Source organism: Varroa jacobsoni, unplaced genomic scaffold (genome assembly GCF_002532875.2).
Source record: "Varroa jacobsoni isolate VJ856 unplaced genomic scaffold, vjacob_1.0 scaffold_1364, whole genome shotgun sequence".
Classification (NCBI taxonomy): domain Eukaryota; kingdom Metazoa; phylum Arthropoda; class Arachnida; order Mesostigmata; family Varroidae; genus Varroa; species Varroa jacobsoni.
In genome coordinates, this window is record NW_019214266.1 from 142,033 (window position 1) to 286,211 (window position 144,179).

Sequence of the window (144,179 nt, forward strand, 5' to 3'; positions counted from 1 at the left end):
TGGTTAAAGAAGACCAGGAGCTGCTGTTTCAAGTCCTGCCGATAACGTACATTGTGCAGCACGAGTGTTAATAAAGAAGCTCATTCACCTTCTGTCGTTTAACTTGTTCACGCTGTCGCGTAAAGGCAATCAATAGCGATATTGTCCTATGGTCTTCTTTTAAAAAAAGTACTTTGCGCTTTTTTATCGCCTTCTCCGTCTCTGCTCAGGGGCGTTTTTAAGCGACAAAAAGGTAACGCTATTTGAAGTTTCTGTTTTGCCGTGTCTAGAACTCAGAGCTTTCCCGCACTTTGCCTCGGGCGACTTATTCCTCCCCGTTTATAATTTCACAGACATCCGCCGCTCCTACTTTTACCGCTAGAGCTGTTGTCATGATCTGTATGGCCATTGCTAACTTTTCTTGACTCCACTTATAAATGAAACTTATCAACGTAGTTATACAAGTGGTACCAGTTGTCTGCCACTATTTTAGAATGTCACCGTTTTTTGCTCGTAGATCCTAGAGAGGTTTCATTCCTTTTCAGTCCTTCCTTTGCACACTTGGGAGTGTCTTGACGAAGATCATTAGAAGCATGACTTTTTTTTATTTTCAGCTCCTGGAGGGCATTCGATATGACCTGCCTGCTTTCTCCAAGCTAGTTGACCATGAACAGTGAAACGATCCTTAAATGAGATGCTTTTCTGAGTCTGTTTCGTCTACTAACGTACATTATTCTTCCAATAAACAATTGAGTTCACTTGCCAGAATCCAGTAGCCAACATCCAACAGTCATCACATGCCTTCAGCATACCCATAACATTAATTTTCCCATGGCTCACTTGCTCTTCACAAACAAAAACCTGCACACCCTTGCTGAATTTGCCCACTCTCTGCTGTCAACCCTAGTGACCGGCCCTAGCCGACCAACTGACCTGTGCTCTTTCTGAAGTAATGAAAACCCAGGTTGCTTTTACTAGTTTCTTCAAAACCCCCCAAGTGCGTCCCCTTTGAAACGAAGCCCGCTGTTTTCCACAGTTGTCAGCTTCGACCAGTATTCTACTGCTGTAGGGATTTGATAGTGTCGGCGCTGTTGTGGCGTCTTGTGTGTCTCCCTTGTCTTTTTCTTACGTGTGCCCATCAACGGCTTTCCTGTAGCTCTTTGTGTCCACCTAGTCATTCCCGTTTCCCTGCCTTACTTATGCAGTACATTTTCCATTATCAACACCAGCCTCATAGTCGGCATTACCTCTGTAATTGGATTCGCTGCCAGCTAAGCAGCTCCAATGTATTTCTTGTGACGCCACAGATACACTTATCCTTGTTGCTGTCATGCGTCAACATCCTTTCTATTACAGCCTTTTCTTTAACACCTCGTTTTCTTCGTCGGTGGGCGCGCGAACGGGCAAATCGAAGCCGACCCAGAACGGAACTGGCAAAAGATCGAACATCTACGCTGTAACGGCTAGTTGAGCCAATGACTATCTGTTTTTTCTCTCACTTTTTCAACGTCACCAACGCTCTAATCTGTGTAAATAGTGAGTTGCTACTTTTACCTCCTTTTTAACCCCCTGTTTACTAGAACCCATCTCCACTTCGAGCAGTTCTTGCCTTTACATTGCGTTCTTCCTTCTCTTTTTCCTTCTGCCTCTGCTAGCAATTGTTCCTGATCCTGCTCAAGGAATCTTGTGTGGCTGGCGCCCATTGGACCAGCGACTCTGCTTGGTCGCCATGCCGCTACAGTCGTTCTACGGTCTTCACCGCTCTTTGGCTACCGCTACTAGCAGAGGCCGGCACCAACGCCATTTCTAGCCGTTGTAGGGGCAGCAGCAGAGCCAAGCTCCTAGGGCCAGGAACGGGCCGACGGGCCGAAGCCGTGGCTGAGGGCGAAGATCGGCCTGAAACAGCCTGAACCATCTGATGCAGCTAAAGCGGCCAGTCTGCCCTTTCCTTTTTTTGCGACCCTTTCCCATCTGCGGCAGTCCCTCGCATTCGATCGCTGCTTTTGGAAGGGATAAAGTGAAGTGGATCGGGAAGCTCGGGAGCAGTGTTGAAAAGGAGGTCGACAATCCTCCGAATCGCTGGCGAATGCCGCAAAAACACAAGACAGGCAAGTCTGACTAAGGACGTCTTGTCGTGGTCTGGCACGGATAAAGCGTCATGCGTTACTTAATGCAGCAACAAAACCAATAAATTAAACTACGTAGTTGCTATAAGTGCGTTGACGACTAGCTCGTATTGCGTAAAGAAGTAATAGTAGATGAAAGCAACAACAACGGTTTTTATTTGAAGAACGAGGAGGAAAATAACAACGAGTACGCAATAGGGGTCATCGACGTAAGACGATTAGAGTGGGAGGCCCGTTCAAGTGGCGCGCGTTGAACCTATGGCATCGTGCAACAAAGGAATGACAATAAGAACAATAACATTGAGAAATTTAGGCGTTTCGAACCAGCTGAAAGCAGTAGTAAGGAAGCGGGATCAGGGTGCGTCGCGCGTAACAGTCGCAGCAGAAACTGCAACGGGCGTCATCTGGAAGAATAACGGAATTTACGAAAAACACGCCGTGTGAATTTGACTGCGCAACGTGCCTAGGAGTGACCAGTAACGACGCTCGGACGACTACCTTATTAGCCATAGGGTAGACGTTCGAGGGGCTGCGTCTGTATGTCTGTGTAGATGACAGGATGATTGTGTGAAAAACCTGCTGTTGTTGTAGTTATGGTGACTATCTATCTTCCTGCCTCGCGCTACCCCTAAAAGGTGGATTAAGGGAAAAGTTATCGAAAATTGACTCTGGATAACGGATCGGCTCCTCACAAGTCTACAAGCAGCGTGGACAGGAGCCAGAGGCAGAAAAGACTATTGGTTTAGCACCATACAAACAGATTCGCTGCAAGTATTAACGAACGTATAAGAAGTACACCTGAAGTCGGAAACACCAGCACTACACCTTGGATCCCCAATCCTTAAATGTGCCCGATAATAACCCTTGCTTATCTGTAACAGAAAATGAGAAATAGGGTAAGCCTAACGTCTTTCGGTTTTCTCTTGATCATCCCTTTGTGCGGGAAATAGAGAAGGCTCTCTCATAAAAGAATTGCATCCGAAAACGAACGAACTGCTTCCACCAACGTTCAGTCAAGTTACTTAATCTATTTGGCACGTGAATTAGACTGAGTTTACCGGTTGACGACGACCTGTGAAGGTATCCTGACCAATAACAGGGTAATTCTGCTTCTGGTGATATTGTGAAAATGCAGTAAATAGCTCATTCTTTGGGTCCATTGCATTTATAGTGTAAGCCCGTGGGTAAAGTTTATCTATCGTGATTCTTGTGTTGTGATTCTGTATTTGTTGCGTTGGAGGTTTGGAACGCGTATAAGCGATCGCCACATGGACAAAATGCGATGCACAGTGATTCTCGCTATAGGGCTTCTTCACTACGCCGTCACGGCAAGTTGTCTACGAACGCTAGACAAAGTCCGGCTATCGACGTTGTCCTGTAAAGCCAATTGCCTCGAAAGTGTGAGTAACTAGCTTTCAACCGTATATATATAGATTTAAGTAATAATCATTCTATGGATCAGCTTCATTCTTACGCGGCCTAGATCCGCCAGTTACTATAATTAGGCGAAAGGGTATCGAGATGTGTTTACTTTGGTCGTATGAAATTAGTATGTGGCTCTATTCTTTCATAAATCATGTGCGATATTTTCACAAGGTTTTTAAATGAGGAACTAGTAAGATTTCGGCAGTTGTAGCTAGCAACGCATCGGCTATTTTTGCAGAAACAATATTGCATCTGCAGTAATGAGGTCCCAGCGATGTACCTCTGCTTATCTGGTTAATATTTAGTTCTCGTTGTGTTTATTTTAATGAATTACAGTATGTAGGAGGTACGTATAGCCCGACGAACGTGTCCAGTGATCAATTTGAGGCAAAACAATAGATAGCCTTTCAAACCAATTTAACTATGTTTATATCCGACTAATTTATACAAGAATATAATTAATTGTAAGATTTCGTTTCAAGATTTCGTACCATATTGAAACGATCAGCTAGCAGATGTTTTCTGTAGGGCGTTCAGCCATTACTATTGTTACAAAAATGTATGCAACAGATATTTCAAAGGTACTTTTGGCACCGGTAACTATTGACGATTCGTGAAAAACTTACATGCCTATGTACAGTACCAAGTTTCGTACGACGACAGGCCTCAACAAATGACCAATCAAAATGTAATGGTGGATTTAGAAAACGACTAATCTTATTTTGCATAATCCATATCATTTATTCGGAGATGTTCGGTGTACTCGAAGTTTCTCACTCGATACCGGGCGTTTTTATGATTCTTGCACAATTTATAAACTGGGTCTCTTACGTTTCTGAAAATTGGCAGAGGGAAACCTCTATGAGGTAATAGGGCATAGAACCGTTTTTTAAAATCGCTTTAGGGCCTAACATGTAATGGTGCGACTAGGCCTTTGGATATATCACACAGACGAGAGAAAGCGGGAAAGAATAAAAATTTGCCAAATGGCTGTCTAATCTGCCAACGTAGGATTGTTTTGCTTTTTGTAAAGTCAAACAATCAGACCGCGACCTTGCCTGAGGCTAAGACGCCTCAATTGGCTGAATAGACTTCCTGTGAATTCACTGGTGCTAGGTTACAGGCGGCGCCTTAGCAAACACCCAACACCTCACAGATGCTTTTAGCGTAACGAGTAGTTATGTACTTAGTAGCGGATAACCTACTGAAGGTTAAATTAGCGCGGTCCAACTGTGTGTCTTGTGGCCGTCGTGAGCGTACACGTCGGCTAGACGTCGGGTTGTCCGATTTGCTGTCATATAATCGATATGTATGGAAGCTGAAGATAATAGAGATTTCTGAGAATCATTCATATTAAATGGTGGCTTGGAACTGGTTCAAGCATATCACCATAGGCACAGATGTCGGTACTTTCTATCTAGCAGCATTGTTATTATTATGTATGACATTATATATATATATATATATATATATACGTATATGTACAAGCAACATAATGTTGTGCGTATTGTGGATCACTAAGCTGTTAAAACTGACCATGTATCAGCAAGCAGTTAGGATGGGCTCTTTTTTACCTTCACCGCGTCCAAACCAGTAGCTGTTTATTGTTCATGATCATAACACGTAGTCATCTCTACCGACCGTGTTGCGTTTACGCAGCATTCGCATGTCCCCCGTGCAGCTGCGCCCTTTGCAGTCCTATGCTGAAATGGTCTCGCGTGCTTGACGCAATGCTTCCTTGGCGACCTTTGTAGCGGCTGCGCGTCATAGCGGTCCCCCAACATCCCTACCATCGTCACGTTTCCGTCTATCATCGCATCACATGCCCACTTTCCCTTTGTAGAGGCCTTAAGGTCTCGACTTATCAATTTCGTACAGTGTATACCGGCCTGCTTCCCACAGGGCACACGTCTGATCTCTGTGGTCGGTCAAGCCTTCTTCTTCCGACGCTAGTTCTTCGCAGTCAATGCCTCCCTTCCGTGATTTGATTCAGCCCCCTCAACAACCTGGACTACGATCTGGTGGACGACCTAGTTCCCAACTGACTTGTTTGTTGCGGCAATCTGGCCTGCTCTTTTATGTTCCCGTCCCGGTCCTCGGGCAACTGGACAGCCTCTAAATCTCGTAGTTCAACCGCTCTTTGGCTTACAGTTCTAATTACATGTTTGGTCGGGCTTGGATTTCATAGCTACCATCAACTCGTGAAGGACTACGTCATCGGTCGAAAACTAACAATATATCAGTACGCGGCTATAGCTTTTATATTCTAACTGCGTACTAATTAGCAGTTATAGATTGCTTACTATAACAAAAAAAATATATATATACATATATATATATACGAACACTTCTATTTAGATATAGACTACCCGTCGCTTATCCCACTGTTAACGTAAATCAACAAATCAAACGTTTTAATAAGTCGGCAGATATTCTATTATGATTTTTTTACACGAAGATTGATAATTACTACGTACAGAAAGGTCACAGTAGTGTAGGAGGGCCACTTCTTCAAAGTATGCTGAAAAAAACGTGTGCAACATCCGAGTAAGATATATTCAAATCTATATTTACGTGATGCCCTCAATGAATAATGATGTCGAACATGCTTGGACAGGGCACCTCGGTTTATCACTGAGATTGAATCTATTTTGTCATAGCAAACAAAGTTTTAAGAAAAACAGCTTTTATAGTACCTTCTTTTTCTGTCAATTTTAACGGGTGCTTGACCCTGTTCAAACTCAAATGCCATTCGTGTAAAATCACCAGCTTAGCGCGATGTTTCGTTTATTAAAGTCCTGTGCATCAATTTTACGTATTTTACGCAATCACAACTTCGTACACAATGAGGTCTTTAAACAAAACCGTTTCGTATTGAGTCGCCGGGTGTCAGTCTGCTGCAATCGGAAGCTGGCTCAATCATACGTCCGTACAGATGGTCAGAAACCCAAAGGCGAAAGAGGCCATGTACACTGAGGCGTTCCAATGAGGCGAATGAGCTTAATGTAGCTGAATGAAATTAAAATAATGTAAACTTTCTAGATGTTAGAAGAAGGCAAATTCTTCAATTCATTCCAACTTCGACTAGCTCACGCAGGCGTTAGCTACCGCTCCTGAAGGTCAGCTAGGCACGGCCTAGGCGACAACGCCACGAGGGACACAGCACAGAACCCTAGACCCAGTCAAACTACACGGAAAACTATTTGAAAACTGCGACAATTAGCGTGTTAATTAGTTGGCTAGGTAATGAAGTTACTAAATTATAATAAAGGCTATCATAAGTATCGGACAACTAAGCGCGTGTGTGAAAAATCAGGCGAACAGATTGGTCGGCAGCTGACATACGAAAGCGCATAGAAGACCGATAGAAGACCGTGCCTCGTCCAAAACGATACATAGATCTGCGTCAAAAGATTGGTCCTATGATGAGTTAGTGAGTCAGTCAGTCAGTCAGTCAGTCAGTCAACATGTTTTCGAAATAGAGGCTTAAGAAAGCGATTTTTATTTATGAATGCTTCTTCTGTTTAGGAATCTAACATATATGTAGCAAGGTAGGGGTATCTCGCGGTCTGTCCAGTCTTCAGCGTAGTGTTCAGTACTTGTCATTAACATGTAAAATGGCACAAACGACACATTCTAGTAGCGCGATATGGTAGACATAATAGTCAATGGCCAAACATCAGTTTAAACAACGCGTAAGTGTACAGGGTTCACGCATATGCATACAGCCATTATCAAATATATCGTCTTTCATGTTGCATCCTCCTAAACAGACGCAGAAGCTTCAATTAAAGTGTATAACCCCGAAACGTTTCGTACCTACCCTGTGCGCACGACGATGATGTCAGTGAATGCCGAACTCTCTTAGAGAAAATGATATAAAATCATAATCTTCCTACAGCTGCTTGAACGTGACGGCGTCAGGCTCAAACGGGTCCGTAAAGTAAATCGAGAAAAGAAGAATACTGGTTATCACACATCCTCAGTAACGGGACCAGTACGTGTATGGGTGTTGGCTACATATGTCCAGATCGTGTGCAAAGAGGCTTTTTTTTTCATGATTTGAGGTGTTGTCACAAGCTCCGTTTCTCGCCGAAGATAAATGCAGTATAATGTCTACGCCGTCTATCTTGTTTTTGGGCGATGGTCCTGTACTCTAAAATGTGCCCATATAGGTGAGAGAGGATATTTTGAGGTTACGTTGCTGATGGGGGCAGACTTCATGGCTGCGAAACCAAGTATTCCTGCAACATTCAATTCACGCGTAATTAGTGAGCAAGTTGAGCTTTTGAGCATGTCGTGCCTTCTGAAGCCAAGCATCCAAGCGCAGCTTTTTAGACCAACTTGTGACCTAACGCGCTCCTCTAGGCCAAAATAATTATCCGGAACACTACTCCAGATCCCAACGGAATACGGTGTTCATTGGTTAGTGTTTACGATTACGGTTGGTCGCAGAACATCAGCCACGTTTATGTAACTTCGGTGAGATCCTAATGGATGACAGCATATCCGAAATCAGCTTGCCGATTATTCGAATTACCGCCTATTCTGAATCGCATGACGTGGAACCCTTCCGACGTAAACTGCGTGACTACTCTGATTACGTGGTCAGTCAGAATCTCCCGTTTGACCGACAAATCATTACTGTCCCGGACATGACGTGGAATCGCTATTAACACGAAACTTAATTCATTCGTGTATTTAATTTAGCTTTGTCTTCTTTCATTGCGACTAGTTGCCACGAAAGAAAGAAAATGAGGAAGAGGAGCAACAGAGTGAGGGAGAAAATAGATATATATATATATATATACAGAAGGCAAGAATGTATGGTCTAGTTAATAGAACGCACAGTCCTACGACGACGGAATAATTTCGCTTTTTATGCGCGCCAAATAAAACAGTATTTTTTTTTTATCTACTGCGCTCTGTAGATGCGTAGTTTTACATTTTTTTCGTGGCATGGCACCGTCTCACTACTTCATTTTTTTCGTATACAAATCTTTTTCGATGATTCGAGGTACATTTGCAATAAAGCGTTTACATGGAAGAATCCTACTGATCTACTTGAGCGTACCGCGACTCTCAACATGGTGGTGACGGCGACAGAAACCGATGTAGCCGTCGAAGACGTCAGGCTTAGAGTGTTTTTGTGGCCAATGCGGGCGAACTCCGAAACCCAGCGAGGTGTTCCAGAGGTATTAGTGGTACGCAAGCTCGGATATAAGGTGCCACCAAAACTGCTGAATCGTTTGCAACCCAGACATACTGAGATACTAGAACTAACGACAGCGACTCTTTGTGGGAAGTTTATAGAGAAATGGGCCTTAACTATACCTAGGAGTCGCGTTGAGGATAAGTCAAAAGGCTTATTACTATCAGTTTAGTTAAATCATTATATAAGAACTTGTTTATTAGCTTTCCATGTTATGCCTGTAGTCAACAGATATCTACTGTTGCTTAATACTGACAGCAATATGTATTTATGGGGAAACACCTGTTAAACAAATTAATTATGTAGATTCAATTATTTACTAAAAATAGCTTTAGAATATTCTCAGCGCCAGGATTTGACCTTGGCGTTGTAACGCCTTCCTGTAGCAAAGCTACTTTTTTTTTAATTTACATTGATAGATTTATCTCAACTTTGAGCAAATAAGATGTCTCTAAAAACATAAACTAAAAAAAAAAAAAAAATGCACACGTTTCTCACCACTTAAAAACGCATTTTGTCTGGCTAAAGCTTAGAACACGACGCTCAGCTATTGTTAGACATTTTACAAACCTTATGGGGTTTGCTTCTGTTCGTTGCACTGACGAATGGCGATCCGTAAGCATAATCAATTCGCATTATATGGGTGATATTGGATGCGCATCCAGTGTAAGTAAGAACATGTGGTAATCATTTGGTAGATGCAGCAACCCGTCCTGTCGTGGCATCGACAGAGTTATTTAGCTTTCTACACGTATCAGGTTTATGGCTAGCGAACCTGAGACGGTTCCGCAAAACTGCGAATTGTTGGATACCTACATGAACTTCTCGTACTCACGTCCTTCAAGCGATCCTGCACATAGACACCCACCTCCTGAAAAGTTCGTTCATTTCTACTAACCGATCGACCAAAGACTCTCATCTGCATTGAGCCTGCTTCGATATTTTGCTGGAACGGTGACAGCTTAGCCGAAATCCTGCGCCAGACACCACTTGTCCATCTTTGACCCACGACAACTTTCAAGTACCGTGTTTAACTTACCTAATAGGAGGGAGATATCAGTTGGCAAGATTTTCTTTCGAATTTTCGCCCTACTTCAACGAGGAAGTTGGGTGTGCCAAAATCTGCATCTGAGACTTCCCAGATACGCTCCTTATTCACCCGTGGACGTTAGCCATCACTCTAGATTTTACCTCATGCCGCAGGGAAATATTGAATCATTACAAGACGTACGAGTTCGTCCTCGTTCACACACACTAATGTCATTCTATAATAGCATGATCGTCTCGACTTAATAGCTTCATGAATTATTTCAATCCCAAGACAAGCGTTTTTAATTGTTTCGATGTTAAATGAGTACGCAAAAAAAGGAGACGAGACACACAGTGTCGTTTAACTGATTCTGGTACGACACAAGCTACAGGGCGGCTTTGTGCCTCGTGAACGAAATCGTTCAAAAAGGCTTTCTATAACTGTTCTATTCACTTCGAGACCCTATTCCCTTACGAACCTTACCAGAAACGCCCTTAGAAACTTCTCTCGTCTGCAGCTTTCTGCGCTGATCTGCCAAACAACATTATAATGAGGTAACTATGAACGTAAGTCGATGAGGATATTAAAACGCTGTGTTCACGTCACTATTGTAACTTCCACTAGTGGCGACGCTTCCAGTCGAGTTCGTGATATCGTTGTTGCATGCATCACGAATATACAATGATTCGTACGAAACAATCTGGTCTTTCGACAGCGTTAGATCAACTGATAAATGGACGAAAATTTTGGCTGGAAACCCTTATGAACGAGTCTAGTTGAGCTTACTCTGAATGGAGTTTCGCGCCTCGAAGTTCGAAAGGTTCGGGGAACAATTAAGCCTAATGTATTCTTCGGGCACGTGTTTTGATTTATATTTACTATTAAATATATATGGATTTTTGATGATGTATTACAACTGATGTCCCCTTTACTGTACGTTTCCAATCTTGGTCCTCATCCACCTCCAGCACTAGTACTTCAGCCATTCTAAGTTCACAATCCCGCGTTGCGTATTGCATTCTGTTCGCTGAACGAGCCCGAGTCAACCGAAGCGTGTGATTCGCCTATTTCATCAGTCTTTTAGGTGACGTTCTGTATATAGTATCCACAGAAGTACAAGACGTATAGAACCGGTTTTATGAGCAGCTGGCGCAAGACCGTGCGTTAAGGCAAGTAGCGGCGATAGACGTTAACTGAGCTAACCGACGAGCTTGAAAGGGATTGGTGGAAGGCACAAATGTCAGCTTTCTGCTAACCCATATATAGAAGAGCAGCTCCAGGGCTTCCAGCCTGTAATGTTGCAGAAATCTGGCTCGTCTTAAGATTGAGCTAAAATAAAAAAAAATTACTCTTCTTCTGGCCCATATACTGCAGGTTTATAAAGATCCGCTGTAGATATATATATATATATATAGTATAAAGGTCCGATGTTCGTTGTGTAGGATTTTTGGAGATATGACTACAATGAATTAGATGGTATTCAATAGTGGCAAAAGACGCCGTGCTGTAGCACGAACGCACATTCTTCTGTGGGTTTATTTCGAGTAACGTAGACAATGAAGTTAATGTTATATAGGAGATCTGTCCTTTTTGTCGTATTCGGATGCTTTTGATACAATGTTACATTGTGTATGTGCATACATACAATATAATATTGTAACAAGGTAAGCACATGTGTACCCGTTATTCTTTAAAAATGCAAGTTACCACACTCAGTCTCGGTGACGAGAGCCAAATTTATAAAAATTGTTCGCTGCTATGGGTGCAACAATTTCTTGTATACCTCTATTTTAAAGTAATATCCAAGACTAGCTTATCTCCTTCATGTTCGTATTTGAAGCTGGGTTCACTATATTTAAACTCGTCAAGTAGCCTCAGATTAAGGTTAATCTGTCGATGTCTTTTGCCATAAGGGAGCTGTTTGGCTTAGCAGTACCGCCACAGAGTTACGTCTGCCATATTGAGCTTTCTTCCATTTTGGTACGTTTGCGGTAATTTACATTTGCTGCTCGATTTGCTCTCTAGGGGTAGTTTGCAGGGTTGCAGTTATAAGCTACAAATATAAACATCTATGTTCCTTGTTTGTATTTGGTTGTAAATATTCATTCGCTGAGATTCAATTGAATAACACCATGAAATCAGAAGGATAACAGGACCAACTGCCGCTGGCAATGCAGAGTTGTCGGATTTGTATCATGGGTAAAGGCGCCAGAAAATAGGACCCGCTGCGCCGACAAAACTAGAATTTGTTTATAAACATGAATATGGTATATAGAATTATGCATATATTAGTCGAATTAAATAAAGAAACAATTTTTAGAGATGCATAAGGGTGTCACCAAGTGTTTAGCATGTATTGATCATTACTACGTATCCGACCGCACCTACCTTTTTCAAATGTTCCACATACTAAAAAAAATCATATGAAAAATAAATATGGCCTAAAAAAACAGGTTAATATACCCTGCATAATCGTAGTATACAGAAATTTATTATCTCTATCATTATACATATTATCATACCCAATCGCTATATGTTTCCCTATAGATTTTTTACCGAGGACCATCTACGAGGTAAGATAGTCCACCAATGCAGTCACTCCCTCCATAATCATCCATAATATAATATGATGTGAAGTACATCATACCCCAACGTGCTGCCCAATATATATATGGAACAGAACATGGTTGCGTGAGCTGCCTCTACATCTGGCTGGCTGAATGACTTCTACCGCACAGCGCTGTCGATCTATCTATTTGGCCATTTATTTCTGCCCAGAGTTTCAGCCCCTATCGGCCTATTTGTTGATCTGTCGATTGGACTGTTCCTTTCAGCTAGTATCTCCGTTTCGTAACGTTTTGAACATAGATAGATAGATAGATACAAATTATTATTTGTATCTATCTATGTATCAACTGCTGTTGCTATTGCTATACGTATTGCTGCTAACGTATAAGTTATATAGCTGGTTGACTATACCTAGACCTTCGACACAGGCTGCTACGTCATTTCCCCTAGTGGTCTATCGGTAGCAGGATCGAGCTCATTCGTTTTCGCCTGCGCTTTCTCATGCTGTTTCCCTCCCTTGCTCAGATTATTAGGAAGCTTTTCTCTCAGGAGCTGCGTTCTATCCATTCGGCATGCGGCGTGCAGCAGGTCGTCTGTTTCTTCCTTTCGCATGACGTTCTAAAGAAACTGTTCACATTGTAGACTCTGCTGCACCTTTGAGGTTAAGGGTTCCCGTGTGTCTGGTAAGCACACATTTAGATCTGTTGAATCTCACTTTGTCCGTCTGTTCGCTCCTAGGACAACTTATTTCCATTCGCGTTTCTCGTTCCTTTTTGTAAAAAAGAAAGAAGTGAACGCGAAAGAAAGCGCTTTACGTAATATTTAATGTACACATGTAATACTATTTTATTGCTCTATGGATGATGATGAAACGCGTATCAGTCTTTCGCAGAGTTGAAGATTAGGGCGTGGAGAAGATGCACAAATACGGGCATGGCTGTGCGATCTCACAAAATCGGTAACGATTTCGATAAAATAATGTAAACAAAATGAAAAAACCTAGTATGTTACCTTTAAGCCGCCAAACTGTATCATGGCTTAGCTACAAATGATAATATGAGGAAAAACATGACGGAAGTTGTTATTACGTTTTGTGTTTTTTTTTTTTTCGCAGAAAGCATTATTAGATACACTAGATGTATTCGTGCCCATTTATTTATTCATGTACAGTTCATTCCGATCTTGTTTTCGACCCGTTGGCGGATCAACGTGGAAACAGCGCGTGAGTTGATGATATTTCCCTACAAATCGTTTTGGCCTTTGTTTAAAGATAAATATGATTGGCAGGCGCAAAATTATCCTTTTAAGGACAAAGCCAGAAGGAAACGATGTGGTTTAAATGACTAGAATACAACGCTTCCTTTAGTGCGTGCCATGTTAACAATAAACAGGCAACCATCGCTGGTTTAAATTTCAGCTCTACTATCTAATGATTTTCGTGTCATATGTTTACCATGCCGTTTCATTAATCTATCTATCGAAGACTCTGGGCCTAACCTAAACATTTTAGTAAGGGCAAGTCCTTGGTACTATACGGGAAAGGTGATTCATAAAATTTATTTACAAAATAAAACAACCGGAGACGGTTAGAAATTACACAGACCTATGTAAACTTGTCATGGATGGAAAGAATCGCTATAAAAAAAGAACCAATAATAAAACATATACAATGGGAGTAAATGGGAACAATTACTACAAATAAATGGGACGAAAGACGCAAGCATCGCCGATGAAACAAACACATGCTTCCTATCCATTTTATTATTGTATATAGCAATTGAGCATCAATTCCTCCGCAACTAATAGCTTTATATATATATATATATATATATATATATAATATCGCGCTTATAATATCGAGAGAGCACCTGAAGAACCCTTTGGTAGACTATAAAGGATAACGATCTTTACGCCGTTGCACCGATTGTTGGTATGTCCCATATACAAGAATTCTGTGTTTTCTCTCCTCATATCGATTATAAAATATGCCCGGGGTGTATGCTTCATAGTCCCATCTTCCACTATACGAATAGAGTCTCACGTTCACACCCGCACATAGATTTCAGCCCACATACGCAAAATGTGGGTATCGCACGTGTCGTAATGTATGCAGATTCCCCAGTGGTCTTGGTTACCTTTGATCCTTAACCAAAGCTGTTTCGAAGACGTCTCAAGTTATACACGGTAGACATGAAAATAGCCGGGCCGTGCTGATTAGACTGGTACCAAAACTAAAGATGATGAGATCTTAAACATTTATCTACATCGAATAGCACTAAAGCCTAGACAAGCCGCTGCGTAGGCGACGAAAAAATACGATCGTGTTGAATTATTTCTATTAAACTCGATACGTGCAGAGCGAACACAAGGCAGGAGGCACAGCAAGCTCTGTAGAAAGTACATAGCGCGTTTGGCTTCAGAAGATGTTATTAGATGCTGGAAACGGGCACCCACCATACGGTTGACAGACCGATGTTCACCCTAGACATTCTGGGCTACAGACACTTCCAGCGAGGAGGCTCGGAGCCCTGTTAGTAGTTGAGTGCAAAATGACGCCATACTGTCAAAATGCCGATCGGTCTTTACAGACGCTTGGGGCTAGAGGTACCTAAGAACTGTGTTTAATTGGAATAATTGATTAGTCTGAATTAGAAGAAAATGAATTGAAGCTGAGCGATCCGAACAGGCATTGCCGTATTCTATGATGCACGGTGATCCCTTACATGTATACAACTTCCGTACGTACATTTATCTATACAAACATAGGCAAAATGTAAGGAATTCACACTGAGTTCGTACGTATATACCCAAATCTGTAATATATTATAATTTATTTGGCAATAAAGACATTTCAGTTAGATCATGTTGTACCGAAATAGATATGACAAAGCATCGTACGGCTTACAGTTTACATTGCGTGCTGCTCTGTCGATATATATATTACCGATCCCCTGATTCGAGCGTCTTATCCTTAATTATATCACATTCAAAGGTAATACGTTTTACTTGGTTGCGAGCTACATAAGTGTTCTGTTGGACAAATGATGAGAAACGATACCGTACATCTTTGTTACTGGACACGTCAACGTCCATCAAGTAGCCTTGAGATGAGTGTAAAGCCAACCCTAGGCCCTTTATTCTTATAAACCGTATTAAGCCCTTCTTTTCGGTGTGTCGAAATTCGGCTACGTATTGAAAAATATCATTGGACATATCATAGGACGAAGGCAGACTGACTGGGTTTCGCTTGCATGTTAAGTTTGCTTAGTATAGATGTTAATTAACAGCCCGGGTATAGTGATTGAAAATGCTCTTGCAAAAAGCCTCTATTTTAAGCGTCTATCTGTTCGTGTCCCCAGCCTACGTACGTGTGATGCGAAATATATTAGACCAGAGTAAATTAGGGCTTACGGATGCAACGAGCACAGAGTGAGTGACAGCATTTAGAAGGAACATCACTGAACACGAGGCTTTCTGCCTGTATATTTCTCCCTGTAATTCTGATAGCAAGGTGATTCGCAGACCTCCCATTGACATGGTAAAGAGGCGTGTCGCGGCGTACAGTGCAGCTGTCCAAGTGATTAAACTTAAGCCACCCTTAGTTACCGTTACAAAACAACGTTTGGTGATTAGGCTAAAAACGCCAAAAGAAGTTGTTTGATGACGCGGCGAAGTGCTTGTACCTAGATAATGTAATTGTACCGTTCAATTACATTTTAGGCATAGTGTGTGAAAGTATAACGCGATAAACACATAGATTTCGTAAAGAATTACTGGCAGGAGAACGCCTCGATAGATCTAAATAGTTCATCCTGACTTTTTAGTCAGGACGCTGTCTAGATCCTTCTTCTAAACTTCGTCGGTTCACAGTAATAGCACATTTGATTGCTTTTAATGTACATCTACATTGGCTGGTACGATACTGTACTAGTCACGGCGCATTACAGGGTTGTTGTGCTAGTCAATGCACAGATTAGCTGTGAAAGGCGTATGATTCGTTTCCGCGCGACGTTTAGCGTGTCCGTAACGTCCATCAGCTACTATTATATATACCATTGGACACACCTGGACGTCTTTTCGGTTCTTCAAGTACACTGCAATCAGAAAAGATTATGAAAACGAATCCGTGGATATGCAGTCATTGCTCGGGAAGTACACCTTCTCTACGGAATGTGCAGGTTTAAGGATCAGCTGCATTCGGCGCACAACCATCGGTACGTCAGCAGGAATTGTATGACTATCTCGCCTCCACTCTGAGCTGCCCGGTAATCGGAAAGAGAAGGATCGATCAAATTGGACCCTGGGTTCTGGTGGGAAAGCTTAGTTTCTAGGGTGTATTCAGGAAAGATCCAGATAATGGCCCATGGAAGTTCACGCAGAAGTATCCGTACAGAAAGAAAGAGGGAAAGAACCCTCTGGACGGTTTTTTGCCGATGGAGCTTTCTCCAGCCGTTTGCGTTTACAGCGATGGCGAGGCAAGATATTGTGGTAGTGCAGCAAAGCACGTTTTCTCGGATGAGACAAATCTAGGTGGGACGAAAGTATGCTTGAGCTATATTTACCGCTATATTAACGCTGGGCAAAATGGGGAAAATATTGAGTTTCGTTTAAAAATTTGAAATTGGGGCGTTACTTCGCCGGCGATAAGAACTTTTAGTGAAACAACGAAGGAATTGAGACTAATGACATCTTCGGCTTTGTCATTATGCACGTCACGCGAGCAGGTGCTTATCTAATTTGGTGTTACTTACGTTATTGCTTAGGAATTGGTGTTATTTACAGATATCATATATGCCTAAAGTACACGTTGAGATTTGGAGTTTTTTTTTTTTAATTAGCTTTGATGACCCTATATGAATGCTCGCCACAAACAGCTCAGTGACCGGTACTTCGCACGGCAGCTTTGAAGACGCGATCGCAATGTGAACTGCCTTCTCTAATGAGGGTCATGTCTATTGCTGGCATTGCGTATATCTTTCGTGCAGCTGATAGGTATCTAGAAATGCAATGGAAACAATGCTGAAGTTCAATAACAATTACTTCACGCCGTGAATCACGCGTGTTAGTTACTTATGCACAAACGTGGCGATAACGTATGGCAAGTTCAAGAAGATGAAAATTGGAAAGAGAACTGAGATAAAGGACGAATATACTGCTGCGAACGATGCATTTTGAGGAAGATTATTTTTTGTTTTCCCGCGGAACGATGCTCATTCCTTGCACCGGAGTTCGCCTCAAGAAACGCACACGGCACAGCCATCTTGGCCCTCCATTACGTCAATGTCGCATTTAGTTAATCGACGCTTGCTTATCTTAGTTTTTGACTTTCAACCCAGTTTCGACCATATTCAGCCTTTTCTTCCGCAACCTTCACAGTCCAGCCTTCGATGGGGTTCACCGATGCACTCTGAGACAAGGGATAAAGCATGCATAATCGTATATATCACTAACCATTTCTGTTAAGAACGCGGTAGTTTTTGTTCCTTTGTACGACTACATAATTTGAAGTGTTTTACCTTTGCCTTTGCTCCCACTTACTCTCTCTTCGTGGATTGCTTTTCTCGAGGCAGCCTTACCAGATGCAGGTCCCTAGAAAAACTTCTTCTTCTTGACGCCATCTGATGCCTCTAGGTACAAAGCTTTTGGATAATTTCTTTTTTTCCTGAGTACGGTACTACGATACGCGCAATATGACAGCAGGGGCATAAGGCGGGCAGTTCCACAATGTGGTCGGGCAATACGATCGACCGAGATCCGAACAGAGTTTCGCATTATTATCTTCATAAACACCATAAATAGTGACTATGTACATAGTGGCATCGTAAGCATCTGCTGACGCGTCTACACATATATTGCGGTAGCAGCAGTACAAACATGAATAAAGCAAGGCTAAAGACAACAAAAATGATCCCTTTTTGTGTGGCCTCATGCTAGCGCATCATATATATCTAATGCTATATGCATGTATGTACTATACAGACTTCGAATGTGAAGGCATTTCTCTTATGCCAGCTTTTCTCCTCGTTGGTTCTCTCTTTTCTAAGATGTTTATAACTAAAAAAACATGAATGGTTCCTTCTGTCGTTGTTGTTTTTCCTATTGGCTTGTCAAGTTAACCGACCGCGGCTGTCGAAACGCAATCCAGGAGCATATAATATTGTAATAAGAATTCTAATAGGGACCAGTAAGGTGGGTTGTTTGATATTGGGTTGCCTTGTTTTTCAGTGATGCGCCATGTTATTAGTGACAGACGAAAGGACGGAGGCCATACTGTTTATTGTCTCTTACACCGGAAATAGCGTGTAATGTATACGCTAAACGGCTCAGTCAGAAGATAAGTTGAACTGCGGTGTATGTCATTGAGACGTGAGAGTAAGCGACCCCCGAAGAGGAAAGTGCTTGCCAAGAGAAAAAAGTTCCCAAAGCCGCTTCCTTGGTTCCTATGTTTTCCGCGGTACGCCACCGCCGTAGCAGCGCTAGATGCAATACTCGCATTGTTTAATACAGGAGAAAAGTAGGAGAGGATCTGGCCGTAAGTCGCTTCTTTTCTGTGGCGTTCTGTCTTCATGGATCTTTTTACGTTCCCTTCTGCCGTTTTTACTCGTTGACGATACGCGCACGTTGACATTAGTGAAAAGCTACTATCGAATCTCCTACGGATGACAGAAGCTCGATGATGGGGGGCTGACATTGGTCTAAGTCATTTAGGCTTTTTTCACTGTCCGTGAGGTCAATAGAATACTGGACCCACAGCCTCTCACCATCGTACTGTTCACATCGTACGTTTACTCTGGGTCGGGCCACTCGTTTTTTTTACCAGCTTTGTTCTGCCCGTCCATGATGATAGACCTGTCGCAGCAGCTGTTACAACAGGCTTTTCTCTGTCACACTACCGACAATAAAGATAGCTCCTATCGATTGGGAAAGTCTTCTCAGGAGACGGACCCAGAACAGAATAGGGCAGAGCCTGGAAGCAGCGAGAAAGCGCCAGATTCGCCTGGATTATCTTACATTGCGGCCATTGTGTGAGTGCCCAAAATACGTGAATACGGCTTTCTGAGCCGTAATAGGATTTACGGCGGCCAACTCAAATGTTTGTGCTCGTAGCAAGTATTAAAAGTAGTTTTGTAGAAGAAAATTGAACGTGCTGCAATATTTTTGTGGGCTCTTATTAGAGCTAGAAATCAAAAACTAAAATAAAATAGGCGACTGATTCCAGCTCTGGGTTTTGGCAGAACCTATTTAGAGTGGTAAGATGAAAATCTACCGCGTTACCACGCATGAGAAGGATACTCGCTAAGTGCAGTGCCGTATTAACTGAAGAAAAACCCTAAACCTACATCTTTATACTGATAATCTATCATTGTTTGTCGCCCGACACTTACAAGAGACAAATTAGTACAACACGATAACAGTGATATGTATATCTACTTTAAAAGGTGTAATCCACGTGACGTATCTGCCTACGGTTACGAGGTGATCGACGAACTGGCTTCGCGGTCTGTTGTGTAGAGAAACGATAGTCTGATATCAGCGTTTTATATACGATCTGCATAAATCTTACACCAGCGTAAAATATAGATTATAGAACTAAGAACTATTTTTTGAGAAAATAGAACCGGAAAGTATGTAAAAAAAAAACAACGTATTCAGCTGTACTATGGTACTCAGTTTTTGTTTCTAATGTTCATCCAATTTACGGTGAGCGTCTCTTTGATGATTTCAATTATAATAAAAATTTGAGCGACGTTTTGCTGGTAGACCTCGGCAATGTTCGCTGGTTCGAGTTACTGCTTGAGAGAAAAAAGGAGAGGAAAAAATAGGGCCTAAACGTGCCCTTCTCTGTGCAAAAAAACCGAAAACAAACAATAGATAGATCTTTCTCGCCTTATGAAAGAGAGAATAACTAAGATTATGGGCCGAGTCGACGTTCTCATATGTTAAAGTATTGAAATGACTGTTACTGTTACACATTTTTAAGGCCATTCAATGTAGCATCAAGGTACAATATCGGATGCTGCTTGTTTGAGGCAGGCCATCGGTGGTTATGAAAGTTATTGCTTTGACTAAGCCAGAAGGGAGAAGAGGCACAATGGGAGTTCGTATACCAAGATTTCTCTAGGACACAAATATTGGACTTCATCGTGTTCGTCCCTTCCGAATTTCCTTAAGCAGACCGTTCTGTCTAACAGTTTGAATCTCAGCCGAAGCCAAGTTCCCTTTCATTGACAACAAGGCTGTTTCTGTTGCTTCTGTCCGGAGATAACAGAAAGCTGATAGAGGTGAGACTTGAACGACAACAATGATGGAATTGAGTAAAACATTACGCTTTGCTTTTCCTACTCCGAAGCAGTCAAAGCGCTTGTTTGTTGCCTGCAGATCCGAGCAGCCGGCAATAGCAGCAGAAACGTGGTTCCGCATCTACCAGCGCGTCAAAACTAACACTGCTGAAAGAAGCTACTAGGCCTAGACAAATGACTCGGAGAAACGGGGGAAGGTGAAGGCCCCAGGAACTGCCAGTTGTGATAGCCGCAATATATTACGCAAAGCTGCTAACTATTTTGATATGAAGCTGGGATTATATAAGCACCAATACCCAACGACTGGTGAATATTCTTATCGCCTACCAGGCCGTTGGCTTTTTTAATTACCACTACTGCCTTTTTTTTCTGCAGTCTTATCCCTTGAGCCTGAACAAGCCTTCGGAATCATCTATTTTTAGGTATAACATTACATTTTTGCTCCATTTGAAATTTAACCGGAATCGATGTTGTCTTATGTGGGGTTCCTTCAACACATCTATGAAACGGTAAGGCAAACAAACAAGCAGTTGTTACCCTAAATAACAATAATAATAGTAGTACCTCATTTTTCCATCAGCTTTTGTTATTCTTACTTGGTAATATTTTTTGGCAATGCTGGAAAGTGAACCAGCGTAGCAATGCAGTTATTAGCCATCCAGATCATTCTGCACCCCGTTGGACCCATTGGGATTTCGGTAAGATGAACCGTTTGGGAGCTGCAATAATCAACTCGATTGTCGTCGTTTATTGCTGGATCTTTGTTGTGCTGGCAACTGCTGCTGACGCAGATGCCGCTCCTCCTGTGGAACGTTTTCTCTCGCAATTTCCTACCGCTCTCCTGGTTGTTTCCTTGGACACACTTTATGGATCCAACAGTCTATTGGCTTCAAGATCGCAATGGCGTAATGGCTCAACCGAGTCGCGAAGGTGTCCGCCAACTTCGATACATACGCGCATCCAGGTACAAAAGAGAGAGCTTGCTGCCGCCACGTCCCGCAGTTAATGCCACTAAAACAGAACGAAAAATCTGTCCAATTGAACGAATCAACGAGTCAATAGGTAATGATGAAAGCAGACGAAATTTTGTAGTCGGTACTGCTTCGGTGATTCGGTCTGTTCCGATTAACCGCACTCTGCTTAACAGGCTGGCTTCTGGTTATTGACTATCGGCAGCACGAGACACAAAAGCAAGCTGAGTTGCTAACAAACTGACTAAATGCAACGAACCGTACCTACAAACTAAGCTATCTTCGACTTCAGTTATGTAGGATGCTATCCAGCGAAAACCGGGATGTTTTCGGGGACAGGAGTCCATTCAAAGGAGGCTGCTGATGGATGAGGGTGGCACAACGCGTCATCGTAGAATGACTGACCAACCATGAATTGATATTTCAACGTGGCTTTGGCCTACCTATACCTTAACCCGTATACTCTCGGCACGAGCTGCTGCGCCGACAACTCGTGGTTTTGTGCACTGAAGCCGCTAGACGCAGAATACAAAACGAGTAGACATATCAATATTCTCTTTCCAGCCGCGGTATTTGAAAATTTTCAAGGCGGGCTCACTCTAAAACTCATCTAAATTCAGTGGGCCTCGTCGTTCAGATGTGCGGAGCCATCCCGGGCGACGAAGACGGCCGGCTTATTCATTGTGACGAACAAGCACATAGATAAAAAAGAAAGCGCGCATGTGTGAACTCGAAACTTCTACTAAAAATATTTCCGCTCTGCCCTGTTTCGTAATTTTTATGGCTTTTCTCAACTTGGCCTGGTTAACGTAGCGGTTGGTTTGAGGTGTTGAGGACCAAGAAGAGTTTAATTCGACATTGGCTTCAAACAAATCAACCATTCTCCCAGCTGAGAGCGGGAACGCGTCGTTATGTTTTTTCTTGTCGACAACAGGACAACTTCTAAAAGATTGCTATACCAAAACGGAGTCAGCAGTTGTATGGCAGGGTTCTCGTGCCATGTATCCGTGTTCTGGTACAAAGATATTCTGCAAATCGGTTGTTTGTCGTTCATCTTGGCCTAAGAGCGACAAGGGTCAGAGTAGACCAAAGTTTCCCAACTCGCCAGGCCCAGCTAAGGAGCTAAGCCAGGATACGCAGCTTTGGCTCCTAGCTGTAGCTCCATTTATACGCTAGCAAGTCTAGCCCTCAGAAGCTCCAATTAGACTGGCGCCAATATGTCGCTGCGGCTTAGGCGGTTCTTACTCGAGAGTAAATCTTTGGGTGTTTGGCGGGGTGACGACTCAGAAGCGTGTCAGTCTGTTGCTGCGTCGCCTCAGCAGATTTTAGCCAGGGGACTTCAGGGAGTGAGTATGAGACGATATCGAAAATAAAATGGACGTTAGCATGCGGGCGGTGGCAACTGGGTCGGCAGAGGCAGGTGGGGAGCAGGAAAGTAGACTGACGGCATCAGCACCAGGCTCTCGGAGACAATCGTGAAAAGAAAGAAACGAGGCCCTCCGAGGGTGAAATATCTTTTGACGACGCATCGATCATTTCCCTTACCTACATTTAGCAACAAGGAAGATCCCATAAACAGACATATATCGTCCACACACATTTACGTAGCGACTTTTGCCTGGCTCTCCGATCAGGTCAACGACGACGGTAAATACTATTGGACGACTCCGCTTATTAATCACACAGCTCCCGATACACGACTTAGTTCTAACAGCAACTGCTAATAAGTGGAGCACAGTTTCAACCAATTATTAGCGTTATACAATGTCATGGCATTCCTGTTCGCCGATTGGTCACCGAGACAGATGACAAGCTCAGACGAGCCCGACCGAATGTGGTCCAAAAAGAGACCAGCCATGGTATTGATAATGCTAAAGGCGCTGGCACTGCTTGCTTATAGCAGCTGCAGTAGCGACAGGACGGTCTCTTGCCTGTCGCTTCAGCTGTTGTTACTGCAATATCCAGAACGGGATCCGGAAAAGTCTTCTAAGAAGTAGAATGTGAAAAAGAATAAGCAAGCACTATAGGAAATCACCAAATTTTTTATTTGGCTTGCTTCAATGGATCAGCTTCTGGCAACAGGCTACTACTGCTCACTCACATTAGCGGTCCTCTTCTTGTCGTACGTGTTCGACCCTAGACAGAAGTCCCCAACGATGTCAGTGTGGCTTCCTGCTGAGCTAAGTTGTATCCAGTCCTTTGGTCTTTCATTACATTTTCCTTCGGCTTCTTTATCGCCTGTCGGGGTGCATTCCTTCCCCGTTTCCTCCGCACTCCCAAACTCATCTAACTTATTTATATATGCGGAGAACAGTAGCATATATTATAAGGGTGTGAGGCGACAGCCAAGGCGTCTCCCTGGTTGACTCACTTGTACAGAAAGAACAAAAGCGAGAAGACTGGAAGAAGAGAGGCAAGAGGAAGTTGAAAATAGATCTCTGTTAGTGTCTGAGGACCGGACTGATATAGAAATGCAAGGGGACGCTGCTAACGGCATCAGCTATCGAGTTGAAACCGATGGCGGTTCATGCAGTAGAAGACGCAGTCAGTTATGGAATCCAGTGGGAGTAGCAATACTTTTCCGAGGCATTCGAGGTTCAGGGGTTGTTGCATCGCAAATGATAGCCTCCACCATCCATACGAGGGGTGGGGTTTTGGGTCTTGATCGGTGAACGACCGTACGTAGAAGAACATGAAGCGCACTGGATCTTGGCGACATCTATCGATCTCGCTTCTTGCACGCACTCTTATACCGGCCGATCACCATTCATCTTGTAAGGATAACGCTGTGGCCCGCAAATAGCCAGTGAAGTCGCTTATTGGAGCTGAGGGTGCGGTCAGAAAGGACCAGTGACTAGGGTAACGACCAAATAGCAGCTAGGCAAAAAACAGGGACTCGCCTCGATGGCAACGGTTGATCGGTGGATGCTGCTGGACGGATAGCCAACTCCGATAAGAAGACTGAAGCGTGCCATTGCGCGTCACCCGTCCACCAGCGCGCCCTCGCTAAGATTCGCAGGGCAAAGAAACCATCTATGTCCGGTCGCGTAGACGACTGAGGCTATTGTCCATAGCAGCAATGGGAACGCAATAAAGAGCGGGAAGTTTTGGCGTGAAGCCAAGAAGCATTGCTAGTTCCTATCTCTTGTCTAACTTGGCCTGCTTGCACTGTAGCTTCATCGGTCGACACTGCTCCGTAGCTCTGTTAAGGGCTATAAATCGACTGGTGCATCGAGCACACCGCTGGTTGCCCGTCTGGCGACTAAGTGATGCGTCCTTCGATTAATATCTACGCCGTTACTGACAGAGGGGAAAAGGCAGCTGAGTAATATGTAGGACAGCCGGACGCATGGTAGCTGAGCTGGCTGTAGCGGACAGTTCACAGCAACGTACTAAAACCTCTGACATGGGGCATAGGATATGAAGGGTAACAACCCCGCATAGAAAATTGTACAGCTGTCTGCCTGAGGGCGACTTTCCTGAGCACTATTGTAAGTTTCCACGGTTCCATGACGAGTTCCAGTAGACCCGGGTCTAATCTACCTCCGGTCGTAGAAACGATAAAGCATGCATAATAAGGACAAAATGCACTTCCATTACCACTGTCGACGGCCAAGAACATGATAGAGAAAGCGGACAGAAGAATGAGAAAAGGGCGAATTCTGCCCATCACCGGCCTTATACTTTCCTTTATTTCTCTTAGGCTATTTCTAACATGAGCCATATGTAAAATATAATTGTGTTCTAAGTAAATTGTTATCACTTGATAGTGAAAGCAATCGTGGTAGAAACACTGAACGGAGCTTCTCTTTTTTCACTCTGCAGTAACAGTAGTAGCGGTAGTAGTAGTGAATTCATTCCTCTGCTAGTTGACTTCCACAGCCGGCTGTTTCAGGGTACTGTTTCCTCCGACTTGGATGGTGAAGCCAAAACCTTCCACACTGTCTTTACACGGTAAGCCAACGACAGCCACAGCATCGACGTTATCCGACACGCTGGTCCTTTCTCTAGGCCTGCCAGAGAAAAACTATCTGCTAAAAGTCACCCAGTTGCTGAAACAACCGGTGCCCCGACCAATCTCCAACGGAAACGTTCACTTTGCACTATCCTCGTTGGCGATCTAGCTGGTATAGGATTTCTGCCGGCTGACTGCCTCACTTCAAAACGTCGCCACGTTCGCTTAGCTGTTAGTTACTCAGCTAACTTGTGACGGATTCTCGCTATACGCCGACAACCACAACCATGACGAGAGCGACTGAATGATTAGAGCAGGGAATTACTGGAGTAAGGCCAATCTCGCTTTCGACGTCGACAGCAACAGTGAAGCAAAGTACACTTGCTATGCTTTGCGGACCAGTCAGTAAGGTCGGTCAGCGAAATCCAGGCTCTCCGTTGAGTAATATATGCTTTAGTAGTCAAGGCGGGCCTTCGGGAGAGAGGAGGAAAAGAAAAGTTGGAACGCGACAGCAGCAGGGTCTAGTGCCTCCGTCGGCCTTCCTACGGCTCAAAGCAGTCACTGGCTGCAGAATATGTGTTGTTACTTTTACAGGACAAAAATAAAAGACGTGTGAGAAGGTGGAAGAGGTAGATCAAGGAGAGGAATGCTCGAATAATACGACCTCGGAGTGATGGCAGCGTGGCAACGTACATTTAAGGTGGACTCACGTCTGTATCGTTCTGTTTTCCGATTCGGCCGGACGGAATAGTGCCTGAGCTCCAAAACACTGAAGTGTTATAGTGTTTTCTAGTTTCTTCGCGTCTATGAATGAGAGGCTCCGTTCTCTGTCTCTCTCATTTTTTCCAGAACACATCTAGTAGCCATAAAATAACGTCAGCGTTTCAGGTGTGAGGTAAGTAATGCATTTGAAGGCAGGTGATCGGCAGGAGCGAAACTAAAGGATGCAGCAGCAGTGGAGCTGAGAGCCAGGAGTGGAGCAAAGTCCTTAACGAAAAGCAAAAAAGCTGCTACTACGCTAAGGTCGCAAGAGCAGACAAGGTCCGGTTTAGAGAAACAATATTCTTATTTACGTCTGAAAGGACCGCTATTGACGTTACAGCAGTGACGAAAAAAAAAGGAACCTTTATAACGGCAGGCCTGTATCTCGCTGGAGAACATTTACTAGTCAGTTTTGTTGTTTGCTATTGTGAATAGAGAACCCTAAGTGAGTGCTTTTCTTTCTACTGTCTTGACTTTTCGCCTCGTCACACTCGTACGCTACAATGCTGGCGAGCTTGCTTGGCGCCAGCCGATTTCCCTCGTAATATTCCTTTATGTATTTGCCGTTGCTTTACTATCAGGTCCAGTTATCTCACCATTATAGACGAAAAGAAGGTCGTAGGGAGACTACTCGCTTTGCATGAATTCACAGCGTCGCGATCACTACGGTGTACAGTACCAATGTAGTACCATAGCCGAATTAGAAGAGGGCTCCGAGGCCCACGACCTGCCAGGATCTCGGACCTGCTGGGACCTGAAATCAGGCAGCTGTACTGTCATGAATTGTTACGCGCTCATTCGAAATAGCTGATCGCACTCTTTTTTCAAGCACCCTACTATCGAACCATCTTCCCTGAATTCGCTTCCCCCGTACTCTGTTACTCTCAGCTACCCAATGTTATAAAAAGCGCTCATTTTAAGCAACGACCATGAGATGACGTAGCAGCAGGAGCCTTCGAGCTCGTCGTTGTCATTGCGTCCCTCTGCTTCTACATTCCCACCAGTGCTGATTGTGTCGCTGCACTGAGCTGCCATGGCGATCCGAGAACTGAAGACGCGTACACGTAATGGCTGCATGAGCCCATTACAGCCATAGCAGCGTCGTAGGGGAAACCGGTACAAGCGGACGGAACATCTGATCGGAAGTTGGAACTGGGGAGCTCCTGGTACTTTTAAGGTACGAGAGTTGATAGAACACTTTTGCTTGTCCGTGACCCGCTCGTTTATTCGATATAGTAAGAAGAGCGGGGCCATCGTAGCGTTTGATTTCTTTGCTGCTACTCCAGCTGCCGCTACCTTCGCCGGTATTGCTGATACGGCTGTTGATTTGTCCTATCAGACCCGTTGTTTCCGTTCTATACAGGGCACATTCCGCTTTGCCTTCAACGCCTCCCTTTCCAATCGCTACAGCTCTATGACCTACCTCTTGTTCGAGAGACGTCGACCGGATTCGATTCGATGCCCCACATTGCGATGACGCTGCACTCCGCCCGTTGTTGCCCTCGGGGGTAGTACGTCGACACAGAAAACTACCCTCTCTACGAGTTGTTATTACTTATTGAGGTGACGAGGCCAGGGGGGGGGGGGGCAAAAGGATCGACTGGTTACTACAAAGAGGTAGGTCCAGTGGAACGGGTCCGACAAAGAGGAGTATGACGCTGACTAACCCGCGTCCAACAAGCAGGTGATATCTGCGTTAAATAGGCTAGCAGGTCGCGAGTTGGCATCCTGATAACACAGCGGCTGGAACTATAATGCTGGATGTTTTCACATACGAGTAGATGAAAAAAAAAAAGCCGTAGAGTTCTATAGCTGCCTACAACATTAGCCTAGCAACAATCTAGCTGGCTCATGGACGTTTTCTGGCTTAGGTTTTTCAACCCGGACGACTCGTTTATTTGGGCCGAACAGCCGAGCAATCGCTTGCTATGAAATCTTGGGGTCGGTTGAATTGACCTCTGTGGGCCGGGTTATTAGATTGTTTCACTCGAGCCCAATCACGCTATTTTCTTTAGTACGCAACAGGTATAATGCGCCAACGGAGGTTTAGCACCATTCAAAAGATGGCCAGCACGTACATGAAACATAACGCTTACGCAGATCGTACGGATTGTATGTACTAGATAAACCGAAGAAGCATATACGTAAAGTATTGTAGGTGATCGTGAAGATTATTTATCTTCACATATATATATATATATATGTACATATACTAGTATGCACACAAGCTGTGCAGTATCTGTTGCATGACTGATGTTAAGCCCGCAGTTATCAAGAAAATGTATACAAGATCCTTTTCACTACCATTACTAATGTGAAAATAAATGTAGGCAAAATTCTCGCTCGTGACGAATTTTAAGCTGAAGAAAAAAAGTGACATATTAATTATGTGCCATCATAGGCACTTACCAAGCTACGACAAATGCATGACCAATAAGTCTGTTGTTCATGCTTACCCTGAATGGATCGTATATAATTTCCAGCTACAGATTTAATTTTGGTATTATGCTATATCTATTTTTAATGATTGAAGTATTACTATACGACGGAAATTATTTCTCTTCAAAGAGATGTTTTGCTTGCTCGACCGTGGCTAAAATGTACGGCAGGACGGACATGTTTAAATCAGGGGGCGGTTTCCATACCAAACTGCATATACATAATAGACGGATAACTTGCTTGGTTAACTAGCGTTTGCATAGTCAATACAGTATATCAAAGGATCGACGGTAAGTCCTATATTCAACACTTCAGTAAGTCCAAGTTTTTTTTTTCACTGTCCGGTTTTTTCTTTCGTAAATCCTAAGGATCACCTCGTTTTGTGAATTAGATTCTGATTTAAGTAGCTGTATGTTAGTAGAAGTCTGGTTGAGGTGGCTTTTGCTACGCTTATCTGAGAACTCTCTAGCAACCTATAAAACACCTAAGGTCCCTAAGCCTACTAGGCGATTGAAACCTAAGGACATTTCAGTAATAGTCCAGATTCGAGACCGAATACAAACACACTTGTTCCGTAGTGCTGAAAAGGGCCCGCGGTTTTTCGAAGCCGTCCTCAATTAAGGCAAACGATTTGCACGTAGACCTTCAGAGACACGATTGGCTTCGACTTTTCCTGTTTGAGGCATTTTTCTTTTCGAGGCCACTCGACAAAGTAAAACTTTCACCAAGTGAAGTCGACCTCTGTCCGATAAAACAAGGTCCGTCTACATCGACTTTTTCTTTATTATCGTATGATCAGTTCTATCTTCTGCCGTTGCGCACTGTTACCGTGTCTCCTTGCGAAGCCTACAGGTGCTTACCTCTTACAAACTAGAAAAGGGTTAAGGAAGACCTATTGAAGCATACTATTCTGCCCCTTATCGTACTTTTGATAGATTGCGTTTACATCGATTTGCTGACCTGTTCGTATCCATTGATCTCATCGTGCGTAAACAAAAGTCTAATAGACAGGCGTGGACTATCATTCGTTGTCATCTTTAATCGATCTTTTTACCAGCACGTCTTCCTTAAACACAACTAGGTAGTTGGATTCTTGCTTGATGGTGCTTAGTTCTAAATAATTTTTGTGCTTTACTCTTAGCGCGGTTGTTTTCATAGAATTAGCCAGCTATATTGGATACAATCTAAAAGTGCTGACCAACTTAAGAGGGTATTCTAGTGTGATGAACAAAAGGCATACGTATTTTTAAATGGTAAACGTTTTTTCTGCTTTTTCCTCTTCCGGCGGCCTTTCTGTTCTGTCTTCCAGAAAAAACCTTTTTCGAATCGAACTTACGCTTTCGTTCATGGTGCTTCTGGATCCGCTTTACAACTGTCGAATATGAGCATTGAATTAACCTCAACGCCTGTAGCCGCTTTGTTGCCTAAGATCTCCTAGACATATCTTGTACGCATTACGTTTGCTGCGTCACTACGCAGGCCATCTATTTCTGTTCGCTACCAGCGCGTCCGGTCTTGACGTCGGTGTCATTCGAATTTCAAGTAAACCGCCTACCACAAACCAAGGTAAATAGTATGTATACTCATGTAGGCAGCTAGGAGAAAATCTAATACGGTAAGTCAAGCTTTTGAAGAAATACTTTGGGGGCCCGTGTGTCGCAAGCTCACAGGGGCAACTCAAGTACAACTAGCGGAAAAGTAAACGACGGAATAGGGTACAAGTACGGCAGACAAAAGGGACGAAGGAGTTGGACAAAACAAAAAAATTGTGATGTGCGGACGCGACGGTCGTGTAAGACCAGTAGCTATGTTCGCCCCCATCGACAAACCGGTTCGGTTTTTTGCTCGCCTTCGGCTTCCAATCGGTTTACTGAATCCCTAACGGACTCTCGATCAGCGGTAACGACATATAGCTGCTCCGCCTTCGCGCCTGCTTCACTCTTCTTCGTTAATGTCACGAAAACGTGGTAGTCACTTTGAGAGCTTTGTTACATGTTGCTTGTGTTCGTATTGTCGACCCGAGATGGCCAGCGAGATAAGTGGCTTGGACCGTAAGCTGCGTAGTGGACTTAGCTTGTACCACATATCAGTTCTGTCTTCAATTATTGGCCAGAGACGGGGCAACCGACTCTTCCTGGATTAGTTTCCAATCTGTCACGGACTTCATAAACCATTTAGAATAGCGCCGCTACCAAACTCTTCTAGTCTTCAATTGAAGATTAGCTGGATCTTCGCCCTGTATGCTGATCTAGCCGCGTTTCTTATTGGGGACCTGCGTGTCTAATGCATCGCAGGGTGTGTACATGTGTGTGCCCAGCTACGCCGTAGACCACCTCCTGGATGACCTCTGTAATATCTTACGGTTCAGATCCGGCCTGATTCAATATATAGCAAGTAAAGGCTAGGAATCAGCAGCGGGTTAGAGCAACGACAATAACAACAAAAACAACGATGACGCAGCAGTGAATAGTAACAGTCTGCTAATTACATTTACGTCTGCTTTGTGAGTGGGTGTAGGCTCCGTTTACAAATCAAGTCAAAAGCCCTTATAATAGTGGAGCAATGCAGGGAGCTGGTCAGGAAAAGGGAACAGGACCGTTCTTAACGGCAGTCAGCAGGCCAGAGAGCTTGATGCCAGCGGCCATCAGTCGGTAGAAGATTAGGGTTAGGGAGAATTAGATTATGCGAAAAGCGGTAGCAACAGCACATCTCTGACCATTACCAGAAGGACAGACAAGCCTGGGGGAACGTTGAGGCAGAGACAATAGAATGGAAAGGAAAATAACGAAGGGAGACCAAGCATCCTATTCACTTCACTTCGTACATGCGACCGCTCGACAGCAGGGCAGATACTCACTACCCCCTGACAATGCTTTGCCCCTTAAACTACTCTATGCCGCAAAATCCCTAGTCCCCCGAGGGCTTACTTGGAGAATAAGTTACAGTTAACACTTTGACTACAGCAGGCTTCGCACAGGGAGCATAGGGACTTCCTGTCCAGTTTTCGACTGCTGTTCAATAGTTGACCACTGTCAATGAACGAAGCTTGTCAATAGTTGCGGTGATGGTAGCAATGGCGGTATTGTGGGTTGTGAAAGATAAACGGAACATTTGTTAGAACGATTCGACGAATCTCTGCGATGTTGTAGTAGCAATGTGTTTGCTTGATAAGCTTAGAAAAACGAGTTTACTTCAAAACCATGTATAGACACACATAGTTTCGTGCCTGGGGGCTCAGCCGCCTAGAGCAATGCCTAATACCAATGCCGGACATAAAAACTTAACACATTTGCTTGGAACGATTGAACGAACTCGGGTGAACTTGGGTCGCCTGAACAGGAGTAATATATTCATATCAAGGACCATAAAGGGTTTACAATGGTATCCGCTTCCCTGCAGCGTCTTAACGCGTTTATCTCGTTATGGCCGTTGGAGGATGTTGCTGGGACAAGCGCCGCATTTCGATTAGATGGTTATTAAATCGTTACGCCAGTGAAGGAAATATTCCACGAGCAGCAGCAGCGGGAGTACTTGCTGCTAGAGAAACAATCATATAACTGGCAAAACTATGACCTTACGTGAATTTCATGGTGATTGGAGTAAAATAATGCTAAATTTGATGGCGGCTTAATTGATGGCGCTAAAGCACTAACCACATCTGATACTGAACGATTTGTGATGGGACACCGGTGCCTCACAGGAACAGGCCGTAAGGCCACAGTGTGAAGTGCGCCTGTAAAACCATCAGAGGTCCACAACGAGTAAACAGCTTTATCATATTATCGATCGAAGGGGCTTGCTTGGGAGATGTTTTCTGAAATTTGTGGGGTTTTATACTACAATCACTACTGCTGATCATAATGCTACGGAAACCATAGCTAGTGCAATGGACAGCCAGGCTTTCCGTCTATTAAAGAAGCAGTCTAGGACGCGCCCGCACAACGTCGCCCGGCGTTCAGAGGTGCCTAGCTGCCGCTTCTTTCAGCAATGGAAGCAGTAACAGTGGCAGCTATAACCGTCGAATGCTTTGCGAATGAGCTTCTTGGCGGCGCGTGTTGGCCTATCATTGCGTTTCATAAACCATGGACTTTTTTCAGGCCAGACGATTTATAAAACTGGCTCTATGAAGCCCTTCAATATGCAGGTATTGCATGTATTGTAGATTATATATTAGACATCAGTATAATATATAGGTTGGACATGAACAAAGAGTAAGTTCCCTTTGCGTGTATTCGTGCTGCTCGTAAGCATTTGTTCAACTTTACGACATCGTGCGTGAGCGGGTCGGGGAGGTTTGTTTGTGAGGCACTCCTCTGCAGTCTATAGAAACCAGGCTAAGCTGCCAAGTTGAGCAAGCAGACGAATTGGGCTGAACACATCCACAGATAGAATGATTCGTCAGTTCACAGTATCTTTAACAAAAACAAGAGTGTTTTTGCCGGAAAAACCCAGCTCGATTTGAAAACCAGTAAGGACCAGCCGCTGAGACCATGCAGAAGGCATCAACTACGAATTGAAGCATAACTCAGTAAACGGTAAAAATCAACGTTGCGATACCGCTAGCGCAAATTTACGTAGATGTCAGGGTCTTTTTTTGCATAATTTACGCTTATTCGATGCACTGGTGTCATCTCGTCTCACTGCTGGCTTCCTCTGTGACAGAGGGAGCTGACGTACGGGCCTTTGTATCAGGAAAATCTAACGATTTTAGCAATGGCTTTGTTCGCAGTAGGTTATCGGCGAATACAGACGGCACAGACTAAGTCAGACACCCGCAACGTCTCTAATAATGTTCTTTTTCACACATGAAAGGTGATTCACAGCCAGTGCTGCGTGAACTGACACTTGATCATACAGAACACTGTTACTGCCTTGGTTGGTATTGCTGGCGACTGTGGAGGTCGATTGGAAAAGGAGGCGGGGGCTTGCTAAAAGCAAGGGCTTTTATTGTGAACAAGTCGACAGCAACGCCGATGGTAGCGTTAGTGCTAAGTCGAAGACCCTGTCTTGCTTACAACGGTCCGATTTCACTCCGTCCTGCACTTCGTCTTCTGCATGGCTCAGCCAAGTCTAATTTTGCGTCGTCGACCCTTCATCATCATTGAAGTTAGTCGTGGTGAGTGCTAGAAACTAAACATCGGTCTGATGCTGTCTCCGTCGTGTCTACATCACCAGGCCGTTGACAACGGGACATGCGATGAAAACAAACTAAAAATAGCTGCTACAAGACCGGACACTCGTGTGTCAAGTCGTTATATGTTGTTAGAATATAACTTTTTTTTTCTTGTTTACCATTTACGACTAGCATCCATCTCTACCTCTTTGGCGCCTTAGTTCAACTGTGTTTTCTTTTTCCTCACTAAGCACTCAGTCCGAAAGCTTACGCAACCACAAGGCGCTGTGTGTCAACGGAATCAAGCTCTAGAGCAGATTATTGTGGGACTAGAGCTGGAACAGCTAGTTCGCAGACTGCCATCTCTCAGCCTGCGTTTCTAGTAAAGACGTCAGGCGCTAAAACCCTCTGGCAAGGTAGCGCGCTTAGAGAAACATCTAAGTCTTGTTTGTATAAACGTTTTTTTCGTATTCACCAGTTACGGATGGCGCACTCACCTAAGCCTCTACGACCTCCTGCCTCTATGTTTAGACGGATGCGTCACTTCCACTGAGCTTCAGGTCTAAGTCCAATTCGGCCTAACCAGTTCATTGTGTGGGGCTCTGCGTGGATAAGCAGTCCCCGTCTCTCCAGCTCTACTCAACCTATATTGGCGTCTTCTTTACGTTCGCCACCCTATGTTGGTTAAGTTTGCTCTTGGACCCAACCTGCCACTTCGTCCTGGGCGATTCCTTCTGCCAGTAAATGGTTCTCTGAGAGACCAAATACGACGCAATAGCCCAAGATGAAAGGCCGAATCGAAGTTTTTTCTCGTCGGTTCTACAAGGCAATAAGTATTATCTGGTGGTACATGCGTCGAGCTCGTTGCGTGCCGCGATCGAAACGTTGCCAGTTATAACGCCATTTATAACGCTCGAGTCAAATTTTTGGGCTTTGTGGCAACGACAAAAGGACCTGCTCAATTGTTTCCGAGAGAGACAGCCACTAAGGACCCGTGATTTTGTCTTCATTGCGGCTTTGTGTTTTTTTCGTTGATTGGAGACGGTTGAATTGATGACGGTATGGCTCTAAAATCGTCGATAAACGACAGCAAAAAGATAACAGGACTGCATCAGAGATTAGAAGAGGACGTTAATAAAATATGCCTTTCTTGTGCTAGAGGGCTAGTTCTTGTTAGGCATTAACTCTAACCCCTAACACGAACACTCACTGCCCGATTCTCTAAGAAGGGGTAGGTATAAGAAATATATTCTCTTTCCGTATAGATCTCAGGCCACGCCACTAGCAATGAACGGGAAGGAGAGGATCCACGGCAAAAACATGAGGCAGAAACAAAGCCAAGATCTGCCGAACGCATTATCGCGGTCGCTGCCAGATCGGATCTGTTGGCGCCCAGGATCATGTCGCTTTATAACTCACCAAACGGTTTGAGTTAGTAAAACGACTAAACAGACAAAAGGTTGGATGTTTCCCAATCACCGTTAGAGTTTTCAGCTAGCAATATCCAGAGCATGTTAGTAAAAATTAATTAACACGGGAGCACAGACCGTTCACACGACGCACTCGCGACGAATTGCGCTTCCATTAAAGAACATTAGGGAGAACAATTTCGTAGCTAAGCAGATAGGAAAGGTTTTAAAAATCGAGGAACATACGATTTGCAGTGATACCGATGCAGCCCTTATCAGGAACACGACGTTATAGGGACCGTCAAGCTTGCCAATGGAGAGAAGAAAGGCGCGATACGTACAATAACTAAATGAACGCATTGAGATACCGCAGAAGCATATATATACAAAGTCGTTGCCCGGTTCCTTTTCTACTCTAAATCGTTTTGATTTTGCACTAATTTATAATCCGTTGCTTTCACGTCCCACAGATTTTTATTTTTTTCGTATGCATCTGTTCGTTTTACAACAATAGCTACGTAATGGGCACCCGCTATAGCCATAACAATCCACCCAACCGCCTCAGACTCGTGTAACATACGACGCAGTTGTGACAATTTTGTTTATAAGCGAGTTCCGTTTGTGAAATATGAAAAGTTCAGCAGGCAAAATAGTATCGGTTCAGACAAACGTAACAGGGAAGTCGTAAGAAAGCTTTCCGTTCGAGTATAGTAGATAGTCAACGATCAAGAAAAAAATGGACTTTCGTATGAATTTTGATTTCCGCACGATGTTTTGTTTCCCCACGCGTTCTGAGACACTCCGTCCGGAACTCGTCCAATTCCATCGTTGAACGCGTTCAAAAAGTCTTGAAAAACGAGGCACGAAGTATGTAATACACGACGAATGCGCCAGGAAAAAGCATCCAATGCGTCTCCTTTTTCTTCATTTCCTTCTATTGCCTTTACAGCAATAATAGAAAAGGCATCGCACCGTAGATCTGTAGAGTCTTCTCCTTACTGTTTCCTCGTCTTCCTACCTTCAGTATTATGATAGAACAAACAGGCAAGGCACCATTCATTGAGCTCATCCGGACCCGTTATTGATTCCATGGCGCTTCGGTTGTCGCCGTTCGGAGCACAATAGTGGAATACGTTGTGGTGCAATCGAAGCTTCACGGATTTTCTGAGAATCGGCGACCATATGAAATGGCACAAACGAAGGACGAACAATGAATAGATGAAAAAATCGAAAAACAAAAATAACGGCCTTGACCTTTTCGGGCCTAAATTCAAATCCGATTGGAACCCTTTGAGTAGCAGTAAATTGATCAGAGGCGTGGTTGTTTGCTGCGAATTGAATTAATATATGCAAAAGTCGATTGAAGCGTTGCAACAGAAAACAGATACAGAGGAGAAGGTGATACTTGTGGACCACTGATGGACAATAGGTGTCAGGCCTATGTAGCAACTTTGGTGCTTCGATAGACAATCAGTGTGGTGAGGACGTCAAAAATAATGAACATACTTTTTTGTGCGGAAAAAAAACGAAAGACCGAGAAAAATTCTTATACCGGATCTACAAAAATACACTCCAAGCCATGTACGAAAAAGCACGTAAGAAGTTCGGCATTGTTTTTTTTTTTTAATTCGAATACGTATTAAACATATATTAACATTATCGTTATCACGTATGCTAAAAATGAACACTCGCTAAATAAGTGCTCTATTCGAGAATCCGTTTCAAGTTTGAGTTTCAGCTTCCTTTAACAATCGCTGTTTCAACAAAGTAGACTGGAAACGTAAATGACAATAAAGATTGCTTATGAGCTACGCTAGTCGACCGCCATCGTTATGCAACATCCCCTCACTGTATATATTAGGCTCTTGAAAAAAAGGTTTTCAAATGCTCAGTAGGTCCGTCCATCACAACTTACGTAGCCCTAGGACCCGCAAAGCAATGCAATGAATTGCTCGCTCGTTCAAGGTTACTCACTGCAATATTTTCTAAGGCCTTTGGGGAGAAAGTGAGCGAATAGAATTTCCCCATTTCTCCTAGCACCTAGGGAATGTATTTATAAGTTCGTCGACAGACTGCTTAGATAACAGAATGCAACGTCGGTAAAATGAGTAAAAAAGTTAACCCGAAGCGTTTGGGAAGGCATCAGTACTGGAAAGACTGGCGCCCAATAGCGTAAGTGTCAAAAAGTTTAATCGTTGTCGAGTGATGAAGGAGCGGGGGGGGGGGGGGGAGGACCCATATTCCTCCACACTAACTGAAGCCAATTAGCATAGAATCAATATTTAGGATTTGCGATTATTTCAATCCTAGCAGATGAACGAGCAAGAACTGCGGTCCCAAGCCTTCGCATGGGTTCACGAGACGCTGTATATTGTAAATACCGTCAATTGCAAGATGCTGGCTGAGGCATTAAGAAGACTATTGCCGCAAAAGCGACAAGCAATATCCGTTACGTAGTAATATATACATTAAACAATTTCTTATGACATTTTGCTCACTATAATAGGTAATTCAGTGAAGCAAAATTATAATAATTATGTCCGTTTGGGTTGGTCCACACCACTGCATATGTGTGTGTCACTTATTGTGCTTGCAATTACTAGTAAATACTTAGCATCCGCTGCAAGACCACAGACACGATTCGTGAGAACATTTTTTTTTATTGTCTATGCAGTATGTTCTTAATTAGACATTATTTCACACATAGACCCACCCACACAGATTTGGTTTCGCATTTTAGGGTATTTTATATATAAATTTTAGGGTAGACGCCCCCTGGACATGACCCGTGACCCACACTTCAGCATCTTATGAGGTTCACAATGACTTAACTCTATTCTTCTTGATTTTGATAGATGCAGGAATACCGTGCAGCTCAGTTTCCATTCAAATTGTTTTCTTTATTTGCAAGAAACTCAAAATATCTCCAAAGTGTATCTCAGTTTTATCGCTCTACCGTCGAGTTTTTCAGCAGTTGAATAACAGGGATAATAATAATAATAATACCGTTTAACTGTTATCCCAATTAACGGGCCACCAAGCGCGCCTCCGATTTTACCTTGGACAGCTCTTATTCCTAAGCGGCTCCTGATGGCTCGCCCTTCGGTAAACAACTCGCACCTCAGTATGCTTGGTGCTTTTTGTGTAGCGATAGTGATGTAAGTGGAAAGAAGGAAAATAATAAAAAATCACATCTACTGCTACAACCCGCAATGTCTCCATCGCATTATATATATTTTTGGTCGGCCTCAGTGATTAATTTCATTTACTACTACTATTGCTGTCACCGTTGCTAGTTTTCATATAGTGGCAACCATATAAACACGACGATTTCCATACATGGAATGACTCTCGGGAGCTTGTGCGCATCTGAGGCACAGGCCTCCTCAGGCCCGTTACTTGTAACCTGTATTTCTCTGGGTCGGTTTGTGTGTGTGTGGGTGTTGTAAGAGGCGGAGCATAGAAACATTCGTGTCGTTGCATTTAGTGCGAGATTATCTCCCGGTTCAGAGTATTTCTGTGCGACGTGCAAATCTAATTCACGAACTATGAGGTAAGGACGCAGATACTAATTAGCTAAAACAACAACAATAGAGCCAAAATCTGATTTAGGGATCTAGCCTCACTATGCCAGCTGAATCGCCTCTTCAGCATCTGATTGAGCTTGGTTTCTGGAAGTAAACCCGCGCCCTATTAATTTGCGGGTAGGATTTCAGTGGTCGTGTTTACAGGGTTTTTGCATGAAATGCTTTTGTAACCCTTGCTTTTCTTCATACAACAAGCTTAATTGAATTTAAGGCTATAAGTCTTACGTGGAAGACTACTGATATCTTAAGATGAACAACGTTTAGCATTATACTGAGTATGTAGCAAATCGATGATATGTGAATCTATGACCACCAATTCTTACGGATCTTTATACAAATATATTTAATAAAGGTTTACAGTCGACCTCGTTGAAACAAGCCTTCGTATAACCTCTTATTACGCACATCCAGGTTTTCTTTATGACATCGTATTAACAAGGTGCACTTCTTTTTTTTTTTCTAGATTGCACTTAATGACTGTCATAATTAGACATTCTATCTTATACAGTGATCCCGATGCTATATATTGAATGTATTTTTGCTCGTTCCCGTTATTCTCTTTCTCTCTCTCTATTCCACATAACTTCTTTTTTCCCACCTGTCTTCCATCTACTCTTTTCCTTCGCCCTTTTCTGTCCACGCCTTCTCTCTCCCTCCCTGCCCCCCCCTCTCTCTCTGTTTTTCCTGTCTTTCGTTACACTCCATTTAATTTCCCTTTTCTTCTTGCCTTTCTTCGGTTCATGCTTGATATTTTTGTTTTTCTATGTTTAACCTTTTACTGCTTCCTCTATCTTTTTTGTTGTCTCTGTTTCTCTGTTTGATTATATTTCAGCCAAGGCGACCATCATCACTCGAAGTTTTTCATCATCAGACCTCCCCCTGCCGTTCGTTTTTGTCGCTTCCTGTCGCTGCTCTAGCCATACTATCTATTGGCATAATCACTATTATATCGAACCTTATATTGCTGTTTTTGCTTTGTGACCTCGGAACTAACTGCTCATTTTCGATTATTATGGTTATTATTTTCAGTCTCCTCAGGATTCTCGGATTATTCGTGTATTACGTAGTCCTATTATTTTTCCCTTCCGTCTCTGGGTTTTAGTACCCAAAAATGTTGGTCTGGTTCGTATCAATAGGTCACCCTTGCTTTGTCTTGTTACCATAGTACCGTTTTTAAACACAACCCAGTCCGAACAACAAGCAGTATTTTTGCGAAAGCTAGAAAAAAAAAAGAATCGTTTTGAAGACCGGCTTGTGGCCCGCTGATAGTGAGGACGAAAACAATATCGCGACTCGGGTGGCTTGGATTCACCTACTAAAAGCGATTAACCGCCTTGCGGCCAATGAAGAAAACTGGTCGCAATGAACTTTGTCAGCCTTTATCTATTTTTACATTTTATGATGACTGCATATCTATTAATGTTTCCATTCGCGCCTGCCTTTATTGCGAGGGCCACTCATTGGCTACCATTGCGACCGAATTTACACGGACATTATATTTGGCCCAAGGTCACCTTGAATGAACAGACCAAACCTGACGCGATATGTGATCTCTGGTAAGAAATTATTTATCCTTTACTATTGCGGTCTTCCTGGGCGTCTATTGCGGCAACCTCTGTCTATGCGAATGTGCCATCTACAGGTATCAAAAGCGGAAGTTAAACTACATGAAACAGAGTAGCAAATGGGATTAGGGTACGAACTGGGTCGAAGTGGTTTACGGATCGATTTGTACGGCTGAAACCAGTGCTACCACCTTTAAGGGACTCATTTTCTTGCTCTGTTTCTCTTCGAGTTTTTCATCGTCAAATAATTTTCTCTGAAGGAATGATGTTTCGTTCTTCTATACTGTGGCAGAACGTTTTGGTCTCCCAGGAAAGTGCCAGGAAACGTTTTCAAATCTAATCTAGCCGGAAGTGCGTCGCTCCACAAACAGGAATCAATACACATTTAGGAAAAATCGAAAGGATGCGCATAACCGCAAAAGGGCTTGACTCGATTGAAAAGTAGAGGAAAAATAGAATCCATTATTTTGTTTGGCCCATTCCCGCGATTATATTTTTGACAGATCCGCTAATTGAAGCGGACATATTTCTCTCGTTTTTTTTCTTTACCCCAAAATACTTCCAAATGCTTTGTTTCTTTTCGGTATCAATGGTTTACGGTTATTCCATAGACAGAGGATTTGTTTCTCATGAACTTGTATGACCATAATATATCGATACGTAACCAGTCGCTCTGAAGGACGCTTTGCGACAATAGCACCAAAACTTAGATGGGCTTCATCAACTTCACTCATAAAAATAGACTCATATACGTCCGCATATATGCGTTTTCCCCTGGAATTGAAGTAGTTAATTGCAAAGCATATCGACCTGGGTCAAAGGAACGTGTGAATCTAATGTTTTGTACAGCTATCAATATTGGCTAAAGTTCGCCTGCAGAAAATAATAGAGTGATACTGAGCGAACGCTTGATCGATTTAGCTAGTGATCCCGCACTGTTTTAGATGGGCCTGCTACACCTAAGGCGAAAAACAATTGCAGAAGACTTCTTGGAAAGGGCCGGCTGAGGTAGAAGATTCACCTGCTCGTAGGAGCTTCTTGAACTACTATATTTTCACTGGCCTAAGCCACGTTTGGCCAATGACAATAGTAACGCGCCACTAAGTACATCCATGTGCAATATCTGATGCAGAAATCGATTATTTGTCTTCTTACATTAGGAACGTCAATAACAGCGAAAATGACAAGACTAATCGTACCGGTAAGAAAAATACTGGTCATCAACAAAAAGCTGATAGAAACCTGTGCCTCTTTCTTATTGCTAAAAACCCTATCTTCCTCCATTTAATTTATAATGGTATTGTTTACGACAATACAAGGTATTCAGTGCTGCCAGGCCTTAGCAAAATATAGTAGATAATTGCACTCTTCCCAAGATGCTTCAGGACCCATATGTTTGATGCGTCCTTAACTAGGACAGCAAAATCGGACTTAGGGCCCAGATAGTTATTTAGTTTAAGATCTAATTGAGTAACCCGTCGTCATATGCCGACATACGACGATCACACATACGAAGATCGGTTACTGGTTACTGACTACCGACTACATACAGAGAAGCTGCGTTTCTGTGACTACAGATATTATGGCGTACATCCGTGAGCGATGATCCTATACATGATTGCTGTAATACAGTAAAATGGCTACCTGAATAAGGGCCATAACAATATGTACATTAAAACACTGCATCACTGTAAATGGGCCGGCCCCTGGCTTGTCAGAATCCAACAGGATATGTCTGTGTTTGGGGGTACAGAAGAGAGGAAACAATCAGTTGTGGCCGTTGCGGGGACGGCGGCGAAAAGCATTACTTTGTAATGTTGGAGTCGTGCCGCCGCTGGTTATGATGTAATGAGATAACACGTAGAAAAAATAGGGCGTGCCATATCTATGAACAAATACAGGAACGGCTTTTCCAGAACGGAATAGACTCCGCCATCAGAAGAGCAGAATATTCCAGGTAAAATTTCCGTACGGAAACTTGAAAACGAGCTCGTTGACGCTTGCCTTCTGAAATGAACTCATGGAAACGCATCTGAAATAAACGCTAGCCGGCAGTGGGAACAACGTATGCATCAAGTAAAAAAAGAATATATGGAGGATCTCAAAGTTAGACTCAGACGAAGACTCTGCTTCAGCTCGCGTTTATTATACATCTATATATATATATGTATATACATACATTATTATATATTTATATTAGTGTATGCATATATATATATATATATATATATATGTATAATATATATAATATAATGTATATAGTGTTTACACGAAGTAGGATTTTAATGAGGGGCATAAACGTGCATTTTTAAACGTCACCTTTGATATACACTGTTAGAAAGAACTACGAGAACAGACCAATGTCTGTAAAAACTTTTAACATACATTTATCTGATCGGTATCCTTTTAAAAGCATAAGCGTGTCATGTAATTAGGTTTACTCAGTAACGACTCAGTAAATCTCGACGGCCATGATAGCGGGTCTCGGCGAGTGCGTCTGTATATTAAATTCCGTTGTGACGTCTGTACAGTCAGGGAAAACTTTCAACCCAGGGGAAACCGACCCTGGTGAAAACTATCCGAAGTGACGGCCTGCAAAACAAAATGGCACAGCAGGCAAACGGCCTTCCCGCAGAGTCGTCGAGTAAAGGGCAATTAATTCATCCTGAATGGTGAAGTCTGAAACAAAGGTTCCTGCGTGCCTAAAAAGATGCAAAAGTTAGAGGGCAATTGCGGGTGAAACGGCAACAAATAATAAAGTAAAAACCCAGTCATCTATTAATTACACTTCAAAAAAAGGAAGGTAACTTTTACTGTTGAAAAGTAAAAAATGATTTCATATAGAAATTTCTAGTAATTAATTTCACATAGAAAATGCTAGTCGATTCAAACTAACTTGTAAAACAGGCCTACACAATCATCGGATTGCTACGAATTTCCACGTTAGCCCTAGTAATAAAACTACAATCATACTATATTTTAGTTTGTGTTCTCTACATGCCAACTACATGTCAGCAAGCCGTCATTAGCCTGCATTCATCGTAAGGGCGGCGATAGCCCGAAGGCCCAAAGGGAGCGTAAGGGACTCATAATGCCAGACGTATAATTCTTTAGGCTCGTATAGAACCCGTAGAAGCATAGTAAACAATAAGAAGGTATAATTAGCTGTGAACATGATGAAGATCCTTTATGTATACACGCGTTTTGCACCAGCACAGTAAGAATATGTAGTGTGGTACGGTTATGAATAAATGTTTACCTAATAATTGTAGTATCTGGTCGGCGTTCCTTCTACAACTTTTAGGACATTTAATGTACTTTACCCATTTCTGCTTCTGCAGCAGGTAACAAGAAAAAAAGGTGAATTGCCGCTCTGGCCTGCTGTCGCCGCTGCCGTTCTATAGGCTCTGATATTCTCGTGTAGCTGGACTCGTTTCGTCAAGGGGACTGGGTAGCAAAGATAAGTTTACCACTAAACACTAGAACGCCCGACCACTGCAGTTTCAGGACTTCGAGGGTCCATAACCCCTAAAGCTTTTCCGTGTGTATCGCTGTCGTTGGTCACCCCAGAGACTGCTACGGTCACGTAATAGACACCGCAGTTGTGGCGGATAGTGCTTAACATGCGTTAGTACGTTAGGGTCGATGGCCAGGACCCATTCCTATGCTCGTCTTGCTGCTTAGGGCTCACTAGTCCTTGCAACCGCTGCTGCAGTCTACCATCTATCTTCGCTAACGTTTCTGTCCTGTTCAAAGCTGTGTCACCCGCAAACGAGCCGCCAAAGAACGACGGTGGCAGAATGAAGTTATATCTGTGGGACAGCGCTTTGGGAAGCAGTCTTACACAGGCCATTCCGGAACCTCAATTCGGAGCAGCATATTTCTTCTCTGCCTACTTGGGACATAGTGTTGGCGCGCCGATGAGACCCAAATGTAGCGGTCGAGTACAGACCCGCAGCAGCAAGTGCGTCGCGCCTTGTACAACGTACACTGCACGTGCTTAGTTCGGGTATAGTTGATATGTTCGTTGGCTTGTTTGTTTCTGTTGCCTGGCCCTGCGCCGCCGTTTGCCCACCGGCAAACATTTACAAGTAAACGAACGAGTGAGAGCAGGTAACACAAATGTGAACGTCTGGGCACATTTATGTGATGACCTCTACACCCTCGCTGACTTGATGTATGGGACCAGATGTGAATGGTGCCAAACTTAGACGTGAGGCGCAAGATATATGTTGGCAACCTACACAAAACGAAGTTAAGTTCTGCGTAATTAATTAGCAATCAAGTTTTCTATTAAAGCATATTAATAGTCGTTTTTCTAGCTAATAATATGTCATAATTGAATCATTCTGCTGTGAATATAACCGGCGCAAAAAGCTTGCGCGTACCACGCAGGGTAGCGAGCCACAGTAAACGACTAGGAGCCATATGTTTAAGTTTATTGAGTAGGACGGGTTGCGTGAGCCATCAACGTATTCGCCCGTATGCATGCATGCGCGCACTCGGAGAGTCATAGAGCGCTTTACGATAACGGGCAGATGCTAATAAAACCGCGCCACGCGTTCTTAATAAGGTACCAAAAGGTTTGAGTTCTACGTACGCCGATGCCGCGACCTCTAAGCATGGCTTCTCTTCATTCTCTACTGGAAAATGACGATTTCATTTTCTGCTCTATCATGAAGCGATGCCCACCGCCACCCATTTTATTAATATTATAAGAATAAAAAAACTGCATTTATCTGTAATTAACATATTCTGCTTATTAAAGCTCATTCATATTCGCGTTACCATCAATATTCACAACAATTTCATTTGAGTTGACCAGAATTACTGCATACTTAATGCGTTACGATGCAGGAAGACGAAGCACGCAATTTTAAAGCTTACGTGAGGATAAATACTAGATCGCTAGCTCGTTGATTAGAATTGCTAGCGTAGCTGTCAAAGCGTAACTTATTACGTTTACCTGCAAGTTTATTATGTAAGACTCATTATAAGTGGTTAGAATAGAGTTTTTGAAAAACCGTTAATTATTAAATTAAAAATTTCACATAAACAGGTTTAGTACACGACCAGTGGGAAAATCAATGATTGCGAGTTATAAGTCTATTCACTAATGACTGATGTATAGAAAATCTGTATCTAAGTATCCATATATATATATGGAACCCTCATATGTATGGTACAACGTATGAAGTTGTTAGACAGGTCTGTTCTATTGCGTTTGTCTATACGGTATAACAAAGACAAACAAGTCTATCTAATCGACTGTAAGCCTGCTAAACGTACACTTACGGTTGCATAAAATTACAACTACAATAATTGTTTTCTTCTTTATGTAAATTAAAAGACAGCTTTACTTCTACCTATTGCAGAAGCAGCAATACAATAGCAAAGGTTTTACTCTAAATGGCAGTGATAATTCGATAAAAGAGCTCGAAGCGCGAAGAGAAGCCCGACAATGCCTTAATCTTAACGATTTTCTTCAGTAGAAGAAGATTACATATCTGAGAAGTCGACAAGTCCCAATGCTTCGCTGGGTGTCTGTAATGTAGCAGTTGTTCGCAAATAGCCACGAAGATCATGGTTGAAGGGCGCAACTGTTCGACATATTTTCTTTGCTTGATTTTGACTTTCGATGTTCTTCGCTGGTAAGAAGGCAATAAAGCTGAATCATAAGGAAAAACAGGAACTCTGGCGGACGATCTGACTTTCAGTATCCTGTAGGGCAAAGCTAATAGAAGTTAGCGATACATCCATATGTTTGTGTGCGATGACCCCTTGCCTGCGTTTCGTCTTTGTGATTCCTCTTAGTCCGTTTACTCCCTTAACGTTATCCCATGATCCCTTGCGACTAACTCCGGACCACGCAAGCGTTAATGGACACGCAACGAACACAGGAGACGAATCAGTAACGCAGCTCCGTGAATCTCTTCTGCTGATTAGGCAAGGGCCTCTTCAGGACAATCTGCCGCAATGAGACCCCAAGACTACAAGAAATAGATAGAGAAAATAGAAAATACGGCTATTCACAGACAAATGCTATTGTACCACCCTCGAGGCTATCCTTTCTTTCTCCAGACTAAAACAAATACATGTCGAATGTCTCTGTTGAAGAAACGGATATATACCAAACCCCCCGAGTAGTACCAATGGCCGTAGTACCTACAAGGAGACAGTAGCAGGAAGCATGGCGATGTGTTAGCGTTAACGGCTAATGTTAGATATATCCTGAGTCCGTAATATGTGAGTGACCGACTATAGGTGAATGCGTTTTATGTATGTAACCGAGCCTTAATTAGTAGCAGTAACGATTGCAACCGCTGCAGCGGTAACAAACGACGTCTTTTTCTATGTTATTCCTAAACTATGGATGTTGATGGCGGATGTCAACGCTTTGTAAACAGCGAATGTGTTGCCAAATACAGAAACGGCGTTAATATGTCACATATTGCAATGTATCAAAACACTGTGCAAGGGGCAATTATCTCCGGTTGTGAGGGGATTGGCAGTAAAAGATAGCTACGTGCATCAGAGCTCGGCTATACTGATGTGTACATACAGAATAGAACATTTGAACGCGTTCGAATGCGTCAGAAATAGGCTGGAAAATATATGCGTATCGTCTGTTATCGTTCAAGCAATTTATTAATAATAATTAATAAATAATTAATAATTCCGGGAGTCTAGATCTTGAACCTAAAATATTCTCTGAAAGAAGCTCTTTTTTGTGCGACATCGGCCGGCAATGATAAAAATGATACGGGTTGATTTTTTTTTTCATTAAAACATTGGATATTTGTCCGAGTCGGACCTGGCTGTGGCTGTTTTCGATGTCTCATATAAGCAATGCAGGATCCTCATGAAAAAGCCATAAGGTCGGTAATTATTTTTTAGTGATTAACCTGAATTTCACCAGTACGTACAAACGAGATGAGAACTAAGGCAACTCACTTCTAGGTAAAAAATGTTGAAGGGTTTTAGGTAAGGATTAAAATCCAGTTTCAAATTTGACTATCCTCGTGCCATTGCCATGATCTACTATCAGAAGCTTAGATCTAGCAACGGTGGCTAGTACAGCCGCACAAACCGTCCAGCAGATTCTATCCGTATCAGGAACGGCAAGCTATACTCTATTTGCAGAGAATTAATTAATATAGGGGCATTTGCTGGTCTAGTCTACGTAAGTTGTCTGCAACATACGAGTATAAATTCCGGCCTATCCTGACGATGATATCTGATAACCCCTCCTACAAAATTTTGTTTATGATCAATCGCACTTTCTGCCACAAGTTCTAATTTCTTATAAAATATATCGGTACGTAAATTCTCCTGTCGTTTCGATACCGCTATTAAACGCAAAAGCAAAAGAAACGACTGTGTGTAAAAAAATGCATACACATTTACGTGCAAACAGAGAAATAAATCACTTCCTTTCCGCGATGTCTATTTCTGTTGGTTCTCCGCTGTGCAAATAGGTTCGCATTCGTACAAGCATAAGGTCGCCCTTTGCAAACCTGTCCCTTTGCCCACGACTACGTACGACGTTCAGTACCATTAAGGTTGGATGACTTTACATACTGGACAAACGTACGGATGTTACAATAACGGTGAAAGGAAAGAAAAAGAAACATTTTAGTGAGTGCCAACAAATATAGAGCACCTGCCGCGCCGGTAAAACTAGAACTTTCGGCGGTGATGGCGCTCTGTTCCAACGCTAAAGGTTAGTATGGCGGACGAGTAACAATAAAGCGAAAACAAACAACAAAGGAGCAATAAAGCGCGTGACAGAGATCACAGCTGACATGCTCTGTCGGAACACTGTCTCGCGACGCTGATACTAATGTCAATATGCATTAGGTTTCTTTAAGGGCTTTAGACCTCAGGCGGTTTGACCCGGTCGTGCTGACGTGGTCTCAAGCTTCTCGGCCTTTGCCACATGCATTTTCCTGCTGTTGTTAGTGAATCTCCCTTTAACTGGGGCGTGTTGTCGGCATATCTGTTCAATGTACGCAACATGTGGAGGCGCGAAAGAAATAAGAGGGAAAACGGCTTCGGATGTAATAACAGGCACCATCGCTGGGAGAATGGAGTCTCGAAATTCCAAAGGCTTGAATCGTACGACAAAGACGAAACGGGACGCATAGGCTTATGCAGCACATAGGCCCACGTACTATAGCCGTACCTAGCGTCCTCACACGAACTTCACCTCACCCTACTCCCCTACTCGAAACTTTTGGATACCTCGACGCTGACGAAGCTAAGACTGATTGCAGACGCGCTAAGCCCTAATGAAGAATAAGGCAGCCGACAGGGGCTCTGTGTCATCTACACGCATTATCTCCTTGCAGCCCGTCTCAACCCGTCTCCGACAGCAACAGCGTGAGCCACCATCAACACGTCTAAAGAAAAGCCAGATACGTTAGCTTCACGGTGACAACAATGAAAACGGAACTAAGAGTAAGAGAAAGTAGGTGCGTTGGGGAGCTCCAAAGGCAGGGCGCGTGGCGACGGCGCCAGAGGTCTGTAGCGAGCAGAGCCGGCGGAAGAATCAGTGGGTAACCTGTTTTATATTTAGATGAAACTATATATACAGCGAGAACGTTTGAACAGGGCCAGCCTGAGTAGGACGAGTATAGATGGTGTGACGAAACATATTTGGCCGAGCACTGCTTATGTCGCTGACACCTGCCGCTGTTGATGGTGGCGCTGCTATCGTTGTTGTGTCGATTTAAAACGTTGCTGTTTCCCATACAGTATGTATATTGTGGGCGAGGTTGAATTTTTAATTGATGGTAGCACGGACGGCAAAGCAATATGCTCGCTGAATGTAAGGCGTACTAAACCTTGTAGGGCCTTGGACACGAAAGGAGTGTCCACCTACCCGACTATTATCGCATGTGTGCAGCCTCTCTCATTACCGAGAACGATGTGGTCGTGGGGGTTCGAAGGATCCAATAATAAACACGCGCTGTTGGTGATTGTTTTCGGATGAACGCGACAAGTGAACTTGCCAGTCATGTCAAGGCGGCTGTTACTGAGAAGAGTGGAGTCGATGATTTGAAACGCGCTTCATTGTACTGCTTCTGCGGGACAGATGAAAAAGTATAGAATAACGTGTATGATTAAAGGGATGGGATGATGTAACGAAGAAGGGCATCGTCGATCGGAATTGAGAGCAGAGTGGTGCCGACAGAATTGACGTAGACAGTCATTAGAACAGAGCGTCGATGTCGACAGCTAATCGTTGGGTTCTACGAAGGCACCGGGGAAGATCTCGCATAGTAATCCTTTACAAAGCCTTTACAAACAGACAAAGTATATTCCGATTATAAGAGTGTTCTGATCACAGCTTCACGTCTATGCGTCCCTAACGGTGGATAGCTATGCCGGCTGCTTAACTGATATTGCTTAGAGCAGAATTGAATACTGAAACATTACGGAAAACTGCACTAGCCATCATCCGTTATGACCTGCTGACACGTTTCTCTTATTTCCGAGTCAGTCAATGTTCTAGTGATAAAACTTAATAAATATAAAATTAGAGATTACTAGTACGAAAAATAAAGTATAGGGACAATTTGGACTAATAACTGCTGGAATAGTCACCATGCCGTTTCATATCATAGGTCTCTTAGATGAGAACCAAATAAGTCTCAGCAAGATTGTCCCATCAAGTTTTGTTTTAAATGGGGAAAACTCATCAATGTTATACCGGAGGGGTGATTTCAAAATATTTTTTTCAAAAAAAAAAAAGTACAGTACAAGACTGCAAAAACGAAGTTAATCATCGTGTCTAAAACTAGTGTTTCTAGCTAATACCAATTGCAAGTACTAACTACTGTTGCCATGAAATCTCTACAAATTGGTTCTCAATTTTAGTTATTTTGTTTCTTTATGCCGTCTCGCCATTCGGCCGATTGATCTTTGTCGCACTCCAGCCCGTTGCAGTATAAGGGCAAAATGCCAGCGTTGTATGGTCCTCGTTGACCGCAACGCCTCATGGGCAGTTAGTCCTAATGGTCGGACGATGGTGCCGGTTTGGCAAAAGGGCAAACCAGTTGACTCAGGTGACGTCAGCGTCTATATGTCTGCCAATCTTCATGTCCTCTCCATTTCATTTCCATGAATTTCGTTTAGCAGAGTAGCAGCGGCCTGTCGAGTCCTGGTGGCCAGCCGCTTTAGCCCTGCCCTTACTGGTACCTCATATGCTTACGAAGCTCAACATATATCACAGTCCCGTTTGAATTCTAAATATCCCCAAAGCGCGGTCGTAAGGACGTTGGAAAACGCAGTATATAGCGCATGTCTTCATTCCTTTTGCTGGAGACGCCGTTCTATTAATTGTTCTTTCCCCTGATCTCTCTATTTTCCCAGTTATGTTCCAGCTTGAACCTAGATCTTGGCTAACCGAAGCTTTCGAGCCTAGACCTAGGTCTTGGCTAGCCTAGACTTTCGAACCTAAATCTAGGTCTTGGGTGGCCTACCCATTCTTTAGATGCCGTCTTCTATAGATACCCAACACCAACCAGTAGACGAAAATTTGATTTCCCGGGTAAGCCTATGAATACCAATATATCAAAAGGGCTTATTGCTATTGGCCTAAAATATTAAATTTCTCGTTTGCCACGATACTGAATGAACACCATAATCTAATATAATAGAACAAAACGCTGCAATATACGACAACCTGTTTCTTCCGTATTTTTTTTTGCTCAGACGTGTGTACTGCCGACAATCCCAACAGCAATAACACTGAATTGATGGATACTTAGTTTTTTTTTTCACTGAAGTGTTCAACGTGCAGAGGCAGAACAGACAGGAACAGATTATTGCCAGGCTTGCCCCCAAATGCCTAAATTTGCCTTCGGCCGTGCTCTACTACTACTACTACTACTACTAGTGGTAGAACGAATCAAATTTTTAGAAATCAATACGATCACAGCTGGTAACGCGAAACAGTGGTCGAGCTGTTGTCCTTCACTACACAGAGCAATCTGCAAAAATACATGTTTCTGAAGTCCATTGATTCATGACCTAGGATTTGGCCGAACGCGTAACTACGATCTGTGAGTTATTGACTTGTCGGCATTGAGCTTATCTTTTGCAGGTTAGTTAATTAGAAGTCAACCTGCCAGTTCAGCTGATAGATTTAAGCTAGCTGAGTGAGCCTTTAAAAGAGTAACAACACCCGCTGGAGAAATGCGCGACTAAGAATATAGGAATAGGGCTTTCAACAGACGAGTTTCTGTAATACAACAGAGCGAGTGTTGGTTTGGCATTCATCTATTTATGGTTCCTGATCTAGTCTGCTAAAGTCACAATTTCGAATAAAAGCGCCTTGAGACAAGATCTTTATCTAAGCGCAATGTTCTGCGGGCGTTTTGGCTGGTAGGCGCGAGGTTCTATAACCCTACTCTCCCTAGATCGCTACCCACTGTCCGGCTCTCTCGATCCGGCTGTCTCGATATTTTCTAAATCAACCGCTCCACCTATTTATAGCGCAATTATCACCATAGTTATTCTAATTGTGTATAATTTTAATGATAATTACATTAACCCAGACCCATATAGGCGTTGAATCCATTTAGCTAATGTGCTTCGTTAACTTGATTTACCCATGGCAATTACCTTGCTCTAGGTATATTTGCAGCCAGCAAGACATTTTAACAATCATTTACACTTTCCTGTGCTAAAATCTATTATTGCGTTAACAAACTTGACTAGCGTTACCTTCAATCTAAGATTATGGGCCAGCCTTCCGGTGAATCTGATTCTATATTTCTGTCAGCTTTTTTTTAAAGCCGCCATAACCTGCGGTCGCATTGGAACACTTTAATAAGATGCTTGTCTTATCGGGGTTGTAATCGACCCAGGAGACCGTATGTCGACTGTAAATTTATCTAGACACAGCACTTCTGAGGTCCTGGTGCATCATTACGGCCTTGTTGAGCCTACCGTTTTTAGTAGCCTTTTTTCTCTTTCTATGATATAGTCAATACCTTATTTTGTCTCCATAGTTTTAACACATTCGTCTTGTCTAAGTTGTGCTAAGTTACATTTCTATTTCATTACTACCTAAAGTTCTCTTACTGAAATGTTTCATTAATCTACCCGTTTTGATTTTATTCGTTATCGATAAAATCTCCCTGACACTGGATTCAAAATAGCTATATATAAGTCCGGGCAGGTTTTGTTCGGGTTGTAGACGTTAAATCTAGCTGCTCTGCAGGAGACGCCAGCGAGTCAATGAAATGTTAGTTAAAAAAATATATGTTTTTAGCATTTTACGTAGGGAACTTGATCTGAACTTAGACATTATTTCAAACGCTAAGAGTGAAGCCCAAATTTCGCTTGGTGGAAATTTGTTTATACCGTCACCATCAGCAGAGTTGTCAATCGGAGGAAAACACGAACGGAAAAGTACTAGACCGGTTGACTTTTGCGAGTAAAGAATACACTACTGACCAACAGTATAATAAGAATAATAATAGTAATAAAATAGAAAAATATAATTGAAATCAACTTCCGCTTGACCAACTTGACCTTAATACTATATAGAGGAACCATGATTACCTAGAACGCGTAATTAGTAACGCACCCCGGTTGACGCCAGCAAGGCCACGCTGTACATCAAAGTGGCACCGTAATGAATAGAATAAATGAGCAGAAAGTTACGCTGGGTATGAGAGACCACTGAAAACATAAGCGCGTTGGTATCGAATCCTTCGATCGTCTGTTACTTCGTTTCCATCTTCGCTCAGGTGGCTTTGCTCATCGATAAGGTGTGCGATATAAAAGTGCCATTTCCTACTAGGCTATAGAGATTTCGATGCGATCACACGGCCAAAGGACAAGGTAATACGAAAGAGACAAACTGAGTTGGTAAAATAAATGTTTTACGTTAGGTATTACTACCTCTAGTTGCGAACCTATATTATCTTACGTATCTAACTTCATGTAAATTAAACGCTAGTATAGAACTAGTAACGAATGCGTCTCGTTTAGTACTTGCAAGATATTGTACAATGTACTCTCGTACTATTTAGTTAGTTTGTGTGGCAGCCTCATGATTGGGTTTTGGTGTCAAGCATGAACCGCGTGATAGATAAGGTGATGCAGCACTAATAAAATAATAATGATAAGATTAAAATCGGCAAATGGACATCGGAATTTTAGACAGAGAAGGGTCGAGATCAATGAATGAAGGTTGAGGTCGGGCTCGACAACAGATTGCCCTATTTGCCTTCATGTAGCTATACGTAGTACATATGATTGGAAGAGGACTAGCTACAACAACAAGACATAAGCTTAAGGCTCTATATTAAGGCGTAATCGTAACTGAGACAAATCTAAACGATATCCTTTATAAAACGCTCAATACAGGAATGATCAGTGTAACCTTCTTGTGTGGTTTCGACAGTAATTCTCCTTGATCCTATGCATTGTTCTCCACTAGTCTTTGACGTCAGCTGGCTCGATCTTGATATGAGCTCACGAGGCCCCTTCTATAACCATTGCGGAAACTGAAGAAAACAAACATAGGACTCCTCGATATCGTATCCTTGGACTTTAATTCGGATGCATACATTGTACTGAATTCATATTGCAATATACTAACTAGACAATACCGAAGTAGCTAACGAAGCTGCACTTCGAACAACCTCTTCAGCGTACTGCCTCGAACGGAACGAGAATCAGCTAGAAAATTTTGCCAACCCAACAAATTCAAAGGATCAGCAGTGGCCATAGCTGCTCAGAGAGTGATTCGAATGTTCTCCTGAACACATCGAAGGTGGACGAATCTTCGGAGACGATAGCCGTCTGGATTAGGTTTATACTACGGCCCTCTTCTAGTGATGATTTTCTTCACATGGTAAGCTGTAAGCGCGCTAAAAACACGCTGTCACGTGTTTTTTTAAATGGTCAGTAGTTTTTCCAGCAATTTTTTGCTACCAACTATTCAAAAATATAGCTCTTCTTAGCACATTTGCTGTTTAGAGTACTTTCGTTACCCTTCGAGTCATCTTTCGTTGAGCGTTCAATAATATTGTAATTGGCCAGCTAGGTTCTTGCTGGCTAAGCTGTGCTGTTGGCTCCATCGCTCTACTAACTGCCTTGCGTCATCTATGTGCTGTATAGTTGTCACGACCGAGTTACCGCCCACGTTCTTGTTGTTCAAACTAGCAACGGCCGCGTCCCAAGAAAGTGCGCGACAGAACCAGTAGAGTGTACAGAAAGCGCATGCCTCCTGGACGGGCTTTTGCGCGCGCAGAATCAATAGTCGCCCTTCTCCAGTCTCTTTTTCCTCTGCTTCCACTGAGTTCAAACTCGGTGCTTTTCACTTAGATCTATTTACTTACCTACATAATTAGATGGCTAGTTAACCGTTACTAAACTACTGGACTCGGTACCTTCATCCGCCGAAACTCGTCCAGGTTTCGCGAATAGAAACAAAAACAACGACGGCAGCCAAATCAGCAGCAGTAGCAAATGGAGAGATGGCCTTATAGGAGACAGTCGTTCGCTGGTCGACAATAAGGCTAGCCAGCTAAAGAGAAAATAAGGAGTCTGGAGCAAATTCATTTTCTTGCTGGCGTGTCCTCTGGTAATGCCGCCGCTGGCCGAACAGAGAACTACTATCCTTTGCGCCCGTCCTCCTTCAACGTCAGCATTATTTACCGCTTACTGGACTCAGGTCAGTATACAACTTCTATTCCACGTGTCGTAGCAGGTAGTGCTTTAAGTTACGGGTGGCGGTCATGGTCGGGAGCACGGTGACCGCTGCCGATGCGATGCGATCGTTAATGTTTTGCTTTTGTTGCGAAGAAAGGCCAAAAGATTAGTTTGTTTGAGCACTTAAAGTTAGTCGGCTTCTATGGGCCAGCGGCAGTGTGTTTGCATCGCTCTCCTGTTTCACGATCGGCCTGTCAAGTAGATTTGGAGAGCACATTTTGTAGTTATCTGTGCCTGGATATGTACCGATGAGCGTGTGTCTGCTGGTAGGTAATCCATATACGTTGCAATAGCCAATCCGCCGCTTCCGCTTAGGCCCCCGTCGACAACAGTTCTTTCTGAGGAAGGACTCTGCTAATGGTAAACGTAGTTGGTTGTGTGTAGGCTCTAAGTTGAGCTGGAACTTCATCAAGTAACGAAATTGAATATGGCCACAGTTCGGTAATGTTATTACGTCCACTAGTATATCATTACGAATACGCATATGACGTATAACTAAGAAAATTACGTATTTGTCTAAATGACAAACAAGCGAATGAACTTCCACATTAAGTTGTCGAACATGGCGCTGGGAAGATTTGAGCAAGGGCAATTTATTTCGTATTCATTATTAGTCAACGTTACACAATCTTGATACGAAGCTTCAGGTGTGAGCCTCAAATCGAACTATATTATACTCCTGGCCACCTCCGTTCATCTTCGCCTCGCAGACTAAGACCCAGCTATTCACAACAATTAAGCCCCATGAAAACAATTCTATACTCATGTTTTTACGTAGCACAAGCTGCTGACTATGATTCACCGCAATATTTTCGCACAAGGTCTAAGTGGCTCACAAAATTATGATGATGGGTAACTAGGATTTTCTATGTTTCTGTAGGCGTTGTTAAACTCAGAGCACATTTGGACTCACAAGTACGCGGATTCGCTGGCAGCCACCCGTAGGCATAGTCCGATAATGAAATGATTTTTCATTCAAAATGCGTCATCCGTTGGTACTTAGGTCGCTCTGGAAAGCTCGAACCCGGCACCCGTCTTACCCCAAACGCGTCTTTCGTTTGGCAACAGAGAGACTTGTTGTCTGGCAACGTTGCTCCGAATTTCTCCTTCCCCTCGCATTTAGCTTAACGTCTCTAGCAAAGAGCTCACTGCGGCCACCCGCCTTTCTGTATCCGGCTGACCTTGTTTCTTCCCCTCTGATTTTTGGCATTTCGTCTGTTCATCGCCTGCTGGCTGACCCTCGTTCCCTTGCAAAATTTGCCCGCTAGAAAGCCCTTTTACACGGCCCGTATCGCCGTATTTCCTCTCGCCTTCTTCGGCTGCTGCAACCTACGGAACCTTTCTTGTACGAAGAGCTACATACGCTACTGTATAAGAGAGGGCAGAGGAGAAAGAGCGCCAGGATGCAGACCATGTGGTATCTACGCAGCCCGCGTGGACCTTGAGATCACAGTTTGTCCGCAGGAGAGGGACGGGGGCGCCAGCGTTGCCAAGAGCATCAGTTGAAGCTGAATAAACGCGAATCGGCCCGCTGTTGACCAGTTGGTCGAAAGGGAGTCAAGCACCCAAATTAAGCAATATTCTATAAAGGAGGATGCATGTAGATGCTTTCTTCAGAAACCAACCCTACAGGGAAGCTGTTACTTGCTGCATTTTGAGAGTGGTGGAGACATCCTCTAAAATAAAATTGCCTAAATTGTTACAAACGTTGCCGGTAATACTGCCGCCACTATGATCACCGCCGAGATTTTATGGCCGGTTTGTCGCATCGCGATCGTACTACGTGGATGAAGCTGAATTCAGCGTTCATGGGGGCGTGGAGCGGAATGACCTAACCAAGCTCGGCGGTGGGTTAACAGTCAGAAAGTGGCAGCGCTGCAAGAAGCGAAAGCGGAAGGGGACGTTCGGGTACTACCACGCTTCGAGTCGATTTTGGAAGATTGGAAGGGTTTAAAAAGAGCTCGAACTCCACGGTGCTCGGAGTTTAGGTTGCGTGGAAAGCATTTTGCTATCGGCCGGCGCTTCAGCAACGAAAGGAGAGAAACTAATGCTTTTACACGTGGCTCGCTTGACCGGAATGGAGCGCTTGACTGTAAATAAAAGACAAAAAAAAGAAGACGGCAAAGGAGCATCTCGAAAATAGGAGAGCAATGGACCACAAGATGGAAAAAAGCAATTAGACATTACCGGTTGTGAACAATTTACGGTCCCTGAGCCTCAGATTTGCCTTCTACACCGAAAATGGGAGTAACGATTGGTAGAATCGCACAGGCTCTTTGTTCGCTTTAAAAACGACAAGATCGAAACGAAGGCGAATGGACACTGTTGCCCATATGCTCGTTTGCAACGAGGGTAGTTTCTGCTTATGAATCTTAGGAACCGTTCGGGATGCATGTTAAATGGTCGATAGCATCGTTTGCGCCAATTCATAACAAGGCATTGGCAGGGAGTGTACAGTTCCACAGAACGATCAGAGATACACAGGTCAAAAACAGCTAATAAAGCCTATTACGAATCGTTCTGCTGAACGAGCGCGAACTGGGTCCGACAAGCCTGATTCTGACAGCATCAGTGAATGGACTTGAGATGATTGTGCCAGCATGAGCCGTTTACCTGTCCACTATAAAGCTATAAGAAATCGAAAGTCATCGATTGTGACGTCCTGTACGTGTATTTGAAATTTCGAAAAATACACTTTTATGGGGTGAACGATTTCAACGAAGCTATATCATAACCCTTCTTTTTCCTTACCTTCCTAAATTACAGCCCTACAGGTTAAATATAGAACGGAAACGATTTGCATGATCTAATAATCGTCAGACGTCTGCGTTCAGTGTCTGGCATACATAGTTTGATGTATCGAGTGTGCCACCACTACTATGACCGGAACCGCTAATCCCGTATTATGTACAAATTTCAAAGTAACCTAATTATATTTTGTTAGGAGCCAAGAACTGATTTTAGATTGAATAGATGAAAAAAGAAAAGGCAGACAGAAACAGCGGAAGCAATTGGGGAGTCCGCCTAAAGATCACTTTTATTTCTGGAGGAAAAAAATGGTTCCATAGTGAATTACGTCTTTTTCCTTGGAGCACCCTTCGATTAAAGAAGCTTTTCAGAACCATTCGGGAAATAGTACATGCACACTCATATATCTGCATATATATCCACATATACATTTGGCTTTGTTTGAATGTTGTATTATTCAATAAGCATAATTCCTCGCAAGTTTTTTTGTTTTGCGTTTGTGCGTATGCAAATGTTCGCTTTTTACGTACGTGTACGCCATACGCTACAGCCCATTCAGTCAAACACATCGCTTCATTTGTACTGGCATTGCAAAAAAGGCCCACCTTCGAGCAACAGGCCTCTTCTTTTCGTCAATAATATATAATACAAGTATGTCCTCAGGGGTTTGTCAGTTAGCATTTGCTTTACATTGTCATGACATTTCGGTTCGGTCGTTTCCGACAGGCCGTTTCTAGCAGACCCTCCTTTTTGATATCTGCTTTCTGAATGAAAAAAGACATAGAAAATACGAAATCGCTCATTCAGCTTTAAACTCCCCACTATTACCAATAAAGAAGTAGCGGGTGCAAGCACGCTTTCTCGTAGCTGACACGGTTCCGCGCTCGCTAATCCACATGTGGGAAAAGGTAACTTCGATAATGGCTGGAATCGCAGCACACATAACACTTACTTAAGCAGATTAAAACCAAAGAAGTCAGTAAATGGTAAGTTTGTGAAGTTCTCAAAGCAATTTTAAAATGAATACGCGTCCATCATTCATTGAACGCGTACAGAACTCCCATATTTTCTTTATTCCTCAATTTTGCCTCAACCCTAATTGTGCCATAAACCGAGCTCTGCTTCAATCTCAATACCCAACTTTGCCTTGATGCTAAATGTGCTCCCAATCCCGACTCTGCGGCAAGTCCAACTTCATCCCGTCTCCCTTTACGCGACGCACGAATTTAAGAAGGCCAATGAACAACAGCCGTTGCTCGGGCATCGTCACGTGCAGTGTTATGTAGTTAGTTAAGAAGGACAAACTGAAGAAAAAGCTGCTGGCTTGTTAAATCGACCACGAATAAAGCGATTTGCGAGCTGCAGGAGCAATCGATAAGTATAAATTCTACCTGTTACGGCCTGGGTTTTTACGAAATTTGGAGTCCAACAACTAGGAAACGTATGGCTTGAGCCTATTTGAAGGCCTAAGCGTTAAATTCAGTTACGGACTTTGAATGGTTTCAAAGTGTAGATCAGCGGACGCGATGCTTTGAAAACGATTAAATTGAAGTTAGCGAACACGAATCGTCTAGAGTCTCAAGATTCAAAGAAAGAAGAAAAATCAAATGTAGACAAATCGCTACGCAGCCCCCCTGATGGGTCATGTACAGTAGCTACAGTAGCATATGGCGGTCAGAGCGCAAGCGGGAGAAGCCAGTGAGGAGAATTTTAAAGTGACATCGATAACAATTAACGTCAGTGTCTGTTAGTCTGCGTAGCTGCCTCCAGCCGTGGCTGTATATCTGTATACCGTGGATTTTCCTGACGCGGATGGACTAGGCAGCGGGAGAAGAAAATCAAGAACGACATTACCAAGAACACAGGTGATGGAACAAGTGACTAGCGTTAGTTTTACGTACGGAAATGTCACAAAAACATATCTCAGGACAATAATAGATATTGTTTTTTTCAAAGAAGATCTGGGATGACTGGGTCGCCGAACAACGGAAGCAACGGGATGGCTATAACACAAGGGCACTTTAAGTCTGATAACAAGAATCACCCTTTTGCCCATCGATTGGTCAACCCCAGGTGCCCTCGTTTTAGACTCGATATCGTTCAATGATTGGGTGCTAAGGTCGAAGACGGTCAGTCCTCTTGGTACGGATAGATGCCGTTACCGCCTGCACGTACAGCACACTGATATAGGGGTTTTGGGTAGCATAGCACTTGAAAAAAACGATGGGTACTTTTTTCAATTATTCGAAACGATACGACTACCGTATTTAGAGAACGTTTTCAAAGGAAATTCGTCACAAGGCCGTCGACTTCGACGCCCTACTCCAACGTCTATATATTTTTTTGCCAAGTAACAACAAATGGCCAGCAACAACAATTCTGTTCACTCGTCCTTCTATACAATGCAGACACACGCAAACCGCGCAACATTAATCTCCACTAAAACGGTGCCGTTTCAATACAAACACGACACTGGAAAAAATACAACAATGACGAAGTGCTATTTAGCTTGTTTGATCGATGACACGGCTGGAGACAGCGGTGACGACTACGACGCCGACATAAAATGCGAACCCGCTGCTAATACAAATGTTTTTGGGCATCATAGTCGTGTTTTGCCCATGAGGCGTTGCCACGGTTCTCATGGTGTGTGTTCGCGTCTAAGGCGGGGAGAAAATTGCCACCGATTACAGAATATGTAAACCACCGAGACAAAAATTCAAATGTAAAATATACATTTCGAAAGTGAGAGTACGATTAGGTGAGGGACGTACATAGGCGGCTCATTTACTAGGCCTTTATCTCCTTCGAATTTTTTGCACATCTTGTAAACCCGATTATCTATGAACTGTGAATAAGGGAATCCTTTAGTCATCAAAATATGCTTGGATAAAATGTAAAGAAAGCATGCTTTGGTTATTGTTTACATGGAATTGCGCGTGCTTGTCAAAGACAAATGAGCTTTGAATTTTTTTAATTTTTATACATATTTATGTACACGTATATATATATATATATGTGTATATATTATTCTTGGTCAAATAAGTGCTCAGTTTGATCCATATGTAACTATACCAAATAAAATTTTCGAGTTGTCACTATCTATTTTCTCAGCTTCCCTTTTAGGTTACTATAGGTCATAGACCTTTAACGCTTGGCAAGGCATGCGTCTACCATTACCAGTGAAGCAGTAAATGCACAGACGATTTCCGCCCTTTCTCGTTGTACCTTTTTCGGACCTTTGCACCGCCTCCGTTTGTCGCGATTGTCCCGCGACCGCTCATCATCGATAAACGGTTTTGCTGTTGTCTCCAAATCTAACTGCGGTTTTCACTTGAACAACGACTGCTGAACCGACAGACGTTCGTCTCGCTTCAACAGCTCGCGCGTCTCCTAGACGGACGCACTAGCGAGAGTGTTGGCATTTACCCAGCGGGCACCTTTCTATCGTTCCGGCACAGTCACCATTTCGTGTCAACCCTTTCCAATGTACACCGACCCCCCAACTATAAATTAGCCGAAGCGTGCCGAATTCTAGTTGGCGAACAAGATTCCGCTGGAATCTGCTTGCGGCACTATTTTTCAGACGTTGTTCCACACACGTGGTGAACAGAGGCCATGTTGATCCCTCAGCATGTAGGCTGTGGGGCTTGTAAGTGCACATTTGCCTTTGATGTATGGGCACGCCCTCGCGGTCAAATATGGCTGACGATCATCGCATACAATTGGAGGGGTGCTAGAAATGCATGATATTGCCGCCACTGTTTTTATTTACGTCTATCCCTAATTCTTGCGCTGATTCAACGATTGTGCGATCGATTTTATTCTTTCCATTTTCGGGCTGAACCCTTTCCCTTCTGCTGTTTGCTGGCCAAACAGCAGTGGAAATTGGCGAAAACTCCTATAGCGTCCTATCGCTGAAGAGAGCGAAGTTGCTTATTAGGGTATGGAAGGTAAACAGCTCCTTGCAACAATGACTATACTATTATTAGGCGCCTGGTGATTTATGCAGATATACCAACTTCACGATCATTTAGCCTGCGTTGAGAGCTACCTGCGGAGAGAGAGAAGTATCAGAGGAGCTCGACCTGATAGCTACCGATGACTGACCCCGATCTGGTCGGTATAGAAATCTAACCGGACTACACAAAGCCGTATGGCGAAATTCATCCGAGTGTGTGAGTATTCTGTACACTTGTGCTAGAGAAGTCCGGAGCTCATAGACACCATCGTGGTTCGCAGGATGGACTGCGCATTGACCGATGCCATAGGACGTAACCAATAGTGGCAGTTAAAGAGTACGAACAAAAAAAGCGTATGTGGTCACCGGCTTCCACTGACGACTGCGAATGATCCATAGAGAATGCCTTGGCCAACTAACGGCTAACCAGCTTGTCTGAAACCAGTCTCAAGTGAAATAGATGTTTAAATACGTTTAAAGGTGGTTTCTATTTGAATGAAATGAGCCGTCTATTCGGATGCAGATTCCTGACAAAGTCTGATATTATAGTGCTAACGCTATTGTATAGCAAAGAGGTGGTCTATGTATCGAGCATAGACACAAGATTCATTTAGGCCGCCAGTTGTTTGAAGCAGTGAACGAATGTACCGGAGGTAATCCTTCAAACATTCATTTAGGTCCATAACAAGGCTCGACCTCTCTTGTCAGTTCTTCGAGTCTTACTTCTGATCCTGCCCCTAAAATTTGCTTCGAATGACTGGCCGCTTCCAGAGTCAAATAAGACCTGGTTACGCTCAGCGTCGAACCTAGATTGCCTCACGTGTCCCGATGTATAGTGGGAAAAAAATTTCACTATTGCACAATGACGGGAATTCCGTTTCCTTTATATGGGCCTACAGTCAGACCTCCCAGGTTACATTCGGATGTTCTGCTTTCGGAAGACGGGACAATTCCAATAGCGCTAATTACTCTTAATTAAAGAGAAAGGAGTATCGGCCATATACAACTGAGCTCTATTGTACTTAGAGCCAAGACAGTTGTTTTGCTGTCCACTCTAGAGTTTGTCATAGCCATCCTAGTACTACCTCGAATCTTTCGCGGAAAGATGTTAGCCGACCAGGGATTCTAATTACATTTCGCGGGGATACTCTGTTACCGTTATTTCAGCTTGTTCAGTACGTTTCCGCCGTGTTTTCACTAATGCATGTTGTCCAATAGTCTCTAACTGATTCAACAAGCTAAGTAACATTTGACTACCCATTTGCCATAGCACAGAACACGAGAATAATCTACAGTCAAAGGATCACATTTGACGCAGGCCTCTGTTCACCGAAAAGCCACAAGGAGTCGATGCCAAACACAAAACGATAACATAAAAGCCTGTTAAAAAACAGAAAGACAAACATGATTGAACTACGGTCGTCTCCCGTCTTATATTGAGCACGACTTTGCTTCTCTACCGTTACTGCATTTCGCGTTTACGTGAAACACAGAAAAAATTTTAAGCAACGACTCCACAGGAGAAGCCTTTTCTCAAGTCGCTGCTTCGTCTTCAGCTCCATTCATGGCTCCGAAGACCCGAGAGGCAATGCTTTCTCTGCATTGGTAAGTTTATCTTTGCTTCATCGCCAACCTGTTCCACTGTTCCCGGCCGACAACTTACCCCATGTATGACCGAGCTATGCCGCCATCCCGGGTATCAGCAGCGACCGCTCACACCGGCAGCGATAATGGTGATGCGTTGGTGGCAGCTATACCATCGAACATATTCTTACCACTGTCCGCCGTTTGAACTCAGCTAATGCTTATTAGGGAATTCCCGACCGACGATGGCTAACTCGACAGCTCTGGCAATAACAGTCGGCGCATGGGCAAGGGTGACGCTGAAACCGTAATGAAGAGAGAAGTCTGGCGGGGTGGCGGTAGCAGAGATAGAGGCGAGGCAGGATATCGAACTAGGACGCAGACATACAAAAGCAAAATGAAGGGGCAAGTAGTAATGGTAGCGAGCATGAACAAGCAGTTCTAGTGTAATGTGTTACGAGCCCGCCATAGCAGATATACTGGGCTGGCTACCGAATAGAACTGCCGTACATACGACGGAAGTGGCTAGAACATATTGTCATTTCACATAATGCACAGCTGAGTATTATCTCACTTAGTCGTTAGTGCTAGTCGATGGATTTATTATAGGACTCATTAGCGAACTCCGAGCTCAAGGTAGCTTCCCTTCGTTTTTTCTGTCACTAGAATAGAGAAAAGGAGGCTTCCATGGGGGGCCGGGATCGCCAGCATGTGCATTTGTAAGCGTTGTCAACAGGCGGTCATAGCAATCACTCACATGATATTGCCTTTGAAGACTTCCACTGAATGGGAGGCTTTTGAGTGGATGCTTTTGGGCGGCTGCCTTAGTTAGGACGAGAAAGGACGGCAACAGCAGAACGACGTCCTATTGAGTCGACTGAGGCACTTCGTACCCAAATGCTTACTGCGGTAGGAAGAATAAAGTTAGATAGTTTCTCTATTTTCCTGGTGGCCTAACGCATACACCCGTTATTCCTTCTGCCCATTAAGATTTTTGGTTCACTAAACACCACTATCGCTAACAGTAGTCCCTAGATAGAGTAATGCATAGTACAATAAAGCGAATCGTAATATTTCCCATATGACTTAGATGATTCCTTATACATACTCTGCAAGAAGCGCTGAACTAGCGACTAGAGAAGATGCACGTCGAAACCAAGCAAATCGGGGTGTTGTTTAAGCGACAACAGCAAGAATAACAACAACCACGATACTGGAACCCAAACTGCCCCATTATGCCTAAGTGCATAACGCCATTAATCTTGGCGGTCTTAATCTCTTGATCAGGGCTCCATCTTACAACGGGTCCTGTTTGGGTTTTGCCATTCCTTAGTCATACCGTCACGGCGGTTGGCTGAGGTTTGATCGTCGATTTTTCTGCAAGTCCTTATTGCCCGCCTGGCCGTCGTCGCTACTTAGTAGCCGACCGCTGTCTGTACCGTTACCATAGTTTTATGACTATAGTGAATAGGGGTGACGACCCTTTACCCCGTAAGAAACAAGGTAGCCCTTGAGGCACCATGTTGCTTACAATGTGTCCTGGTATGGCGGCTACCGCTTAGCTTCTATGTTGCTAGGCTATGTTGGCATTGGCAAGTCTTGCAGTTCTACCTGACATGATGGCCTGACAAATGTATACACAGGGAAATACACACACCAACAGAAAAACATATACGTGGCGTACAAACCCAAAGCCAGACAAACACACTCATAACATATTGTCCCCCTAGGCCTAGCTCAGCACTAGCAGACGCTACGGCGGTGCTGCCGCTTTTGTTGTAAATACTAGAAGCCTTATCCATATTCTGTCCGTAATTTATCGTTTGACCAAAAGCCACACCGTTACATCCCAGGGGGGAGTGCGAAGACTTAAGATGGCGCGTGTGCACTAGAAGCATCGACCTCAAGACACTTTAATGAACCTAGTTAGCCCGCCAGAAGCAGACTGAAAGAAAGAGCACAAAGATCACTATATCGTTCTAGCATTTACTATGGCAAGATGCAGTAGCATCTTTGGAGAACATGCAAGCCGAACAGAAGCCTAGCAAAAAAAAGCACGAATTATTGACAAACGGAGCATCGTGACTGATGTGGTCGGCTTTTATATACAGTTAGGATGAATGGAAACCAGGCAATATCAAAGTTAAAGGGGGGGGGGGGGGGTATCTCACAGGGTTCTGTTCCTCGAAAGCGTTAATTGATCGACAAGATCAACATACGAAAATGCAGCCAAGGTAGCGTTGTTATTCAAGTGATTGCACCAGCTCTGGTGAAAATAGATGGAAAAGCTCATTAGCGAAGGATATTAATTAATGTCCCAGAAAATAGAAAAACGATAATGTCTCGCTGAGGACACGAGTTGCAGGCGTCCTTGAGGGTCAACTTTAGAGTAGGCAAGAGTAGAAAACCAATGGGACCCTATATATCGTTATCATGATATCTTAGTACGAAACAGATAAGATATTGAACGCATTCAGAGAAGAGTCACGTGGTCTATTGTGTGCCAAATAGTCCTATTTCGCAATTGCGTCTTACGCTGATATGACGAGTCGAGCGTAAGGCAACCGCAGCCATGTGATTTAAGGTAACACTACCAGTGAGGACGAAGTCGGTTTTTCCGAAGCAGTTAAGTCCTTTGTACTGACATACATTGGGGTAGTATTTGACCAAAATTGATTAACAATACGTCCGCTCATTTTATAGTGTACTAGAGTTAACATTCAGAATTAATCACTATTGGGCTACAGACATCATTATCCGTTGAGGGGAAAAGTATCGTCGATAGGTGTTTTCAGTTCTTCCGAAAAAGCACATTGGACATAGAACTGTTCAAAACTTAACAAAGAGCCCTGTGCGTTAAAGTACTTCCTGTGACACAGCCTTTCCCTATGCCAGAGGCACTGACCATATCATGGCGAATCCACTCGACCTCGTGCGACGCTGTTCAAGGTTTATCTATCTTCACTTTTTTCTTTCTCTTTTTTTATAAGCTTCAACTTTATTGCCGATGCCTAACGTATCGTGGACCACCGAGACATTTGTTTTTTCGTGCTTCTAATGCACAGTCACCATGTACAACCATTACCAGCCCGCAGTTCTACCGCTGCTTTCTACCTAATCATAACTAGCGCAAAAAAAAGGTCAGGATAGTAATCCCCCCTTTTCAGCTACTCGTGGACGGCCAAGAGAGTTTCTGCCTTGTATTGATTTACCTGGGTGTTGTGTCATCTAATACTGGCAAGGTGGTAAATTGTCGTTCGCCCATCGAAGTACCTCCAGTATCTGCGTTGATTGATGCTAGCGGAGCGGAGACGTTGACAAAGGCTTTAAGGAAGGTTTGAGAACGGGAGCGTCAGAAAGCGATGTCAAGCATAGAGAATACAAGAGATGCTGTACTCAGAAGGTAGGACCAGCACTCTAACATGATAACAGCATCCTGAGTGCTTGTCGGGATGCAAACAGGAACGTAAAGCAATGCCTTCTCGTCTATGTACGTTAGGTCCAGACATTCACGCCCGTCATAGGTGTTAATAGGCATTAATGGGTTGCTGTAAATGTCGTAACGTTCGTTCACTGACTCGATGTCGTCCCTGGCTTCAATTTAAAGATAATTTCTGTATTGATACCTGCATGTAAACACAATGGTCAGTTTCATCGCTACGTTATACTGGACAATCGTCGCAAGAAGTTTTTTTTCTTTGGTTAATCTTGTATTGATGTTGGTTCTCACTGCGTGATTAGTTGTGTTTTTGTGGCATTAACTCGTCACAGACTATCAGTAAAAGCGATAGCCCTTGTAGTTATATAGAGGAAGAAGATTGTGGCGTACTTTCTTCTAATGGCTGACTAACTGCGGGAAAGGTTTGTTTCGATCGTATAGACTAGAGAGGATAATATAATAATAGTCATTACTAACTATTATTCTTATTATACCTATTGAATCAGATAACTACAATCGATTTTTAGTATTATGTATCTATATGCATGTGTGATGCATTGGACGTCGCTCTCTGCCCTGTGATAGGAACGTGCGGCGTTGTATTAGCGACACCTCAACAATGGGTAAATGTTCGCCCATTTTCGTTTCCTCATGCCGTTTTGGGTAGTTAGCCAACTTCAGCGTTGCTTTATCGCAACGGTCGTAATAACAGTGAGGGAGGTTGTCGCAGTATTCATACACGAATATTCATGGCTTCCAGAAAGACGGAGATTCGCTCATAAAGGAACATCGTATACACGTTTTGAAGTCACATGAAAAGAAGGTCCAGCTGAACGATTTGAGGTGAAGCTCGGCCTTATTGCTTTACACTTTTCATTTTCGTTTCAGCCGCCTCGTTTCAAAAATGAAATGCATCCCCTCTCGTCGCGGAGATATCGACCGTCCCCCCCCGACTACGCTAGCCAAGCCACACGTGTTGTGTCGATAAGTGGCGGTCTGTGGGGTTTTGAAGGATGCAGCACAAAAGTAAAAGGCGAATGGTGCTTATAATAGTGATGCCAAGAAGTCCCCCCCCCCCCCTCCCGATGGCGCAAATATTCAGGCTACTAGAGTGAATCCCGACAAGTCTCGTCAAAGCTTTGTCGTTCTTGCCACTACTATTGCTTTTGTTGTTGTGGTTGTAATTGTTGCCAATAGCGGCCAAACCAAGCATGTAGTTGGCTCGCTGCCAGGACAGGCGGTACGACAAGACACCATTAAGGCACCATCCTTATGCCTCCCTTCTCCTCCCCCCCCCCCGTTTCCGAAGCAAAAGTGTCCTAAGCCTATATTGTATGGGTCGAAGGAAATTATGACACGATGGTGGCCACTTATAAGTAATATGTGCATGAGATTGCTGTCGAGATGGGAACGATGCCAAGATCAGTAGCAGCTGACAAAACGCAGCCTAGATAAATAGGGGAGAACGTTGTACAGTGCAGAAAAGGTCTTTGGGTACTGACATAGAATCTTTTTCGGCTCGATCACAAAAGTTGATGATACGCAGGTCTTTTAGCAAATTAGATGAAGCCTAAAATAACAAGCGAACTACATAGGCATACACATTTGTATAAGCATATCTGAACGACTACACAGGAGACACGTGAGGGCACGAAAAAAGTTCGAAAAACACAGGCGAATTATAAGAAATGCTACCGTAGGGAACTGGTGAGAGCAGATGGTTGTTGGACGCTTGCGTCCGATTGATATGGCGCTGCTGATCGCGGTTCGATAATGTAGGGCATAAGTGGCGCCAAACATTCGTTGCGGGAAGTAGCAAACAGATGTGTTTTTTACATATATGTACTGTCTGTAGAAAGTAGGCAAACGATTTGTCTAGAAGCAGTATACAGCGTGGATCTGGCATTCAAGCGAATCTCTTATGGCCAGTTCGAGGATAAGTATCTCGACCAATTTACCTGTCGTAGTTTACCAGAAGTTCTTGGAGTACTTCGATCTAGAGATTAAAACAATTCACTGTCTACATGCGAGTAGATCCAATATGTCCATTTGAGTTCTGCCATCCTTGCATTTCTCGAGACCGTGATCAGTTGTAGCTAGTTGATACTTTACAAAAATAACGCGTATCGATCATGCTCGTCGTACTCCAAGATTCGTTAAGGCAAGCGGTAGCCGATAGCGATCGGCAATCTAGTACCATCTACGATCCGCTCACGGATCAGCGATGTAGACCTGCAATCGCTACTGATTAATGATTCGTTCTGCACGAAAGATATTTATCTTATTACTTTTATATATTTATTTTTGCAAGCACGTAGCTACTATGGAACATAACTATGGGATTTAACGGCGATGATGATAAATACAACAGAAACGATAAACGCGTAAACGGTAAAGGGTCTGCCCAACTGAATGTGTTTCCTATGAATCGGTAATACTGTCTCTTCTTTGCACCTCCGACTGTCTGTTACTTTGGGGGCAGGAGGAGCAGAAAAACAATAATACGACGATAAACTCCATATTTCAAGCCAACGTCTGTCGCGAGTCTTATGTTCTTCCTGTTGCTGCTTCTGGTCTTGGTGAGCGCGGCTGACAGGCTGGAGGAGATGACAACAACGAACAATACTAACAGGAAGATCATCTATTGGCTCCCGAAGGGGATCTATAACAGTAACTACGCCTATTAACTATATGAGTGCCATCTGTCAATGACGATGCCGACAACGCCACGGACGTTGTAAATGAATGAAACGGACCTCCGTGTTCGATACTCTAATTGGATGGCCACACTCATGGGGTGATTCCAAGTAGTCACAGCATTTACTGCGGGGTATTACTCACACTGAAATGAACTCTTTTTTTGTTCTTGGTGTTTTAACCATAGCACAAAGTTTGCTCAAATAGTCCTCTGCCTGTAAGCAGCTTTGACGTCGTTTCGCGCCTCGTATACGCATCGAGTACAAACGTGTTCGTATGAGAAGAGAAGCAAAGACGTACTAGTTCCTGTGACCGACAATTCGTCGAGTAGTTGATTGTTGATGTTCCCGTATTGGTGGAACGGCGACAGCGCATCTCGATTATTATTCTCGCGGATATTCTGCGAAAAAATTAAGGCCGATTCCATACGGTGAGCGGAATTAGCCGTTTTCTCAGGTAGATGATAACTATAACGACCTTCTGCCCTATCGCTACGACGCTCCTATCCTAGCAACCCTCTTTGCCATTCCTAATGCCAATATAATGCAAACGGTCGCCGTTGATTACGGGCATTGTCACCCAGCCTCAGTGAGCACATAGCCACTGGGTCGGTCGGCCTTATCAATACAATCACCGCGCCACAAAAAACACAGTGGAAGTACAACCATACAAACGTCGCTGACTCATCGGTAGCCCATTCCCGTACTGGTAGTTTCCGTCAATAACCTCAACTACTCCCGCTGAAATCCTACTGTTAATTTTTCACGATGTTCAATCGGAATGAGTAGAACCCAAATCTTACAATGAGAAAAAAGGTATCTAAGAGGGGAACAACTACCGAGGGGCCGCAGAGGGTTACTGACAACAAACGCGGTTTAAGGCATTGATAATCCTCTCTCTCTATAAAAGAAGGTAAGAAAAAGCAAAAGTTACATTGAAAGTCGTGCAGCGAAAAATTGAACTCAGCTCCGGTATAATCGCTACGGCTCACTTCGGTATAGTCGTCAACCATTCAACCAGCGACTATACCTAAGTAGTGACACCCCTAACGCGCATCCACAAAGGGACTTACTGCTAGAAGGTTAAGACAGAATCGATTATTGTAGCTCGAACGCTGGATTCGTTGGCCATCGACACGTACTTCAAAATGCACAGAAGATCCGGCCAGGTCCTTCTGATTGCAAAACGAAGCTTCTACAAAAACGTGACGGGACAGTTTCGATGAAAAGCTGGAAAAGTTGCGAAGTTATTGGAATATTGCAATTGCCGTAGTATTATTTTATAGTTCAATAGGGAAACGGGAAAGATTAGCAAATAGCTAAGTAACCTCGACATAAGCCAGCTTTCTGTCGTTAACTGTGAAGCCGGAAGTGTGTTGCGTAAAGCTTTGTCGATAGTTCTAATCGGATCGAAGTTATATGGCCATTGAACTTTACAGTGTCTTCTCGAGAGTTCACGTAACGCCAGGTTCCTTATAAGAACACCGAATATCAATCAGTACGAGCCGAAACTTAGCTGCTAAGAACTTCTAGTGGATAATATCGTACGTAATATACTATTGGAAACTGCAAGTGGACCATTTGGCTTGCTAAGTATTAAACCTTTGACTAATCGATCGCCGATCAGTGTGACTAGTAATGGCAAATTCTCGTACTCTGAATTATAACCTTCAATGAAGATTTAATTTTTCTCCAAACAATTTTTCTCTCTCTCTCTCTCTCTTAATAATAATACTAACAATAAATGAATTACATTCAATATATTGCCAGAATTAATATTCAAAAATAGAAAACAATTTGAAAATATAGAAATGTCTTAGATAATATTTTTTTATTTATATGTATAATAATGTATGTAAATTCTTCTATTAGAGAACAAATGATTTTTTATGACCATTCTTTATTTTTTCTTTTAATTTTTATTATTGTTTTAATGAGATACATTATAATTAATATTTTAACTAACTAACAGATTTTTATTGGAAAATCATAACACTGAAGTAATTGAAGATATCAATTTTTACTGCTATTGCCAGATTATATTTAATTAATTTACCCAACTATGTATAAAGATAATTGAATATCAATGATGTTGATCTGATGAGTATACAGAATTTATGATTCTTTTATTACATGAGAAAAAGATGTTTTCGATTATTAAATACAGATAATAATTTAATTTTACCCTATACGTAATTATATCGGCTGACAATTCCTCCTTTGCTTGTAACGGCAGGTGCAGTATCTGGGCCGTTAAACTGATTGGTATTACATGGATATGGACACTTTGGAAACGCCTTTGTTACGAAATGGGGAAAAATGGTCACACGAAGGAATTTAAAGAATAGCACCATGGAAGGGATGATTTTATGGACATGTTTCAGATGTGTGTATGTTCAATCCACAAAACATCGTAATGACATTACGGTGTTATTTGTGCAATATCCGGATGAAAATCCTGTATATATTAACTTTTACTACCACACGCGTTAACATGTATTGATTTCTTATCTTTTCATGTGTCGTATAAATGGCCATGTTAGGAACGTGAGTCATTCTGCTGGAAGTCGTAGCTGCTGTTTGACTGTATTCCTATTTCAACCGTCTTTTATACTACTCCCTAAATTTGGGTCTGCCTTTGGGTCAAGTAGCGTAAAACTGTAGTACAAAAACTGTAGCGTAATATATACAGAAAAAGAAAAACCGATAGGGTGTGGTGGCAACCTGTGCAACTAAAGTCGCTTTCGATACTTAACTTCGCCCCCCGTCCGCACTCGCAGGTCCGAGACTCGTAAATTCCGAAAGGGTTCACTTTCCTGTTTGTTTGTGGTAAAAAATAACCCTTCGTGCCAAAACGCGCCTTTTTTTCCCTTTTCAGTGGTCTTGTCGAATCAGGCTTTCACTTCCCCATGACCTCAAATCACCTCTCATTCGTTTTTGGTCTCAGTTAAAATTTTCGACATTTTATTCTGAAACACCAGTTTGTTAAATAAACCATCAATAAAACGTTAAGCGATACATGCCTTTCAGGAAACTGCTTCACCCGTTTCCAAAAAGCACTTATGTACTTCCATTGCAGAAAATAGAGAATCTACCTTTCCGAAATAGAATTTTATGCTCATAAAACTAAGCAATTTTTTCACTACAGCGTTTTACACATTCTTAATCGGTTTGAGATATATGCTTAAAATGCCTACTTTTCTCTCGTTTATATCAATTTTTTTTATTCTAGTTTGCCGTTCTCATCGTCTCGTTTCTTTTAAGTTAACCTTCTATTCTTTCTTATGGCCGCTACTTTTCCTAACCTCGAATGTTGGATCAGGACGGATCCCACTACACAATGCCACTACGGTTACCGCTTCCCCTACGCCCGCCAGTGCTTATGGCTTATCATCAAAATCATTTCTCGCAAGACGATTTCTTCCGCTCTTGCCATCTCTCCGATTACCCGGCATAGCCAAATATAGCCGAAAGTAGGAAATGTGCTGGTAGTATTCCCTTTGTCAACAGAATATAGGACCACGTCGATGGGCTTTCGGCTTTCCGTTAGAATCGTCTCGGCTTGGTGGGTTGAGCTCGTTGGTAAGAAGTTCCTTAGGTCTTCTCTGTTAAAAGGAACAATCGCTTGCTGGGGCAGTACCCGACGATCAAATCACCGACGCGCCGACGCGGCCAACAGAGAAACCATCAACGAAACAACATGCAACTCGGCGTAGACGTATCGCGATATTCACTACCAGCATACGGACCCAGAAGCGTCACAACGGAAAAATAACCAGGTCGACATCCCCAACAAGGCAGAAAATGCACAAGCCGTTCTCTCCATTTTTTCCCCCTTTAACTTGCTACTTTTTCGCCATCTTTCTTTCTTTTTTTGCCAGCAAACGACCGAGCATTGACGCAGGTGGTTCTGCTCGTGAAATGAGAACATCAGGGACGAACTATTGCGGCCTTTCTCGTGGCAACCGTTGGCTCGCTATTGGCCTCGGTATTGTCGCACTCCATGCGAATCTCAACGCTCTGCCACGGAGCCACAGCACGGAGCGCTGGTACTGCATTGTGGAGGGAAGCACAGCCGTTTGTTCTCCGAATATTTCCTCGTTCCTATCTCTTTTTTCCTATCCTAGAGTACTTTTGCTCCGGCTGGCCCACGACTTCTTTAGAAAACATTCGCAGGAAGCACGCGCCGTTTCCGCCGACAACCCGTGATGTTCATATGTGTTTTTCCATCAAGTTTTCTTACGATATTTGCTGAAGCCGCTGCATTTTCATACCTCATTTTACCTGGCGAAGTTTACACATCGTCTACTTCTTTTACTGTTCTAACGCATTTTCGGTTTTCTTGCTCAGTTTGTTTACTATTACTTCGCACCGTTATTTTTCTAGGAGAGGGGGTTTGCCCTGCCTGAGCGTGTTTGCGCCGGTCCGGTTTTGAATCTCGCTTGCGGTTTCCTCTCCCCTAGCAGACGAATCGCCGCTTTGATATCGGAACGATTATTTTGCTATAGTACAGGAGAATAAAGAGGAAAGAGACTAAAAACGAGGTGAGAAAAAGAATGAAAGAAAGGCTAGCCATGAGTAAGGCAGGAGCATCACACCAATTCGACTGTGCTTCACCGGTAAACGGCTATAGATTTTGTCAGGCTAAGGGCGCAAAAGTTTCTTTGTGCTTCCCCTTTGAAAGCTTCGGATTTTTCTTTTGGTTGTTGTTGTGGCTGTGGCGTCTGCTAGTACAGGAAGACGATAAAATTTTTTCCCTCAAATTTATGTTATAGAGCACAGTGTGCAGGACAGGGAATCTGGAATAAATAAATAAAGAAAAAGTGGAAGAATAGAGAAAAATTGTTACTAGTATTGTCTTAAAGCGTTAAATAGATAAAATCTATTCAATGCATACAACAAGAAGAAAACTTTGAAAACGGCTTTTTTTTTTGTCTAACCGAGCATTACTTAGGACTGTAGCACGATAGAAAATGATGTGAGCCTGAAAATGGACACGATTGTTTCACAAGCTGCGTGCATCTACAAGAGTTTTTTTTATCATATTCTCATACACCGCATTGTCATTGGGTAAAACTAGTTCAATACGACCATTGGAAAATTGTACTTTATTGAGCCACATATAAAATGCGAATCGAAGAACTATTTACATACACAAAATCATGGATAAGTCTATACATTTTCAAATCGCCAAAATGCCAGACTGCTTCAAACATATATTGAAATGCCCCAGTTCCGTAATCGTAGCTAAGCTTTTGGTGGCGATGGCCCTAGCTTCTGGTTGACTTGACGATTCGTTCGTGATACAAACGTCTCTTCCCTATACAACGTCTTTCGTAATGCAGTCGAGCCCACATAAAAATTGCCTCTTCAGTGAACATTGATTGTCAACAGATCGTTAACGACAAACCCAGAAGGGGCATAGAGCCTAGATTGACAGTTCTAGCATGGTTGCTAACGTACGCCCATTTCGATTGTTCGAAACTTTGTTTTCAGTATACACCGCCAGGGATGCAGGGTGAATTCAACTGTTTCCGTCACCCACAATGTTGGATGGTGAGTAACGTATAGAAGATACGCAATGCAAGACAGGTAGCATGAAGCGCTTATTTAAGGATGCAAACACTACTAGAAATTAAAGTCTGTTGATGAAGGCTGATTGGCCACTGTTGTGAGGATAACCCGATATTAAATTCACACTGTCTTTTCTATTGCATTCACAATCGTGTATGCCAGTATCGAATTGTGTAGGTGGGCATTCGATACTTCGAATAGGCCCATGCTTAGCGTGCGCCCAGTCCAAGGGGAGGCTAGCTTGAATAAAGTAACACCGATGTCAGGGACCAACTGCAGTTCAATTAAGACTGAATTCTACTTACTATCTATTCGCATACTTTGGTTATTTAAAACAACATAACTGCTCTCTACAAGCACGAGTTACCGCGTCTCATTAGCTGCCAACTTTTATAATTAATTATAATGCTGCCTTATACATTTAACTTGGGAACGAAAAAAGATACGCTCCACAGAGGGCCGTTGTCTGTCTGTGGCTCTCTGTAGATACTATAGGTAATAAATTGACGGCAAAGAATCGATAATAATAGTAATGAAAACTATAAATACGATGAAGAACCGTGAAGATCCGGCCATTTTGCATACATTGAAGCTTGAAAAGTACAAAAAGCTTCTAAAAATTAATCCAATAGCACTTTTTCAAATCATGGATTTCCAACTTCTGCTATTGAGAACATTGTCTTTCTGTTTTTTTTTGTACCGTTATTACCTTATCGTATAAGTCGTACATTTTGCCCACATTTTAATTGTGAAGAATCGAGATGCGCAGATTTGCAACTTGGCAGAAACATATTTTCTTATGCGCTTGGTTTATACTTGAGAGTTATCTTCTTGCTTTTTTCTGATCTTTTAAATGTTGGAGCGCGTCTTATATACAGTAGCGGCTTATATTCGAGCAAATACGGCCAACAAGATAACTATTATCTATACTTATTATTTAATATTGACGCCTTCGCCAAATTCTTCAGCTCTCGACACCTTCTAACCGAAGCATCTTTTTTCCTACCTGTGACGCATCCGCTGCCGTCTGCACGATTTTTCTTTAATGATTCATCGACCGGTTTCTCCCTCTCGACTTGGTCGATTCCCAGCGTTCCCCGTTATCCGCTATGATGGCTAGCGGAGCGCTGAAGTATTGAGCCTGCACCAACAGCCGTTGTTCTGTCGAAAACTAGTAGAGGCGATATTAGCAGTAAGAACGGCAGAAGCAGAAGTTTACGGAGAGTCAGCTGATTATTCATGTGCTGTCAACTTCACCGAGGACTCCTCTGTCGTTTCATTTTTGAAGCCTTACGGCCAGTATTAGTAGTTGTAAAAGCAGTCAGCAGCAAGACCGTGAGTACATATATATCCACCTATTTTCATACGTTTCTTTCTTGTTCCGTCCCAAAGATTTCAATTTCCTTGTTTTGGAATGCCCAAAATCCGCCGGACTGTCGATGAGTATGGCGAATGAGAGAGAACTCGTCGCCGGCCGTGTCTGTGCTAACTCATATGGCGCGTGAATAAATCCCAGTGACTCTGCTACTCACACGCAGACAGGAGTCCCCTGGGGGCCCAGAACTCCAATGTACTAAACCTTTAGGGAAATGACATCTCAAACAAAAGATAAGGCCGAGGCAGCCGATAAGTCCGTGTCACCTGTGGCAAACTGTCGTTTTGACGGTTAGGACTGGACCTTAAACAAGCTAGGCCTCTAGAAGTGACTTTATTTCCGTTTGCTACTGGACATGCAAAGGCCGATACAAAGCGGCTGAGCGGATAGTGGCGTGACAGTTGATATGTCCTCGGTGAGTGAGTCCACAAGGGTCAACGGAGGCTGAAAAAAAGGGAAGGAAAAGCAATTATGAAAAGGTTAGAGCGTCGCCATTTCAAAGGGTAAGATAGGTCTGGGGTACCACAGTGTTCGGAGCCCTGCGAACAGTAGCTGCATCAGTAGCAGCGGAAAAAGTACGAATGGCTTGGACCAGACGCTCCGCAGTAGGTCTCCGGTATAACTGATAGTGACTGGGTGAAGCTAGAGGCTGTACTGAAGAACACAAAGCTGCAGGAAACTCCGGAGTTACGCCATGAATGAAGCTAGAACGAACCAAAGCGTCGGCCTCGTGGATTCAGTAGAAAAAAAGGAAGACACAGAAACAATGCTATTTGACTCATACAATTGGCAGCGTTAGAAGGTTGGTTAGAAGTGAAGGCTGGCTAGAAAAGGACAAAGCATAAGCGACGATCCGGTGATAGCTTCGGGGGCTCGCGGAATTCTATTGAGCATGTGAAGCAATAAAAGACAGTTTAATGGTATGGCTGTTGGAGTATCACCTATACCTAACTGACTAGTCATCTGGCCACTTGAAGTTCAAACTAAGTTACAAAGAAAAATAAGTATTACTATTAAAGGTTGGAACGTTAATATAGATAACAGTGACGTTATCAATTATGGTGTTAACGGCAGCTCAACCTGCGGGGCTAGCAATGGCACTTGTATCGTGACTTCTGTAAACGTACAGATGCGCCGATGAAAGCAGATCGCATGACAAATGGCTGTTGCCAAAGGGACTGCCTTCCACACGTAATATTTACATGTCACTACAACTCGGTATTTTAGATCTGCAAATTCAAGCAAGGTCAGACTAGATCCTATCATATAGGGCCTAATAATTAATCTCTAAGTAAGCTTACTTACGTGACAAATGCACGTGATTTGTTCAGAGCATTTTCATTATTGTCGCGTGCATTTAGTACGCACATACTTATATCTACCATTCAGCATGACTAGTCAGCCTGCCAGCAAAGCGGGTTAACTAAGTCCTATCTTAAGTCGATAAGGATTCCTGTCTATACATATATAAGTACAAGGGCCATTAGATGAAGGTCAGGTGTTTCTTACGAATAAAGGAAGTAAATCAAATACAGTAACACTAACACATTTAGTACTTAACGTTTGCGAAGTTTTGTCGTACCCTAACCTTTCTTGATCAGCCTTTACCTCTGAAGTTAGTATTGATGGACAAGTGGCTGACCCTCGTTCTTCACGCTTTTTTTTAACTTACTTTTCTGTAAAATTCAACTTTCCTCCCATTGCACTCTACGCTCATACACACTTTAGTAATTGCTCAGACAGCAACTGCATTAGTATTTCCTAGATTTCGCTTTTATAATCCACCAGAAAAACAGCAGTTTTCAAGTTATTACTTCTCTTTGAGTTCATTTCTCTTCCAAATGTGTTTCAGTTTGTAGGTGTCATTGGGGCCCTTTTCAACCCTTCAGCAATCTTCCGTCTCATCCTCACTGTCACCCGGTGCCCGTCAAAGTTATTCCGGTTCGTACACAGTGAAAATACATTGTGTCCCTCCTGCACTCTATATGCCTTTTCGACCGGCTGCTTTCGGTATCCCACAAATGAAAACTCCGTCCGACCCGCGACGACCAACAGAGCTAGCCTCACTGATGACTCTGTCTGATGCTTACTTCTCCATGGCCAAAATGCAACGTAAGCCAAATAGGGATTCTGTTTCTTGGTAAATTTCTTCTCCAGTTTGGCTTAAACTTTTCTTCAAGTTTCAATCTGAATCGGAAATCACACGTTTTCCATCATCTCCAACAGGTCCGACGGTGGCAGGGACTTAGCAGTAATCGGAGATTGCCGGAGGCTGCCACAGCGTTTGCGACAATTAAGTATAGAACGGAAATAGAAACTGCTGATAGACAAGCAGAGCTGGAAAAGGACAAGGGGTCAACACAGAGTTACTCATTGAAAGCGAAAAAAAATGAAGATGAGGTTCTCGTCTAGCGGAAAAGTGAGATCGAATGGATAGACTGGGTACCAAGACTGGAAACACTGAAGAAGCATAACAATGCAAATAATCCCTATTTGAGAGACGTCCGCAAGTGGTAGGTAGCACAGCTCAAATCTAAAAGATAGAACGAAACGAGATAAAAGCAGCAGCTGTAGATGGTGTTACAAAGCCGGATAGACGGGCTAGGAGAAAGGCGTGCTATTTAATAAAAACAAATTGAGAAAAACGTGCCGTAGTTAACGGGTGACGAAGGCTACGGTAAGCACTGCGCATGTGGGGGCAGTTTCATTCTATGTTTGCCTTGTCCTGTACCCCCATCCTTCTTCTTCAAATCACTTGCTGTTGTTAAAGTTCCGCCCACATCCCACCCGTACTCACCACAAATGGAATTTGTTTCTAATTTTGCCGTCGCTAAGATTGCTCTAAATCGATCATTCCGCACGGTAGTCTCTCGTAACAAAACAAACCGGCACAGTACCTTATTAAACAGGAACATTAGGTTCAGAGGTAAAAATTATACAAACAACATGAACCGAGAAAGAGAAAGTCAACGATGATTGCGACGATTATAGTTACGGTGCCATAGTTGTATACGAGACAGCACAGGTAGTCAAAAATCAAAAGGATCATCTTCTTTAGCTTGCCTTCCTTTTCTATTTCGTGACATATTTCTACCAAGCAGAGACTGCCGATATTATTCGTTATATTGCTCGTATATTTCGGCGCGTAGTGACACGCAGTCGGTAATGCCCCATTGGTTTGTAGAAAAGAACGAAAAAATTTTAAGCTGATTGAACGTTCTAGGCAAGCGGAAAACGTGTGATGTTGGGAAAGTTGTACAACGGAAGTGGATTCAATTAAGAAACAAGAGCCTAATGGATCGAGACTTTTATAGCTGGAGGACTAGTGAAGTATTTGTGTGGGTAACACCACCGATCCCTACTACAGTTGCTCGGATCGAACCGGTCGAAGCTGATTAGATACCAGCGAACCCAAGCACAACCAGAACGCTAACAGAAACGAAATTGCACTCTACTTACAGAAAAATTGAACAACGAGAAAAAAATCGGCTAGAAAAAAAATCATGCAGAAGAAATATGGCCAGGCATCTCGTGGTGAAAACACTAGCTTTGACCTTTTTCTAAGGAGCTATGTTGTGTTGCTGCGAGGACCGCATGCAGATAATATCATTCTATTCAAATAAATCGCAATGGCTGCAGCGTGTTCGTACTAGTGAAGTTGAGGCGCTCATTTGCTCTTAAACTTCGGCGTCGTTTGGTGGCTCTGGGCCGGTATGCTTCTTATCTAAAATGAAAGTTGAATATTATAGTGCAAAAACGTTGGTTCCTTTCGGCTAGCGGTCGAGTCGGTGACCTTCGCATACCGGGCAGCGAGAGTGCGCTGAACTCGTGCGCACCTGCTACAACCTAGTATTTCGCAATGGTGAAGTGCACAGCTGCAGGTGCCACTACCATGCCCTTTTTCTTCCCATCCTTTCTTTTCCTATATAGCCTTTGCTGCCTCAGCTTCTGCTGGTGAGGCGAGATCCATTCTTTGCGCTTGGCCCGGCCAGGGGCAAGCTGGCTTTGGCCGCGATGTTCACACCGTCACGTCGTTCCATCGTTGCTCTGCTGCTATGCTAGCATTACGTTAAATTGCCCTACGTTATAAAGCCTTTTTCGCTTGCATTTTTTTTATTACGGCCTTGTCTCACGCTTCCGGTTCTCCTGACCACGTAGAGTCCACGATGCTCCACCCGCTTTGCAGAGAAGATATCATAGAATAGAGAAACAGTATTCCATGCTTATTTTGGCCCCTTCGAATCCTTGCCTTCTTTTTACTGGCAATCCCATTGTCTGCTTTCAACAGCAAGGTCAAAACTTGCGCTTTTTTCATACGTAGATCAGGCGAAGCTCACGGCAGCCGGAGACTTTTCCATTCCAAGTACTCGGCCCTACCACCTCTTCCATCCCTCGGGCCATTTGTTTAAACGGCTACTTAGCTTGTAAGATTCCTTTATCTCTTCCCTACAAGACAGTCGTCTTGATCCTGATTTTCATTATCGATCAAGTCTCTTCCTCATTATTTTTTAGTTTATTCTGATAAAAATGATAATTAGGAACTATCGCGCCAAGGCTACTTTGTTCGTTTGTCTGCATGCCAGCATACAAGATTACCCGAGATTTCGAAGCTCTTTCAGCTAAAAACCCAACTGAACTAACACCGCTATCGACGACTATAACCGATCAAAGGGTATTGTATAAGGCGACGCTAATGTTACCTCCTCATACTTTCTGGGTTTCATCAGCGCTGAATATTTTCTGACTTCGAATCTTTTACCTGTCCTTAACTCCACAGGCCAGCTGGTGAAAGGCCGTGCCACATTTCTATAGATTACAGTGTTACAGATTACTATAGTTCGCAATCTCAAAAATAGCAGTTGTGTAAATTGTCGTTATCGAACCATTAAGCCTGAGGGACGCACTTACATGTCCTTGTCGCTGTACCCCCTTCGTTCAGTCTTGTGTTTCCGCTTTCTCTGCCTTGACCCATGTATTATGTAGGCTAGCGGAGATTCTTTGTCGTCGACGGCTGTTTTTTGTACTCGTGGACGATAAAATTCTTCGTCCTTTAGCATCGGTTAGGACACCACGAAGACTTAGCTTAGTTAGAGTATGCGCCTGGCGTGCATTTATTTCTCCAAAAACTCTAGCCACTTTTTTTTATCAAGTTTTTGCAAATTTCGCAACAGAAAACTCCTACACACTTGTACCGACCGTTTTAGGCAAGCGTCGCCTTCTCTAACATATAACCGCTGCTGATGCAAACGCCTTTTTCATCTGGTGCTTGTTATTCATAAGGTCCCTTTTTCTTTCAGTGCTTCAAGGACTACCCCTTATCTCTTAACCTCCAGCATTACTTCTTGTTTTTATAAATCCATCTCTGTAGGTACTCCTAACGGTTCGAAAGAATCATTTGTCTGCTGCTGTTATAAGTAATTGCTTAGCAGCCTTACGAGCAGTCGCCGCCGGGGCATTAACGGCGGCTCTAACGACATCACTGCCGAGGTTGTCATCTAAACATTTAAGCCCCGTACTTTTTCTATGTTGATGTATTTCGTCGACTAAGGCATCCTCGCTGTACGCGTTGACGTCGTCTGCACCAGCAGCGGTGAGCGGTTCTGTGTTTAAGACTCCAGGGAATGGCGCGCATTCTAGGATTTTGGGCTTGGCCACTATCTAGCCTTCAGAGCCCCTCATCAGCCCAAAACTCATTTCATTACTTATTCCGTCGCTCGACATCATCGCTGTCATACGGTTTTGGCGGGACGCTTGAGGATTGCAACATGAGCAGTGGCGTCCGCTACCACTATTGCCGTAATAAGAGCTGAAAATTAGTGAAGCGAAACATATCGGAAGATGCCAAGCAAGAAAGCCTTTAGATTTTAACTGCTGACATCCAGCCAGCAGCAGAGGCTGTCAAGCTGTTCAGCGGTGTGTACGCGGCCTGCTGGAAAGAAGATGCGGTCTACAGGTTTAAATGACGACGACATGGTCGGGAAGATTTGGGCATAAGCTGAACTAGCCAAGGTACGATAGAGGTTTGCCAACTACCGCGAGTTGAGTAGGTTGCGCTGTGCCGTCTGGTTGGCTAATCGCAAACTTGAGCGTGGATGCGCCTTTATGGGTCGTTCTGTGTCTCAACGTATGTGTACACACTGATGAGGCTGCCCCACACACGTCGGAAGTGTCGCTCGCCTTTCGCCAGCACGAAGAAATATCGCCAAGAACGAAGCCGGTAGATGGTGTTGAAGGGGGCAGTATGGAAATGAGGAATTAATTCCCGTACTGGTCACGACAGCGCTTTGACGCCCGTCGCTATACCGCTACTATGTGTGACGATGGTGTCACGGCTGGTAAAAAAAATTATGCACGTCAAGCAAAGCCATCTGTGATCTGGTGATGCTCCAACGCTGTTAAAGTGGAGTATAATATGCGAAAAAAGGGCGAAGCTAGAAGGGCGGAGGCGATACGAACCCCGAAAGCAGCACATCGTTTTGGCACACACAACGCAAACAGCCAGAAGCCATAGACAGATAGAACCGAAGATAAATGAATCGCCGTTTACCGTTGTGTGTGTCGTAATATAACTTGGGTTACTCTCTTACAATTTGATTTATTTTGTTTGTGAGATAGGCATTCCCATAGATGATCGTCTAGAACGGATTCCTTTTCCAGGTAACGAAACTTCTATGCAGGATTCACAGTTATAGACAAATTAATTCTGCTTATTGCTTGGTTTTCCAAAGATACTACTTGAGTTCGGTTAGTATGATTGGAGAAGTGAGCTAATAAACTTTTTTTAATAAGCCTAATGAAGTAAAAAGCGGGACCGCCTTTTTTGGACCATTGTTATGCTGAACCTATTCCAGTATTTGAGTTTTGTCAGACTGACAAAGGTGTATATTGCATTGAGCAGTTATAAAGCTGGAAGAGAAATATAAAAAATCAGAAACATCTTTAACTACAACTTATTTAAATGATAAACTCATAACTCAATCGGAAATCTATCTCTTGAATACTTCGCTATACACCACAAAATAATCTCCCCCTATTCTCTCCATAAGATCAGTCCAACCAATCAGAACTCGTCGTTCGTCTATTTTTATTGCGGAGCAAGGGATTGCGTTTCCCTATTCATCTCATGGCCATATTGCAGGACGCATGCATCCGCTGAGATGACGAACGCGCCACAAATGCTGGTATAAATACCTATTGAAGAAGATTGGCTTGATTTATGCAACCCTCGATATTTCCAAGAAGCTCTGACTGCATTTCGACTAGTGTTCCACAACCGGTTCTTGTTGGATCCTGGGGCATACCCTGTTGCCCAACAACCAATAACCCCTATTTTGCGAAACTAGGTTTTGATGATCTGTTTTTTCACGCCTGATGTTCTATGACGACACGAGTTTTTCGATCCAATCGGTCGGTGCTATTGGCGGGAACAGTAGTGGCAGCAGGAAGAACGATGCGCTTTAAAAAAGTGACCTTAATTTTGTCCGTTGTTGTGCAAAGAAGCCGTAACGCCTTCGCTATAACCACCCCTGCGGTTGGCACGAATCTTTTGTGTCGTCAGCATTTGCTCTAGTGGATTTTACCACCAGGCTAGCTCTAGCGTGCTTAATGTCTATCTGATACTGTCCGGAGACACGTGATGGTGACGGGAACCCCTTTTTTTAGTGGCAGTTCGATTTAATGCCGTACTTTTTTGTGGCAGGGTGCCTTCTTTGCCAGAAATTGTTGACCTTCTAAATAACCCGAATTTGCAACACGCGCTAAAATTTGTCCTCTTGTGGGGTGAACTTGGAAAAAATTAAGCTTCATTTGGCTCATAATACGACGCACACACATCCACTACGTAGTAAGAACTTTTGGCTCGTATTGTTAAAAGTCCTGTACTCGAGTAACACGAGGAACAGGTTGTGACTACGTGGTTCCCTATTTTCTATCAGTCACTGAAAATGTTCGTGTAGATTAGCTACCTATTTTCGGGTGGGACTACTCAGTTAGTAAAAACGGGAATAAGTGTGTACTGGCGTTTGTTCTTCCAACAAAAAAAAAATCTTCCCTTCGTGGTCGACAGAATTCAGAACAAATCATATTTTCTGATGAAATGTCTTCTGATTCGCACAAAACTCGTGCAATCCAGTCCGGCGCGGATATTTCAGCATATCGCCTTTAAAGCTGTATACACGAAAGCGAGTAAGAGAAAGGAAAAAATAGCTAGATGTTCCAATAGCAGCGCGGAACTTTTTATTCGAAAAATTATATTAATGTGTAGCAGGCGTAATACAGTCTGGCTAGAGAAATATAGTGGTTATTTTTCAATGCTGAGCAGAAAAGCGGGCGAAAGAAGAAAAGGGAAGATGAACAATTACCATGTCCAAAGCAATAGGCGACTGTAATATACCGAATGTTGCCCCTATACACCTGCATTGATTTAACAATAGTAGCAATAGTATTACTAACTGAAAAAAACGTTTTCCCTTTTCCGGAGCAGGAATACGGACAAGATGTCGGTATTCTTGGACTTCATACCGAGTCGATGCTGTTACCCGCGTAATAGTTCCGTATCCGCCTAGAAAAGTTAGAAACAGATATAGATATCATGTTAGAAGTAGGCAGCAAACATGATTGTTGCGCACTTCTACTAGCTGTCTGCCTTAATTCCGGACGCAAAAGCCGACGTATTTTTATAGAACGTTTTCGTAATAGTAGATGCCAAACATAAGACTAACCAATCAACGATACCTCTGTTTTTCGTGTAACTGTGCACAACCTTGGACAGGCTTAAATTTGGCTTCAAATAGATCTTCATTGAACCACTTGGAACGGAGCTTTAAAAAGATATCTGTGAGGAGCTTGTTCGTTACATAAGTCTGAAGCGACCATTTGCTAAATAGAGAACAACTAGAACTATTGAAGGTGTGTACGAAAAAATCCTTAGAGATGTCACTTTTACCACTATGGGAAACGACATTGCCTGGCAGGTGACAAACCAATCTATGTATTTATTGTATGGTTACTTCCAAAATGGCCAACGTGAGCTGTTAGTAGCCTGCGCGTGTATAGGTTGTTAGTGAGCTGTCTGTGTTTTTTCTTACTAACAAATAACTCATAATGTTCCCTCAACGAACAAGCCAAGTCAATAAATACATTGCAACGTAAGGCATATACGTGTAGTAAAAAAAAAAAAAAAAAAGAAACTATAGGTGCATATAGGAATAAGTTACTGGATAAATTCAACAAAACAAAACGCATAGGCTATTTCTGGCAGTCGAGTTCTTGTATTATTAGTGTACAGGATGTAAGGCAACACCGCCTTGACAGTTTAAACACGCACAGCGTTTATACACACAATATATATGTATGTATGCTGTATGTAAATGTACAATATTTATTTTTTAAGGTTTCTGTTCTACCATATATGTATGTGGACGAAGCAGACGGAGCCTTCAGGCTGTAGTGACCGATAATTTCAGTGCATAATAAAATCTGTATGAAACACATCTTGCAAGTTATAGAAACACACACACAGACACACGGATCTTGTAAATAAATAAACAAAACCACTCTTTTGAATTAAGATAAATAATTTAATATCGTTTTCCTATTACAGTGCTGGTTCGGGTGCAAACTATTCCATCAAAGTGTCGAAGCGTGGTCTGTCATGTGTAGCCCTAAGGGCCGAGAGATTTGCGTAAGTATAGACCTAAGGTAATTTCCGTTAAATAAAATAGTATGCATTAATAGAGTCAAAAACAGTTTGGATAAGATATCGATGGTTGGGTCATGCCAGCCATATTACAAATCAAGCTAGATTTTATTGAAGCTTCTATGTGTTATGTACTCCCGTAGTAAACCGTACTAATTGCACCAATAAGATGGTCCAACATCGTAGTTATTATGGATAGTTGACTAGGGCTTGTGTTGCGATCCGCTTATTGGCCCATAACCACTTTAAGGTTATGGGCCCGAATTTCAATTCAACGATTATTCTACCCTATTATATCGTTATCCTGTACCATTATATTCAAAATCATTAATTGTCAGATTAATTATTCCGTATTCGAAAATACAATCCACCCGTCTACATTGATTTGTTCCCATTCTGAACTCTTTGCTCACGTAGGCTCCCTGACCTTTCGTCGAGGTGTTAGAAAATTTTTGTGCAGTTACAGCCTATACTTTCCTCTGCCTAATAGCGTCACGTTGGTTGCAACATGTTCAAACCGCAATGCCAACTCAGTGGGTCAGGCTCGCATTCTCCACCACTCCCAACGATTCGTTGCCTAGGACCGACATCTTAACTACGCGCGAGGCGGACGCAATACACCCAGCGCGCGTATTCTAGGATGTTCCAAGTGATTTTCGTATCTTTGCTATGGGTGTGGAGATTCACAGGTGTATGGGCAAGTTTGCCCGGGCATCAATATATAGGGGCGTCATATTTTTCTATATGTTATCATAGCGAAGAATCAGTAACGTGACCGCAAGCACGGTGCCAATCATTAAGTTGGTAACCAAGGTAACTGGTGCATCGAAGTAGCCCCCTGCCTTTGTAGTTCATTTCATATTGATTCTAAAATTCTGCGAGACTGACGGCGGAGCCAGGTTACATTTGGTTCTAGACTGAATATAAAAAAAAGCAAATAAAGTGCTTGGGCCTGCCTGAATGGACAAAAACCGGCCTTGAGTTTAGCTTTATGGAACGGATGCGAAAGATCAAAGGGAAGAAAAATAAACAAAGTGCAAAGGGAAAGTTAAGCAAAAATTGCAACATAGTCACAATGTGCAAATGACGAAGCATATAATTAACTATAACTATTCAGTATGTGAACATCGATTTATTTATTATATCTTATTATAAAGCCATAAAAACAAATCGTTGTTTAATGTATGCAACTCGTATTGCCAGTATTACTGTGACAACCGAGTGAAGTATGGAGCATAATCAAGCAAACTACTGCTTTGTAATACGTACGTCAGGACGACCCCCCTCTTAGGAAAAACAAGATATGTCCATGCTCGGCTTCGGACCTAGACTACCCAATATGTGCATAGATATATCAAGCAAAAAAAAAGTGTACACCCTCAACGAGCACTTTCTGGTTCTGTTTCTACTAAAAGTGTTACCGTACTACTCTAGAGTCGTTTGCTGAAGCTACCTTTGATGGACATGAGATTTATGCTATTGCTCGTACTATTTGTCTAATATACTTCGACACGTCTTTACTTATCAAATACCCCTTGACCTCCCGGAACAACTGTCTCAACTACCCGGAAAAAATGTCACACTAGAAACATTTGAACAGGCGTAAAGAAAGTTTTATGTTACAAGTAGAGGAGCTCTGAAATAATGCAAATATATGCATACTGAAAGGGAACGTCTAACTATAAAAAAATATTTTTTTTTTTTGCGAATATGTTGCCTGTGTGTACATATTCGCTACTTGCTATGTCTTCTAGAATTTTCTGACAAATCAATGAATCTTCGATTCCGAATGTTTTTCCTTGTCGTTTCGAATGTCTGTGTCCCATAAAGAAAATCTGTGTTTTATACTCGTCTACGGTTAACAGAATTTCTCTGTAACGGTCTCAATACACTTTTCATTATATAGGGTGCAGTCTATCAATACCCGGCTCTTTTTATTTGATTTCATATGTTGCTCCTCCAGTTTCCCACCCGATGTATGTCATTTTAGAGACGGCACCATTACACGTTTCTCTGTAGAAAGCAAGCTGACGTGACTCGTATGTTCCCTATTTATAGCTCTGACTGTTTTTTGTATGTCACTGTAAAAAATACAGCTTAATTGGTAACAACACCAAGCGCTGGTCACTCACGTGGTATGAACTAAAAACCTTAGAGGGGACCGAAGACTGAATTGGAAGGAGCGCAGCGAGTCTGCTGACAGGGTAGCCCCGTTACTCGTAATCGAGGAAAATTCAGAGTCTCTTTTCGACTGGCTTTCAAGAGCTCGTACTCAACGCCAAAAATCAAGGACTCATCGCTTATTCAGTCTGGGTAGAAGAGCAAATGTCAGTACAAAAAAGCTGCAGCGGGATAGATGGGAACAAGCCCGAGCGCCTCCAAGACTCCAGACGCAGGCCTTGACTAGAGAGTCGGACCTAGTCGAACCCCCCGCGTTATGTTTCTGCTGCGCTGAGTCAGGTTGGACCGTCTTGTTCTTCCTTCGAGCCTAAGGAGAACAGGACCAAAGGGAAACGATGGAAGATGAGGTGGCATTGTGCCAGTAGACACTGGCTGGTCCTTTCCTCCCTCCATCGGCTTGATCCTTATCGACTAAGCGAGCCTGGCCAGCTGGAGTTCTGCCAAGTCAAACGCTAGTGGCATCACATCGCCTGCAGCCGTCGGCGCTTTTCCGTCGTGGCTCTACCTATAGCACTTTTCAGCACAGCCTGTATTATTATGCACGGCAAGCCAAATCAGGCCGACTACGACCAGATATCGCTCGAGGTAAAGCTCTTCGAATCCTCAGACGCCATTAAAGGTCTCCTAAACTAATTCGCTAGCTGATGGCAGTAGTCAGAGGTAATCAGTATAGGCCAATCGGTCCTCATGTCTATACAGTACAGCAATAATTTTTTCGCTGGCCTCGATTTACCCGTTACCCGGTCACCACTGTGTTAGCTTAACAATTGAAATTGTCCCCCCGCTGAGGTCAACACCAAAGGATATATGGTCACTCGTTATGGCACAAAATAAACTGTGTCCGCCTGGTATAAGGATAATGAGAGACCCGCTGTATTATAGAATAGATTCTCTAAAGTTAATTATATATGTATGGTATTGATTCTTTATATGGTCGTGACCAAATGCATACATCATTTGTATGCGACAGTGAAGAGTCTGATAATATTATAGTTATATAATGCCGTCAAGGAATTGTACGTTTCGACGGTTGAGTATCATATTAATTATTACCGATACAACTTACATTTTTCACAATAAGATAGTTTTTATTACGTAATCTATGCACCTAGCAGATATTAGTTTACTTCGATCTACGTACTGGCTAAGTTACGAAAATATATCTATCTAATGCTAGTTCATTCACTATGACTATAGCTCTTTCCAGTCCTACGAAGGTTGTTGTCACTATCTATGACCGTGAGCGAACAGAGAGCGTCCTTTAATTAGCCAAGGTTCTCAGTGACAACGATAGCGATAATTCGAAGCTCATTCCCCATATTCAGCTGAGGACGGTAACGCACTTCTTCTTTCCTTTTCAACCCCACAACTTCGCTGTCAGTGACGAGTCGATCTTCCTTTTGTGCAATGCTATGCTAATTATGACTCTGCCATAATTAGCATTGCACGCTAGTGGCATTGAACACTCTGTATAGCAAATAAGTCATATATTATTACTGGCGTGTGACAACCCTTTTTGGTTCGACGAAAGTCGTTTTAAGTTTTACAAGCTTACTTGGTAGTTCGAAGATGTTTGGCAATTTCTTTACTCTTATGGATCTTATATTTTTTTTTTTTTTTTGCTATTTAAGCAGTTGTAAAACGAAAACTCTCAGACTGTCGCATAGCCTTTCAAACTATCGAATATCTTTTGCCATTTTCCTAGATAAATTGAAATCGCGTTCGCTCACGGACCACCGCTGACATTCTTAGTACTGATTCTGCTAGTTTCTGTTGTATCTATCACGAGCCCTCCCGTTATGAAAATGCCATGCGACTTTGTGAAGGCCAAAGTCGATACCGCGGCCGGTTCCACTGAAGCGCAACAACTTGTCACCGCTGCTTGAGATCGCAATGAGGCATCGCTGTGACGTATTCCTCTGATTGTTCTAGTGCCTTTCGTATTTTCCTCTATAAATCGTCAGTTCACTAAGTTGGTTAAAGGACAGGAAAGGTTTTTCTTGTTTTGTTAGCCTTTTCCTCTATCTAACTGACGTTTGCTTTCTGTATTCTTTTTTTCTGCGTTTTCGGTATCGTTCCTTCACTGCCGACGACTGACTTCGGGAATGCGGTTACTCGTGTCGTAACATTACTTCGTTCGACGGTGCTTTTTCGACTCTGCTGCGACCATCGCAAATGACGGTCTCGTCGTTTCATCTGGCCCCACCATCTAAATCGGCCGCTATCATCTTCTCGCCTTCGTCGTCGTTGTTGTCGACCCTTAATATGACTTCGTGAACGGCGGTTGTGTTGGATTCTGTCCGGTCTGGGCATAAATCTTAATGTCACTGGCCGCGATCACTCGTCGGAGTCGCGTATCCCGGTTCATGGTCACGTTGCATGTCATGCGTTTGGGCACACGTCGTTATTTGGTTGGGCATGGCACGGATGTTGGATGGATCTCGCGGTTGGACCATGGCTAGCTTGAGGGTTGCCAGACCTCGTGCCGCTTTCATGAAAGCGACAACGAGCTGGATGATAACCATCCTGTCGGCCCGCTGGAAACACAAGAGGTCGTTGAAGACGTCAAGTATCAGTACGATCTCGAGGAGAATACAACAAACATAGAATGGGATTATAGGCCGGATGCCCAGCTCAGTGGGGTCATATTAGTGGTAGGCACGAACCTTAGCTTGAATGATACGTCGCTGGTGGATCCGCAGAACCTCTACATTATTGGCCGGGTGAGTGATTCGCGCATTAAAAATTAGTGTGTTTTTTTTACGTATTTACTTTTTTTTTTGTTAAAGACTCTTAGCACAGAATCCTGGTATCACGTTAAGTTTTTACATAGTAGTGTGTTATGTACTACTTGTAGACGTTTTGTATGCGACTATATCATATACGCATTTTAAAATTACCAATACTATAGCTATCATAAAATGCGATGAAATCAGGACAGGTGTTCAACTTTTATCAAAAAAAAAAGCATCTTTCTTGGTATAAAGGTATTTCACTTAGAACCGTCAACTGGTAATACAGAACAAATGAGAAAGAGTAAGCCTTCATTGTACCCACGCCCGGATGTTAAAATGAAGTAGACATTTCGAGCTTTCATGCTCGAGTATTGCTATAAAGTCTCGCTTAATTGCATGATTCACTACGTTTGCATTCAACTGCAATCTAAGGTAACTGTGTCAATTGCACAGAAATGTATTCATTATTCGGTCCTATCTGCAGGATTACCTAGTTCTTTTATTCTAGGATTCTTCTAGGATTACCTAGCCTTATTCGCCTTCTAGCCGCAAAGTGTAAACACCTAATCGATTTTTTTTCTCAAACCTACAGTCGTGTACAGACCTCGCCTCGATCGATCTTTTCCAGGCCTGTAGAAATTCCCACTCGAACTCTTTTCCTCATACTTTATGCTAAGAGTGGCACAAAAAGAGGCCCTTCCTCCAGTCCGGCCAAACATATATATATATGGATACAACGTTAATTAGAGGTGTTCCGGCTGTGAAGCTACTACTCCTGAGGCATTACCGCAATCGAGCATTAAAGATAGACCGCGCTTCTTTGCCATGTAGTCGCTTTTCGAATGTTTTTTTTTTCCGATTTGCATAGAAATTTTTCCATATAAGAATCTTGGTCTGTCTACGCTGTTGGGTGCCGGTGGAGATCTGTTCTCAACCTACAAAAGAGAAAAAAAGAGAGGAGTAAAGGGAAAATATTTAATTAGATGCCGAGAGATTTGATAAGAATTTGGAACAAAAGAAAGAAAGAGGGTTCAGCTACTGGAAAATGAGTAATAAAAGGCTATAGAAGTTCGGTGGGAAGAGCAATCGCTGCCATTGATAGGGTTTCTATCTGTCATCGATTAGCAAAAACTCAGCACTTACCTCGTTACATCTATAGCTTCGTAAGTCGCTTTCGGGTCATTTAGAGCTGAATAATCTATAGCTTTTTACCTATATTCAGTGACCATGCAGAATGCTAGGTACAGTCATTTTTTTCACTTGTACAAACCTGTTATCGACAATATGTAAAAAGCACAGTTTAACAAAGAAGTTCAGGCCAACATTTGATCCTACTAGCCATACTTCAACACGCCTGACTCTGGATCACGAAAAACAACAAACTTTATAAGGCCAATAGTTCTAAACCAGGGGCATGCTATTTACTGATCATACTCCTGTACGAAATACGTCATGTCGAGACTACTCTTCTTCCCCCGCTCCAAAATGAACGAAACGAGCACAGCTGCGAATTTGTGAACAGTCGCCATTCTATAAGGGGCTGTGCTGTTGGTTTAGACAGCGGCCATGTTTGCAACTGGTAGCGTCAGCTGACATCGTCTTTCCGCAATGTCCGGTCTTCGTCATCCGGTGCATTATACCTTCCTCCCTTCGCAGACGCCAGCGTCACACAGCCATTCAGCAATACGCCGCCGAGTAGTTAGGTAGGTAAAGAACACCAATCGCGCCGGTTACCCTCTTTCTATAGCAGGCGGTTCGAATGCTGACGGGTATGCAGCGAGCTTCTCTCAGCTAAACCGAAATTTCCAGGCGTTTATCACTCACTCACGGCTCGCACATCATTTTCCACTGACTATTTGTCTGGCAACGACGATTGGCCATAACAGTTGCGATGCCTAATTAAATAAGAAGCTACGACGGGTTAGATTTTAGGGGTACTACCGCGTGCTTGACTGTAGAAATAAGTTTAATGCCACATTGTACTGTACAACGTATTGGTAATTGGCATGTAATCATATCGTATGGAAAGCTACAATTTGATTTGAACCGAAACAATGCTAATTACATTAAAACCCGCGTAAGTAAAGCACAACCATGGGCAGATTATTTATATGGATGAGTGTATGTACAACTATACCTTTGCTATATTGATGCAGCTGATGAGCATGTGGGGGCCATCACTGGGACTATGTGTATAGAAAAGTATAGCTTTAAATAATGATAAAGTTGTTTGGCTCAACTTGGCGGATCCAGCTTCGTAATCGTAAAAGTTCTAAAGGCTTGAAAGCGTAGTTTCTTTTTAGCTATAAAATTCTCTTCAATCATTTACAACCGCAACTTTCTTTTAAGCTTAAAGCACATTTGCCACTTGGCGATAAGCCAGTAATTGCATAGTGTCACGACCCACGAGTATACATGGGCTGGATCGATGGGGCTTTATCTGTTGGACTAAGCCCCTGATAAGGATCCACTCCGGCTAGATTTTCTAGTAGAGTTAGGCCTTTAATTCTAAGCCAAAGAGGTGATTCCAGAGACTTGTGATAGCGAAAGACGTCAAAAATTAATAGGTGATGCCCATCATCACCTGCTCTATGCTCGACAGTGCCCGTTGATAACGTTAATGTTGGTTAGGATCGACACGTTCGTCTCGTATTAATACTTGATTTCCAAGTACTTGTTTTGTAGCATTTTATTTTCATTTTTAACGTCTCTGGATATTCATACCGGAAAAAGAGGTTTTCGGAACCACGCCTTCAGTATAGTACTTCTGGCAGCGTTGGAAAGCTTCGTCTGCAAATGGCACAGCACATTTCTTGTAACCATACGAGGTGCCTGACGTCCCTTAGGAAAAGCGCCAGCCTGGCCTCTTAACTATTGCAGGTGTAACATCGTATAGTCTATGTAGACTTACAACTTATCATGACAATTAGCAATAAATAGTTTTGCTAACGTCATTATATATATTGTAATTATATATCCACCCACCGCTTGGTCTTCCGGTCTATGAACAGACAGCTGGAAGATTAAAGCTCAGGGAAAATTTGTAGAATTCTATGATCAGGTAGTCGCTTCGATGGCATCGTTGGACCCTAAAAGAGACCTTGAGCTGAATCGCTTCTTTGAGCGAAAGAACCCTCTGTATGTTGTCCGGCTACCGCCTGGTGACCAGGCTTCGTTAAGGACTTGGCGATGGCGAACAATAAAAGGCACCTCCCAGCTTCTGAACGACAGCAAAGATTCGCTTTTTTACCCTGCGCTCTTTCGGCACTTCCTCTCCTGAGAAAATTTAATTCCAGAATGATTGATCTCATGAGGTGGAAGGCATAATAATTTCTTCATCATTATCTTCAATCAAAAATCATTATCTTTGCTGGACCGCGCCATACTTGTTCATAAAGTGTTATATACACAGTTAACTTTATAAAGCTCGTAATGATGTCGTGGGTCAATTTCGTCACTGAGGGCGGAGTCAATGCGCAGTAGCGAAAAACTGCTTAGCAGTCCACCCAGGGGCAAACCTAGGGATGTTGATAATCCTCATCTAGCTAATTTTAATCTCTTGCGTGAGTTTTGTTAGAGTTGAGATGTGGCTTTTAAGTGTTATTTCTCATATCGTAGCTCTTTTTCTAAGCAAGCGGCACAAGCATACTGCTGGAAAATTGGCACCAACAGAAAGAGTACAAGCACTTCCTAGGAGTGACTATATCATCATGCGGCTAGTCGTTCCCAACAAACACAATAATAACACCAGTACTACAAATAACATAAACTTCATCAACCCCATCAACAACATTAAAGCCAACAATAATAAGGGCAGAATTGCCCTCTCTTTGCTAGCCCGCTTATTCTATCCAATCGTCATTGCGCGTCCATTTCTTCGCCGCGCGGCAGCTCTATTATATCGAAATTCGAGTTGAAGCTGATCTTGAAGTTTAATAATATCGGACTCTGCCGTTTTCGGCCGTTTCGCTCGAATCCGACGACGGTGATGATCAAGGTATGGAGGCTGAACCGATAAAATTTGAAGGCTAACGGTCCTAAAAATGCTTCCACTGCATCGTCTGGCCACGCCGAAAGCTCCACGGATTTGTTTTTCTTATTCTGTAGTAGCGCTTGGTAGTAGTAACATGAACTCTGGCACTGATCCTAGTCGCGGCGGCGTCAACAGTGGCATCGTAGAAGCAAAGATGTCGTACACCGTAAAAAAGTGCCTTGCAGTTGGTTTTTCTGAGACATCGTCTGTTGCTAATGGCATTGCCACTTCTGCCATAGCGCGTAACTCGTGACTCTTGACGTGGAGTGCGGAAGGAACATCCATCTATGTGAAATATATCCATTTCAAAGGCGATGATATGTGCTTCGCTTCGCTTCGTCGTCATTTCTGGCTGATTACTCTACCAACTACCCCTATGCTGTCCCCGGCGCCACCCTTTTCCCCCACGTGGACTCCCAGCAACTCGGTTTAACCTAGTCTAGCTTGACAACCCCCAAGGTCCGCTTCTGTCACATAGCGGCAACAGAGGCGATCTTACTGCGTTTGCGACTACCACGATTGCTCCTTATGCTAGAGAAACAACAGTAAAAAGGGTACTGGAAGGTATAGCTACCGATTTTTAGCTTTGCTCAGTGAAGCGTTGACTCACTCTTTGGACCATAAAAACCCCGAAATGGGTCAGACACGCTAAGTCGCAATGTCAAAATAACAACCTGAGTGCCCGACCCAGGGCGCGCCAGCTACAAAATAACAACGCGACTGGATTTTTGGTTCATGACAGCAATGGGGCAAAACTTTGGCCAAGACTTGTAAGCCTTCCCCTATGTGTCTTGCACTTAGTGTGTCTGGAGTATAAACGAAAGCAGTGTCTTCAGGACTGCCGCAGATACAGCCTGGCGTGATGCCAAAACGTTAAGATATGAAACAGCACCGGAGAAAGAGAATGGCGCCGTGGCAGTAGCAGTAGTGAGAAAAATGACGATGAAGGTCAAATGCTCATAGCAGTAGCCTGTAGTGGCCTGAAATGTCCCTGGTCTCGGTCAACTTTTGGCAGGCTTAGCAAGCTATAGACACGAAGCAATAAAAATTCCAAATAGCCAAGAAGTCGAGTCAATTTAAGTTGCACACACCCGCATCGCTTAGCAGAAAGTAGAAATAGGACGGGGTTCTCGACCTTCCGTAAAAAGGCCGATACGGGCACTCATTTTTCGTGTTCGAGACGATGTCGTCACGCGAATTTCATTGTGAACAGATAATTTCGCTTAGTAATATGTATGTCAATTTTTGCCCGATTTTTTTTTTGCCTGGCAAGAGATCCTTGCGGACACTATTTCCTGCATTTACAAAGATTGACAATATCGGAAAAATTAAACTAAAAAATTCTATGAATGAATTACTAAATATCAAGGTTCGCGTAGCATCACAATTTGAAGTGACGACCTTGTCGACTTGACCTATGTTTAAATAGCTTTTCCTAAACCGGTTATGTTTTTAATAAAAATAAGTCCTCGATACTAAACCTGAAAGCAGGTGATTTCAACCACTTGTCTGCATGCAAGCAATTACTGGGTGTACCATGATTGAAACAAAAAATTGCTCCTCATTCACTTACTAGTCTAGTTTACCAAGCAAAGCCATTTTCCGTCTAAAAGTAAATGGCCGCTCATTCGTTCGTGTAAATGTTCATATGGATCCGCACACCTCTATGCATGTGGTAGTTGTCCATTAACCATGAGTTCCGTATTCCCCTATGATTTTATTATGACAACATACATCCGCACGTATATATAATGGGACGTATGGAATGGAGCTATAACTAGTAGCATCGAACCCCTCATCGTGTACTTCCTCCACCTGTGTATATTTTAAAACATATTATTCTCTTCAATCACGACACAGACTATCTTCAACTCGAGCTTAGATTTTCTACAGTCTCCTTTCGCGCGGATTCGTTCTTGGCTTATCTTGTAGGATTGAGTCTAACATATGTTTGCTTTTATGCATCATCATATGTGTCTGTGTCACGTGCAGTTCACATTCATAGAGCTGTTATGAAACGCGGCGTCATGAAAAGTTGACGGCAGGGCAGACGCGGGTGGCATTTCAATCTTCAGCGAGTTTCTCAGCCGCCAACGGTTGTTGACGATCCGGCATCTATGTTTGGCAAACAAATAATTTTGTCTTACGAATATCGAGACGTGAGAAAAAATAGAGAGAGCTCGGTGGCGAAAAGCAGGCCTACCTCAAAGATCCTTTATGTTTCGAGTTTTATGTCTTACATAGCCGTTAGGCATTTCATCGGACAGACGGCCGGCTTTCGGCACGAAACGATGCCTGTCTATACCCGGGTTCGAATCTAGGCCTCAAGATGTCCCTAAGATACGTTACCTTTTGAGCTACAACGGGGCTATCTCTAAAATCCTAGCAAGCTTCTGACACCGAATGGCCCCTCCCTTGCCACAGATCAAATAATCGTTTCTCCTTGTCCAGCATCCTTGAAAGTGCAGTTGCAGAACGCCAATGTCAGGGGCAACTTGTCTTCACATATTTAACACACACCGAGAGAAGGAAACGCGCTGGGCCTGAACGCAACTGCAAGATTTCCATCAGCAGTTATTTGCTAGGACGAAATCTCCCGCATTAAGGAGCATAGAGAAGAATTGTCTCACGAAGATAAGGACGCTGTGGGGAAAAAAAACGTTCCTAACCCTGTTTAAGAAAACGTGTAGAAATAATTATACTTATATTCTGTAACATCCGTAAAATAACAACAAATGACAGTCCTATGCACTACGTTATGCCTTGTGGAAATACATAGATCAGCCGCTGACAAGGGAGAAAAATAGGCGAACACTTGCTTTCGACAGTGATCAAACAAGTTATTGCGCAGACTCTGAGACAATGAAAATATGCCATAGACACTCGAATATATAGTAGGAAAATAAAAACATGTCTAATAACATTGTTGTTGGTTGCCCCAAGTTCCATTAAGCAAGTACCATCGATACTGTTTTTCGTCTTACTGTTCGTGACTATAGTCTCTATAGAGAGGCTCTATAGATACTTAAACAATTGTAGTAGGTTCCTTGCAATAGACTCGTTCATTTAGTCTAAAATGTAAAGCCGGTAGTAGTTCCGATACGAAGATGATAATAATAACAACTATGATCTCCTATTGGTGAATGGCTGCTTGAACTCGTGTAAGCGCTATGTCCAGTACCTTTATTGGTCTTATCTATTTTTATGTTCACTAACAAAACCCACTACTATATATGTAATTGCGTCTTATTCTCGTTCTAGACATACTACCGAAACATCACCATAGATGATACGTACCTGGACAAATTCTGCACGATCCGCCTGGCAACCGTCGACTCGGAGAAGAAGATCTCGTTACTGAACGTCCACACCGAGCACTTAAAGCGTCACACAAATCGATGCCACTCTGTTGGAGCGCATCATCATGTAAGTATGGACAATGATACTGTATGTAACTCCTCGAAACAAATCCTATATCCAAATACAACGTTGTGTATAAAGTTCGAGTTAAAGGAAGATCCCAGGCCCACTGTTCGATCTTATCCGTAATAAACTGAATAGATCGAGATGTATAAGACGTGTTAATCATGTTTTCAAGATAGTCTTCAGCATTTGTGCTTCATCCCGGACAGCGTTCGAAATTAATGCTAGATGTATCAACATCGTTACAGATCCGTTAAGTTTCTGCAAAATCGCATTTATGATGAAAAGTAATAAAAAATTATACCAGTGCAACTAGAACAGAAAGTCAAATGTTGTTTCTGTGGATGAACGAGCGCGGGCAGCATATTTATTTCGTCTAATTTGTTTAACTATACGACCCAGCTTAATAACTAACTTGAACAACTTACTTGAAAAATTATCCTATTATTCCTTTTTATTCTACTTTTTATTAATATCTTTTCAACGCTCTACATCACCTATTATTACCTGTTATTCTAATGCCTGCAAGATAAGCTATCGAAGATACGGATGCGATGGTTCAAGTACGTAACAAAATACCCCAGATAAATTCCCGCTCCAACTAGATTTCTAGGGGGAGAAAACCCTCTGATTCCTAAAACTTGGTCACGCATAGGGCGTAGCTGATGGTCAAGAACAAAAATGTAGTGTACGCCTTAACATGAACTACACGGAATTATAGTCATAGAATGTATATATTCCCTTCATTTACACTCATCATGAAATGAACACGGGATGAAACATATTAAATCGATACGACTCTCGCGTAACCGATTACGGGGAAAAAAAGATAACGAAGGACTGAAACATGAAGTCGAAAGAAAGTTGGCTGGCTAACGATAGATAGGCCTTTACTATCGTTGGCTAAATTGTAACAGATTTGTTCTCGTGTAGAGATGGCCTGTTACGCTTGTTCGAAAAGAAGAGGGCAATATTTGCGCCCAATGAGACAGACAAACAGTGGTGATTGCTTGAAACGGACGACTTGCTGGTTTAGTCCGGACGGAACGCCGGAGGCATTCGAAAACTCAAATTCTGATCAACTTCGGGCTTCCGCAGCCGCTGTTGTGCCATCAGCTTTGATAACTTCCTTCAACTTTCGTTTTTTTTTTTAATCTTCGATTGGGTTATTTAAGTCTCTTTCATTTGAAGCACATATCGGCGTGAAAGGGCGTATTTTTTTAAAAAAAAAAAAAAAAAAACCTGTTTTTCCGGTCTATATTCTACGTTCAAGAAAAAGGAACTCACTTTCTGTTTACTGTATTTGCGATAACGAGTAACGATTGCCTACCTTCCGTAATATACGTATATCCACTATTATCCACTATATCCTATAGTATCCTTCCACTATTATAACGTAGTTATATATTTGGAATGGTAGAAAATGATGCTATTTGATTGGGACAATTAATCCATCTCGGACAAGTTAACCGTCTACGCGTTCGCAACCCGAAATCACTTGAACATCATTTTTTTTCTATTTAAAAATAGCTAGGACATCACCTATGTCGATTTTTGTGCAAAGGCTTTCCTGACGCACCGTCGTCCAGGCCCATTAGCTAAAACGTCAATCTCTCGGGACGCGCAAGACGAGTTTGCCTTTGACCAATGTCAATTACCGAACCTGAGTTCTAATTTAATTGTGCCTTTTCTTATCGATGCATTGTCCTTCGTCAATATATATATATATATATGATATGTTGGACAATATCTGGATTCATTATAACTGTCAAGCTGACAGCTAAGCTTTTCATTAAGCTAACCATTGTCAAACACGTTCTAACCCTTTCGCATTTGTGTTCAAATAATGAGAACAGTCAGATTTATTGCGATAATTTTTACAAAAGACATAGTATGAATGCATTTGGGTCGTCCCTATGCTCACGATTTTAACTGCTGCATATGAATCATCTAATGCACGTACAGCTTTAAGTATAACTAATCTATTCTTGCATCTATTTTTTTTTTGTTTTTTCTTCTCCTTCTACCCACAGCCACCGATCATAAGTAGCATTCACGTCACCGACCTGCACAAACGTTACAACATTTCCGACAGTCATTTTACCTTGACAGGATCCCACAACAACCGCAGCAATAACAATGAGCAGGCCTCGTCCGCTACAGGCCAGACCGACATAATCGGCTCAGAGGAAAGATCTCGTGACTCTAACGGACGCCGTTACAGCGGTGACCAGAGTGCGCCGCAGTCTGGCTTCGCCTTGGGAAACGCCACAAGCATCAATTTCGAGAATCGCCATGTGCTGATCAACGCCAGCGACGTCGCCATCGCCACATTCACAGCGTCCAATGCCGAAGCGTCCATCGACGCTGGGAATAACTCGAGCGATTCTGAGGGTGCTAGCGGAAACAAGACGGTCTCTGTGACACCCGGGATTACTCACAAGGTTAGCAACACATTTACGTCGCAGCTCGAACTATTTCCTGCACCGGTGCTGATCAGTCTGTCGAGACCTCGTCCAACCAATTATGCCATCCATCAGGGACCCGGTACTCATTTGTCGCTAGCCAGTAACGGTCTGACCGGAGCGGCCATCGGAGCTACTGCGGATCCACATTTGATAGATGGAAAAGTCGGCTTATCCTCCGAGGTGCTCAAGGCGGCCATTCGTTGGGATCCGTTTGTAAACTCGTCAGAAGATGGTTCGTGCACAAAATACAAAGTTACATGGAAGGCCGCAATAGTAGACAAGGTTGCAGGTGAGTGAGGTCGGGTCGTAGGGTTCTGCTTGTTGCTGTGGCTACAAAAGTGAGATAACCCCATGAGCGAATTATGTCTATAGATGACTGCCTGCGGAGAAAAGATAGCATGGCAAGCTTTTATTACCTTCCTTTGTTATTACTCTTTTATATAAATAGGGAGATGTAAGCTCCGAGAAAGGTTTTCATTGCAACGTGTTGGATCTTTTTGTTCTAATATTGATATTATTCGGATAGGGACGCATTTGGAATTTTTTTTATATCCTCATTGTTGGGTGGAAACGAACAATCGAACCAGGGAAAAAAGTTCAGTCGTGGTAGGCTAATCCGAGCGCGTCCCGTGCTAGCTTAGCAGGTAATGATTTTGCGTGCTAATCTTAGGGACACGTTATAATCTAGGTTCAACTCCACACACAGAGAAAGCTGGCCGTGTCTCTGATGGATTGCCTAACGACGATACGGGACGTAAAACAGGAAACGTAGAGAGATGCGCAGACAGACTTCCTTTTGTGCTGGAAGCCAGCCGCCTGAAACAATGCCAAATGGCAGTGTCGAACGCAAAACTTAAAATGTTCAGGTTAGACTAGTCCGTCCGCTCGAGACGGACAAGAATATCACTAATATGTTACCTTTGGTCAGAGTTTTTCCTCTGTACACAATAGGACTAAAATATGTTGTGATGGACTTTATTTGAATTTTAAATGCGTTTCGTCTCTAAAACATAGTTGCACTGCATAACTTAAACATGTGGTAACTGCAACACTGTGTTGGCCTGCGGCCTTCAGCTTGTAAATTCTATGAAGCTGATACTTAAGATTTCAGTCGCAAGATAGCAATGACAGCATATCATGTCCTTTTGCGATCTAGTGCGTCCATCTTTAATTTAACTGAAGACGTATATCTAACGTTATTATTGTGCACGAAATAACATCGCTGCTTCCTTATCAGTACAAATGTACCAAATTACTTTCGAAAATACACACGTCTATTTATTTTTTGTAAACAACAGATGCTATGTGTGTGTCCGCAGACTTCTTCGGTCATCGCGGGTTGGTCATTGGCTAATTTTTTCTTAAGATAGCCAGCCATGTTGACCTTGTCCTTCCAGTTCAAGCGACTCCGTGGAAGAATTTTCTGTGAGGGGGTTGTTCTTGTCCATCATGTAACAGCGTTTTTTGCCAATCGGAACGACTTTTATCAGCCTTCCCGCTCACATCATAAAGCTTCTTTTTTATAGAATAACTAGATCATTTAAGGTCATTTCCTGACTTGCTTGAAATTGCTGTGTCTACGATCTTATTTTTTTTCTGAAGAATAAGGTGTAGGAACAGAATTAATTGGATATTTAATAAAAAGACGCCAGAGTTCATCATGTACCTAAGATCGGTGGAAGTAATCGGACTTTCCCTTAGTATGGTGAGTTCTTGATAGGCTTAGAAAAGCCAAGTTAGGGTTAGAGCTGTTGCTCTATTATAGGATTCACTCAGGTATATTTGTCAACAGACTTCTGTATTCTTGAAATTATGAACGATTTCTCGAGACAAACGAGCAAATTGTATTACTGAATTTAGATTCTTCAAAGTCTGATGATAGGGGCTGCATCGGGGACGGGTGGTATGAAAACCAGAACCCTCTGATGATAGCTTAAACTCTGACGGTAACGCAAACTCAGTTTCTATTTAAAGAAAACGAAGTTACAACGAGGAAAAGGTAAAAGACGTATGGGAACTCAAAACGGCACCGACTTAAAGGGAGATTCGAGGCAAACGAAAATTAAGCTAGGTTAAGCAAAAAGCAGGCTGAATATATAGCCTGCTTAAAGCAAATACGAGGGGCAAAAAGGACGTATACTTTGACTAGCTACAATAGAAGTTCAATTACCAGCGCCTGTCAAGGGCAAAGAAAGCAGATAAAGGCTACGCTGTGATCTTTTTTCTAATTACTATTTTCATTTTTTACTCGGAAAAGTAATTCGGTTAGAAGCAACCGCTGATTTTAGCCGGTTAGCCGAAATAACAACCCCCTTTTGTCTAGTTTGTCAATGTGATGAACAGGTCTATTACCCGGTGTAAAGGTAGATTTCAGTCCTTTAATTCAGTGTCATAAACATTCTTTACTTTAAGCTAGGACGGCTAAGCTAAATAGAAGCACCTAGATCTGTTAAAACCTGCTCTTTCATTTAACTTATGGCGAGGTATTGGCAAACATCCGGACTTGTGCTAAAGCGTAATATTTATCTTGGAAGTTCAAAAAAAAAAAAAAAAATCCGGTTTCTTGTTCCGATAATGCGGTTACTGCAACAGCTAACGCGGTCTTTATTAAGCCTACTTCCGCTCAACCTATCCTTGACAGAGCAATGGAGAGTTGCACCAGTCTTACAAAGTACATATACATATAGATGTATATATTTTTGTTTCTTAAAGAATATACACAGCATATGAGCACAGTGAAAAGCCCCGGAATTCTATGCCTTAAGCATTGGTTAAGCGACAACCTTGCTTCTATGTCTCCGAAGATGATGGGCCTCACAATAAAAACGAAGTTTTTTTAGAGTATAATTACCAATTACCAATTAATTATTATTTTAGAGTACAATACCAAATTATTCTGCTGCTTAACGGAAAAGATTAAAATTAGAAGGTATTGAAATGTTATGTATATTTATAAAATTTGGCCGGACAAATATGTTTGTTGAACGAAATACTTCTTTAGCTCAGGAAGGTTATCCTAATCATATCATTGGCGTCGTCTAATTACTTTATGCGCTCATCTGCTAGAAAATGGCGGAAACACGTTTAAACGAAGTGTTAAACCCCACCTCAAGATTCATTTACTCATTAAATCAAACTATTTTTTTATCATTTCACCCGTAATAACCTGGATCTTCATTAATTAATTCTACAGGCTCGGCTTTCACATTTAAGAGCATCGAATGCATCCCTAGTCCACTTGTCCAAGCTCATTAAGTTCACGGCATAGATTGTTTGCTTCAGTAATGATGGCCTTGTGACCCCTACAGGATCCACCGTCTGCCTATATATATATATACATATACACACACATATATGTGTATATATATATATATATACACATATATCGATGGATGCCTCCGCTATTGTTACTACTGCAATCGATCAAAATAGCTCACCTCGATCCGCGTAGCCAGTTTTCCTTCTATTCATTCTTTCGCGCATTTTTCCTGTATCTTCTTACCCGTTGTCGTTTTTGTATAGCCCTAAAAGCCATTGCTTTTGCTCATCTGCATCTCTCGTTTTAGCGATCCGATTAGGCATGACAAATGGTTAGCGCCGGCTAGTAATTCGCTGGTGGTGTTCGGCTGTCGCAACTCCTCCAGCGCCTTCTGACTGGTACCTAAACTAAAGCGGTGGCTCTGAGTAACGACCAATGTCGATGTTTCAGGACCAGTTCATCGACGCTATCGATTGCATGAGAGATACGAAAGTCTGACAGAGAATCAGGCAAAACAAAAGAGAGAGGACATATTACATAGTGCGATCAGCATTGACTTGTTACGTTCATCTCATGTTCCACCGCCAGTCGCTGACTGTACCATTCTTTATGGACAACTTGGCTGGCGCTTGTCGCTGAAGATGATGCTCGCCTCGACCTGCGTTGCCTGTGGAGCTTCCAGCAGGACACATTCAAATGAGCATTCTTTCTCACTGCATATATTCTTTGCCTGGTTAAAACTTAACCAAAAGTCGAGCTTGCGTTCATTCACATATAAGTTAACTTGTTTCATGTGCAATTTTTCCTTTTTCTATTTGTTTTCCTCATCTTTTTTTATTTTTAGGTGACCTGTTGACATGTTCTACTAATACGTCGATTTCAGTGGAGCGCAACAGCGTTTACCATGTGTGGGTCAGCCTTTTTGGCCACGAGCAGATCCGCACCCAGCAACTTACTGTGGAGACTGCCCACGCCCAGTTTGCCAAGTTACACGCCCTTGAAAGCTGTCATGGTAAGGGTGATTAGGTTCACAGCGATGACAGGTGACGTTGGAAGTGTCGAGTCGCAGGGTCAAGTCATATCATGGCAGGGGAGGCTTTCAAACGTTTCCGATAGAGAAAACGGCTTCTGAAGAGAGAAATAGAGATAGAAAGAGAGAAAGAGGAAGAGAGAAAAAGCTAAATTACCCACTGAAGCCTATGTTAGGTTGTGTTTGGAGTGACTCTGCAAAAGTATGAGCTCCTTGCTTTGAAGACCATAGAAGGGGAAGAAAATGGCTATTTGAGGCGGGAGTTTCTATAGCGAACGGCTCCTGTAGAAAACAGAGACTATTAGGAGGGCTCTAGAGAGTTCTAAAGATGACTCCCCTTGTAATAGAGCGTTACTACTCGAACAAGAGCTCACCAAATAGGGGCCTGGCACCCTAGAACACATGCATGGCAAACGAATTGACGGGAACAGGCAACGCGAGTTTCGCCTTGCTGCTGACATTACCCGCAAGTGTCATGTCACTATAGCTGGCTAGGTAAGCGCGCCTAGCCATGTTAACCTACATGATCGTCGCCGTCTTTTTATGGTGGTCGAGCTTCAAGTTCCGATAGGTAGCGATATTTAGAGCTCCATTTTTGATCTGATGGGTGTTTAGAGGGTCAGATGATATATGGCAGTACTTGATTTGATTAACTCACCATTTTCTGTAGCAAGCCTCTTTTTTTTCTAAATTTAAATATCCATCCAGTTTATATTTCCTAAGTATTGTATTTTTAATTAACACTTAAGGGTACGAAAGAAGTGTCTTAAGAAAAGATTACGTTCAGCTAAAAATCACCTACTATTTGATTAGCAGAAATCTTTTCAAGAGTGTTTTTTATTGTTACCAAATTTAGATTATAGCTCTCACAGACGCTATGAGCATATACCATTTAATAAACTCTGAGGGGGGGGGGGGGGGGTATTTCCTAGCGGCTGCATTTCCAATGCAGTGCTTCTCGTTACAAATTTAAGGGGCTTGCAATTTAAGGGGCTCTAGTTATGTATGTTGCGTATGTATGGTTGTGGCTGCGCTTTCGAAAGCAATTAGTTTCGTTCGCAATCTCTATTGCTCCTCTTGCACTTTCGCATCACCAATTGTCAGCGCTCCTCCTTCACACTAAATACTTCTCGTACAAGTAATCCTCTCACAACTGACGCCTACCTGTGCGTGCACAGTGAATTTGCGTGAATTCCCTTGTGTTATTTGTTTATATCGGATGACATCTTTGCGATGATATTTTCCGAAAGCCTGTAATCCACGCGTTTAGCCCCGTTACCCCCCTAATTTCGTTTGCCTGATTGAATTAGACCTATAGAAGTATCGTGCTAGAGGTACAGGAATAGTGTAACATAACGAAAGGGTCGTTCAACGCGGAGTCATCTTTGTGCAGGGTCCTTTTGTCCTAAATGTAGATTTAGAACGTAGCGGGATTTGGAATCAGGGTATATATCGCTGTACTGTAAACCCTCCGCCAGAAAACGCTAATTAGTGTTTTGCCTAGTCTCGTTCAGTCAGCCTTTTGCTTAGCCTATTCAGTACGAGCCAACACACGTTTATTCGGACCTAAAGTATACGGATCGATTGAACTGGCCATATTCTTTAATTTCCTAACTTTCTCTCGCACTCTATCTTCGCTTCCCACTAACGCGTATCGTATACTTTGTTGTGCTTTTCTGCGTTTCTATACTAATTTGTCTTTAACTCTATGTGTGGCTTGTAGGGTGCGTACGTGGCGACTATACAACGGGCGTGTCGGCGGCCTTAGCTTCGTTGATTGTTCTGGCCGTGGCCGTCTTCCTCCTCATAAAGAGCTACCGGAGCTACACCCTCCGTGACCATAAACTCCACAATAGCGTGTCCTCATTCCTGATGCCTAGTTCATTGCTGGGCGAGTTAGGTGCCAAGCCGATGATGCACGTGATTGAGCCGAAAATGCTGAATTCGGCTGTCAGCTCTTCCCGGGCTTCGGCCCATGTCACCATTACCCCAATCGCCACCCACGGTCCCGAGGAACAACCCTCCAGCAGCTTGAGGAGTAACGGGCCTTACGAGCCGCTGAGCCTTGAAGACGAAGATGTCAACTACTTTGTCTTCGATTTACCAAAGAACCACACTGCCGTATAAAGTCAATGTCGTAGAAGAATGAAAGGCATGAAAAGGATGACAATGGCATGACGAAGATATGGAAAAAGTTAAAACGAAAGACAGACAGGCAACGATACATTTAAAGGAAACAGCAAAAAAGATCTAGCAAGCAAGAAAAGAGGACGCAAAGAAGACGAAAAAAATGAACCCAAAGCGAACGACAATGATACGTAGTCTCGCTTACGAATCGCTCGTCTTACTTAACAATATCAGAAATACCACTGCTACAAGTATGAGCTAATATCCAATGAATCTTAAGTTAGTTAGTCCCGTCCATAGACAAACGGAATCGAACGGAAGTAGCAAGAGTGGACACCAAAGTCGTACCAACGCGCCAAACGAATGCAAATTAAACAAACAGGAAGTATGGGAATGGTCGCCTGCCAAATTGTATGAAACAGCAATATTTAGGTATGCACGTGGGATGCTTCGCCCGGTGAACGTGGCAGAAGTAAGGAATGGCGGCTCGCTTTTGCGAGTCCTGTCTTTAGAGAGAAGACATCTTTGCCCATTCGGGCGGCCGCCAGTCAGACAGTCGGCAGCAAAGCAAAAGGCACGCACGCCAACCAGTGGATGCATGCCGAACGTGCATAAGGTACTTTTGGGAACAAGGACTTCGCGCACAGACAAAGCCTTGTGTGAATCGCGTTAGACTATAGTGTTTGCTGCCCGATGAAATCGCCCGTTACCTGCAGACCATGGAAAACGTGAATTTATGGTATCTTTTCAACATCTTCAAGCCGACAAAGTGTTACATGTAGATTAATTACTTTCGTACTGTCACTTCTAGGCACCTTCTAATGAACCAAATCTGAGAACGACGTCGTACCACTATGGCCAATGAAGCTAGGTGGCATAAGTTTTCGGCTGAAACCTGTGTAACTAAGCGCAGTACGATTAAGCAAACAAAGCTTCCGAATTAGAAACGATTAGAATCTAATCCGGTTTCTACTATCGATCAAGCTGAAGGACACGGTGAACGTCAGATACGTAAAAGGATACTATTTTTCATAGGGATCCACTGCTGTCATCTCTTTTTGGCTCGAGTGAAACGCTACCAGCGACTGGCTATATCTTCATAAAGCAATGATGATAATAATGAAGCGCCCCGCTGTCTGCGTATACGTGTACCGTAACAGTGAATAACAGTGTACGCATTTGAGATTCGCGGCTGGAACAGGTCACTTAGGAACAGGTAGTCTCGATTCACAGACTCGGTGTAGGACATCTATTATTTCTATTATTAGAAGTTTTACCTTAACTTGTTCGTCCCGCCTATAGTAAACATTCATGGATCGGAAAATTACATTGCGGGCATTTGAACAATTGAGCGAACGCCACCCTGTCACTGGTGATGCTGTCCTGGCATAACTCATCAACTTGAGTTGATAAGGATTGCTAATAAGGTAAAAACCTATTCGAAATAAGAAAAAATCCTCGTACCTAAATTGAATACAAAACGAATAAAGACGGAGGTAAAAGAGTGGACATGACATGGTGATAAACAAGGCGAAACGATTCGAATAAGCAGATAAAGGAGTCGAAGGACAACGACAGGATACGAATCGACCTAAATACAATGAGTCACCGAAATAAGGCCAAGCAAAAAACGCTTACAATCCAATTAGTTATACAACTTCGATCGACCGATGACAATCAACTAGCGCAGTAGCGAACCAATCAGTGGATGGGTATAAAAGAAATTATTACAGACTTGAAAGGGGAAAACAAAAATCAAGATAGTAAGGAATATATGACTGCGTACAATATACTTAAAATGGTGCGTGCAGCGGAGAGGTGGTTCGCCAACGCTGACCAAATGTGTATTATTCTATTCTTTTTAAGGTCAGGCTTAATAACAAGGTCCAGAACAAGCCGATATTAAGAGCGCCAAACGAAGCTTCGTTTTCTCAGTGCGGCGAATTCGCTGACTTGTTTCAAGTTAGATGAAAATAAGAGTATAGCTCGCGACACGAGTTTTTTGCTTCTGCAAGCAATACGACCCAATCTGTAATGCTAGATCTGGGTTTTCTTCGTCCATTCTTCGAATTTACAATGCACGCGCTCTATGACGGCGCGACGTGTGGCCGATTGGTTCATTGTTGTAAACTATTAGTTCATACTGTATCAATGTATCTGATACGGCGGACCTTGAAGGGATCGCGATAGCTTCGACTTCTGGCAGGTGTCACTGTGTGAAAGGCAACCAATACTAGCGATTCAATGTCCTCTCTGTAAACTATCAACAGTAAAAAATATACGAACAAACCAAAAATTCTCCCCATATGTAAAGCATGCAAGATCATCGTCAGATCCGTAAATCACACTCATCATTAACAATAGCTTCTTTCGGATAACAACGTTAGCAGACTAACCTGAAACGATCATACGATTGGTGATTTCTATATAAATATGCTCCTTAGCAATTGACTAAATGACTGAGATAAAAACAACAGATCTCAGCAGCATCGGCAGTACTGAAACGCATTCTCATCAGAATTCTGATGGGATGGCTGCAGATATATGAATATATATGCATAGTTAGTAACGAGTGTGTGTGTATATATATATATACATGGAACAGGAGGGTACCGATTTGCTGAAGCGCCAGCGACAAATGATCATGGTATATATATATATATATATATATATATATATACACACTAGATATGATATATAAATATAATGCTCTTTTTTGATGCGGCTATATATATGATAGATTACTATCAAGGGAAGTTCATGCTCGCTGTGAGATTTTCTGTTCTCTCTGAAAATAAAGGTCGAGAGAGCTCACGTTATGAGATTGTTAACGGCGGTAGCGATGGAGGTTAGCGGGGAGACAATAATTAAGGTGCACATAACTGTTGAAAATGGTGATAACAACTTCGAGTGGCCAGCCACTAAAGATTAATGGGTCAACTGCCCGAAATATGGTGAAAGTTGGGTTGCTAACTAATCGTAAGTTTCGAGCTCATGTAATACGTCACGTAACAGGCCACTGACCGGTAGTCTGAGCCTAAAAGAAGGCCTTTGTATTAAGGGACCTATGCTGGACGATGGAAATAGACTGCGGAATCTACAATATGACTAGGTCTTTCGTTGCATACCGTCTTAATAGTACCTTACACGGAACCAAAATTGGCCCCTGGACACATGGTACCTTGGAATATTTCTCAAGATAGAAAAATCATAGGAATTGAATAGAGATAATCATAATGACAAAATAATTTTAATGTTACACATTCGATCGAATGAACATTTGTTGCAGAAACCTAGCATGACTAAACAGCTCATAGATGGTTCGTGGATGATTAACGATTAGTGGGGCAAACGTATAGTAAAATCGGCACCTCCGCGGTTGGAACAGGGGGCCACTCGAAAGTTTGTGACAATTCGTGCCTATGCAAGATGGCTCGTAACCCAAACTCAAATAGTTATCGCTAGTTTGTCGCTAGATATATCGTTAATACTTCTAACGCCTCTCAGAACCTCTACCCTGCTACCGAGACCCCGCAAGAAACAGAGGCAGATACCTTGTGCCAGCTTCCAACAGGCTGTACATACACACCGACCTTCTAGCCGAGATGAACCATCCCGAATCAGCTCCATCTACTTTCAGATTTCCCGTAACCTGTAATAGGAAAGGTAGACGACGTGACTGCTAACCAAGCTGATCAACTGATTGTCAGAGCAAAATTAAGAGATAGATTGAAGAAACGACAGTTACTACGGTCACATGCACCCGGTCGACGGTGCTGGCAAATCAGCTAGCAATCAAACCGAAAAAAACCTTAACTAGAAAAAAAAAACATTCAACTTACTATTATCCTACTGACGCATTTCCCGCCAGAGTATTTGATTTCCTTTGTAAATATTTCCGTGCCAAAGAAACAACAATTAAAAAAGAAGACAACGTATTACGACATCCATGGACAACAAAGAATAACACTGATGCCTGTGTTCAAACAACAAAGGTCGTTATTGTGTTGTTATTATCTAGGTAGGCAAGAACAAATAGGAGGCACGAAGATATAAAATGAGAGTAATCCTAATACAAAATGAATTATTACTAAAAATCGGTTTGTAGATTTAGTGTTAATAAATTTTAGGGACTTTGGCTTAGGTTCTCCGTTTCGGATTTTTCGGTGCGTCATCTGAAGATTGCAATTCCAGATATGAAAAAGTAAGTAGAAAGTAATATCTATTACATAGACGACATTTACTTGGATTTGATAACGGAAAATATATCTAACGAACTACTCAAGTAGTACACACTTCGACTAGACAGTTTAATACAACAGTTTCTAGTCGGCCTTTGAATAACGTCCTATCGACGTTCATAGTTTAATTTTGAGAACAGAACTAACACGTTGGCATCGGCCTTCGACCTTAGCTTTGGGCCGACGTCAGTTAGACGTGCCTGAATCGAAAACAGGCCCATTGTAGCGAGACCTTACTTATTCATCCAGTTGAGCCCGTCAGATAGATTAGTTGACCAAAAGAAATTGAATAGATGTTATCTCACTTTTAAGTAAAACTCTATAATAAAATTGATGTTGACACATCTGCGCTCCGATTCCTTTGACGCAAGTCAACAATATGACCAATCCGAGATGTAATTAAAGTTACGCTACGGAAGTTTGGTAAGTCGAAATTTAATCCCTCGTCTATGACGAGGTAGGTTTGAGGATGGCTCACTTACCACCAGTGTCATCCCGTCATCATTGAACATTAACGTATGCACCCTTGAATAGGAGTAAGTTGACTACGTTATAGGCATTACCTTTATGTGAAAGGTAACTGAAAAGGAACGATGATGCAGCCCGTACTGGAAAGGCTGGCTAAGCAACAATTTTTCTTGCTATCGTTATCAACAAAATACCATAAAATCAAATCACATGACTCGATTTCTCACGTCCTTAACGAGTATCTAGGTCGATACTCTACGAATGCTATCTATTCTTTAGTCTATCGCTCTTTGAGCGTCTGCCTTCTTGAGATTGACTTAGGTAGATGTTGCTCAACAATATCCTGGACATTTTTCGTTATCACGGGTAGGTATAGTGAATAGATTCATTGGATATTTGAATTGTTGACTGAGCACCTGCTCCGCAGTTTGACAGAGTACCATATATTCTAATTCTTATTATATGGAGCGCGCTCAAATGCAGCGACCTGACTATTTGGTTGCTTGATTACGGCTTTGGAGAAATTGCAGATCTTCTACCAAACGCAATACGGTTCTCATTGATTCGTAATATTTTTAGGCATCACGAAAACCGTTCGTGCGATCCAAGTGAAGCGGTGGTATGTTTTTGTGCTGTTTGACACGTTTTCAAGTATTTAGGCCAGGTTCACGCAGACCAGGTCAGGTGTGTTTGTTCTTCACCTTGTTATTGCTTATCTTCTAATCTTCTAAAAGCGAGTTTCTTTTTATTGCCTAATGGGGACAACTATAATCGAGAAAATATGACAAGAATATCTCTAGCTTTTCAGATTGTATGCGTAACAGGTGCAATTTTCATACATTTAATAGAAAAGTTTTGTAGAAGTGATCGTCTCGTTTGCGTGAAGGAATTTTTATTATATTTAGATATTTCCCTTGGCAATTTTTACCTGCTTGACGAAAGTAATTATCTTCTGTAATTCAAGGTAATTTTGTTTGTCGTTACTCAGTTCACATGAATTAATTTCGGCTTCGGAACCTTGTTCATATCTCTGGTCTTACTTTTTCTAGGAGATTCCAACAATTTACAATTTTTTTCCTCTACAACGTTATCAGGATATAGATATATTGTGATACCGGTGGTAATTATATGATGCATGCCAGTATTTTTAGCAATTAAAAGCACTGATACGGGGTAGCAAAGTATCTATCTACGAAGATGAGCCGAAAGAATAGCGAAGAACTCGGAAATCTCTGATTCGATCAGGACGAGAGGATCACTGTCTAGTCCAATACAGTCATCGTTCTCAGGACGGTTCGTATATTTGACAATGTTTGACGTTTCCATATCAACAGATTTGCGTCAGACCGATGCCCTTCGAGTCTAAGGCCGTAACACGAGTCCAGCTTTCATTAACGGCTGCCATGGAACTACGAAAAAATAAAAAGGTCCTTAACTAACGGAACCCATCAATGGCAAAACTCATCGAATTTCTTCTATATCAATCGCAGTGAGCGTTTACGCACAGTTCGCCATCGCAAGACATGTCGTATCTTTCACATTGGATCGGGCGGGACTTTGAGGAATTTTTCCTTCGTTCTAGTAGGCCAAAAAAAGGACATCGAAAAAACTACCCAATAATAGAGGCATGTGCTGCGCCAACGAATTATTTCGCTTTCGTAGGATTACTATGGCCCTATAGTGACGATCTGCTAGGGTCAGGATGCATGCAATTGACTTCCATACACCGAATCAGTGTATTTTTAGTGAGACTAAACTGACTGCTTCTGTGGACTCTGGCTTGTCGCAGATATCCGTATACGCAAAATAACTATGAGGCCGTAGTTGTCGTCTAAACATATAGAAGTCCTCGGATAGTGGTCGTTTGAGAAATCTCAATTGGTTTGAAGGTAGGACACAAGGAAACAATTTAAAAGCAACAGGGGCATGTAACAGCAGAAAATCCTTATCATATGAGTGAGCAAACGTAGCACGTGTGTATTATAGCGCCTTTCTATATACATTGTATGTTCACTAATTACACTAGTAGCATGAAAGAAGTTAAGAATCACATGGGAAAAAAGGACTACACTGCGCAACTTTGGACAAAAGCAGCGTTGGCAACTTTCAGATCTCGTATATGAGATTCTGTGATTTTCTAAACGACATTTCATCGACCGACGTAGGCGTAGGGCTTAGGGTTGGCCTCCGCCGTATCATGGGTACATATCTCATAGCAGAGGTATTGGCATCATTTTTTCCAGACTTTGGAAATAAACCTACAAGTAGATTCTACAATCAATCTTATCAAATCGCTATGTCCTTGAAGATATATATCCTGTCAAAGCGTTATAAATATTGAATAAATACACTTATCTTTTAGAGGCTGGTATGTAGATAATGTTTACAAACGACGAGTGTCATAGCTAGGTAGTTTGAGGCAATACTTTTTTCATACTATGATCAAACAGACCACTATATATATATATGTAAAGCAAGGTTAAATCATTTACTAATCATATGTACAGTATTTTAAAGATTTGGCAAACGTTACTTTTGCTCAGATCTTTGTGCATCTGTGGAATCGATACCCAACACCTAACCGTTGCCAACCTTTAGGTTATTATGCAACACTGAGTTTTTCTTTGAGACGAAAACGGGGTATCTATCTACTTCAGAATGCATGTTGTTCTAGAATCAAATAGAATTTCATCAATAGTACTTTTTTTTTTCAAAAAACACAAAAAAAAAGACGGACATCATCGAAGACAAGCCTGCTCCTCAGTTTTATCCCTTGTCCTGGCATATTGGCGCAGCTGGCATATATGTCGGACAGTATCTGCTTCAAGAAAAAACCACATGAAGGTTACATATGGATGTATAAAATTTGAAATTTTCGAGGAATATAGATATCTCGGTAAGAACGCGTTACCAGCTTTCCTATGTATACCAATACTCTGAAAATTATTTTTAGTAATAATTTTCTGGAAAGACACCAAGATATAAATGAAAAGTTAACAGAGATACACAAACACAAACAGAGTCCTCTGTTTGTGTTTGCTTTCGAATGTGTCACTTTCTCTATTCAGTTGATGGTTTGTTTTAGCACGTACGTGGCGCCAAATGACTCATGTCCTCGTGCAGACTTACATGTTTTGAGCTCAACGTACTTTATCATCGAGCCTTAGTTTTTTTTTAAAATATTTTTTTTAGTAAGGTATATATATCAAGTATATTCCCTTATTTAATGCGCAGTCTCAGTCGCTACTACGTGTGAAACAAGGGTTAAAAACAGGATCTTGTTATCGTAGCATCCAACAACACAGAGTCATAACTACAAAGGCAATCATCTAGAACGATTTCGTATTCATCGACAGTTCACTACTTCTACCCAAGATCTGAGTGCGACTATTTTCGAAGAAAATCAAGCCTTTAGAGGAATTACTTACAGGCACTTACTTATGCACTGTCTTTATGCAGTTTTCCACTGGTCACATGTGTTTGAGGGTCAGCCAGTCTAGCTGCCCATTAACGTTTGTCGTTGCATAGATTGCGCAGGCTCAAATATTTTCTGTCATTTTCGTTCACCGTACACGAAACAAAGCAAAGGACATAAAGGGTTAGGCGCTGACGAAAACTGTCAAACTATCTGATATAACGCAAGCCTGCTACCGTTCAAAAACCTAATTATTCAAAACCAACAAAGTTTCTTCTGGCAGAGCCGACTACATCAAGGCGCGCTTTTTAATCGCATCGAAGACAGGACATATACACGCACGCCCACTTCTGGGACTATCTAGAACTCGATTACTGCGAAATCTTCTATACGTCACTCGGAAAGCCGTGGACACTGGAGTGCAGGGAGATTACCCCTTTTGGCACCCATTGGAATAAATGGAGATAGATAGGCGATAAGGAAGACAGTGAAGATCAACCGACTCACCTGCATCCACATTTCCAGGTTCTTTTTTCGCCACGACTTCATCTTTGTAGAACTTACGACCAGCTAACTATCCCCATCACCAAAAACATCGAATAAAATGTAGAAAACGAGCTCCGTGCTGTAGCTAAGTCCAGCAGTTTTAGTGGTGGCGGCAATTCGCGAAACCCTTCTTACTACTATTGCTGCCATTTTAGCCAACGAAGGATTAGAAAACTTCGGGAACTGCGCGGACATATCCTTCTTTTTTAATGAGATGTGATGATCAAGAAAGAAAGCGGAAGCCATTAACATGTTAACTGCATTAATAGAATAATGTTAAATATTATATTGATGATAAAATTACCGGTTATTACGATTAATTTGCTATTATTCATACCGAAAAGTAGGTATGATCACTTATTATCTTGTTGTTAAAGTTTGTTTGTCCTACTGAACGGATACTTCTTAGCAATAACAGCCGTCTTACAAAAAACTACACTTTTTTTCAAGGCAAATATGTAGTATAGTAGAGGAAAAAATGACAAAGAACATAGGATCGAACATTGGTAGGAAGGACTAAGAACTGTTTTTTTTTTTTAGTTTTGTTTAGTTTAGAGGTATTATACCAACTGCACAACAGCTCGTGTTTATAGATACGACTACAATTATTATTACAGGTTCCGGTTTTCACGTCTGGTGCCTTGCCATGTTGCTCTAAGCGATGGGTCTTTAACACGAAGCGGGATGTGTCTATGCCCAGTTTCGGACTTAGACCATTTTATGTGCCTCTGAGCGTACTAAGCAAAAACGTTACCACCAACTACACTATAACAATGATCATTATTATTATTGCTGGTGTCTTTGCTTTTAGTGCCAGTTTTCATGCAGTAGACCGGCGTGCCTTCTCTACCTCAAGGGCACTGCTTTGCTGTCCGGCATGTTTTTTCTCTTTTTCAACCATTGCCTCTTCCTGTGCCTGTCTTTATATTATGTATAGGTATCTTACATTGTTATCTTATTTAATCCGTCTTACTGACCGCTTAAGGGAGCTGTCCTATGGCAATGGCGGCATATGGGGTTACCGGCGCCACGCATCAACAACATCTGATAGCTTCTATATGAGGAATCAGTGTATCACACACAGGCTCAGATCTTCGCCTGCGGGAGCTATGGAAGTTAATGCCTGAGTGCACCTTTAAATAAAATACACACGAATACGCCTTTTCTCTTTTAATCAAAACCGTCGCTGAAAAATGGTCTCTCAATAGATTTTTCTCTTGTGCATGAGATTTTTATTCAACAGAAGAAAGGGTAGCAGAAATAGAGAGCATTAGAGGTAGTTAATTGGAAAACGAAATCGGAAAGAGGACTATGTAAAACTGCACCCCCTATCTGAAATACGTTCCGCTTTCGCTTTCGTCTTCCACTGCCCGTTTCTTTGTAGATTTGTCTATTTGAACAAGTGCTTTTGCAGCTTCGCCCTTCTCCTGAATCTTAGCCTTTTTTCTTCGTTGGCCAAAGGTGACAATGTTTTTTTTTTTGGTTTTGAAAAAGTGCAGACGAGACCGATCGGAAGACCGCAGACGAACGGATGGACTGGCATTGATCTGACACGTCGAACAGTCAGTAACAACGTAGCTCAGTAGAATTAATGTAGCCCGTGGATCTCTGCTTTTTTTCCTGCAAGTAGTTCCCTGAACAAATACAGGAAGAAAAACGAGATCAGAAGAGAAGCCTGACTATAGAGCAGTGCGTAATGTATTTTGCCGTCGGCTTTTGTCTTTTGCTCCCACCAAAGGCTGAGCGTTTCTACTTCCCTGCTCCATATCAACGCTGCCTTGATAACTGTTTTTCTTTCTGCAATTTTCGAGCCTGTTTTGCTTACCGAGATCTCTCTATCCGATTGTTGAGCACCCATTTAGTAGATGCTTATGAACGTGAGCTTTTACAGGAAACCCGTATATCGAATCACCGAGCCCTTATGATGTTGTGAACGTTGGGTGTACTTTTTTACAGTTAGTATGGGGCATAGGCGGAGTTAGAGCATATTGAACACTCTACCTATAAATGGTTTACTTTGTGATAAAACGAAATAGCAAAAGGGTCCTGAATCATATTCGAAAATATCTAAATATTTTCAAACAGCTATGAGGGAAGGAAACATACGTCATCAAGTCGACCGTTTCAAGAACTCGAGGTCAGCTGTAAGTACCATAGTATTAACTACGATCTGTCCTATTACTAATAAAAAATATTTGATGCCTATACATGCCAGTGTTTTTTTTTTTATTTTATATTCTACATGTTTATTTACCGTTTTGCATGATTGATCTTGCTGATGTTAAACTTTCTTTCTTGTGAGGCCAACACCATATTGATTTCTGTCTTAGCAGACCTCGATAATAATACGGTACTAGAATTTATATAAGTGTTTAGCTTATTTCTCCGTGCTTTTCATTTCGCTAATCTCTCTCGAGTCTAGTCTTTTATCTGTGCTTCGTTCAACTTATAATACGATATTTATATCAATAGAGAAACATGCCTTTATGGACGGTAGAGTGGCCTAGTCAAAGTACCCTAATAAAATTCGTCTGCATAGTTTGGAAAAAAACAACCACAACGAAAATTGTTGTTACTAGGAGTCCATAGAGAAAAACGTTGTAATTTACTTATTTATTCAAATGCGTATTCAAATGGCCTCTACCACACTATACCCGCTTAACGACTTCGTATATGTATTGTACCTTAGAGCTCTTATTTCTATGTGCGATGCAATATGGATGATTGCTTATCATCTGTTGGCAGCCGTCCATGTTTTACATAATTTGTAGGGTCTAAATTTGCTTATCCACGGTTTATTTTAAGGATTACATTTACAGCTGTCTTGCCTCGTCCGATGTCAGCTAAGCCATCTTTTAGATTAAGAGGACGGCTCAATGGTAATAGGTAAATAACGCAGATCCAGCTCCATCCGATCAGTGCTCGAGGCGATGTCTGAACAACTACAACAACAATTTAAACGTCGATAAACGAAAAGATCAATCAGTGTCATTTTCCCAGCCTTGACTTGACGCATTCGACCGTGGTCTCCTACGTTTGAATATGGATTCTTCGGGACTGATTAGCTGTGAGCGCAAAGGTTGGGACTAGACGGAAACACGAAAGGGGCTGGATAGCCAATGTCACAAACGGCCCGCAGAGGCTACCAGGCCGCTGGCCGTTTGTAGCGTTCCTTCAAGCAGGCCATCAATGCAAACAGACTCTTAGGCTAAAGAAGATAAGCAAACTTCGCCCCTGCTGAGCACTTAATATCGTTAGACCGATTAACTAGGCCCGCAAATCTGAAGTTGCACGGCGGATCAACTTGAGATCCAACGTTGGTTTTTGTTTGCTCGTTGGAGATAATTGCATATCGCGCATACCCGTACCAGCTTGTCCAGTATGCCACATCCTGCTAAGCGATTCTTTGAGGGAAACATCGATAAGGTACCAGAACAGTTGTCACTGCTGCCGATGTCGCCGTATGGCACAGATTCGCATGAGGAACGTTCATTTAACCCATAAAACATCTCACGCCATTTATGTCAAGGACGCGATTCACAGAGCTGGGACCAGCCAGCCCTGTTGGGTCTATCAGCCAGCATTTTACCGTCTCACCCACCGCGCCCAAAAAAGCGCACAAATCGACCTCGTACAGAATTTGTCCAGCGATATGAGGACGTGCGGCTCACGGCGAAATGCAAGCCGGTATCAGTTATTTTCTGTGCATTCAGAGATGTACACGCAATGAGTATCGGTCTAAGCCAAACTCCGAACAAACGGTGCGTTCACGTCACAGTTAGCTAGTTTTGCTAGCATCCAACCATTTCGGATTACCTCTTGCTAATCTTACTGCCTCAGGTGGGATGATTTTTTTAATCGATGAACATTTCACAACAAGATATCCGATTGCCACCTAGGCTTAATATCTAAATGACGATCGCGGCCATCAACGACAGAAACGATTCTGCACTGGTGGATTAATGGCTAGCGTGCATTGAATAGCCAATATTTTTAAATTATTGTCGGTAATGAAGCCTTTGTTTCCAACTTCAGCTTGCGCTTCATAAGCAATTAGAATACAGTTGTGAGTAAGCGGAGAACCGATCTTTCATGTAGCAAATAGTAGCATTCCATGTCATCCTGTTATCATTCTTCTACCAAACGGATAATACTAAGATTCAAGTGATGACCAAGATAAATGAATCAGGCCCGACTTGAATTTTTTCCAGCCTTGTTTTTTGTGTAGCTTGAAAATATGGCGGCATGTTAGGAATCATTTGTTGATTTGTGGTCATGTGTCGAACAAGTGAAACATGGGGCGGAAACGGGCTGGAAAGATTAATGAGGTTCCGCCTCATATTTTGTTCAGCTCGGACACGTTAGCTTTGGAAAGTTTCAAGATTTTAATATACGTTCAACAAAAGGGAAAGCTTTGGGGTGAACGGATCAGTGTCCTTTAAATGGCATGGGCATTTCGTGGCATGGCATTTTCAATGGGGATATATTTCTCTATTTATCCACACCGACTGTGCAGTGTATGTGATTGTTAGTATCATCACTTTCTTTCCCTTGAGTTTGGTGATAAGTAGGGTTGCGCAAGAATGAAGCCTGAGGCCGGTCTTAATTATAGTATTAATAGACGGGTGGACAGGCGACGATAAGTTAGGGTAAATAGAATCCCCCCTTTATAGATTAATGGGTAATGAATTTGCCTACTAATTTTAGGGACACTTTGTGACCTGGTTCGAACCAGGCATGGGCAAACTTTATTTCATGCTTGGAACTAGCGATCTGATGTAAAACTCGAAAAATAGAGGATAAATGCAGTCAGTAATGGAATGAAGGGGTAGGCCTTTAAGAAAAAGAAATATTACATCGTTTGGCACTATAACGATCAAACAGTCTCAAAATTATTTTTTTTCCAAAGTCAAAACTATAAGCTGTCCTCCCTTATCTAATAGGCTTCGATACGGTTGTCGCGGCACTACTCCAAGTCTGTCGAAGTAGGACAAAACGAAAAAAACATTGAGCAAAAGAAGGAATCACTTTTATTTTTATGATTACCTTTTTTCGTTGCTCATATCTTTCATGTAAAATCAAATATTTGCGATTATATACGAATAGAACATAGGCACGTTATCGCTATATTATTGAGTGGACAATTACACAAACTTGGTGTTGTATATAATCGTCCACCCATACCATAATAAAAACTATGCAGTTTAGCGCAGCTGCATCGAAGCGAAGCAAAGTAAAACCGGCCGCCATATTGAAACCATTCGCCAATCCGTGATGTTTTTATGATACACTGTCTATATATATATATATATATATTTGATATCAAATGGGAAAGACATAACACCGTCATAAAGATAAAGATAATACAACCTGGGCTCGAAGCGTCTTTCTAGCAGAGTCTTCATCTAGGACATATGCAGTCCCTTCGAGCACTTTATATGGTAAAAACAAGCTGATTTCCGTTAAGCAGGAAGACAAGTCCAATAGTGATAAACTGAAATAAGCATAAGAACCTCCCTTAAGCATAAGGGTAGTGAAACCTTATAACAAGAACATTAGTGTGGTAAACAACGTACATTTAATTACAATCTCTATCCGGAACGACATTTCCTGCCATGGAATCTGATTTTAATGAATAAAAATGGGATTATGACAATTCTCCCTTGTTTATCTCCCTAAAACAGACTGATTTTGCGTTCAATCATTCTTCTACACGATTCAATTATAAGCGTTTATCATCACGTTCAGGATGCTGTGGCATAGCACATTGTTTATCTCAAATAAAAATGAAAAAAATAGGTACCATTGCCCACTCGTCGTCTGATACTTTTATCGTAATTGTGTCGAACAATCGTTTTAGCTTTATGAACGTATTTATTCAATGTGCTCGTAAGTAATGATATAATGTCGGATAAGTTATCCACAGGATATATAAGGGAAACTAGTGGTTCAAAATATATGTGAGAGCTGAAAAAAAATTGTCTTTATGCTTACCGTTATAATGGTCTACCAACCTGATCTAACATTACCGGTTTACTAACATTAGAGTTTTTTTTTTATATTATTCTATTTTAAGGAAGTTACATATGAATACATACAGAGGCACTGTATAAGGGCATAGCGGGTCCGAAAATAAGTTCGTTGTTCCTCTCGGGGACAAATTGTTGCAACAAGAGACATTCTGATGAAATATAAGACACGAGGAGCTGTACGTTTCTTAGCTATCACGTTAGCTTGTTCTCGTTTATTTGCATTATCAACGCATTTTTGCACAACTGCAAGGTTGATATATATAAACCTTATATAATATAAAGATATATATATTAACACATATGTAAACATTCTTGGAGTAGCACAGATCTGATTTTAAGGTCCTACAACGGTGTATGAGGCCGTCCCCCAGGGGACGCGTAATCCTAAATAATCTGTCTAAGAAAATCTAAAACAATTTGGTACGAAGTTAATTCTCGAATAGTACACGTTTTCGATGAAGTAATCGAACTGGTGCTTGAACAAACGGAGCGAGAAGGTTTACCGCGACTGATTGACTTGGCTGTAAACAGCTGCCTACTGAATTCTTTCTAAATATGTTTCGTGGCCGCATAAAGCTCTTCTAAAATGTCTGTCGTAGACCCGGGTGGCCCGAAATCATTTTTCCTAAAGGACCTACTAGATAAATAGATTATGAGCAGTTTATTGTGGTTGATTTGTGGAATTGTTTAGGCTCGTCATAGTCAACGACTGCAGTCATCATTGTTTGGAGTTTTACTTCTTGTACTAGCATAAAACATGGGCGAATTCCAGCACAAAGCAAGCCCCGTGTTTCAGGCAAAAAATATCTCTCATACACCCTTAAGTGTCTTTAGTATAAGCAAACACGTTACCACATCACCATCACGAAGACCGAGCGACCGCATCCGTCATCTTGTCATCTACCACCCTATTGACATCCTAAGCCTTCGCTTTCTTCCTTTCGATGACTGCTATATGATGAACTCCCTATACCTGTGGACCTAGGCGCCTGTACGATGCGAGCTCATTGCTTCACACAGCTTCCAACACGCAAAGGCCACGGAGGAAGTCCACGTGGGCCCGGCAAATCCAAGCATGTTAGACCTTATACAGTTATGAGTAAATCACGTAACTATGAGAAATAGCTCACTAGTAAAATTGCGCAGCTATGTGTGATGGTTGTTTTTTTTGCGGGCCTGTCATTGCAAGTTTCCCTACGTATCTTCAGGTAAAGCCTTCGCATATTCACCTAAAGACGTTCCGACATATGACTTGCGATTTTTCTTAAGAACAAAATCAGTAGCCGAGCTCATTTTGGATGTATCGGAAAGGGCACGCATGCATCGTATGTTTACATATCTGGAAAACTACAGCAGGAAGACCTTATTAAGGAAATCTCTGCCAGAAGGATAGCAGTTGCTTTTTGTGGATTTACAAAACAATTTCTCGTAGCGGGCGCTAAAAGAAATCTTTATGCGGCAAATTAACGCGAAATATTTGCATCGCCAATATCTTGGAATGGGCGAACCCGCAGCTCTGCCGGGACTAGTGTCTGTTTGCTACTCCTTTGGCTCTGCAGGCCAGATATCCTGATGGGATAATGCGCTTTTACCAAAAACGAGGGCCTTGCGGCCAAGTAGCCTTTGCAGAATACTTCTGGAAAGATTGACCCTCCTGTTATTGACTTATGAGCAATCTGTGACACTTACAACAAAATTGATGAGCTGGCCACGACCTAACTTGGGATGTGCATATACTGGCAATTCTACGCACGATAGTATTAGCCGATACATTACTAGGGAAGCCATGTGATAGGCGAGAGTTCCAAAGTCAATATATTACAACACAAAATGCAGATAAAACTTGCAGTAACGATAGCATAGAATTAGCATTGTGTGTGGAGCAAGAATCTTATTATGTGATCTTGTGTCGTTTCTATTATTAGTATTCTTATTATTATTACAGTGATAAGTGGTGGTTCTGTACCGTCCAAAAAACCTTGGCTGTTTTGATTTGACCCCTAAACCGACTAGTGGCTTGAGCTCCCACTAACTGCCAACCAAAAAATTAGCAACAAACCTTAGCAATAGCTTAAAGCGTCTTAACTAATTAAAAAAGAAAATCAGGTCGTTCATCATTGACCCATTTCTCCACTCAGTAACATTATGCATATCATACATACTATGCGATACCAATATTTTTATATTTACCTAAAGACCACGCTTAAATTGCTTTTTTTTGCATTTCTTGTTTACAACGGCAAGAACTGTTTGGTAGTAGGCCGAAAACCTTGTCGTGTACCTCAAGTGAGCTGCGACGCGATAGCTGACAGGTGCAGCTAACAAATCTGCATTTTCTGATGAAATGCAGAAGTTCCTTGCGTAAATACTATCGCAAGCTACGTTCTCCAGTTCTTTTGGATCTGCTAAAACAACAAGGATTCTTTGTGTGTGAGCATAAACGCATTCTCTTTATAGGAAAACAGCATCGCTTTATTTCTAGGCAAAAATTCGCGTAAGGGTTCGATCAGACGTCTCGCGAATTCTTGGCGCAGGGAAGTTCGTGTTTTGAGGGATGGTAGCCGCGACTTTGAGCGGTAGTACTGATGACGGTAGCGGCCTCTTCCATCGAATAACCCTGTCATGTCAGATTCTATTTCCCTCCTGTTTTTCTATCTCTCTGAGCGCTATATTAAAGCACGAAGTTCAACACGATACAATAACGCGGAACTCGCGTGCGGCCTTGGACTAGATTTCTGATTTTTAAAGCTCGGCACTGCTCGTTTATATATAGAGTAGACCAATTCCGGATGAAGTAAATTCGCTGTTTCATCTTTGATTTCGTTGAACGCTAGCTCAAATCATTATAAGTATATGAACTTGACCAATAGAACGCACGAAAAATCGCTGATTACGAAAAACACAATTAAGCTACTCCTTTTTTTAGCAAAATAAAAAAATGGACAGATTTATTTTTAGATAAACCACACATTTAAGGAAACCCATCTCTTATTGCTGTTTATGTAGTCTACAGCTGCTTCGCACTAATCCAAACTAGGATATTTTGTATAGGTCAGCTGCATTATGGGAAGCTTGAGCATCTGTTTTACTTGAACCTGCCCGGACATTTTGCACAATCCAATAGCGTACCTATTTGTGAAACAATAGCAGGTTTCTTAAGGATCCTCTATTTTCTTTGTCATACGCTAACTTGTAATGAAAAGCACGTTCATAGTTGTGATTGTAGGTTCGACCTTATTTCATAAGATATTATTTAGCATTATTAAGAGACGAAGCCTCTATTCACACGGAACCTCCTGTAGCAACTATGAGGATGTTCACCTTTAATAATTCCGGCAGAACGATTTGCCCTTACAACGCGCCCTCGTTTTATTTTGACGGAAATGACATGAGGTTCTTGAATGAAATATATAAAACCTGTTACATTACATGCGCAAATAGATCTATCTAACTAGGCTTCTGACCGTTCCTCTTGAAAGCCCCTTGAAATTCGGACCTTTGAAGGAAATGCAGCTAACGAATGCAAACTATATGATTATGAACCGTGGGCGACTCGAAACTTTTTATGCAAAAAGAAAAAAAGACAATTTCAACCAGGTGAAAGTGGCTATTGACATGTTTCATGGATATATACTGGTTGGAAAAGCAGAAGCCCCGTCCTGACATTGTCGTAATAATAATAATATAGTTACGAGCACTATGGTTGCCACTGCTGACCACCACATTGTATTCTTTTGTACTTATCCTATCATTAAAATGGAATTTATAGAGAAAACCTCATCGATTATAACTTTTATCAGTAGCCGCCCAGTGGCAAGTGTTCAAGCAATTTCGGCCTTCCGTTCATAGTATCTATAACCATCGGGACTGAAAACAAGCTCCACTCCCGGGTACGTCTACTCAGGCCGTAAACTGATTCGAACTTTAACGTGTTTCGCCCCCGTTTGTTGCCTCTGCCCAAATCCCTTCAGCGAACGCTCGCCGGTAGTCAACTGACCGTCGTTGATACAATCTAACTTCTCCTAAATGTATTCTTGTACCAAATAAATAGAAAGACGGATGCTCAGAAGATGATGGTGCGGGGACACGGGATCGCGGCGACAGCATCGGTGCTGAGCAGTATAGCTACAAAGAATGTTATTCATTGAATGTCGGATTGTTTTTGGCCGTTTAATCGTTCAATTATTGGATTGTAATAAACAGTAGAATCCAGACCCTGAGCGGCAGGTCCTGTATCCTAGGTCCTATCGTAGTTGCAGTAGAACTTGGGAACTGACAACGAACACAAGGAATAAGTATGGATGATGTTTAAAAGGGCAAAAATAAAAATGAGCAAAATATTCGATTTACTTAAAAAGTGAACAAAAAAAAAAAAAAAAAAAGCAAAGAGAAAAACGAATAGCAGGCTAGAAGAGAAGCGGTTGCAACTTATGGGACCGTGCTGCGGTAAGTACTAAAGCGTGAAGCGCCGTCCACCTCCGGTAGATAGAAATAGGCGAGTGATCTAAAAGTGAGAAGATAGCAGGAAGCCGATAATCCTAAGCAGTCCTAGATCGGTCAACGCAGTACTGATTCAAGCACAGGACCAAACAACATTTATTCACAGTACGGCTGCACTCTACCTGCAACTTAATAACTTGGTTTCATTGATATTGGGAAGAATTTTAGAATCGAGTTCGAAGAAAACGGCTAGTAATGTTAATGCTTTTTAGTTTTTTTTTTTTTTACTTAGCAGCATGAACTAAAGAAACTACGTGCTGTTTCATTAATTTGCGCTGCACCAGCGAAAATTGCAGATTAACTTAAGAAAAGGAATTGAAAGTTAGCTAGAAAGGTGGCGTGTTAATAAGCAAAAAATGATCAAACTGAGAGTCAGTTTTATCGAAAAATTTTACCTAGAAAAATATAGCAGATAGTCGGTGTCGGGTGAAACGAGAAAGAAGAGGAGAATCTATTGTTACGGGGAAGAATAAGACGGAGACAATATATTATAGAACGTAATTTCAATAAAAGCCGGATGACTATCACTTCAAATTATTTGAAATGTCCCCTGAGACGTCATGGAAAGATGTAATGAGCCCAAATTTGAATAATAAAAAAGGACGTATCAAACGTCTTTCTTAGGCTTTTTACTATTAAAAAAAAAAAAAGAGGCTTGATAATGAAAATCAATAGTCTTTCTATTACAAGGTTTCTATTCTTTCACTTTGCAAATAAAAGTATTCCAAATGAGGTCGTAGGTCAATTGGAAATAAATGAAAGAGAATACTGCACGGTTCATTATGATACCATAACAATACACAATTCACATAAGGCAGAAACACCATATTGTCTATTGGACTAGCAAAGTGTATTCTTCTACATGATCTATATCTGCACAACGGCCGACGCTGGGATACTTCAAGAAACGTCAGCATAAAACCTAGATACACTGAGACGGACTGTTTTTGTGACTTGGTCATATACAACAACCTAAAATTATCTATTGTCGAGTATATCGACAATAGCTACGTGGCATAGGCTCTGGTTGGCTATAGCCCGCAACAGAATTTCCTTCAACTTTCCAAAGCAATTCCTCGCTGTAGCCATTGATTGACTTTGCAAGAATCAACTACGTTGCATCGAGTGTGCCAATACGCACATCTGATCTTGTATTCTATTGTGGCAGTACGGTCGTGAAGTAGACGTCGATCGCAATAGGGCTCCTCGGAATACAAATGGGGCCTTTTCGAGGTCTTACAACTGACATCGTGTAATTTTTATGAGCTAACTCAATAATATAACAGCGCATGGTACCAGTTTCCCAGACGCGCGCACTTACTTGTATAAACAAACACACACCTTCAGGTAGTGGCCTTGAGCGGATGAAACGCTTATGGCCAACCCGACCGAACGTTTAGTGAGTTCATATCAAAAGATAGAGCCCCATATCGGCGGGAAGATACAGATCCGATCATAAAATTCGCAAATGTATTCGCCCCCTCGTAAGCTTTCTGATGAAGCCTCATGAAGACGTTGGCGTGAGGCAAAAACTTTTCTAGAGAGACGTTCGCTAACCGGAGTTAACGCAGTGCGTAGAGAAACAGACGGAAGCACAAGTTGTTCTGCGTTAACGTCGAGGGAATGAAAGCTTGTGAAGCAACTGTGGCTTTCACTTGTGTAATACTGTTCGTCATTCACTAAAGTTTGAAGTATTATGGCATTTACTGTGATCGATATTAGGCTTTTTTGCCTAATGGATTTAAGCGAGAATGTGGGGTGGGGGCAGTGAGCAGACCAAAACTCACTTACAGAAGCTGTACAAGAGCGAAGTTACTCGTTTGCGACAAACGGTCGACGCTTGTAGATATTTTTTTCATAAACGACGTAAGATTTTTACTTTACTACTACAAAGAACTGTATGCACGTGTCCTATGTAATACAAGCCGGACTTGCGTGCGTAAAAGATCCAATATTGCTCAAGCTAATGAAAGTAAGCTTTTTAATCGTATTTATGTAGCTCATATTCGGAGAGACGTTGCTTTAAGTAGTTCAGAAATAAGCGAACACAGGTCAAAAGTTTCTCCTAGCGTCCTATGTAAGGTTGCACAGGCAGTTCTATCATAGCGTTCTGCTGTTTTTGCCTTCCATGGGGCTTCCGCAACGATTGGGCTATAATCACCCAGCGCCACTACTTCCTGATGTCCTGGTGGTGACTGAGGCGATCTGGTGTCAAAACTAAGCATAAGAAAATAGCGTGTTCCAATCTGGATATCCATCGAAAAGCTTTTGCTAGATTAATATGCTTTTCTACTAAAAGGCATTTTCTGATTGTCAGAAGTTTAACATTTGGCAGAAAGAAATGTGACAGAACCAATACCTTGGAGGTACGCACATCTGAAGGTTGCATTGCTGCAAAGCGCACCCCACGGCCGCTACAATAGTGAGGTCCGAAAAGACCCCATAGCCAATGAATGTTTTGCAATACTCCAAGGTCGGGGTCAATCAAGCACCAGACGTACTCCTCAGTGGGTACACTGCGCATGGCTAAATGAGGATTAGTAAAGACGGAGACTGAGAACACATTTTTTTATCTAATGACATATATAGCAAATGCCGATGCAGAAGCTCGAATTTACGCCGCGCACAACAGGTTACAAGGCAATGTAATGTCGTGAACGACATTTACAAGTACCTTAAAAATGACCAAGTCCCAGCTAGGGATCCAAGTTGTGAGTCAGCTAGTTTACCCGTCCCGTTGTTCCGGCACTGAGTTATGACGCTTAGGATCTTTTCAGCAACGCTGTGGGGATAGGCGTATATACTACAGGTAACACATGCACCCTGACTCCAAGGACCAAGGCCGGATTTGACCTTAAATCGAACACCAGTGTTTTATCACTAAGTAAACTATACAGGTCAACATAAAGAATGACTTGAGCTAGACTGATGTTTCTTTCGTCTGTTCGACTTCGAACGTTCGTAGCTTCTAATATCTCTCTAGCATTAACTTATGTAAAACTGACGTTACAATGTAGCGTTGCAGTACTAGTTATTCGGATGTGTTGTTATAGGTAACCTATAGAAGAAGTACAGCAGAGTTTATGCTTGCGACGAAGATCCTTGTAGGGAGTAGATTTACGATTTCCATAGGAACCCCTATAGTTAATAAATCTAAATGGAAATATATAAAACTGAAATACTGTAGGATAAATGGCGTTCTATTCATTGCTCGATCGTATCCTTCTACCTTGCTTTTTCCTTCTATGTCAAAACCCATATTTCACCTTCCCTATCTAGAATGAGGTCCTGTTGTTGAATTTATTTGCGAGAACGAGATGATTATTTAGTCCTTGCCAAAGAATTTGGTTCCATCTAGACTAGATGTAATCATACTAATCCTGTTTTCAGTAAGAAACTATACGGTCTATCGTAAAACTGTCCTAATTGTAGCAAGGAGCGTGGGTACCTAATCTTTTGTGACCCGACTTATTCCGGCTGCATTTTATCGTTGTTGCTGTTGTCGTTGTCATTGTTATCTGACCTTGTTGGCTGCTCCGCGCGTCCATTTAGATATTTCAGAGCGTTGGTCACGTCGGCTTTTCCGCGACCCTATTTTTTGCGATTCCCCAAGCCTTCAGGCCCAAGCCTGACACGCTATTTGTCCGGTATTTCATTCGGGAAGTAGTCAATTTGTTGGTGTGGTGACTACCGCAAACGCCTCCACAATGGAAGGTAATCAATGAAAGTGCTTCGAGCAAAAAAATCCTAGAGAAAAACCACCCGAAAAATAGAACGATGCAATGTACAATAAAAGGTTGTGCCGACAATCGTGTCCAGCAACAGAATCCTTGTTTGTGAGAGAGCCTTTTTGAAGAGGGCGCTGCCGACACGGGAACGCTCCTAGGAAAATCGACGGAATAATTACAGGGTAGTCACTTAACTCCGCCCCATGTCTTATAGTGTCTAGTTAACAGGAAGCGCTCGTACCAGCCTTTCGATAGGATGAACATTAGAAGACGACTTTCCCTATTCGTACAAACCATACCTTATTTTTCTCACCTAAATACTATCATTGTTATTCTTTCACTTGTGGGTGTAGCCACTGGCAATAATACTACGTTCGATAAAGAGTATATAAATGACGTTCATCGCGCAAATTTTGTTTTCGTACTTACTGATCTCTAAGTATCCATCAGGCATTAGTTTACCATCTGTCCTCAGGTTGATTCAAATTATTTTAGGGCATGAGCTGACCTACCTCAACGACTTCTAACCATCCGCTGTGAACTAGAAGCCTGAACAGAACTCAAGTCGCTGCTAGACAAATAGGCGGCGATGTCGCACTTCGCCCAAGACTGACACGCAGCTCCTGCGAACTCCTCTAAAATGAACTCTCTTCCAAATTGAGTTGTACTGGTAGGTGCCTTTTCCTGAACCTACTTAATAAATAAGCAAGCAAATCAATTAATATTCCACCGAGTAGGTACGTAAAAATCGATCTGTGGTTCGCCATCCATTTATGGCATAGAACACGGCTCGAAACAGCTATTCCATATGGTGTACCTAGAGTCGCAGTTGTGTAGGCTATCAGCAACAAGGCCATGCTTACAACTCATTGGATCACTGGCTACGAAAATACGCAACTTCTATCTTTGGTAAAAGCCAATCTGCAGATTTTGCGCAGTCACCATTACTAACAATTGTAATTGTGGTCCTTGTAGTAATGGTACCAACGCATGCTCCTCTATCCTAGGTTAAGAGGGAGCACTGTATATAGGCTGTATCTTTTAGAGGCTAAGTAGGAACACATGGCGCCTAGCTTCGGTACTTAATTGCTCTTTTTTTTCCTCTCGCTTGGCTGTCCTCTCTGCGCAAACAAATGGTTGAAATGATTTCTTGAGTGTAATATAAAAGCCTTATCTCACCACCTGAATCAGCCCTGTTGGCATTATCTGAGGTTTCTCTAAGAGACCTATAAAACGGCCTGGGCCTTGTAGCTGTTGGCCTAAAGGATTTCTGCTGTAATAACAGTACCTCGCGTTCATGATCATTCGTAGTAGCAATTTTACCAACATGAAGATATCAACCACCGATCGCTGTACGTCTCTTATTGTTCGTGGTTAATAAAGCAACTCACTCAAAAGGTTATAAGACGTTTTTTTTTTCTTTTCTTACACACCTTAGTGTGCTGCGCGTCGAACGACGACGAAAGTCGGATCAGCGACTACGGTTTTATTAGAACCTTGCCGCGCTAACGTCTCGTGGATTTCCTATGCTAAGGCTAGTATGAAGAATTGCCCCTGCTCCGTAAATTTAAACCTTACTTTGCGCAAAGCATGAATGCACACGTCGGCTGGTGGGGCCTGCAAAACATTTCCTGCGTGCCTAGCGATAGACCTAGTTTTACTTGAAGCCACTTAGCAACTAATAGATGTTTCATGTTTTACATTCTGTGGCTAAGCAGTTAGACGTCGCTTCAAACGGTTCTATCTGTATACAAAACAACGTGAGTCTTCCCGCGGATTCGAACCTGAGCCGCCATGCTTCGCTAAGTTTAGTAGTTTAGTAGGAGTAGTGATTTTCGGGCGGATGCATCTTGTAGCTATAATTAAAGTTTCGGCTACAACGAATAATAATGAAAAAAGTAGAAATATCGGTGTTGGTTTGTTTTTGAACCCCCAACAATTCATTGTGAAAGAGGGTCCACGTACATTGAAGGTTTGCCGTGAGAATAAGTCCGCGTAAATTTTATAAGTCATTTGCCTCTTGGAAGCCATTGTGAAAGACAGATGTAATGATTTATTTTTTTATTGTTTGGCTTTGCATCAAGCGGAAGAAGGTCATCTTGTCGTGGGGTTGCGCATATAAAGGGGCACTCTTGGACGAGTAAGTCCGTCGTGTTACTAATTTTTATCTGTATAGATAATGTATTCTACTTATCAGATTTAGTTGTTTTCTGGCTACTCAGATTTTTTTCCCGATGTTTCTCAGAAACTTTGATTGACGATTTTTGATGACGTACTAACCCTCGCAGATTATTCGTACACGTATACACCTCTTGCAGAATAAATACGTATTATTTAAGACTGTGCAGAATTGTGCTACGAGGTGATGATCTGCTAATCTACAGATAAGCATAGATCTGTCGTGGTTAGAACACCCTCTTCACAGAACGGCAAAATATTCTTCAAGTAAACCTAGCTAAAATGGGGGCGCAGCATAAGTGGGAATCACTTATTGAAGGAACTTGCTTATACATGATAGTCGGCTTTGGTACGTCTTCTATAGACACTTGTACATTGGGTGTTTAGCGATACAATTATTTGAGATGCAAACGATTCATATACCTTTATTTATTTGCGCTAGTAGTACAATAAATAGAAGGCCTCTAATATTGGGAGTTTTGTAAGTAAGCTCATGCTGTGAGTGGCAGCATTGATCATTCAAATAGTAATTTCGGTTTCCGGACGTTTCGTTGTTGGACTACATAGTAATAGGTCGTGGTTATTAAATAAATTTTTGCAGATATTCAGTAACATAATGGCCAATGAAGAACAACGATAGGTTGACATTCGTAGCATGATTGCTACGGTGGAAGAATTATACAGCTGGTATGATACATACAATATAACGTTATCCAGCAAGCAGACAAGGTTAGTATATTTTGAAAGGGGGTATAGAGCTATTAGTAGAAGAAGATCTTCATAAGAGAATGTAACTACACTGTAGCTTAAAGTCTCTAAGTACAAAAGCGTCGAGATAATAGCTTCTTCTGGCTGGGAAACGACTCGTTTGGCGTGATGGAGGACCCAACCGAAGTCATTTCGGCCTAATGACTGACTCGGTGGTCTCAGCCACTCCTTCTAACCAGTCTACAATTCTATTAGTTGAAGAAACAAACTATTAAAGTAACGTCTAAGAGAGGAACTGAAGCTTAATGGGCGACGGTTGAGACAACATTAGGTATACCGGTTGGGACCCAGTCCTACTCCTGTCGACCCATGCGAGATGGACATTTCCCTGTAGGGCATAAACAGAATTACCCCAATTATTTTTTAAGAGAGACAAAATTTAAAAAAAAAAAAACAGAAATATAGATTTATTTGGTTTGGAACAGTTTTTTTTAAACATCTTCTTAACTTGATGGGAGAGTCGTTTGAAACCATTGAGTTCAGAACTATTTTCCGTAGACTGATATATCCTTTCACACTAGGCACGATAATGATTATAAGGATTGTTGTAATCATATGAAGCGTCCTAGCACTTTTCGTTTAAAAGCTAGCATAAAAAAATACTTTTGTACCTTGCCAGGTTGACCCAAACTAGGTCAAGTAGTAGGAAATTTTCTAATTTAATAAGACGTAAATGTCTTTCTATGATAATCCTGAACCATCGATTATTTTCAACCTGATAAGCTGACTAAAAGGATCTATCAGCTATATTTCGTCAGAACTTCGTTAAATTATAATTACGTGAATGTACCGACTAACCGTTATTTCAAAGCTAACTGTACACAGCAATGGACTTTGCTCCATTAGAAAAATGAACGCTGATGCCTTCTACATTGAAAGATCCGAAGTATACATCGATTTTTTTTTTTTGTTCATAAATTGAAAACCTTATGCGTAGTAATAACGCTAAATTACTGAATAATTATGCAAGTACTGATATCATTCGTACTGTAGATTCTTACCTTCGCCTGCCTATTTATCCACTACCTTTTTTTTACTATACTTATCCAAAATCAGCATTCCCGTAGCAATAAATAAACGCAGAGCAACTAAATCACACCCATTGATTTGGTCCTGCATGTCCGATGATGTAAAACAAATGATTTTGCTTGTGCCTTTTACTGTATAGGGAATGGCCTATGTCAGTAAACTTTTCATATGTGAGAAATAAATTAGACAAATTCTAGAACTTAGGCAGGTCTATACGCGTTCCCGCGATAATGCATTGGTGACACGTTCACTTTACCAAACTGAGAGGTCCGAAGCTGGTTGAGGTTCGGACACGTTTGTAGTGAAAAGGCTTATCAGCCGTCTTAAACAGTGCTTAACATGCGTCCTTGACGCCGGACCTACAACTTGAAGCATTTAAATAGGTTTGTACGTGCGACGCTGGCAGCTGTTATCGTCGCTATCATCGTGGCAGTTCTGCGTGGCACACAGAATAGGCCAGATGCAAACTTACACCAGTCACTCACAGGGTTCACTCGTGACGTCAGAGAACACCAAAACGCTGCACCCGGTATCACTTCTTGCGGAAGCGATTGCTTGGCCAAGCATCGTCTTATATTCACCGATGTCCAGAAATAGATTGAACTGATGAGTGCAGAGTTTACACTTCATTGAGCCCCTGCACCCGGAACCGCTATACCTCCTCTGCCAGTCAATGCCATCGTAGACGTCTAAACGCCCGTCGAGCAACCAGCCGTTGCAGTCCTACTGCCTATATGGATAACAACATTGTGCCGCGCTAGTAACGCATCTTCGAGGAAGGTTCATTTTATGAAACACCTTCGAGCGCTACTTGCCCGTTCGACGTTCAAACGGCGACGATGAGGCGAAGTGGAAACGGACAGAAAATGCAACGTTAACGGTTATGTAGGACGGAATGTCTTTATAGGATATGAAAAGATTAGGTAAGCCTGGAGAAATGTAATAAACGAGAAGGTACGTCAACAACAGCAAGCGACTATTTGTCGTATTAGTAGAGCAGGCATAGAAGACGAAGGCGAGTGACGAGTATGGTAGGTGTGAACTCTGACTTCATATTATTGATACTGTTTTGAGGAAATTATATTTCGTAAAGGGTAAAGCCAGAATGATTTTGCGGATGAAGTTGTTACGATTTAAGTAAGCTAATGGCTATTTTAGCTCATTTTTCCCTTTGTAATTTGCCGGTTTCCATTGCCAGTGTGCGATATGGGCCGTTCGAAAGCTCTTTTTTTGCAAGACAACGCAAGATAGGTGCAGCATTCAGTATACGACTTAGATACAGATTGTGTAGTTAGAAAAAAATTATATTTTCAATATAAAGAGCGTAGTCTAGTGAATCTTTCGAGACCGACGTGTGCGGAGGAAGGTTATTTTTCGATGAGTCTACACAAGGGTCTAAAGTATAGATTCTTTATTAGATACAGATTTCATGCGTTATTATCGCGGCCTTTTGAAATCGGTGGAAAGCCAATAAGCCAGCCGCAAACTTACTTTTCTGTCGTCCGTCACTTCCGAGTCGGAACTTCCGGGTAGAACTCCGTGACAGCAACAGCCTGATCATTAAACAGAGAACTTGCCAGTGGTATACAACACCTGAACGTCACAATTGGACAGCTATCGAGGGGCGATAATAAATGAAAACGGCAATTTTTCATTCAGTAGTTGCTTGAATTTAGAACGAGCATTGAATTGTCAAGAAGAATATTCGAGCAAAAACGAGGCCCCATTTCAATTTATGAACCTTTAATTTCTACGCCAAACATGGCAAACAACAATAGACATTTTACGTACTCTTAATAATATTAAACCGAAACCTATGTTTTATCTCCATATATCTGTTATGCGTTCATGTAACCAGCATGGTTATTGTAGACATTGTGGAAACAACAATTATCAAGGATAAAACTATCTGGGTTCCATCACAATGATATTGACCAAATCATTGAAAAATCACGGATATTTGGTCGGTAATATTTAAAATGATCTTTGACAAATTACCATAATTCATCGTTTACAACAATAATCGGGCTGAAAATATTTTCTTCATTTTGTAATTTTTTCAAAAAAAACAAGTTCTTTTCTATATTATCTCGTAGAAGTTGATTCATAGAACGCTGTTTTATCTCAGCGATATATTTTCTGTGGCGTTTATATACAGACACATAAACGTAAATATACAGGACGGGCCGGGAATGCCCTATTGTTTGCAAAAAGATCACCTTACGTGCAAATATTGTATATCTACAGAACGGTTGTAAAATAAAGACTCTTAAGCTGTTGAACGTCTCCCGTCTGGCCATCAAGATATACTTTGTTCGGCTTGTATAGTCCATGCGTTAAAAAGTTGTTTAGGGATTCAAATAAGAATATTGTAATACAGCTACATTGAATCGATAGAAGCATTAGGAAGCGTACTCCTAATACATGTCGAAAGGTTCGTTGCAGTGTCCATTTGTCTTTGACAGTCTTAGAAACAATGTGTTATCAAAATGTCCGATGATTCTGTAGGTTAGTATATATTGTTTGTGCTTGTAATAGCAAACGCTACGTTTACCTAGCAAGTTACGTGCCTATATTGGCCTCCTCGCGTAAGGCACGAATCTCGAGCATATTTATCCTAGGTATGTTTTGCCTAACGACATTTAGTTACGGAGCTAACGAAGTCAATTTACTACTTCCAAACGCCTCCATATATTCAGAAGCAAGACATCACCAGACTCCAAAGCCACTATCTCCTACTTAAAATAGCTACGCTGTGAATAATACAGAAATTCGATTCGTGCACAAATGGATTAGGTGGAGTACGGGCTTGGTCTGTTGCAAAAACAACCTGCCAATAACCCGAATTGCTACCCTTTCATAACGAGTCCAAAAGAAGTGGCAATTCTACGGTGGCGAAAAATGAAAGTTATTTTTCTTCAGCGTTTCACACCACTGGGAAAAAACGAATTTATAGAAAAAACTAATGAAAAAAACACTTCTTCGCGCCGGAACGGGACACAGCGAACGACCTATCCTTCAGGTCTTCGATTACAGTTGGCTACCACGGTAGTAAGCCGGGCGTGACGGCAGTAACATCAAGCACAAAGATAACACATGCAATAAAGTAGAGGAAAAAGTATTATAAATAAATATGTATATTCACTTCATATTGAAAACAACAGTACAAGTTCAAGCGAGAACACGAAATATTGCTGAAACCTTTTAGAACTCATGGTTAGGCAGTTAGCCTGAAACTCTATGTGGTACATGTGTATAAGTAACTTATTTTCACCTTTGTCGGATACAAACAATATGGGTATTTAAGGATTTTTATTAAGATAGAAATAAAAATTAAATACATAACACGGAGCGCAACGACCCCGTTGTTGTTCCCTATCTACGTGCCAAAAAAGGCGCCCTTGGACATGGACTTGTGTGGTATCGTTCTGCAGCGGCTACTATGCGGTTTTCGTTTGACTTGCGGTACGATTTTGCTACACACAACAGGGCGCAAAAATGCATTGCGTAGCGGGCTACCGTATGCCGGTTCCTTGTGTGTGCTTCTTTCCATATATATTGAACTCATCTAACTGAAACGCTTTGATACCCATTTCAAATACACAAATTGGCATCTTACTGCTGGATCGGGTCTTAATTCCCTAGATTGCTGAAGTCCGTAGCCCCACTCCCCCGACTTGGTTCTGTGTTGAAAACCCCAATGAGCTGGATACCGTATATTATACACTAACAGCCATCAAGAACTGGCATTGAAGGGTAAAAGTTTGGTCCACATTCGAAACTGTCAGTTTCATTGTAATTTACAAAATCCTGCTGAAGTCTGCCTGTTTCAAAACCTGCCTTCCTAAATCGTATACAGGCGGCAGCTAGGTCGGAGATGCTCACGAGCCGCCGGCTTCATGAATTGGGCATAGCAGATCTTCGCTTACAGCAGTTTTTCGAGCCCGTCGGAATGCGTAGAGGATCAGTGTAATTAGAAAATAAGAGAATGAGATAGTTTGCGTGCATCGCAGAGAATTAATTAACAGCAAAAACCAACTCCAAATCGTAACTTCTCCGAAGTATTTAAAAGCAGAAAGTGTGTCCTAGTTGTTCGTTACATATACGAACGCATGTCTGCTAGAAATGTTCTTTATTGCTTCAAGTGAACAGTAAAGGCTTAATTTCGATAAAAAACAACCCAGTCGATACGCCTTCAGGGGGTGGCAAGATGTCGACAGTGGCGATACTATGCCTGCTTTCGAGATGTGCCAAGTCCCATGCCCCGTAGTTCGTAATCGGGCGTATTATCCAAAGCAATACTTTACGGTAGCACTGGACGTTAAGATTCTAAACTTTAATTTAATGGTGATAGTACAAGACCTGTACCTCGGACCTTTCGTGTCGTCCTTCGTTAATCTTTGAAATCACCTTAGCCGCTGAATAAAAACAATTTTCGCAACTAATAACAGGCCAAAACTGCGAACAAATCTTACAGATGCTAGCTTTGATGGCTATTGTAAAGCACCGCCTCCCCTCTGTGTTGAAACTTTGTGGATAGAATGGAATCACTGCTGTGATGAACTAGTTTGTTTGGAGCTGTCCAAGATAATCATATGAAGATCGCACGCTACAGCCAGTCGTATGGTATAGATGGGCATGTAATGTGTTTGAAGAAAAAATTCAATGTCAAACGCCAGCGTTTCTGATTCGTCCTTGTGGCGGCCGGTGCGCATCAATAACAATGTCACTAGTCTTAGGAAGACTTATATTTTGATAGAAAATTTTAGGACGACTTCGGTGATAAGTTAGACTCGAAATCGCGCGTGGAGGTATAGTATATTTCGTACTGAAGGCCAACCATATTGACCGTGCGTTTTATCTGCGTATGATCATTAATCAAGCTGCGGATCCTAGCACCTCTGGATAATATATATATATCATCGTTGGTCGAACTGTATACGTATGTTATATAGGTTCTGAAAGATAAAATTTGATGGGTGTACAAGCAACCTATAGCGTCCGCATCTGCATCGAAGATCCTTGGACGAACGAAGCACAGAAGTGAATATATTAACAGATATTTTGGTAATCTAAGGTAATTCTCCGTTATTTATTTCTGTGGGAATACCAGAACAGATAAACACGAGTCGCGCAGTTGCATCTGAGTCTGTGATATACGTCCCTCATAGGACCGAATCCGTCAAAAAGGCAATGATGATTTATTATCGCTCTATGGAATCACACCAGTCGGTAAGATCGCGTACAGCTCGGAAATGTTCCCTGTCATTTAGAAAAAAATAGGGGAGTAAAACATCGCAAGAAGCATATTTGACGCAAGAAGACCAATGTCAGGGTACTTAATATCAATACTATTCGGAGAAATTGTATAGACTTCGAACTGGAGTTCTTTAAATATAGTGGTTTATAATTCCGTACATTCGTCTTCACCTGAGCATTATTTCGACATAACACATAAATATATGCTTAACATGGCTGACCCACCCACCCACCTACACTATTAATTTCAGTCCTTAATATTACCAACTGAAATCGCTCTCAGCTATATGGTCATCAATTAGCTCAAACTTCATTTACACAGAAAAAGCCCTATATATATATATATATATATATATATATATATATATATATATAAAGAACCTGGGCGACGGCATCAGGTGAAGAACTTTTATCATCACCTTATCAGAATTACCAGCGGCATTTTTACGAGACACTTTCGCTGATATTATATTCGACGCAAATAATGACATCCGTGACCGCGATGGTAGTCTATAGCTAAGCCTTTACTTCATCCTTCCTCCCTCTGCTAACATTAATTTTCCATGGAAGCGATTAAGCTGACACTGAGAGAGCCAACGGAGGAAAGGTTCACTTGTGAACCTTTCCTTTGGTTTTCGGTCAGGCAGAACCCAGATGTTTAGATGTGAACACACGAAATTGTGAATCCCCGGGGTCAAGTAGCCCTTGACCAAATAAGTGGTGAGTTACCTTGCGGCCTATAGGTTAAACAAGATGCAATTCGTGATTTAAGAAGTTCGAAGTAAAAAAGAAAAATATAGAAACGTAAAGAACTTTATGATATGGTTTTATATAATGATATATTCTGTATACGTGTTTGTAGTGGAAATTCGTTTAGTTAAATAAACGGAAAGCTTTGATAGCTTAATTAATCAGTTATGACATCAGTGTTTCAACCGAAATTAGTGTCTGGCGGTTAGTTGTTTGAAGATGAATTTTACAAATATACCTGATTCTTCTAAGGTTTAGCACGATACGAACGTCAGGCTGCCGAACGGGAAAAACTGTGAGACAGGACCAGCAAAAATTTCTTGCATATATACATACATATATGTATGAACGTTCAAAAATATACAGATAGACATTGCGGCAGCTGCTTGCTTGTACAGCCACAAATCCAATTATTACGCGGCAATAAAAACGTCAGTGAGCTTTCCACAATAAATACATTATAGGTAGCACGCTTGAAGTTCCGCTACGATCGGAGCTCAAGGTTGTAAACTTTACTTATGATTTTTTTCATACATACAAGATTGTGGAAGGGAAATCTTTCAACAGAAAAGGTTTCTCATAATCTAAAAGCCTTCATTTAACATTTGATAAAGTAGCAGCAGCGGAGTAAAATGTGGTTGGAATTGGAGTTCAAAAAAATTCAGAATTGGAGGCAAGATGGAAAAGACCCAGATAGGCTGCTGCCCTCCCGTTGAACTGATAGCTCCTAATGCCAATTATTCTATGACCTGGGTTATGCTTTATCCTATCAAGATCATTTACAGCTTTCAAAGAGGCCCCTTTCGTGGATCGGCGAAAGCTCGACATAAGATAAATGAAGTCTCAGCGGACTATTAACATGTACCATGCGTGTAAACGGGCGACCGAGGACATGGATTAGCAAAATGGTAATACTGTCGCTTACGCGTTATCGGCGAACGAAGATTTCTTAGTTAGATTAATCGAAAAAGGTGCTCGCACTTAATGTACATATATCTGTACGAAGAAGCGTCCTTCAGAACATATAATTTATAGTTATATATAATTTATAGTTATTGTTATTACTTCGACCTACTTCTTCAGATACAACCTCTAACGCGATGCCAAGTGAGGCCTATTTTCGTCTGGTTCATTAACAACCCAGTACGTTCTATAAGCATACATGTTTGACTGGCGTTTACTCAAATTAAATGTTATAGTTAATCAACTGCAACAATGATAAGTAACATGGCTGTATCGACATATCGGGTCTATTAGATAATTTACACTGTTCGATTCATTATCTTTATAGCAGTGCCAAACGTGAGCTGTAGCCTCAAAAGAATAGACGACGATGTATTTTGATGTTCTTCGGATAGAACCGAAGCTCTTAGCACCAACGCCTTATTTTCCGAAGGCCTATGGGGCTTGGCCGACCCTTGTCAACGAGGCCCATTGCCATTGGCGTAATTAGAAAAAGTTTGAATATTTTCTGAGTATTTGTTTGGCTGTGAATGCACGGTCGGCATCTTCACATCGTATCATGATGCCGTTCGCTTCGACAGCCTAAAAGATTAAATCTATATCTTACAGGACCTGCTTCGTCATTTTTAGATTTAGCAATCAGTAAAAGAAGTTTTTATTTGAGCCTATTTCAGATATTTTTGGCTAAACAGAAACGGAGAACTGAACAATCAACCAAAAAAAGGAATGTGATAAATAAAATATTAGTCCGATTTTGCGCCGCCGGCCAAAGGCATAGGTGCTTGCGTTCTGTGAACCTTCGGTTAGGCCTTATTGCCAAGGTCGGCAGTCAAACGTACCGGCCTAGCGATTTGTCGTCTGGTTCGGTACATTTTTCTGTTTATCTGCCGTGGCTGATACTTGCAATATAGTACCGACCGAGTTCGAATTTTGAGTAGACGCGTTATTTTGCAAGGCGTATATATGCAAAGCTATGCAAGAGGTGGCGTCCCACTAGCCGCGCACTTAAGGGATTTCGCCGGAGAAGCAAGGTTTCTGACATGTTTTAGGCACTTTTGAAGTTGCAAATATGCTATATATATATATTACATATATATAATATTATTCCTTGCTTCTCCGGTGAAATCCCTTATGTGACGCCACTTCTTATAAAGCCTCCCAGCGAGGTATTGATATAGATTATTCAACAACTATATAACCACACTTTTCGTAAAGTTATCGAAACTTTACGAATATAAATCGCTTTATAATTATAATTCATGTGTACTCTAGATCTTTTTCAAGCTTAGCAGAGGAACGCTACCTTGTGAACGAACGGTCAAACCGCTTACGATCCTTACAATGGATACGAAGCAGGTACTATCCAAAACTAAGGTTGAACCCTCATCAGCTCCAACGGCATGAAACCTTCCAAGGTATTTTGAGTTTTACGCCTGATGCTGTTATTGTAAAGTACTGTTTCTGAAAGCGAACTCCTAATGGATCAATGGGTTTACATACGATGTCGATTCCGGTAATGTAATTGTCGGAAGAAAATTGCTTGCACCTATGCTCCCATATAAATTGGTCTCTTGCATTTTTTGAAATTGTTCCATTGGAGGTTTTTAATCGATTAAAAAAAGATTCTTACGAACTGTCTGGCATATCTAGACACGTTTTCTCGAATGTATAGCGAAGTAAAAAGTGATTAATCCTCTGGCGAGACCTTTACAGAGCCCAGAAAACGTTTCGTATTACTTCAAAGGACTTCGAATCTAGATTAGTTCAGGCGGCCTTAAGTTCAGGGAGACAAACACGTTACTTACTGTGTTATTATGAGATGATTTTCGAATTAACCACCATGTTTGCCGTTTCATTTAAATATTAATCTATATTTATTATATGCAAAATACGCGTAAAGCTCCAGACACAGCTCCGGGACAGACCAGTAGAATTTGATGAGCGCCTTTTTTGGACTTAGTTGGAGGTCTGCACTGACCTTAGCACAAATCAGTAGTAATTCGTTGCGGAACACTACCATTATCTACCATCAGTTACTTAGAGAGCAATTGTAGCATGACGTAGTCGGGATGTGTCCTAAGGCTCATCCCGTAAACCGCCCCAGCTCATATACAAACCGCTTCTCCATATGAAAGCCCCTGAACCTCAGCTCGCGGTCGACAAATCATTGATAATCGTACAAAACAAAACGCTGGTCGAAACAACTTTCCAGTTGTTTGCCACTTCTAGCCATTGTAGGCTTATTCATAACAATTTTTATATTAGTGTTACGGAAAATCTAACAGAAGCTGAAACCGCTGACGAAGAGAAACGATCAGAAGGATGCGGAACATGGATTGGTATTTGGAAATCCACTTTCCATTAGGGAGAATCAGGTTTTTGCTATATAGGAATCGTACGTTTCACAGATACGTCGCAACGCTCCCTAAATATTCGGGCGCCGATTTGTTACTGACAGTTACTGAAGCGTTGCCCGGAACCAAGTCTGAATCATAAAGACACTGCGAGTAAGTTTTTGCTTGCGAGGAGGTTGTATGCCACTGTTTTTAGTCATGCACGAACTACTGTGAAGATTGTCGGTGTTTCCCATGGACAGGCCATTTGCTGCCTGCTGGATCGTCGTGATGGCCTGTTGAGTGGCGTGTTGAACTACTGAAGTTTGAGGGACATCTGATGGTCTGGATATGCTTCGTTTCGTCTGCTAGCTATCCAAGGGAACTGTTAACAGCGGTAGTGGACGAACATTTTGTTTAGGCTAACACCTATAAAGCTTTGTAGATGTCACTTAGTCGATA

General features: G+C 42.2%; 1 protein-coding gene and 1 long non-coding RNA gene across 4 annotated transcripts; one reads left to right on the top strand and one right to left on the bottom strand.

Annotated features, from left to right (window-relative positions):
- Positions 1 to 2,004: 2,004 nt before the first annotated feature.
- Positions 2,005 to 111,505, top strand: LOC111269214 (uncharacterized). Its single transcript, XM_022848652.2, has 8 exons — positions 2,005 to 3,505; positions 75,102 to 75,161; positions 86,156 to 86,236; positions 90,895 to 91,155; positions 98,462 to 98,626; positions 100,657 to 101,380; positions 105,195 to 105,362; positions 107,104 to 111,505. The coding sequence occupies exons 1-8, from the start codon at positions 3,374 to 3,376 to the stop codon at positions 107,505 to 107,507; spliced, it is 1,995 nt and encodes a 664-aa protein (XP_022704387.1). The 5' UTR covers positions 2,005 to 3,373; the 3' UTR covers positions 107,508 to 111,505.
- LOC111269215 (uncharacterized) lies at positions 84,763 to 92,874 on the bottom strand. 3 transcript variants are annotated; one of them, XR_002685647.2, is made up of 3 exons: positions 92,438 to 92,872; positions 91,772 to 92,102; positions 84,763 to 85,114 (listed from the first exon to the last, which is right to left on the bottom strand). It is a non-coding gene; the product is annotated as an uncharacterized LOC111269215 (long non-coding RNA). The 3 variants fall into 3 exon arrangements; XR_015314511.1 differs by lacking the exon at positions 84,763 to 85,114 and adding an exon at positions 89,495 to 90,958 and having other exon boundaries at positions 92,438 to 92,874; XR_002685649.2 differs by lacking the exon at positions 84,763 to 85,114 and adding an exon at positions 91,099 to 91,139 and having other exon boundaries at positions 92,438 to 92,874.
- Positions 111,506 to 144,179: the final 32,674 nt, after the last annotated feature.

Bases quoted from the DNA above. Each gene is read 5' to 3' on its own strand.
- LOC111269214 (XM_022848652.2), top strand. From the start codon at position 3,374: ATGGACAAAATGCGATGCACAGTGATTCTCGCTATAGGGCTTCTTCAC. The intron at 3,506-75,101 runs GTGAGTAACTAG...CTTTGTTTTCAG, and splicing joins AAGCCAATTGCCTCGAAAGT to TATACACCGCCAGGGATGCA. The intron at 101,381-105,194 runs GTGAGTGAGGTC...TTTTATTTTTAG, and splicing joins AATAGTAGACAAGGTTGCAG to GTGACCTGTTGACATGTTCT.